Raw genomic sequence first — 144,179 nt, forward strand, 5'->3', positions numbered from 1 at the left:
CATACCATACCCTCCTCGCCTGCCTCTATCGTTCCCTCTCGGCTGCGTAGCACGAACCTGAGCCAACATCACCTTCGTCTTTAACTCCTTCGCTTTCTTATCAGTACTTTCTTTAGCCTCTAATTCCTGTCGCTCATAATACTGAGCCATAGTTAACAAGGACGCAGGGGTCGCCGTGGTCCAGGAACTTTCACTAGTTTTCAAACGTTTTGCAATCTCCGGCAGGAGATTGGCCACATACTTATCAACGAACAAATGCCTACCCGTATCATCCGTTAATAATTGCCCACTGTAATCATGAAACGCTTCTTCGAAACGTGAAAAGAAGTCAGACACCGACTCATCCTGTTTCTGTTTGCAGGAAGCTAACATAGTCCAATCAATCTTTTTAGGGGGAACAAGCGTTTTTAATTTATTCAAAATAGCTGTCGGGAGATCTAGAATTAATTGGCAAGGCTTACATGCAGGCTCCCTATCTAAATCAGCTTGGGCTATAACTTTCCAATCCGCTCCCAAAATCGCTTGGTCATCAAACTTACGAATCGCTCTCCACATATCAGGGGGCAGTATTAACCCAAAGAAAAGATCGATATCAACTAACGTCATAACACATGAAGAAATAGCCCCCTCCACTCCTTCATAGAAAGCTGCCGGATTTTTACGGGGATCGGGTAAAGCATTTTTCAATGCCATAACATCTGCTCTATTCCAAGGCGTATATACCCAATTATATATGAAATACCCCTTTGCAACCCCGGACGATTTATCATCACTTGTACCTTGCCATTTAGGGGGAACATACAAAGGTGCGGCTTCACGCATAGGCATATCATGAACTGTAGAAAGCTTATCTGTTCCAAACATAGGACACTGTTTAGATGACTCCGTCGACCCCGGCGCAGGCACGTCTGCTGCTTTTTGTGCTTCCCGTAATCTGGACGCCTCATCCCGTAGGTGGACCAACCGTCGGAAAAATTCATCCGCATCTGCAATAACAAATAATCCTTTACTCATATTCTCACGATGAACTGATATATCCTTAGGCTCTAAATCAGTTGAATATTTCCTAAATCGTTCTACAACTTCATCTCCGAGAGCGCTTAAGAAATACAACTGTTCTCGCTCTGACCACTTACTCATTTAATTTTTAATCTCTGACATAGTCATTTTATTCAAATTAAGTTTGCGAGCGAAACTGCGCAACTCCGCAGCTACACTAGCACTTAACCTCATACTCTTACTCCCGTACTCCTCATTGTCCGAGTCCTCGTCCGGGGCCGTAGGCGAAACGTACAGAGGCGGGCACCGATCTAGTAATGAAAAATCATCAACTTCATTAGTAAGGACAGGATAAAGCGGACGCCGAATAGGAAATTGACCATTCGTTTGCAAATTACGTTCCCGTGCCTCCCTCTCTTTCTTCTCCTGCAATTCCTTCTCCTCCAGCTGTAAAGCCTTATCTCGAGCAGCCTTACACTGCTCTTTTTCCGCCAAGGCTATTTCACGCTTCATTCGTTCACGCACTGCTTTCTCCCACATTCGTACACAATCAAACATATCTTGTCTAGACCTGCGCTGAAACAAACATTGCTCCACAAACTGAACCTTTCGTAAATCAAACGACCCATGTAGTGGCCATTGCAACTCGGGATCAGATCTTGTGTACTTATTCCATAATTTACTGTATAATATAGGGGGAAGGCCGAATTGTACATACATCTCCCGATTGGGAGTCCCCTCTCGGGGAGCCGGCTGAGATTCATTTAATCGATAAGTGGTACCATTTCCAAGATAGCAGATTCCTCGGAGTGTGCTTAAAACAGGCATGTTCAAAAAGTATCACAGAAACGTGATACCACAAAAATGGCACTTAATATACTTCACACAAATGTGCCGTTCAAACACAAACAAATTCAGAGAAATATCTCTACATGCCTGCCTATGTGAAGTGCACTGCACATATAGTTCAAATCATAGGACCAAAATGTTAGCTAACTCAAAACATAATCATAGAACCACAGTAAGCGTCAGCAGACTACCTTACCAATCACAAGCTTACCAAAATCTCAGATATCCAGGTTCCAACTGCCAAGGTCTTTGATCAAATCAGCCAAATCGGCACTGTACGACAACTCAAACGAGCAGGATCTCAGTCGAGGACCGGCGCCACCTGGAAGGTCAGATCAGAAGGAAAGGAAGAAACACCGTGGGTGCCAAGACTCGGGTCACTCAGTGGCAGCGTACGCGTCCATGGCGAGTTTCCAATCCTTCGTCACGACCTCTCCTTCGGGCATCCGAGTCGCCGATGAGTCCCTTCGTGGTCGCCAATTTGTGGTATTGGGTTCTCCAGGCCTACATACTCCGCAGAATACCCTCTACACCATAAAAGATGTTGGCACGGAAACTAGAAAATGCAAAAGACAAGTTTATTAAGACCCCATGTGGTGGTGGTACATTCCTACAGCACCCTTCGGTAATGCAAGAAGTATCACACCGAACATCGGTGCAAATCCTTCTTTGATACAGTTTTACAGCAATAAAAACATAGGCGGTACACAGTTATAAAGTTTTAGGTACAAATATGGTCATTTTTGGAACACAGCCAACTCATGGGAGGGGCTACAACACCACTGGTCAGTTTGGCGAAACATTCCTAAGTGATGACTGTTCAATCTAAACTGCGCATGTGTGAGCTTGACCAATACTAAAAATAGCCTGTTGCTGGGCAAACTTGAGTGGTCAGTGGTACAGAGGAAGGACAAAAGGGCATGCTGACCACGAGGCAACGCATTCACTAAAATGGCCGCCGATACATACAAAATGGCGTCCGGCAACTATAGTCAAGATAAGGGAAAATACGTGTAGCAAAGCTTAACGCTAACCCGATCACTGTCAAATTACGACATTTGGACATGTGTGTGCGCAACACCAATGTAGATTACATTTCAGGGGTGCTACAGGGTGTCCTTTGGACACCCCTGGCACCCTTGAAATCACATCCTTATTTGCGATTAGCAAATTGCTAATCGCAAATAAGGAATAACTCCCCATTCATTCCTATGGGCCTTTATGGGGAGTTATTCCTTATTTGAATGGGGAGTTATTCCTTATTTGCGATTAGCAATTTGCTAATCGCAAATAAGGAATTTGTAGGAATCGCAATTAATTTAGCGATTCCTACATGAATCCCGTTTTGCAAGTCCTTAATAGCGATTCCTTAATAATCGCTATTAAGGACTCGCAAAACGGCACTATGATGAATCTAGCTGATAGTGAGCTATTTCCCAGTGTCACGTGATGCTGAAATGTCAACAGTGCCGAGGTTCAAATGTGAGCTCTGAGCTAGGGAGTCTGCCGCTCCACCACACCTCTCAACACCTCTACATGGAGCTGTCGGTTTTAACCAAATCAACAGACAGCCTTAAAGCGTGTTTGCAGACCAAAGTGTATATAACAACATAAAAATACAGTGGAAGTGAAATGTGTGGTGAAGCTTTTATGTTAGCAACCAACAATTCACCCTTATTACACCAGCCGCATATTTTTCCCCATGGTCCCCCTACAGATACATAACATTGTTATTGTGGTGAAAACAGGAGCACATGCTCAACCGATTTCCACATCTTTTCTGAATTTAATTACAATCTAAATTAGGCTGTTTAATCTGACTGGGGGAAGAAATCTAAAACAAACCTAATATTTTCTCTTATACAAACTTCCAAGTTGATGGACTATGTATGTACCTGAAAAACTAAGAACTCTTATTTCTATGAAATACCAGCCATTTCGTCTTCTCAGATTGCAGCCTACTTTCGCTCTCCATCTTTAGTACAGGGACATTTTTGATTCAGGCCTTGAATGAGAATTTTGAATTATGTGATATCTATTACAAGGAAATCTCTTCTACCTAGCCCAGCCTGCACTCCTCTGAATACATTCCATGTTAGGAGAGCGGATGCATCACACTTCCTCATTCCTATTTCTTCTAATGTGTCTTTTGCAAGCCTTATACAAAACTACATCTCCCTTTGCTAAACTCCCACCCCAGAAACATCTCGCAATGTGTCTTTCCTTTTTCCTTGCCATTCTATTGTCTTTTTGTCTTTCTCCCTTAGGGACATGAAGCAGCACATATGAAAGTGACAAAATGGTATTTCAGGATTGTTTATGTGTAGGAAGGGACACCTTCCTACACATAAACAATCCTCCCCTGCACGCAGACACCATTGCACTATGGTGCAAGGGTGCCTACATTGTAGTGCTATCGCAGGGGGAAACGCAAGGCTGCACCATATCCTTGTAAATATGGTGCAGCCTTGCATTTCAGAAGTGGCAGAAAGAGGCGTTAAGCCAGGAAGGCTAACACCTCTCTCTGCTACTTCCTTGTACATATCCCCCTGAGCATCTTGCTGTAGACAATGGAATTTGGTATTTTTCAGCTTTAATCAATCAAAATATTCCATTTTAGAATTTCTGATCACATTGTTTTTAGGAACCCACAGGACAATGAAAACCCAGTTGAACCAGTCAAACTAGGAAGCATGCAACCCACCTCGAATCTAATAAACTACCACATACGCTCTCTTCCTTGAATAAATGAAGGGGCTTCTTGATGACAATCTTCCTGAGACATGAACTTTGCAGATTAACTCAGAGATCTTACATGCCAATTGATTGTCTTTCAGAGGTTGCAAGGACAAAGAAATTACTAATTCTAACATTGAAAACCTCCAAAGCATGACAGTCTTGTTGACCCTCCAGTAACTGTTCCTCCAAAAGAAAGTTAAACTAAAAAACCATTGCCATCTGAAAGATCTCTACGTAAGAATCTATCTCTTCTTCTAATGCATTCCATACAATGGTAGGCCATTGGCCAAACATTGAATAGAGATTGTGGGCACAATTTTAGACAGCTTGTTCAATGTGGCATATCAGTCTGTCATGGATTTAGGTATTGTTCCATGTTAGACCTGTCAGCCTTAGGGTCGTCTTCCCCCCCCAATTTTTGCCTTCTTCCTCCAATTCTTCTGACCTAGTTTTTGCTGGGCTTAGGACTCTGAGCACTCTACCATTGCTCGGCAAGCTCCCAGTCAATCCCATCAGGATGTGGTCCACTGCATACTGGTCCTCTGCAGCCAGATGCACTGCTCCTGGAAAAAGGTGAACAGCAATCTTGAGGCCAGTCAAGAAGTTATGAAACTCTGGTACTACCAGAAGCCCACTATGGTTGAGTTTCAGTGTGCAACTAAACCATACATGAAATAGCAACGGGTCAAACAAGAATAGAACTATCTAAAAAACTGTGTAATCTGAGCAGGGGTACAATCACGAAATCCAAAAAGAGTAATTCGTGGTGAAAAATTATGTTCCCATCAGATACCCATCCTGTACCGCCCTACATCATTTGGGATCCTTCACCCGAAGGAAGTGGTAAACATCCACTATGGATTAGGTAGATTGTGGCCTAACCTGGTCAAGGAATACACAAATGTGGTGGTAAGATTTAATGGTATCAGGGGGTAATCCGACTAGCAGTGCAAAAAAGAATAAGTGAGTGACAGTGCTGTGTGCAAATGTGGATCGTTAAGATTGGGTTGTGGAAGTGGAAAAAAATAATTTTAATAAGATCCTATCCACACCCAAGGATAAAAACAGTGCAAAGTAGTGTTTAACAAATAACTACTTAAATGGATTATAGGTCGACATGATTCTGCAGTTGATGTGGGTACAAACGATACCCTCCTGCTTCATCAGGACCTTAACATGATGCTACTGCTAATATGTGAAAAAAGTGAAAAAGAGGTAATACACAAAATTCATATCACCTGGAAGTTGCCCATGCAGATGATCCAAATGGTCACGCAGTAACAGAGGACAAACAAAGACAAAGAAAGTACACAGTTATTGGCAATAGTCTATGAAATAGACACTTATTGTGATGAATTGCATTTGCCAGTGATTTGCTGGTCAGAGGGTTCTTTATAAATAAACTATCTTGTATCGGTAAACATGTTTACATCAAGAACAACGGATAACAATATATCCACTCACCCAATTTGTGGGGAATTCACTCTCCACCTCACCTGGCTACAGCTCAGGTAAATATGGAGCACCGCTCTATTGGAAGAGAAAGAGGAAGAACAGACAAAGGAAGGACTGAAAAGCTGTAATGGTCACACAATATTTCATGTGTCAAGTTTTCTTTATATAATTAAAAAAATATATAAAAGTGTGCTTACTTATTTGCAAGTTTATGGACGATTTCAGATGCATGTACTCAGCCATTTTTGTTTCAACTTTTATATATGGCTTGTTGTACTTCATATCGAGCCAGCCAATGGTTCATGCCAAGCATTTGCGTTAATGTTATGCGCCAGCTTTTTACATATGTTCATGAAAATATGCATTGTGTATATCTCGAGACACTCGCATGGTTCTAGCAAAAGCGTCGGTTTAAATGCGTCCAGTATAGATTTAAGTTGCATTTCACTTGATTTTTTGAATTAATTTTTTTTTAAAAAAACATGCTCAAAGAGCATTTTTAAATCGTTATGGGCTAAAGTGCATTTGGTAGAGCAAGCACCAAATTAAGACCAACCAGTTTGTCAAGCGAGTCATTTGGTTTAAATCTCGCGCTCTGCACCTAGCTAACAATCTACGATATAATTTTTGAAAGTACACTCTAAAGACCCCATTAGCAAAGTGCATTTCAAAGAGCACTGATTGAGGTCTTGCGTCAAAGGAGAACAGCAGTTACCCCGGCCCCACCCTGTCCCGCTTACCTGTCCGTCGGTACTCCGGACATCCGTCTTGGCTGTCTTGGAGGGAGGTACCTGGACGGACAGGAAGCAGCCATAAGAACGCTCTAGCGAACGTGATACGAAGTCACGTGGTCATAGGAGAACGTCACGTGACTTCGTATCATGTTCGCTAGAGCGTTCTTATGGCCGCTTCCTGTCCGTCCAGGTACCTCTCTCCAAGACAGCCAAGACGGATGTCCTGAGTACCGACGGACAGGTAAGCGGGACAGGGTGGGGCCGGGGTAACTGCTGTTCTCCTTCGACGCAAGACCTCAATCAGTGCTCTTTGAAATGCACTTTGCTAATGGGGTCTTTCGAGTGTACTTTCAAAAATTATATCGTAGATTGTTAGCTAGGTGCAGAGCGCGAGATTTAAACCAAATGACTCGCTTGACAAACTGGTTGGTCTTAATTTGGTGCTTGCTCTACCAAATGCACTTTAGCCCATAACGTTTTAAAAATGCTCTTTGAGCATGTTTTTAAAAAAAATAATTAATTAAAAAAATCAAGTGAAATGCAACTTAAATCTATACTGGACGCATTTAAACCGACGCTTTCGCTAGAACCATGCGAGTGTCTCGAGATATACACAATGCATATTTTCATGAACATATGTAAAAAGCTGGCGCGTAACATTAACACAAATGCTTGGCATGAACCATTGGCTGGCTCGATATGAAGTACAACAAGCCATATATAAAAGTTGAAACAAATATGGCTGAGTACATGCATCTGAAATCGGCCATAAACTTGCAAATAAGTAAGCACACTTTTATATATTTTTTTAATTATATAAAGAAAACTTGACACATGAAATATTGTGTGACCATTACAGCTTTTCAGTCCATCCTTTGTCTGTTCTTCCTCTTTCTCTTCCAATAGAGCGGTGCTCCATATTTACCTGAGCTGTAGCCAGGTGAGGTGGAGAGTGAATTCCCCACAAATTGGGTGAGTGGATATATTGTTATCCGTTGTTCTTGATGTAAACATGTTTACCGATACAGGATAGTTTATTTATAAAGAACCCTCTGACCAGCAAATCACTGGCAAATGCAATTCATCACAATAAGTGTCTATTTCATAGACTATTGCCAATAACTGTGTACTTTCTTTGTGTTTGTTTGTCCTCTGTTACTGCGTGACCATTTGGATCATCTGCATGGGCAACTTCCAGGTGATATGAATTTTGTGTATTACCTCTTTTTCACTTTTTTCACATATTAGCAGTAGCATCATGTTAAGGTCCTGATGAAGCAGGAGGGTATCGTTTGTACCCACATCAACTGCAGAAACATGTCGACCTATAATCCATCTAAGTAGTTATTTGTTAAACACTACTTTGCACTGTTTTTATCCTTGGGTGTGGATAGGATCTTATTAAAATTATTTTTTTCCACTTCCACAACCCAATCTTAACGATCCACATTTGCACACAGCACTGTCACTCACTTATTCTTTTTTGCACTGCTAGTCGGATTACCCCCTGATACCATTAAATCTTACCACCACATTTGTGTATTCCTTGACCAGGTTAGGCCACAATCTACCTAATCCATAGTGGATGTTTACCACTTCATTCGGGTGAAGGATCCCAAATGATGTAGGGCGGTACAGGATGGGTATCTGATGGGAACATAATTTTTCACCACAAATTACTCTTTTTGGATTTCGTGATTGTACCCCTGCTCAGATTACACAGTTTTTTAGATAGTTCTATTCTTGTTTGACCCGTTGCTATTTCATGTATGGTTTAGTTGCACATTAGGGATGGTAGCAATGCTTGGTCAATAAATATTCCCTCTTGACCCCCTTTGTTTATATATGAGTTTCAGTGTGACCAGAAGGAGAGGGTTATGTGTATTATGAAGCCTGTGGAAGCCATAACTCTCCAGGATTGCTGGACAGGCAACTATGAAATTAAGGAGTGGAAGGAAAAGTCCATGTCCGTGGTGGATATCAAGAACCCTGGAAACCCCTTAAGGATATTTCATGTGAAACGCTTCAAACTCCATTTTGAGAGAGCTACAATGAGCATGCTCCTGGTTTCAGATGAAAGAGTGGAAGAGTGGAGCAAGCCCCTCCTTGACCTCTTGTCTGCCCAGGAACACGACTGTTCAGTGGAAGGTGTCAACCTCTCTCCTAGACTGACCCCAGAAAAGCAGAGGGACTGTGACCAGTTGCTGGGAAAGTTTGCTTCTCTGTTCTCCCTCACCCCTGGACTCTCACACCTGTGCGTCCATGACATTGATACTGGAGACAGTCCACCTGTTAAGAACACAAATTACAGGTTGTCAGATAAGGTGAGCACCACATTCCACACACTAGACTTCGCATCACAAGCCCAGTCGATCCTGATGCACTGGGCCTTGCACCACAGCCTCACCGCATCCCATCCCAGGGCCAATAGATTGCTTTAGCTGCGCAGCACATATTTGACCCAGATAGACGTAGCACTTCAAAAAAACAGGATTTAGGGTACTTAGGGCGTTTAGCCGTCACTGTAGTGGACCCATGCTCCATCATGGTCAGCCTGAACCTGTCACTTAGTCCCAGTCAGGTGCTACCAGACATCCCCAATAGCACTTTGTGCTTTTTGGCACTATTTCCACTTTAAACATTAACATTTAATATTGAATTTTTTACGTTTTTGTCTTGTTTTATTTATTACAAACTACTCTAATGTTTTAACTATGTTCTAGGCTCCTTTTGTGGTGTGTTTTCACTGTTTTACTGTTTGAACTGCTGCACACATATTTTACATACTACCTCTAAATTAAGCCTGACTGCTTTGTGCCAAGCTACCAAGGGAGTAAGTACAGGTTAATTTAGGGTTTGCCTGTACTTTACCCTTTACCCACCTACAGCTCAATTTATTACACTCCTGATTCCTCCATTGTGCGTTATTTTAGGGAAAATAAAGTTAGGGATAAGTAGAAAAGTAGTGGTGGAGTAACAGAATATCCGCAAACAGAAGAAATTATATCACTTATCATCTAGTAACATCCAACTCCCTAGTTTTTCATCACAGGCAAAAACTAAATCAAGGGCTCGATTCACAAAAGGCTTTCTCATCGTGGTGGCCCGGCAGTGGTGGGGAGTCTTCGCACTTGTGGTGGAATCTTAACAATGAGAAATCTCATTGCAGAGATTCCACCCCTAGTGCGGAGACTCCCTACAACTGCGAGGCCTCCTCCAAGTGTGCAGAGGTCCTTTGTGAATCAGTCCCCAAGTCTTTAATTATTTATTAGGACATTGTTGACCAGTGCCCTAAATTGGTCAACCCTAACTGAGTACAATGACTGACTTTCATTACTTGTAAATTCAGGAATTTTATTTTAGCGATTGCTCAAATATTTTTTTTTAGGTGGAGTAAAATCTATATTTAATCTCAACTTTAATACATACATAATGTCTATTATATTTCATTTTTAGATTCTAATATTTAACTGTGTCTTCTTCCCAGTTCTGCATGGAAGCCTGGCCCAGTTACATTTTCCTGATTTAGCTTGAGTAGTGGTATACTGGTTTACTTAATTATTAACAGTTTTGCAAACCACAAAGGAATTGGTATTTTGACCACAACTAAGCACTGGTTTAAAGAGTACACAGCACAGGAATAAAAGAAGGCTGTAAAGTCAGTCAGAGGGCTAAGTAAGTCATCCTTTTTGATATTACTGTGATGCAACATTCATAATGGACTGTCTGTAAAATTGAATCTTTAGCCATGTTCTGAACTGCAAATAATTAGGCATTTCTTGTATTCTGAATAAATTGGTGCATGGTCCGTACACAATGAAAAATCTTTATCAGTTGCAGCTGAGTTGATGGGTCTATGTAAAATTTGTTTTTTTGCACTCAACCAATACTATATATACCTGTGATTGCAAGAGCCTTTTGGATGTAACTGTATGTTACTTTTTCAGATTGGCTATTGTGGCAAAAAATGAACATGAAAACATTGTCTCCTATTTTTATTGTTCCTACTTCGCTTGTTTTTAATTTCAACAATTAGTTTCCTTGAGAAAACCCAGAGTAATCTACATAAACAACCATGTGCTGAATTTATAATTGTATGTAAAAAATACAGAGAGGCAGGACCACAATAGATCCCAATTGCTGCATATGCCACCTTTAGCGGCACCCCTCGTACTGGTTCTTAAAAACGTTCCCACCTTGAGGAAGGGCCAGTTTAAAACTACGATTCAGTTAATCGATAAATCTCTTCACTGGCTGACTGCCAACACAACAAGTCTGACAAGGGGGGATCGTGGGTAGCTAGCCAAATCCCCAACACCAGCATGGCAACAAGGGTAGGGAGGATGGGACCGACCGAAAACACCTTGGAAGGGGATTGTGTGGTACTCCATTTTAATAATCCATCAATATCGATATCCCTTCTGTTTCAATTACACAAAGCTCCACCTAAGGGTACACAGATCTTAGCATTACCTCTTAGCCATTTCTAAACCCCTCCCCCTCAAATGGGTCTGGAACCAGTACTGTACTATAGGGAGCAATAAGCAAATTCTACCCCTCTGGGAAATCCGGGTTTACCCCTTACAAATAAATGTGCCCCTCTTTATGGTATGGACCTCTGTGACTGACTGCCCCCAGAGGGGCCTTCCTCATCGGAAGTCACACTGCCTGACATCATTGAGTCCCCTAGGTCCTCTGAATGGAAGCACATTTCTACTAGCATCCTGGAATGTGGCGGCTATAACAAAGAAACTGGGTGATGATCACTGGGTACAAATTTGGCAGGATTACAATATAATCTCCCTCCAGGAAACCTGGGCTGTAGATCCAATTTTTGTAAATGGCTACCCGCTACCAGTCCCGTCGTCATCAGGGAGGTCTAAGGGGGGGGTCTATTTAATACTGATCCCAAATATGTCGGCCATGAAAATAAAGAAGTTTTAGAAAAGAGCCCGCTTTTCCACATCCTTGTCCTTGAGTTGGCTAAACAAGGAGCTTGTATAATAATTTTGGCCCTAATACGCACCTGGCCGTAGATGAAGTAAATAGGGAATTGGATGACATACAAAGCATAAAGGGACCCATATACGTCATCTGGTTGGGAGATTTTAACATTCACCCTTGTAAACATAACCTAGGGAATGTATGTAGTCTGGTGGAACTCATGGGCAACCCAATATATATTACTTTTCCCATTGTATTTATGGTAAAAGCCTCAATCGGACACTCTCGGCCAGGACTATGGTGATTGTGGATAAGCATTCCCCCCTCTCGGACTCCCTATTAAAAACTTTCTTACGATTTGACCATGAATCGGATTCAGGATTTTATCCTGGTGTCAAACTGAGAGCTGTATCTACGTCAATGCCCAATTCTCGACTTTTAGCGATCATGCCGTTTTAACCTGTGAGATCCGGTCTACCCCCAGAGAAGTGCCCAGTCAACAGGAAATAGAACCACCATTAATAGCAAGAAGAAATGGTGACCAATTAAAGTGGGCCCAAATTGACAACTCAAATTTCTTTTTGAAAACGGTCAGTAACTCTCTTGACAGTATCGAAACCTGCTTGGATTTAAATTCCTCCCCCGTGTAATGTTACTAGGTTAGCATGCTAACATGGTGCAAGTTTGATAAATCCAAAAGGGCTATGGGCTGGCTTGACTGCGGTTTTATGAATCGGAGCCCATATAGAACATTCTGAGCTGAGAAACCTGGTGAATTGAGCAAGTTTAGGCAGACAACGGCTTGACTACGCAGGCAATCGACCTGGCAACGCGCGCGATTACGAGCGCGCAGCTGTCGCGCGCAGCCCCGCCGAAGACCCGCCAAAGAGCTGCCCGTCTGCGCCCGTCCGCGACAGGACGCGGCGTAGGGGGCTAGGGCTCTTTGTGGTATGGACCCCGCTATTGCAGGTACTCGTTTTATTTCGTATTCTGCGAGTGTCCTGCGCCAGCTCCAACCCATGCGCACCTGTGCTACACGATTACCCGGCAAGACACTTGAGGGTTGTTTTTCTTGTCGACAATGTCGTTATCAATCTATGGTGCCAATTGACAGCTCTCATGTTAATGCTCCCATATCTACTTCCTCGAAAGAACTTAAGTGTCTCCTCCTTAATGTACGATCCCTTCCAAAACACCAACTTCAGATTTGGGATCTGATCTTTTCTAAGCAACCCGACATATGTTTCTTCACTGAAACGTGGATGAAACCCCATACTACTACGGCTATAACATTAGGGGTCCCAGTGGGTTATAAAATCATACACGTGGATAGGCCTATTAAAACTGGAGGAGGATTAGCTATCATTTTTAAAGACACCTTTAAGATAGTAATGATAGAACAGAGTTTTACCCCTCTTTTGGAAATCATGATTTTCAAAATTAACCTGACAAGCAATATCTCATGGAAGGGCGCACTAACATATCGCCCACCGGGACAGAATCCAGATTTTGCTTTATCTCTTCTGGAATTACTGGCCCCCCATGTCAGAGCTAAGGAGGACTTTCTTCTCCTTGGGGATTTTAATATACATATGGATAACCCTGAAAATCATGAATCTATACAATTAACAGCAGATCTGTCCAATCTTGGACTAGAGATAAAAAACAGTGGGGCAACTCACACAGCTGGTCATACCCTTGACTCTATTTTTACTAACTGCACTAAAATAAGGTGCCTTCCTGCTACAGAAATCCATTGGACTGATCATTTTTTGATTGAGTTCTATCTGGCAGGAGCCACCAAACAACCATCCAGAATACCACCTCCTCCTATTTTCCGTCGCCAATGGCACAAAATATCAGTTGAGAATCTGAGTGAACACTGGCAACAACCCCAATTCACCGAAGGAGACTCAGCTGAAGAGGCACTGGAAAAGTACAATAAATCTCTTAAGTCAGCTATTGATTCTCTCGCCCCGCTAAAACTTCATAAACAGTACCCTCCCACTAAACAAGAAAAGTGGTACACTCTGGATCTTAGGAAGGAAAAACAGAAATGTAGGAGACTAGAAAAAGTATGGAGGAAATCAAAAAAGGAGCAAGAAAGGAAAATGTTTTTAGAAGCACAATCAAAATATTATAAAAACATAAAACTCGCAAGGAAAAATGATTTATCCCTACAACTAGAAGAGGCGGGAAACTGTCCGAGGGAATTATTTAAAATCCTGCTAAGTTTTGTCAAGCCATCAGCTAGTGAGAGCCCTGACGATGCCTCACAGACATTGTGTGATGAAATCTCCATGTTCTTTGAGGACAAAATAAATCTGATTTATAATAAAATCTTGGCTTCACAAGGCACAGTAACAGGGCCCCCCCCTCCATGTGCACCCCCTGCACAGATTAAAAACACCTTTCTTACTATTCCACCAGTTAGCGATTCAGATCTCCCACTCCTCATCAACCATATGAAAACTGGCTCCCTGAAAGATCACCTTCCTGCAAAAATGGTGGCCCCGTTAATTTCCATCTTGGGGCCCTCCATCCAGTCAGTTATGAACATCTCACTGACGAAAGGACAAGTCCCGAGAGAATGGAAGATAGCGGTGGTAAACCCTATTAGGAAGAAGGCGGCTTCCCCCTGGACAGACTTGTCCAACCTTCGACCTATTTCCCTCCTACCCTACATTGCTAAGATGACGGAGAAGGGAAACGGCCACTAAAACGAGGCAGTTTCCACGAAAACCTTAACCACGCATGCATTACACCGCATGCGTGGTTACAACGAAAGCCTTTACCACGCATATGTTTACTACGAGGTACGTAGTAAAGGCATGTGTGGTAAAGGGGACAATTAAAAAAGGGGGGGGTAGGGGGGGAATCCCCCCCTAAAAAAAATAAAACTAACCTCAAGTCGAGATGGCCTGACAATCGGCGTCGTAGAAGAGGAAACGGAAAAAGAAACCGCTCCCTCTTTATGACGTATGACGTCACCACGGAAAAATACGTGGAGAAGGATTAGCGTGGAACTACCATTCCGTTGTAACGCATGCGTGGTAAAGGCATGCGTTACAACGGAGATCGTTGTAAGAACATACAACCGACGGAGAAGCACGTTAACACCCACCTATCGAATCACCTTGAAGCAGCAGAAGGCCTGGACCCCTCTCAATCTGGGTTCAGGCCAAACCACAGCACCGAATCAGCCCTACTAGAAGTGACCAATAACATCAGGTTGACACTGGATAGTGGGGGGTCTATGATTCTGGTGCTGTTGGATTTGTCTGCTGCTTTCGATACGGTGTCTCATGAAGTGCTTCTCGACCGTCTGAGGGGTGTAGGGCTGGGAGGAACGGCCCTGTCTTGGGTAGAAAGCTTCCTTTCCTGCCGCTCTCATGAAGTCAGGCTGGGCTCCCACAAATCCATCTCTAGGGAGCTCACCAGGGGTGTGCCACAGGGCTCATGCCTTAGCCCCACATTATTTAATGTGTATGTGGCCCCCCTGGCCGACTTAGTGAGGCCATTTGGGTTTACCCCGATATCCTACGCTGATGACACCCAGCTGTTGTTCCCCTTTAAAACTTTCTCACCTGCCCTGCAAAAATCTTTCGCAGAAGGCATGAGGGCGGTGTCATGTTGGATGGCTGAGAATTGCCTTCAATGCAATGTGGGCAAAACAGAGGTTTTATTGTTCGGGGAGGCAGCAACACTATGGTCTGGGGAGTGGTGGCCCACAGAATTAGGACCAGTTCCTGTCCCAAAGCAGACTGTCAAAAACTTGGGGGTGTTATTCGATCAAGCCCTGACTTTTAAACATCATGTCAACCAAGTTGCGGGCACCTGCTTTAGAGCCATCGGACTTTTGAAAAGGGTGTTTCCCTATATACCCGATGGTCACAGGAAAACTCTAGCCCAGGCACTAGTGATCAGTAGATTGGACTACTGTAATGGCCTTCTTGTGTCAACTAATGAAGGCCAATTAAACAAACTACAAGTAGTCCAAAATACGGCGGCGAGGTTAGTTCTCAATGTGCCATCTAGAACTTCCTCCCGCCCTCTACTAGTCAAACTTCACTGGTTGCCAGTGCGGCAACGCACAAAGTTCAAAATTCTGTGTACCATTCATAGGTGTCTGATAGGAAAGGGCCCCAAATATTTGACTAAAGTTTTCTACCCTATGTACCAGGCCGATCACTTCGATCGAGTAATCTTCACCTATTACAGGTCCCAAAAATAAAAAAATCTCGCCAGGGAGGTCGTGCTCTGGCACACACAGGACCTGTCCTTTGGAACTCCCTTCCCCTTCAATTGAAACTCATTACCAACCATTTATCCTTTCGCAAAAACCTTAAGACCCACCTTTTTTCTTCCAACTAATCAGCTTATGATTTATTACTTCTGTTTATGATCAGGCAGGGGTCAAATATACTTGTTCCATCATAAGCGCAGAGATATCCTTTCGGGGATCTAGTCAGGCGCTATAGAAGCACATAAATAAATAAATAAATAAACGCAGCTTGAGTGGAGAAGGAGGGGCACCCAAGCTCCAGCAACTGCTATTAGCATCGCTGCATGGAGTAAGTTCGAGCAGGGCACTTGGCGACCTGAACAGCCTGCGTGGACCCCGATCGCGGTCCTCACCGGATCTCTCAATCGTATGTTCCACCCAATACTGAAGGTACCTCAAGTGAGCAGGCAGTAATAGTGCCACATCTAGCTCCCATGGACACCGGAGCCCTACAGTAAGTGTGGGATTGGCAATACAAAGATCTCAAGTGCCAATCTCTACAGTGTTAACAGATGCACTTCCTTCCAGGCAAGCTTGGATGACCGCGAGTGGCTACCCTGAAAGCTACCGCTCCCTGTAGCCTTGACTCTTGCTCTGCTTTGTATGGATCGTGGGTATTCTGGAACAACTAGCGCTTTGGTCACACGGTCGACTCTCTATTAGTGCATTGTTGGGGACGCAGTGGTGTGGAACACTCAGAGTCCTTTATACCCTGAAGTGGTTCATCATTGTTGATACTCCGTGCTGCATATTGTGACACCTGGCACAGATACCAAGTGGTCAAATAGAGCCCAGTGGCACTCTCTTGGTCCACTGGCTGTGGAATTGGCCTTCCTTGTGACAGAGAGAGACCACTCATAAAACATAAGCAGTTGTGCTGGGAGTGAGCCAAGGATATCGAGGTCACCAGCAGAACTGTCTGTGCTGCCCCGGAAACCAAACAAGATCTTTGGGGCAGATTTACAAGGAAGTGCCACAGCGCGGCAATGCAAGCTTTTTGGCTGTTCCATGCTGTTAGACTTCCAATGCACAGGAAAGTGGCATATTTACAATAATATGTTGCATTCCTGTGCTCTCTCCTGCGATGGCGCACAAACTGCTGCCATTCCCCGGCGCAGGCACCTTTGCCTGCATCATGGGGAAGATTGTTTTTGTGCAGAAAGGGACACCTTCCTGCACAAAAACAATCACTACAGGCAGTTTCCTCTTTCAATGCAGGCTGTAGAATTCAGCGCGCATTGAAAGAGGAAATAACTAGGAGAAATGAGAATGTTCTCCTCGTTGCACCTCAGCATTTCAGATTTACGATTTCTCGTAAATTTGGAAATGTGTCTTGTTCCATGGGTGATGCGTGGGAACACCCACAGCAACACCCATGGAGCGCCCCTTTCACGCAAAGTGCTTCCTGTAAAGGGGCCATATTTACAAGGACAGGAAAGGCCAGGCAGGGTGGCTTTTCCTGTCCTTGTAAATATGGAACTGTAACATGCGCCACCAGTACGTCACAAAAAGTGATGTACTGGTGGCGCGGGGGCTTGTAAATCTGCTCCTTAGTATCTAAAGCTTGTGACAGATGACGGCAGTTCAACTGATCTTCTAACTTTTGTGCTCACAAAGACTCAACATGGCTGGAGGACGAAGTACCAAATCCACCCTGCAGGCCAAACTTGACAAGTACGCCTGGAACAAGATAATTGGCCAAAAACAAAAAGACGCAGACGACTTGCCTGGGAAGCAGCAAGATGTTGATGGCTCACTAGAACTGACCCTCCAAGATATAAGGACGACCATCACGATGGTTAGAACGTCACTGGAGACCAGGATTGACTCTGTGGTTTCCTTAATACGGGCAGATAATACGGGCAGATATACGATCCATGAATAGTAGAATCAAAGAAGCCGAATCAACTGCCAATCCTTAATCAAAGACACGTCCACCCTTCAACAAAGAATGAACCTACAGACCTACAATGAAAGGATGGAGGTGCAGATGGATGAATACGAAGGGTGCTCAAGGCGCAACAACGTGTCAATTATTGTAGTTCCGGAACGCGGTGAGGGGCAGGCAATAGAATTGTTTGTTGAAGAACTGGTCATGACATACCTACACCCCCTAAGATTGTCAACATTCTTCACTATTGAACAGGCACATAGAGTACCCGGAGATAGACCTAAGCCTGGAGTGCCCCCAAGGCCCATAGTGGCAAGAGTTTTCAACTATAGGGACAGGGATAATATTATGCAAACGGCTCAAACATCACTTCCAATTGAATTCGGAAATGGTAAAGTGTCCATTTTTCGGACTTCATGATTAAGGTCCAACGTCAATGACACAGTTTCCTTGAAATAAAAAGAGCCCTGTGAGAAGAAGACATCAAATATGCGATCCAGGCCAACCTATGAGTGGAATCGGAGGGAAAGGTATGGTTCTTTAACACCCCTAAGGAGGCATGGGAGTGGCTCGATGGATGGCGAGTAGCGGGGAAGAAAAATCACCAAAGTCAACGAGACAAGTAAGGGAAATCTCGAGTGGATAGAAAGCGGGATCCACACCTGGGGAAAACCCGGCGAACAACGATGGCAAATAAGGACTAGTCTGTATCGTTTATTTTCATAGTACATGTCTCATTGGAATTCTTCTTTTGAGCCCCAGATAGACTCATCTCCCCAGATGGACAAACATGTGAGGGCGGTACACAATCTGATGGACTGTCCCTTATCAGGGACACAAGATCGAACAATGGAACATTAGATGGGGTGCCTGGGGATTTGAAGCATTGATTTAGTATTTCATTAATGTCATGGTGAACAGTTGGAAGGTTGGCCCATGCATCACAAGTTTAAGGGGTTGGCGATAGGTATTCTGCAGCTTGGTGAGGCGGGAGGTTCTGAAACCACCATGCAGGGAGGCAGAGAGGGAGGTTGAGTTACTGTTTGATGGGGGGTGGGTCTACAGTCACCGAAGAACTCTGATACACTCTACATTAAATGCTCTGAGGCCCAATGACAACCAAATTGTGACAGAAGTGAGATAAAGGGTTGTTCAGTTAAGTTTATGAACAGTTTAGACAGGGTTGACAAGAGACAACTAGCTAGCTGGTGACACCGCACTTCATACTCCTGATATGGCATAACCAACACTATACTGGGCTAGTCAAGGAAACGGGGCACATGAAGGGACTCCCTCAATGGTTCAGATTACCACACTATGTAAATATGGGGCCACCATTGAAACAAACTTAAATTGTAGTCCTGGAACGTCAATGGTCGGGGGACAATGTATAAAGGGGAGTAGTTCTTCAATATCTAAAACGTCACTCACCAGATGTGATTTTACTCCAGGAGACACACTTATTGGGCAACGCGTGTAAGGCATTGACAAGATGGGAATTGAAACTCATTGCACACTCTGGGTTTGGCTCTGTATCACGAGGAGTGGGTATAATGATTCGAAAAAGTTTTCAGATGACGATTGATCGTATATGGACAGACAGTCTGGGTAGATTTGTGGCAATCTCGGGGAAATGCGAGGGGCGTACAGTAAATCTAGTTTCAGTATACATACCACTGGGCCTTCACGCCCTGGCCTTTAAAGATCTTGGTGATATCTTGCTTGCCCTACTAGAGGGGAGACTCATGATTGGAGGCAATTTTAACTATACGCTATACGCTAGATTGCTGGCCCCAAGAGACCCACCGCCTGCTGATACAATAATTCATAATTTTCTGGGAGCAATAGGAACAGTGGATACTTGGAGGGCGCTCCACCCCTTGGAACAATAATACACATTCTACTCAGGGGCCCACCACAGTATGTCTAGGATAGACTATGTTGTAACAACTGCGGACTAGTTAGAATGAATTAGAGATTTAAGCCAACTTGCAAGGGGTATATCGAATCACTCGCACATCTGGGTCCGTATAGAGGTGGGGGAACCTAAAATTGGTAGGACGGCTTGATTAGTCCATGGTATCATAAGATCCCCCACATAAAAGAAAAAATTGTATGCAACACAGAGCTTTACTTTCAAGGAAACAAGCATTTGGTTGTCTCAGCTCAGATTCTGTGATAGGCATACAAGGTGTCACTATCTCTCAGATCACTGGAGTCAAAAAAGAGAAACAGGCAGCGTTAGTGCGATTAGAAACTGAAATATTAGAACTGGAAGGAAGCTCTGAGATGTGTACTCAGATGGGGTGAGGGATGCCTTAAAAATAAAGGAACATACATCCCTGGCCAGGGATGCGGCCAGGGCACAATAAAGGGCAACGCTTAGTAGGATATATGAAGTCCGGGAAAAGGTCAGGAAGTTGCTGGCCGGGTTGAACTGTAGGAAGCAGGTCAATAGAGTGGTGGTGGAACTAGTGGTAGAGTCTTGTACACAAATTACTGAACCGCAGGAGATCGCAAATTCATTTGGAGACTACTATCGTAGTATTTACACAGATGCAGGTGCACATTCCCTTTTGCAAAATATTTCTTCGCCCTTGCTCTCAGCAGAAGAACGATTGGCCCTGGAACAAGACTTGAACATCACAGAGGTAGAGAAAGCCATACAAGTGCTATGAGTGAGGAAAGCGATAGGTCCAAATGGGTTGCCCATTGAATTATTCATAATTGCCCCGAGTAAGATAGCACCATATCTGACCAGAATGTTCCATGAGAGTTGCAAGGTCGGCACGCTCCCAACTAATCAGAGGTTGGCAACTATAGTTGTCATTCAGAATAGTGGGAAGCCTAAGAATGTATTTTCCTCATATAGACCAATATCATTGTTTAATGCAGAAGTCAAGATCCTAGCGAAAATACTGGCCACACGTTTACTGCGTGTTATAACAAAACTAGTCCATCCAGACCAATCTGGCAGCCAGAAACACCTCTCCTAATTTGCGGAGACTGCAGGGAGTGCTTGACCAAGCCAACACGAACGTTGAGGACCCGGTGGTGGTGTCTCTTGATGCGTCCATGGCGTTTGACACAATTGAATAGTCCTATATGTTTTCAGTATTAAAGAAGCTGGGATTTTGCCTGGGCTTTTTGAGATTGGTCCACCTCCTATTTCAAGAACGACTTGCCCAAATAGTAGCCAATAACTGAAAGTCCCCATGTTTGCACTTGGAAGGGGTACCATTGCTTTTTGCCCTAGTGCTCGAACCATAGGCAATGTGGATATGGAAAGATACCATTATTTGGGGGCTCCAGTGGGAAGAGAACTGGGAAGACCGTATCTCACTCACTGTCGATGATAGTTTGTTACACTTGGCATCCCCTGCATAGAGTGTTGCATATTTTTATAGTATTTGGAACTTATTCTGGGTACAGGATTAACTGGACCAAATCTGTCATCTATGTCCTCAGTGGTAAATTGCCTTCCTTGCCCAGGGGTTTCACAATTACTGAAGCGTAGACAGGGTTCAAATACTTGGGAATTCAGGTCTCGAGGGACCCAACGCACTTTCACAAATGCAACCAACTGCTGCTGCTGCTGCAAAGACTTAGAAGCAATATCTAACATTGGGAATCACTCCCACTGTTCCTACTAGGGCACGCAGCCCTATTCAAAAGGATGTCCCTTCCACGTTTCTTATAAGTTTTGCAAAATATGCCGCATCCAGTGGGAGCAAATCGATGGAGGGTGCCCTAAGAGAGCTATTGTGGAAAGGAAATCTGTTCAAAAGCTCACACGAGGATAGTATGATGGGGGAATTGGCCTCCCTGACATTAATAGATATAATTGGGCGGTGAAACTCACTGCGATAAATCAGTGCACGTACAGGCCACAGGGAGATCCTGGATTTCACATGAATAGATGGCTGCTCCCAGGGGGGAATTTTACAGGGGCATTATACACTAATCCCACCAAAATGAAACTGACGGGCCCACTGGACATGCGGTCCAAGTATGACGGACTGCCATGAGGATCCTGGGCTGGGAGGGAAAGATGACCCTGGCCACCCCACTGTGGGACACTGAGCTAATTGACAATATAAAACACACCAGGAGCTTCGACTGATGGGACTTAATAGGAATTTCCAAGGTTGGAGACTTTTGGAGGGCGGGATAGATAGTCTTCTTCGTCCAACTACAGGTTGATTATGATCTAGCTAACACATTAGATACCTACAGATCCGACATGCACTGCAAGCAGAGATAAAATAAATGGAGAGACGCCACCAACATCCTCCCCGCTACAGGGCAGGGTCCATATAGCTGGTATACAAATCCTTATCAATACCATGTCTGACCCCCTTCTCCGACTCAGAGCTAAACGGGAATATGATGTTGCGGTCCTGGAGGATGAGGAATGGTTTGAGGCCTTAGCTTCTCCCAGAGAAACGAGCATCTCTTCTAGGCTTAGACTTATACAGCTGAAGACACTCCATAGAATTTATATTGCGGGACCAATGTTGGTAAAGATGAGTTATTGCACAGATGCCGGATGCCTGTGGAGATGCGGGCAGGAGGGCACCTTTGTGCACGTACTATGGGAAAGTATGTTATCCAGAGGTACTGGTCTGAATTGGCAGATGTATAGAGCATATAATGGATAATAAGATTGATTGTAATATTAAGCTGTGTCTCCTGAATGTATGGAGCCCTACAGACTTAAACACCAAAGAGAGGCTATGGGCGACCCTTGGAATGATAATCGCCAAAGGAACATTGCGAGATTGTGGAGAGCACATGAACCACCAACATTAATTGCATGGGGAGAAGACATCGATTGGTGCATGCTGATGGAGAGGACAGTGTATGAATCCAGAGGATGCCCCAATAAATGGACACATATTTGGGGTAAGTGGAATGAGTATCGAGAAGAACTCTGTGAGAACCCCGCAGCCTAGATGGAGTAGCGACCCGGGGGAGATTGCCACGATTTGATTCAATGTAAAATGTGTGTAATTGGCTATGGACTGAGGCTTGTGGTTAGATCTGTGCCAGCAAAATCTTTGGAGGCACATGTTTGTTTTATGTATATACTGTATAATTCTCTATTTAATTAAAAGTTTCACAAAAAAAAGAAAAGCCTTAGCACTAAGGGTACAACCTAGAGATCCAACATTAATTGCCTCTTTGCATAGGGAGTATAAACTGGCAAGAAGGTCTAGGGAGAGGGTAATGAGGGAGGTGATCTGGGCTAGATTAGAGAAGGCCTCAGAATCAGGAAATAGCAAAGAGTTTTGGGACACAATTAATGCACCCTACTTTAAGACCCCAGGAGACCCTGCTTTAGACTCCTATGTAGGTGAAGATGATTAGGTGGCACACTTCTCAAGTATTTTTTCTTTCACTACTCCACCGCCCAGTCCCCCTAACCCAGTAGGCACTAACCCTCAGGGAAAGTTAGTGTTTTCTCTCTTAGAAGATGAGTGTAATGATCCGAATTTATAAAAAAGGAGGTAAGGGAGACCCCAAATATTATAGCCCTATCTCCCTTATAGACAAAATAGCTAAATTATGGGTTGTCTCCTCTTGTCTAGGCTTGAGACCTTGCCGCGGGATAGGATCGTTTCCAAAAGGGGAAGGGCCCGTTAACCAGTGTCGGAATCTCCCCCTTTTTATGGATAAATATACCAGAGCTAAGGGTGTTACCTCGCTTTTATGGATTTATCTGCAGCCTTTGACTGCGTGTCCCACTCAAAGCTCTGCAATATTATGATAGAGATGGGAATCGACCAGCCCTAATCAATTTTAACCGTCAACTGTATTCTGACGCCTCTGCATCAGTTTGGTATGGGAAGAATGGGGAGCTCACCTGCTCCTTTAAGATCTTAAGTGGGGTAAGGCAAGGCTGTGTCCTCTCATCATTTCTTTCCTCAATGTATACAAATAGTGTGGAGGAGGCACTGGCGGGTGCAACCCTGGATGTCCCCAAATTTGACTCCCAACGGCTTCCTATTTTGGCATATGCCAATGATGAAGTATAGCTTTCCAGAATGGGCTTGAGTCTCCAGCATCTCATAACAGCATATATGGCTTTCATGAATACCCAGGAACTAAAAGTCAATCAGGCAATGTCTTTATAATAATTTCAGGGACAGGGACAAAAATAACATTCCATACTTCCATATCGACTCACTAAAAATTGTGTTGGTCAACTCCTTCCCATTTGTAGGAGTTATTTTTGATAAAAATCAATCTTGCACACAGCTTGTGGAAGAAAGGGCTATGGCTATGGTTAGGAGTCTAGCAGCAGTAAAATATTTCTCCAGGAGGCTGGGTGCTAGACCTCTTGGCCCCATCAAAAAGATCTGTCAAGCCAAGACAGTATCAGCCGTGACCTATGGGGCAGGCGTATCGGGTATGGCGCCCATTGAACCACTACAGATAATTGAAAATACATTTCATAAATTGCTAACCTCTTTTCCACAATCCTACTCAAATGATGTCCCCCATACAGAACTGGGCCTCCTTTATATTACCAACTCAATTTGCTTGGCTCCATTCATGCTGTGGTTATTGATCTGGCGTAGAGACACTGTACCCGATAACCAAAGGATCATTAGAGACATACTAAAAATTTGAGAAACACAGCAAGACCACATGGTTAAATTATGTTGAGTGGGGACTTAGTGTCATAGGCTTGATAAAACTTTTTGAGGATCCAACGACAGGTAAAAAGTTTTTTAGGCAGAGGTTGGCCGAGACTTTTAAGTTGATGGCCCAATATGCCTGCAGAGTGAGGAATCTTGGTGTGCAGATGGTCTGGATGTACCAACTAACACCCCTATTGGTCGAGAGAAAGTTCTTTTATTTAGCTTAGGTCCCACTCTCACATCACAAGTTCATTCTGCTGAGATTCCACCTGAACCTGATCCCGTTGATGTTGGAGTATCCGGGAAGAGGATTCAAGCACCCCCACTAATCCTTGTGCCCGCATTATATTTTTATAAATCACTGCCCAACCCGTCCGTCTGTTTTGCAGAAGCATCTTTTTTATGGGCATGCATGCTGAAAAGGAAATACACGGTCCATTAATGAATTTTGAGGATGTTTTATTGCTCACTGTTTTTAAAACTTTTAGTAATTTCTCTTTTAATATATGTTCTATGATTCTAAGTACTTATTTATTTGGGAATGCATTTGACTAGGCCAGGTTCTTTTATAATATGAATTGTGATTGGATGTGATTTTATATATCTGTTTTCATGTACTTCTTATGTACTTTTATGATCTGAACCAAGAAAGATTGAATAAATGGGGTCATTACAATGGCGTAATGATCGCCACCGCCGTGTCGGTGGTGGCGACTGTCACGCCATCGTAAACTGAATTACCCACCGCCATATTACGATGGCGGTGGGTACCACAGCAGAAGGAAAGTTCATCCGCCGCTTTTCCTATGGTCAGCAATTGTTACGATTGCCAGCCGGGCGGAGCTGGGGTACATATATGGTGGTGGTGATAGCAGGCACCACCATCCATATTATGATATTGGGGATTTAAGGCCTTTCCATGGTGGCAAAAGGCTGGCAGGGACTTTCTTTTTGGGCCCGTTGCTGGCCCCTGGGGATGGGAGGAGTGAGGGGGTGCACTGGGGGGTACCTATGGTACCCCGCTACATGTACATGCACAAGGTGCCTGCCACGTTGTGCATGGAAATGCACAACATGGCATTTTACCGTTGCGGCGAATGCTGTAGCCATCAACACCCAGCGCAATGTTAAAATGCCAGATGCAACGGCTGCGGTGGCAGTCTCATCATGATCAGGGGAGCGGGACCGCCGCATGGCAGGCAGGTGGTCCCGTTCCCACTAGGATTGTCGGTGGACTCAGGTCCGCCCGCCATCCTAATAGCCCCCAAAGTTTCTATGATGATGAATTGTGTGTGTCTTCTTTTTAAAAATATACTGCTTTGCAGGTTCTTTCATGTGTTTCATTCTTGTATTCCAAAAAACTGCAAGAGGCAAAAGCCACCTAAAATAGGAAATATTAACTCACCCAGCTAGGTAATTTTGACTAATACTCACCTGGGCCCATAATTTAAATACACCTTAACATCCCTTAACAAACACTTTGGTAACTCACGCTCTACTATCAGTATAACTTGAGATTTCTATACTTCTGATTCCTATATCTATAACCTAGCAAAATAGATACTAGAAACCTAAACATATAGGACCAGGGAGTTGAGTTATGAATTAGATAGTCAAAACATTTCTAAACATTTCAAAAATATGAAATAACCACAGACTCTGGGTAGGTTCAAAACTTTATCTAATCATCATCATCATATGTCATGAGCATCAAGTTGAAGCAAATTAAACTATCTATAATCAAAATCATAAGCAACGTATAACTATGCAATAGATAGATTATGCTAAGCATTTAAGAACTTTGAATAAAGGGAAGGTAAGAACAAGGAACATGCTATATTTTAGATAAAAATCTTTCACAACATTGATTAAAGGAGGGTAAAGAAAGGGAACATGCTATTAATTCAGCTTTATCTCCTAAGAGGGAGGGGGAGAATAAGGAACATATACTAAAGTAGAAACGATTTTAGCATTTACTAAAGGTGGGTTGAAAAGTGGAACATACTATCAATCAGCAATACATGAATATCTCATTACTAAGGGATAGGGGAGAAAAGGAACATATGCAATTTAGGCTTTGCAATATTCGAGAATTTAGGAATGCAACTATAGAAAAGCAAATCACCCACACAGACTTTATATTTACCTAGGATAGAGTGAAAACCAACCCTGGCCACGGGTCAGTTGGAAAAGATGGGTAGAACCCCAAGGACTTAGGTGCCAGTAGGCGAGCAGGTGCAGCTCATGGACAGTCAGGACAGGATAACCCCAGGACCGGGTTCACCAAAGGGTACGACCAACACCCGCAGCTTCGGTTGCAACGCCTGCGCTACTCCCTCTCTGCAAGGAATCTGCCAAAACCCTGATTGTGTTCTCGAACCTCCCAGCAAAGTGCTTCGCCAGCACTTTCAATTTCCAAAACCCCGGAATGGGTTTCTCGAGCCTCCCAACAGAGTGCTCCGCAGTTCTCTGTTTCAGTCCCCTATAGAGTGCGTTGGGTCACTGACAGGTCAGATATTCGGACAAGTCGGACAATTTCTCTAGCTAAACCTACGCTAGTTATACTGTTTTTCGGGTCAGTGTACCACCCCCCAATGTTGCAAGTGTAAGGATCCCCAATTTTGATTGGACAAAGGAGGAGGTTAAGTCATCACACCACCTAAATTTTATATTTTCTCAAGCTTAATATTCAAATTCTGTACCCGCCCCTTAAATTCCAGGGTCTCATGACATATACCGTTCAGCTAACAATGGTGAATACAATATTCGTACACATTTGTTGCGACTCTAGTACAGTTCATCTTCGTTCAGTTGGGACACAGTTCAGGTTCCCAGGAGCATCTCTTCAGTCAATCAGCTCCTATCAGCTTTTCAAAGGTCATGTGCTCTGGAGACTCTCAGATCTCGCGCAGACGCAGTTTCATTCAAAATGGAGCACAGCGTTACAGAAAAGGCCAGGTTTTTGAAGTGTACATGAAATGGAAAAGAAAACAGTTTTAAAACATAGAATACATGATTTCACTGTATACCATGAATTTCTATATTTCACCCATTACTTTATAATAACTATAGCATTATTGATTATGCAGAACAGACAGCTTTGCGAAAGCGGCATTGCAAGCTTTGAGCATGTGAGAACACAGAGCAGCCATCTTAGTTTCATTGCGCATGTGCAACTGTTTTCTCACCAAGACATTGAATACGTCACGTCACATCACATGGTTATGACCGACGCATGCGCAGTCTAAATTCCCGCGTAGCAGCGGCCATTTTGATATGCAAGCGTATTAAGGTTAATAAACACATAAGCAAGCTTCACTTGGTCGCCCCGTATAATGAAAAATGTGCAAAATTAGGAAAACGAACATGTTGGTTATTTTACTAACGTTATTCGAGGTTCATGAGTACAAGCAAGTCGCTTAACGTGCGAATCCTTGCTCCATTAATCCCCTCTTTGATGATATTTACTATCATCACTAGTAATGGAACCAGATGCCAACTTCTCACATTTCACCCATTTCAATCTCTTCAAAGTTTCTATTTAGCTTTTCTCTGCATCTTTATTAGGATGAGAATTTTTCACTCTTTTATCAATTTGATTATTCATTTCTTCTAGTTCAAGTTCTTCAACATTTCTTTTTATTCCTCTCCTATTGACAGTATATTTCTTTTTATGTTTTCGACATTTGCAGCAAATTATTATAGTGAACACTAATAAACCTATTCCCGCTATTGGCATCAGTATTTTACTCACAAGACTTTTACCTAGATTAGAAAACTAATTACCTACGGAGGAGAGACCATCAGTAAGTCTCTTCCAGGCACTATCAATCTCCGGTGGTTTGAACTCTTTTTCCAAATTAGTTATGTTTTTCACATACTTCTTAATTTCAACACTTTTTTCTGGAATATACGTGCAACAATGTTGCGCTTTCAACATTCTACAGACTCCGCCCTCTTTTGCCAATAGAGCAAGTCGATTTTGTAAAACCATAGGTCTGATCGCAACCAATTCGGTATTGACCATCTGGAAACCTCCTGCAGTGTCAGTTGATAACCGATCTACTACTACTGTTGACAATTTGCAGATTCTGTGTGTATTCAGAGCCACTCCCACTGTAGGTATCAATGCACTAAATATATCACCTATTATTTCTCCAACACTTACTCTTTTACTTCGTATTAATCCATTAGTGTTTTCATTGCTTCCAGTGACTTCATTTGCATGATATATCTTTGGGATGACAATACCAAAAAAACAGCTTCCATACCAATGATCTGGCAATTTAAAATAAGCATTGTTCCCACATATATAATAAATTCCAGGGACCAAAGGTTCTTACCCATTTTTGAAACCCCAACCTCCAATTACCTTGTAATTGTGTTCGCATTCACTGGAACCAATGAATATGTTATTATAATAACTAGTCTTCTCCCTGTGAAGACAAAGTTTCCCCTTCTTTTCGAAATCCAGCAACATAGCAGCATTAGCTCCACCATTTGAGCTGCTCCCTATATTTTTAGCCCATTCAGGAGTTTTCTGTCTTTTGTCATTCGCTTTTCTTTGGAAACATTCTCTTCTTTTCTCGGCCATATTTAGAAACATTTTCTCTTGTTCGTGAAATGAACATGTAAAGTTATCTCTATGTGCTTCACCTAAATCTATTGTACCTATAGTTAGAAAGTATTCACCCATATAACGTGTTACATCACTCTTAGTATGTACAGGATTTAGATTTCCACGTATAGGAAGTTCCGAAAATATCACATCTGAATTAGAATAATAATACTGTAAAGGTCCTTTCCTATAGAATAAACTGGCTACAATGCTACAAGAAATTCCAAATGTTAGTGGCAAATGATGGTAAGTCACACCCTCAGCTTCTGAAGTAGGTAGCTTCATACAGACATATCAGTCGTCTATCTCCATTGCTTCTACATGGTGTACTAAAAGGTTGGCAAATACATTTAAATGAATTCTATTCTTGATTCTATAATAATGCAGTCCTTCCTCATCTGGTGCATCTACGTCCATTTTAGTTTGTCTAAGGCTAAGTGCTTTCTCTTGTGTATCTACTCTTTGTGGTGTATCTTTTGTTTGCAGCTCTTCTGTGTCCTTTGTCACTGGCTTTGTAGGGTACAAATTAGTATCTTTACTCATCATATAAGAAATAGTTATTGTTAGTCCTATCCATATCCATAATATAAGTACTAATGCTACACTACATAAACATACCTTGCAGCATGTTTTACAACAATTTTGTCTCGGTCTTCCATTCACAGTGGAATCAGACATTTTGACTCAAAAGAAGCTTCAAGCCCTCTTTGTCACAGGTTGCTTACACAGGGCAACTTTCAGCTTGGTTTCAGTTCTTCGTCAGTCTGGTCAGCAAGCAATTCTTCATCACTTTTGTCACTTATTTCAAGATTTTCAAAGTCTTCCAACACCAGATAAGTCCATTCAGGACTTTGATACTTGTTATTCAGTCTTTTTATTCGGGCACTTCTTCTCTTAGGTTTTATCACAGACTGATCAGTTTTACTGGAGTCTTGATTTTCCTGCTCAAGCTCTTCGTCGATAGTCTTTAGTCTCAGTCTCAGTCTTTTGACAAATCTTGGTACTTTATCTCCTTTTCTGAATCTTTTAACTGGCACTGTGTTTTGGCCCTCTTCAAGTGCTCTTTTATTCTCCTTCAGTTGTGTCACTTCTACTTCACTGTCTTTTTTTTCTTTTCCTGTCTGACTAGTTTCAGGTCTTTTTTCAGCTTCTTCTGCCTGGTCGCTAACCTGGCCTTGCTCAGGTATATGCTGGATTGGGCTTTGTTCTTCCAGAACACATTTATCTAATTCTATCTGATCCTGTTCAAGCACTTTGAACTTTTGATTTTCTTCCGCTTGAACTTCTGCTCTAATTTCAATCTGACCCTTTTCAGGGTCTGGAGTTCTTGGAGAAGTGTCAATAATCTGTTCTTTCCCTATCTGGTCTTCCTCATCATCAGATTTGATTTGGATTTCGATAATCTGATCGTCTTCTTCTATTCCTGTTTCGTCTTCATTATCCCACTCTTTATCTAAGTAGGTTTGTCTTCTTGTTCTTACTTGATCTAGAGTCAGGTCAATTACTGGGACCCAATCATCTTGACTGGAGCTTGGTTGTTCTTCTTCAGCTACTTCAGGACCAATTTCTCTTAGACCCCTCAGCTGCACAACCTTCAGCCTCAGTTTCTTCAGGTTCAGTCACTTTCTTTGTATGGCTGGCATGGATCCACCGTGACACACCTGCACACTTCACAGCTGTTGTGGTAACCAGGATTACTTGTCTTGGTTTTCCCCACTTCGGTGCAAGGCAACTCTTCTGAGTATGTTTCTTTATTACAACCCAATCACCTGGGTTCAGGTCATGTGCTGGAGTTGTTGGTCTGGCGACGGCGTTTTTCCCAATTTGGTGAGAGATAGAACGCGCTTGGTCACCCAGTTGCTTGCAGTATTCTAGTACCAAATCATCAGATATGCTTATCAGTTTGTATCCTGGCACCCATCCTTGCCGCATTGGTCTTCCCATCAGTATCTCATGTGGACTCAAGCCTGTGTTCCGGTCTGGAATACTTCTGAGTCCCATCAAAACAAGTGGCAAAACATCTGGCCATTCCATTTGAGTAGATTCACACATTTTTCCCAATCTTGACTTGATAGTGCTATTCAGTTGTTCTACCACTCCAGAAGCCTCTGGGCGATATGCACGGTGCAGTTTTTGCGTAATTTTGAATGCTTCACGGATTGGTCTTATTACTTCGCTATGGAAATGCCCACCTCTGTCTGATTCAATTGTGACTGGAAAACTGTACAGTGGTATCAGTTCCCTAAGTAACAGTTTGGCTACAGTAATGCTATCATTCCTGCGTGCAGGGTAAGCTTCTACCCACTTTGAAAATAGGCAGACAATGCCGAGGACGTACTTCATTCCTCGACAAGGGGGTAACTGAATAAAGTCAAGTTGTAATCGTATGAAAGGGCCTTCTGCCTTTCCAATCTTTCCTGGCAAAACTACAGTTTTCTTTCCGGGATTGAATTGCTGACAAACCAGGCTCCTTTGACAGAGTGTCTCTGCTATGTTCCTGAATTTCGAGTTGAACCATATCTGTCTAAAAATGCGGATCATAGCGTCTCTTCCTAAATGTGTGTCTACATGCATCAATATAGCCATAGGAGCAAGCAGGCAGTCTGGCAACACAGGCATATCATCAAGGTAAACAGTGACACCTTCCTCATTCCTTCTCTGACAACCAAATTTTCTCCATATTTCCTTTTCTTTTGGTTCTGCTGCCTGCCTGCTGCTGTCTGGGTGTAATGGTATCGAAAAAAATGCATGGCATAAATCGATGACAGTAAACCATCCAGCATTCCATGGTATTTAGTACAAGATCACTGCAGGGTTTGGCACAATAGGACAGCAAGGAAAAACAATCTTATCAACCTTGCGCAGGTCCTGTACTACCCTGTACTTACCACTTCATTTCTTTATTCCGATTATGGGCGAATTACAAGGACTGCTCAACACTTCTTGTATGATATTTGCTTCCAACAGCCTTTTTATTTCAATAGCAACCCCTGCTTTTACTTCTGCACTCATTTTATACTGTCCAGTATTTGGGTAAACTGCATCTTCTTTTATGGTAATTTTAATTGGGTCAACATTTGCCATTAATCCTACATCTTTTCCAGTAAAATCCCATACCTCTGCTTTCACTGTCTGTTGGAGCTGTTCAGGTAAGTCTTGTATTGTCAATCTTTTAATTTCTGAGTCAGGTCTTATTAGCATCAATTTGTAGATTCCGTCTTCATCTTGGGTCTGAATTTCAATGCCATTAGGGATGCAAAAGATGGTACAGTTCATTTTGCACAGCAAATCTCGTCCTAGTAGGTCCACAGGACTTGAATCACAAACAACAAATCTATGCATCTCTTTGAAATTCCCTATTTGAATTTCCATGGGTTCTGTAACTGGGGTACTAATTAATTTATTAGAAACGCCCACTACTTGGATCGCTTCTCCCGAGAGGGGTGGGTTTGGAACGTCTGCTGTTCTCACAGTAGAATGGGTAGCACCAGTGTCCAACAGAAAGGTGACCTCATTTCCTTCAACCTTTCCTTCAATGTATGGCCCTGATTGGTCTACCGGCAAGGAGGCGCCAAGCACCCACTCCTCGTCCTCCCCCCTCAGGCACCGTCAGTAAGGTTCATCACCGAGGAATGTATCATTTAACAGGAGTTGCGAAGTTGCTGCATTTCTATCCTTCCTTCCTTCCTTCCAAAACTTCGGTGTCTACACCCTGTTGTGCTTTGCTCCTATAATTTGGCCTAGGTGCACGAGGCAACTGATTCTGTTTTACCTGTTGCTGTGTCTTCCGTGGTCCCTCCTTCTGCGCCTGTGGATTTAAATAATTTTTTGTACATTGTCATTCTGCACAGCCTTACACTCGTCCTTCCTGTGCCCCATCTTTCCGCACCCGTGGCAGGGAAATTTCTTCCTGGCCTCCTCTCTTCTCATTTTTACCCTCGGTTTTCCCCCACTCCCAGGGCTCTGATTCTGAGTATTTGTCATTTTTCTTAACTGCTGTTCTTGGTGCTCTGCTAATTTTACCTGGGCCCACATGACTTTTTCTTTCAATTCCTTTTTCTTATTTTCTAGCTCATCTTCACAGTATTTAGCATATTTAAGGACTTCATCAATTGGTTTAGCTTGCCAGCAGATTTTATTGTCTTTGATCCACTGTGAAATCTCAGCTCTTAACCCTAAGACAAATCGATAAATGAAGTGGGTCATATCCTTCATTTCAATATTATATTATCTAGCCCAATGTACATTTTGAACACTTGTTACAGACGCTCATAATATGAATGTACAGTTTCATCACGATTCTGAGTTGTTCTATCTATTCCGGTCCAGTCTGTCTCTTTTGCAGGCACCTTTCCTTTCAGGTACAACATCACCTGATTGTATTTTCTCATAACATCCTCGGACGGAGCCCCTGTCTTTGGGTCTCTAGGGTATTCCTCATTTGGCCAATCAACAGCAATTTTACATTCTGTCCACAGATCCACAGGAACTACAATGTCAAAGAAACCATCTAGATCTTTCAGGAGGCATTTTGAAACTTTCACAAATCTCTTGACCGGTCTGTACCACTCTACAGGTTTCTCTCGTCATTTTGGGGAGTCATTTGTAAATGATACAATATCGTGTCTGGACCATGGCACATGTACATATCCTCTACCTGGTACTTCTCGCATGGGACATAATTTTTCTACCTTGTCTGCTTCTTTTAGGACAAATTCTGAAGCTAATTGTCTTCACCGCACCTCTTCCTTTTTCTTTGCCCACCTTGCTCTCCATTTCTCTAGATCACCCCATTTTTGCATGAAATTCATCAACTCTCTAATCTGGAACTTTTTCCCTGACACATTCATGTTTTCTAAATCTTTGTCAGAGAATTCTACTCGATAAGGTTTCTGCAACACTTTAGATTTGCCAATGTCAATTCCCATGCTAGCAGCCATATCCATTAATTTTTCGTGAAGCACCCTTGTATTTCTAGTGATGCTTTTACAGACAAACAGCAATTCGACTTCACTAAGGGTAGTCAATCTTTCCAATCCCACATTTCCATTCATCAATTCTTCTAATTCAATTCTTAATTTATATATGTCTAATGGCTTGGGCTGCGGTTTTGGTCTCTCTATTTCACGGGTCCATCTGTCTATTTCTTCAGGAGTTACTACAGTGGCACTTCTCGTACCTGATGAAGTCTCTATCTGTACTTCCCTTGCGGGTACAGGAGTGGTTTTTCTCATGGAACCACTTTCAGGCTCTCGTATAGGTAAATCCATTAAGGAGATCACTGATTCACATTTGCTTGCCTGATCATCTACAATCAGGGGTTCTTTTCTTGGCTGTACTACTGATGTAGTTATAACTGGAGCTTTTGGACTAGCTTGTTTATCTCCATACAATGGAACAACTGGCCGAATGGTTACTGGAATTGTCAAAGCCTCAGGGCTTGTATTTAACTGGAATATCTTCTGAATTAATTCACTTCTCTGTTTATGTAAAGCTTCCTTTTCTCTTTCTTGTAATACCCTCTCGATGGAGGTCTCATGAATCACTTGCGGAATTAAAGGTGGCTTAAAAAATGGAGCAGTCGGATTTGATGTGCTTGACCCCTCATTACAGGGAGGCCTAAAGAATGAGTTATTTGGGTTTACTATTCTCGTTTCTTCACTATACGGTGGCCAGGTAATCATCATCGGAATCGGCACTAGTCATTAAATGTCTAGTTTTTTCAGTTCTTTTACCTCCCACAGGTTCCTCTACCGTTAGGACTGGGTACAACCCTTCCACTAGCATGTTCTGTCTCCATTCTTTCATTCTTTTTTCTTTAGTTTCTCCTTTAACTTTTGGGTAAAATTTACTTAACCCTTTGTCCATCCTTGGTCTGTCCCGTTCAAAAGCTTCTATTTCCCATTCTTCTAATGCCTCATATTGTGTCAATCTAGGTCTGGGATGTAAATCATTCATTCGGGTTCTCAAGTTGAACAAAATTCTTCCGTTAAAGATACCGTTTAAAGGGAATGCTAAAACTCCGTCATCTTTGGAATATTCAATCCAATTTTCTAACCACACACAAGAATGGTAACCTCTGTCAAACATCATGAAAGATGCAGGAGTGTTTGGTGGTGGAATAATAACTCCTTCTCTAGTTTAATCGGCTTGTCTTTCTTAAAATAATTTTTAACTTTGTCTACGAAAGTCATTTTTCTCTTGCTTCCATACATATTGTAAGGTCTGCCCCTTAACATCTGATCCTTAGCAAACTCTAAGTATCTTGGATCAGGTCGAGTTTCTGGATAACTCGGATACCACATATACTTTGAAAAATTTTAAATCGTGCGAAAATACGTGTTTCTGTTTATTTAATACTTCCAATGCTAGTGCGTCTTTTATTTCTCGACAACCAATTAACACTGTGGTTGCAAGTAATTCCCCAATGTTGCAAGTGTAAGGATCCCCAATTTTGATTGGACAAAGGATTGGACCAAGGAGGAGGTGAAGTCATCACACCACCTACATTTTATATTTTCTCAAGCTTAATATTCAATTTCTGTACCCGACCCTTAAATATTCAATTTCTGTACCCGCCCTTAAATTCCAGGTTCTCATGACATATGCCGTTCAGCTGACAATGGTGAATACAATATTTGTATACATTTGTTGCGACTCTAGTAGTTCAACTTCGTTCAGTTGGGTCACAGTTCAGGTTCCCAGGAGCTTCTCTTCAGTCAATCAGCTCCTTGGCAGCTTTTCAAAGGTCAGCTGCTCTGGAGACTCGCAGATCTCGCGCAGACGCAGTTTCATTCAAAATGGAGCACAGCGTTACAGAAAAGGCCAAGTTTTCGAAGTGTACATGAAATGGAAAAGAAACAGTTTTAAAACATAGAATAAATGATTTCACTGTATACCATGAATTTCTATACTTCACCCATTACTTTATAATAACTATAGCATTATTGATTATGCAGAACGGACAGCTTTGCGAAAGCGGCAATGCAAGCTTTGAGCATGTGAGAACACAGAAATGAAATGAAATGAAAATGGGTTTTATAAAGCGCACGTAGCTGCCCGTAGGCGACCAAGCGCTAAAACTAGAGAGGTTGTCTAGCAGGGCATGGGGCCGGTGGGGTAGCTAGTTGTGAGACAGATGATATCAATTGCTTTAGACACTGGGCCGAGGAGGGGTCTACTTGTTAAACAAAAACGTTTTCAATTGCTTTCAAAAGGAAGTCAATTGCGGATTGGACCTCAGGTGGAGAGGGAGGGTGTTCCATAACTTAGCCACATTAAGGGAAAAGGAACGGCCTCCTATTCTTGTTCTTCTGAACTTGGGCATCATGGCCAAAAAAGCATTGGCCGAGCGCAGTTGCCTGCTAGGCTGGTACTGAGTGATCGGGCCAGTTTCCCAAAATGCCTGGTGAGCAATACATAGGGACTTGAAACTAATTCTGTCCTTAACAGGAAGCCAGTGCAGGCTTATTAGTCCGGGTTTGGCAGACTGTCTGCAAGGAATTTGCAGTAAAGTGCAGGACGCACAATTTTGAATGACCTGTAACTTTCGCAAAGTTGAGTCGGGGGCTCCCAAGTACAGAGCGTTACCAAATTCCAAACAAGATTGGATCAAGCCCTGTATCACCATTTGCCTGGCTTCAAAGGGTAGCAAAGGGAGGACCTTCCTGATGATTCTGAGAAGGCCGAAACAGGTAGCCGATAGCTTGGTTGCCTGACAATCAAATTTCAGGGACCTGTCTAGCCAAATACCCAAACTTTTGATGGCATCCTTGGGTACTGGAGGCGAGCCTAGACAGGAAGGCCAGATTGAGTCAATTGAGGCTGGAGCCGATCAGCCCAGCAGCATGAGCTCTGTCTTGTCCCCATTAAGTTTGAGACAGGACTGGGTCATCCAGCCTTTTACCTTCTCCAGACATCCCGCTAGGTCCACCCTGATTGCAGAACCATCTTCTAACGATCTTAATACCATATGGACGGACCAGCGACGGCTCGTGGAGGGAGTTACGGTGGGGCAGGAGGGTGGGGAGGGGGAGGGGCAGGGTGGAGGTTGCTAAAAACCGGCATATGGATAATTGCAGGTAAGTAAACAATTTAATTAATAAAACGAATTTCGTAGCTCGCACTGCATTGCATTTTGCGATGCAAGGCGCACTACGAAATTCGTTTTATTAATTAAATTGTTTACTTACCTGCAATTATCCATATGCCGGTTTTTAGCAACCTCCACCCTGCCCCTCCCCCTCCCCACCCTCCTGCCCCACCGTAACTCCCTCCACGAGCCGTCGCTGGGACGGACGATCTCAGCCAGCGGTCTCATATAGACGTTAAATAACATCGGGCTCAGGGAGGAGCCCTGTGGCACTCCACAGCTCAGGGGTTTGCTAGAGGATATGGTGTTTCCTTCAAAAACCTGAAAGATTCTGTCGCTCAGGAAGGATTTGAGCCATTCCAGCGCTCTGCCCATTATTCCGATGTCACGGAGACGCTGCTCTAAGATTTTATGGTTTACCGTATCAAAGGCAGCGCTGAGATTGAGGAGGATGACTGCCACTGATCCTCCCCGATCCAAGATTGCTCTTTTTTCCTCCGTGACTGCCAACAGAGCGGATTCCATTCCATGCTTGGGACGGAAGCCCATCTGCAAGGGGTCAAGCAGCTGGTTGCTCTCAAGAAAACTAGGAGACCATTTAAATAGTTCTCTAGAATTTTACTAGCCCAGGGAAGCAGGGAAATGGGGCGATAGTTATTGAAATTATTGATGTCCAAATTGGGTTTTTTCACCAGTGCCCACACCATAGCCTGTTCCCACTCGGGAGGAACTATACTGGTGGAGATTGAAGCATTAAGTACCTCCAGCATAGTGGGAAGGATGGTTCGAGTAACAGCAACCATGGTGCCTGGGGGCGCAGGGTCCCTAGGGGATCCTGATTTCACTTGCGTCATCAAAATAGCGAGTGAATCTGGTTTTAGCAAAGGAATCTCCTCTAACGAAGGTGATAGGCTAACCATGACATCCTGCTTAGAAGTTGATGTGCTGTCCACAGGGATGTTTAGGTCAGTATTCGGAAATGAGGAGTAGATGAGATAAATTATTGGGAAAAAGAAATCTGCAAGATCGTCACAGCGAGCTTGTGAATTATCATGATTCAAAGGGGGCTGGGGAAGTTTAGTGAGGCTTTTCACGATCTGGTAGATCTCTTTAGAGTTGGAACTAGCTTCCGAGATTTTTTGTGTATATTACATTGCTTGTACCCTCTTTATCTCCTTTTTGTATTCTCTGATGGCTTCTCTATAAATAGTTTTATTCAGCTTGGCATATTCCAGGCGCCATTTTCTTTCTAATCTTTTGCACTGGCATTTTTTCAACCCGGAGCTCAGCCGAGTACCAGGGAGCAGAGGTTCTGGATCTTTTTAGGGTAGTTCTTTTTATAGGCAATATAATGTTCAGTGATTTAGTTATCCAATTGTTAAACTTGGCATTGGCTACCAAAGGATCATCATTAATTAATGGTTTTGTAATTTCCAACTCGTTGACCTGAGGTAATATGAATTTTTATGGTCAATTGTGTCCCCTAACTTAGACCCCAACGGCTCCATGTACGTGCTTCAAGTACATGTATGTTCCCTCCACAGCCAGCTATGAAGACGCAAATACATTTGCGTCCAACGTTAACATGTCCTCTTTCAGATCCACCATGAATGGGTTGAATATTCAGTTCCTAAGTATGCCGTGCCACCGTCTTTACATGGTGCACTTTCACGTTTTTCTGGCTCTGGCGAGTTAGGCCCTGATTCCTGCCATCGAGCCCTTTCTGCCTTCTGTCTCTGAAAGCTGCAGCCTGCCGCTTCCATGACCCTTGCCTTACTCCCTGTGCGGCGAGCGGTGCCGGGCTCGGCCTGCTTGCCTGCCAAGACTGTATTTTGCCTTCAAGTTATCTGCTCCGCTCCTCGAAAATACATTCCTATCTAGTGATTTAGGAAAAACATCTCCCCAGCTGCAGAGCAAAGGGCCCGGCCTTTCTGTCTCCGTGCAAGTAATTCATTGCTCCTGTTACCATGATAGGCCCATGGCCCCTCGCATCTCACGTAGACACGTAGACACCTATGCACGCACTAGCAGTCAGTATAGAATAGCCTCTGCCCGAGAGACCTTTCCTTCTAGATAATACAGTTCCTCAAACACAAGATATTAGATGTGATTTGGGTTTAGGTTGTTCTGACACGCCAGACTTCTGTCTCCACGTATGGTGTTAAACGTCAAGTCCCCTTCACCCTCCAGTTCCACGTCAATCACACGTCATGCTGCTGCGCGCGCATCTCTGCCATATATTTCTGCTGACACTGCAGGATTCGTCTATGGATCCACCCATCTGAGACACCTTTATGTGACGTTTCTAGCACACACCTCCGTGTACGCCCTCGTGCACGCCTTCTGTTACGTACATGTGTTCTTATCTCTCTTTTCTCAGCTGTTACGCCTTCTGTACCCATCACCATTGAAATGCATTTACTATATATATGGTATTCTGTTAATAAAGCATTGTCTATCCCTTCCTGAACCTTCGTGGTGATGGAACATGATACCTGGTTCGAACCAATTCCTTTTTAAGGAATAAAACCCTTATAAACTCAAATGCCACGGACTCTGCCTCTCATTTTTGACTGAGTTATTTTTATTGAAATTTACCGCATAGAAATTCCGCATAGGTAAATTTTATTTACCACATAATTGGCGCCCGAATAGGGACCCCTCCCCCACCTTACGCGCCGGCGGTGCGTTGCAGGCCTGGTCCCCTGCCACAGCTGTGACGGACAACTACGCGTACCCGCAGGATTTCCTGTATCTCCCTCAGGCCAACGGAGGTGACTGAGGCTGCGATCGACACCCAGACGAGGCGGTGAGGAGTGCGGAGGATCCCGACCAGAGCCCAGCCGAGAGAGCAAGGTCCGAGGTGTTCAGAGGCCCACCAGTTCCGAAGTTCCGAAGTACCTAAGTCCAGAATCGAGGTCGAGTCGAGTCCAGTCCGGTCCAGTCCAGTGTCGAGTTTCCGAGGCCTTCCGTTCCGTGCTTCCCGGTGAGTACCGTTGCTGGGGACGCATCTAGACGGGTGCACTAATTTGTGTCCGGTCAAGACGAGTTTGGGTACACAGACCCGGTCTGCACTGTTTAGCAGTGTATCTGTACTGTTTAGCAGCAATCAAGTTTTTGTTCGTTTTCCGAAATGTTTTAATGTGTTTTTATGTCGTGGTATGAGTGATTGTTTGATTTTCATTACTGTGTTTATTGTATTAGTGGTGTCCAAATCCGAGTAAGTATCACGTATCAAGTATCACGGCTAAAAATGCCGCTGTTTTCTAAACTGAAACAGATAGGAACTAGAAAAGGGATACTCGAGGAAGCTGTTCCCATCCCACCCAGGGACACTCCAGGAAATTTTATTTACCACATAATTGGCGCCCGAACAGGGACCTTTTATGTACCACAAACACGGCTTAGACGCTGTATTATATCTCGACTTGTGGGTGGATTACACTAAGGATTTATGTACCACAAACACGGCTTAGACGCTGTATTATATCTCAACTTGTGGGTGGATTACACTAAGGATTTAGCGGAGAATCAGAGATGGCCCTCTACAGGGACATGGGATGCCGAGTGCATCATGAGAGTGGAAGAAGCATTATGGAAAAAGAAAGCCAGACAGTCACAGAAAGATGCCATTGAACTATGGCGTAAAGAATCACACAGACGGACAGAGAAAGCACTCAGAAAAGCAGAGAAAAGTAGAGAGGAATCTGAAAAAGCCAAAGAAAAGTCGGGGCCTGAACCGCACCAGGCCCAAAAGGATTATGCGGATTATGCGGATTAGTAGGGGGTAGTGAACAAAGGTTTACTAATGCGATTTATGGTTAATTGTTTAATAAGAGAACAAGATCAGGCAGGTTTTCCGCAAAATGAAATGGATAGATTGCATAGATGGAGCCAGAATATCGCGGATGGTAAACATGAGAAGGAGGACAGTGTACATGTTATGGTTAGAAAGATCCGTAAGGAGATAATAGATATACATGCCCGGCGAGCCCCTGAAGAACATCTTGAATCAGACGGTCCGACTTCCTCACAGGAGGAGGATGATACAGAGAATCTAGCAGAAACTTCGCATCAGTCAGGTAAACAGATGATAGGATATGTAGGGAGAGGGAAATTCCCTGGACCGCACCCCTTTGATAGGCCCTTCGACAGACCCATTCGTAAACAAGAAAAGTGTGAAAACCAGAAACATTACCTCTGTCCAATACCAGAAACATTCCACTCTGCTATGTCAAATCCGAAGACTCCTGAACATCTATTTCAGGCTACCGATAAAGTACTTCAAGAGCAAATGGGGTACCATGTACTCAATTCCATGGATGAACAAGAATTAGCCAGGTCAGCAGTACAATGGGCTGACAATTCCGATAAATATAATGATGACGCATTAGCACAAACATTTTTGAATCTTTCCCCAGACGAACAGCGACTAGCTGGTATGTACATGATACAGCATCTCCTCATTCTGTATAAAGGCCAACATTCTGATCCAGGTCCCTTGCCTGATGTACTAATAGAGTTACTCATGAATAAATGGAGAGGCCTGGGTACCGATTTAATTAAAGTAATTTTAGAACTTCGACACAGATATAGTGCCTTCCTGAATCCACAGTTTGTTTCAGCTCCACCCCCAGAAAGAAAAATGTTTTACATAGACAGACAGAATCCCTTACGAGAAGTACATCCGGTCAGGAATGATGATAACACTCTTACACGTGTGTATGTATACACGCCCATAACTAAAATGGAATTGTTAGAAATGAAGAAAATAGTGCCCAGTCATGATAAAGACCCTGCAGGTTTTCACCGTGAAATAAAAGACATGTTACTCATGGGTGATTATACCTATCCCGACATTATGAAAATATTGAAAGTACTATTGCCTGCCGGCATTTACGAGAAACTCAAAGAAAAAGAATGGGAGGTGGGAGACAAAAAGATTGATTGGGCTGCATTAGAAAATGAAGAAGAGACCGAACACCAGGGTTGGGTCTTGGGGACAAAACTAAAGCATTACCAGGATTGTTAGTACAGGTCTTGCCACGATTATTAACAACTAAAAAGGAGGACTGGGATGCTATCTCAGCCTGTCTCCTTCGAAGCTGCAATTCTGTGTTCAGCAAGTGATATACCTTGGGCACTTGCTGTCCAAAGGGGGGAGACAGCTAACACCTGACTGTATCCAGTTAATTGTAAACATGTCACAGCCCAAGACACAAAAGGAGGTACGGGCCTTTATAGGCCTCACTTCTTACTGTAGACAATGGATTCCTCAGTATGCATTTCGAGATAAGCCACTCATACAGTTGACAACTCAGGAGGCAGCGACATCGACTGTCCTCCCTTGGACTCAGGAACACACACAAGCTTTTGATGACTTAAAGAAAGCCCTATGTCAAGCACCAGTTTTAGCGACACCATGTTACAGTAAGCCTTTTACACTTTTTGTCACAGAACGCGAAGGTACTGCATTGTCAGTACTTACCCAGGATCAAGCAGGTTCACACAAACCGTGTGCTTATTTTTCTAGTACATTAGATCCAGTAGCCCAGGCTCTGCCTGCGTGCTTAAAATCAGTCGCAGCAACAGCTCTAGCAATCAGACAAAGTGATTCCATAGTGTTAGGACACCAATTGACAGTACAAGTTACACATTCCGTGGAAGTTCTTTTAAACCGAACACAGACCCAGCACTTGACTATAGCAAGATTGACAGGTTACGAATTGACATTGTTTCAGCCACACATAGAAATCAGACGTTGCAATACATTGAACCCTGCTACACTTCTGCCATTAAGTGAGACAGACCCTTTGGCACATGATTGTATTGAAGTCATTACCATTACGACGAAACCTAGACAAGACTTGACAGACACTGCATTACCAGATCCAGACCTGACACTTTATGTGGATGGTTCATGTATGAGAACAAGTACAGGAGAGTTAGTGGCCGCCTACGCAGTCACGACCGAAACTGAAGTCATAGAAACGAATTGTATTGACACCCTGTCAGCCCAAGCAGCAGAGCTCATGGCTCTGACTCAAGCCTGTATTCGAGCAAAGAACAAAAGAGTTAACATATGCTTTCGGAGTCGTACACGACTTCGGTGTCCTCTGGCGAGAGAGAGGTTTTTTGACCTCTCACGGAGCCAAAATCCAGCACGGTCCCCTCATTCGAGCTCTGTTAGACGCAATACATTTGCCTACAGCGATATCCATCATGAAGTGCAAGGCACATATGAAAGTCACAGATACCATATCCCAGGGTAACGACCTGGCAGACCGAACAGCGAAGCATACAGCTTAGACTCAGACTCACGCAACTGACCTGACAAAGACAATAGTCCCGACACCAACATATTGCATGACAGTTAGAGATCCCGCCCTAGATGTAATTGACATACAGACACATGCTACACCAGACGAAATCAAGAAATGGATTGGACTAGGAGGGATCCAGACAGAACAGGGATGGATGACGAAGGGGAAAGCCACATGGTTTCTCCCTGACTCTATGGTTCAAGTTATCATTAACACAGTACATAGTCCTGCACATTTAGGAGAAAAAGCCATGTTAGACAATATTCAAACTCTTTGGTTCAATAAACATTTACGAGCAGCAGCCAAACAGAAAGTGCGTACTTGCATGATTTGTTGTCAGTTCAACCCAGGTAAAAGCATTCCCGTAGAGCAAGGTGGATTTCATCCTCCCGATCACCCTTTTGAAGTCCTCCAGATGGATTATATCCAGATGGAACGTTGTCGAGGATTCAAATATGTCCTCGTAGTTGTATGTGCTCTTTCCCGTTGGACAGAAGCATATCCAGTCCCAGATTACACTGCTCCGACCACTGGCAAGCAGCTGGTACGTGAATTCTTCCCCAGGTATGGCTTGCCCCGTATCGTATACTCAGATAACGGTCAGCCATTCTCGTCCGAGCTTATGAAGCAGGTATCACTCCTGCTAGGTTATCAATGGAAGTTCCACTGTGTCCGACATCCCGAAGCAGCAGGTCTCGTAGAGAGACATAATCAGACCCTGAAAATTCACCTTGCCAAGATCTGTAGAGAGAAAGGCGTTGACTGGATAGTAGCCTTACCAGTTGCACTCTTTTACATGAGAATGATCGCACATTCAAGAACAGGGCTATCCCCGTATGAGGTGGTCTTTGGTAGGCCACCGAATATGTGGGGGACGCCTCTGCCTCGTAAAATAACTGATGTTGACTGTACTATGCTGACAGATTACCTTGCCTCCTTGATGTCTGCACTACAATCTTGTCGTTCACAGGTAGCTGCAGCCTTTCCCGACAACACCGAGGTGAAGCCACACGCGATTGTTCCGGGGGACCTGGTGCTCGTGAGAAACTTTGACAGGAGAAGTCCGCTGGAACCCCGTTGGCAGGCGCCGAAGCTCGTGTTATTAACAAAAAGGACCGCGGTCAAGGTGGAGGGCCGCAAGGGCTGGCTTCACTCGAGTCATGTTAAAAAACATTATGGACTGCCTCCGAAACTAGACTCCCAGCCCTTCCCCCTTCCAGAGAATGATACTAAACTCCCTTTGGTAGAGAAAACTCCTTCCCAGGAATTCCGCATGAAGTTGAGGTCTAGCAAGTCAGACAGTTTAATTGTTTAAGTCCTCCCCTAGGTGAATCGGTTAGACAAGTTCCTCACATGTATCCACTAGACCCCAATAGAGAGAGAGATAGACAGAAACAGATCAAGAAACATGAATATTGTAAAGCTCTCCGTAGTCACTGCATTGTGACATTATTGATTATGTTTTTTTTGAGTCTTATGATTATTGCTGCAAGTATACTGCTTCACATGTACTTTCCTATTTTCAAACGTGCACATTCTTCTTCAAATGTCACCGCCGAACATACTTTCAGTGAACTGCCCCCGCATGAGTTATCTTACCGACTTGCGCTGCGCAACAATACATTCATCAGTATGTTACATCATTCCCATCAGACCAGCAATGCTACCAATTGTTGGATATGTGGCCGACTCCCTCCCTATCAGAAATACAAGGGAGTTCTGCCCCTCTTTCCGTACCCGTTCACACACAATGGTTCCTGTGGTGCATGGTTTAGTTTAATGAACTCTTTAGATTCTGATTCCGTAGTTTACCAAGGTAATTGGGTATGGGGAAATCTGAACACAGTTCTGCATAAAGTATGTTTCCCTGACAAGGAGGGTCTTCCCCAAAGGACAGGGACTGATCTAGAAAACGAAGTATATGGATTAGGTAACTTTACACTCAACCTCATGATTCTGAATGTACAGTCCGAAGCCGAACCAGTCTTGCCTGCAATGTCAGTATTACCAGTCAGAGGTGAATTATGTGTCAGAAAGAATGGTTCAGTACACCTGGGTCATAGTAGATGTACTACTGTGATCGAATTCAGTGATAAAGGCAAGTCTACATTTAAAGCTTCCCGTCATTCTTATTTCATTTGTGGACATACAGCATATATACGCTTACCTCTAGATTGGGATGGTACTTGTTACATTGCATTCCTACTGCCACCTGTTTTCCTAGCCCCTCCTGATTATCATAGGGACTCCCATCTGGTACACGCTAGACCCCAGAGAGATCTCCCGATTGTCGACTATACTGAAACGGCATGGGAACAGTATACAGACTTCAATAAAGGTTTCTTTCCCTATTTAGGTGCTGTCTTTAATAGTAAACTGATACGTAAATTAACCAGAACCCTCGAGGCAGTATTTATTTATTTTATTTATTTTAAACATTTCTAAAGCGCGACAAATACCCGTGGGTGTCTCGGCGCTGCGACTTAAGCTGGCAATCTCAGTTAATCAAACAATCTACCTTATGAGAAGAGATATTGGGCAGTTATTGGTTAAATAACCATGTTTTTACGAGTTTTCTGAATTGGATCAATGAGGGTGCCAATTTTAGTTCCATTGGAAGCGTGTTCCAGAGTTTGGCTGCGGAGTTTATGAAGCATCGATCGCCCCATTTAACAGTCCTGGTGCGAGGCACCACCAGAAGAAGTCTCTGTTCCGAACGGAGCGGTCTTTTCGGGAGATAGTAACATAGTTTCTGTTTAAGAAACGCTGGGCCTTGACCTTTGAGGGCTTTATACGTGAGACACAAGGTCTTGAATCTGATGCGATTCCTCACAGTTAACCAATGCAAGTTTCTAATTGCCTGTTTGGTCGACTGGAATCTGGGGATACGTGCTAGCAGCCTTGCCGCGGCGTTTTGAATGAGCTGCAATTTGGCTACCACCTTTGCCTGCGCATTTGCAAAGAGACCATTACAATAGTCGAGGGACGAGAGTACTAAAGAGGTCACCACAGTTTTCCTTGCACTCTCGGGTAAAAAAGGCAATATTTTCCTGATGATCTTAAGCTTGTAAAAAGCAGAGGAGGCTACCTGGTTGGCATGGTTGATGAAACTCAGGTTGTCGTCAAAGACAACTCCCAGATTTCTGACTTTGTGTACTGGCTCTGGGGGGGCTCCAAGCGAGGTTGGCCACCACTTATTAGACCAGTGAGGGGATAATTTTCCGAAGATCATAACCTCCGTTTTGTCGGAGTTGAGGCGCAAACAGTTCTCGGCCATCCAATCTTTAATGGCTATCATACCTTCCTGGAAGCTGGCAGATACTTCTTCGCCGTCGTTCTTGATCGCGATCACCAATTGGGTGTCGTCGGCGTAAGATGTAAGGCTCATCCGGTAGGTCTTAATTACCCTAGCTAAGTCCGACACATAGATGTTAAAAAGTGTCGGACTTAGGGATGAGCCCTGCGGAACGCCGCATGGGAGGGCGAGATCGGTGGATTGAAATGCGCCCAAAGTCACTGCCTGCGTCCTATTCGATAGGAAAGAGGCTAAGAGCTCTTTGGCCGTTGAGCAAATGCCCATCTCCTCGACACGGTCGATCAAAACTGTATGATTGACCGTGTCGAAGGCTGCCGAGAGATCCAGTAGGATCAGGATCGCAGTTCCTCCCTGGTCCCTGATGGTTCTTATATCATCGGCGGCTTTTATAAGAGCGGTCTCAGTTCCATGGAGTTTACGAAATCCGAACTGGGACTCGTCCAGGAGATTATTCTGTTCTATATACTCCGCCAATTGGCTGTTCATGGCTCTTTCCACAACTTTGGCCAGAAAAGGCAAGCTAGCGATGGGTCTATAGTTTTTGAGAGTTGTTTTCTCTAATCCACTTTTTTTAAGAAGGGGTTTCAGTAAAGTGTTTTTTAGCTTATCTGGGAAGATGCCAGCATGGAACATAGCGTTACATATTGGAGTGATAGCTTCACTTATCAGGTCTGTAACTGGAGTAAAAAATTTTGGGGGGCAAGGATCTAAGGAAGAGCCGGTTTTTACCTTTCTCATTATATCCGTTATCTCTTCCTTCGTTACGTCCCTGAATTTAGCAAATGAACAATTCGGGATGAAACGACTTCCGCTCTAGGCAACTTAACAGAGGAGCAGTCTGCTAAGCGGATTGTTGTTCTTCAAAATCGTCTTGTCCTTGACGTCATCCTGGCCGATAGGGGCGGAGCTTGTAGAGTCATCGGATCGAGTTGCTGTGTTTTCATTCCAGAAAACGCACCATCAGTATATAGAGCCATAACTCGTCTCCATAAGATTGCAAGTCAGATACACCAGAATCCAGGCACCTGGACTTGGTCTGGTTGGTTCTGGAGCGTGCTATCAGCCTGGGGATGGAAAGTCCTATCCTTCCTTGGAATAGCTCTTCTCATAGTGTTCAGTTGTTGCCTATGTTTACAATGTGGGCCAGCGATCTGTGGCTTGTGCGCCACATCATGTATTCCCCATTCAAGTCCCCGTTCAAAATCCCGCCAGAAGAAGGAAGAGCAAATGATGTTATATGAACAAATTGATAGACTAATGAAGATCGATATATCATGAAGGGTCCATAGGGGACAAGGAGGGAATGAGGTAATATGAATTTTTATGGTCAATTGTGTCCCCTAACTTAGACCCCAACGGCTCCATGTACGTGCTTCAAGTACATGTATGTTCCCTCCACAGCCAGCTATGAAGACGCAAATACATTTGCGTCCAACGTTAACATGTCCTCTTTCAGATCCACCATGAATGGGTCGAATATTCAGTTCCTAAGTATGCCGTCCCACCTTCTTTACATGGTGCACTTTCACGTTTTTCTGGCTCTGGCGAGTTAGGCCCTGATTCCTGCCATCGAGCCCTTTCTGCCTTCTGTCTCTGAAAGCTGCAGCCTGCCGCTTCCATGACCCTTGCCTTACTCCCTGTGCGGCGAGCGGTGCCTGGCTCGGCCTGCTTGCCTGCCAAGACTGTATTTTGCCTTCAAGTTATCTGCTCCGCTCCTCGAAAATACATTCCTGTCTAGTGATTTAGGAAAAACATCTCCCCAGCTGCAGAGCAAAGGGCCCGGCCTTTCTGTCTCCGTGCAAGTAATTCATTGCTCCTGTTACCATGATAGGCCCATGGCCCCTCGCATCTCACGTAGACACGTAGACACCTATGCACGCACTAGCAGTCAGTATAGAATAGCCTCTGCCCGAGAGACCTTTCCTTCTAGATAATACAGTTCCTCAAACACAAGATATTAGATGTGATTTGGGTTTAGGTTTTTCTGACACGCCAGACTTCTGTCTCCACGTATGGTGCTAAATGTCAAGTCCCCTTCACCCTCCAGTTCCACGTCAATCACACTTCATGCTGCTGCGCGCGCATCTCTGCCATATATTTCTGCTCACACTGCAGGATTCGTCTATGGATCCACCCATCTGAGACACCTTTATGTGACGTTTCTAGCACACACCTCCGTGTACGCCCTCGTGCACGCCTTCTGTTACGTACATGTGTTCTTATCTCTCTTTTCTCAGCTGTTACGCCTTCTGTACCCCTCACCATTGAAATGCATTTACTACATATATGGTATTCTGTTAATAAAGCATTGTCTATCCCTTCCTGAACCTTCGTGGTGATGGAACATGATACCTGGTTCGAACCAATTCCTTTTTAAGGAATAAAACCCTTATAAACTCAAATGCCACGGACTCTGCCTCTCATTTTTGACTGAGTTATTTTTATTGAACTTTACCGCATAGAAATTCTGCATAGGTAAATTTTATTTACCACAGACCCACTTATCCAGTGGGAGTTTTGACCAATTCTGTGCTTCCCGTAACCCTGGTGTCAGTGCAGGGGGTATGTAAGTGTTCCAGATAAGGGGGACTAACCAATGGTCTGTACAAGGGAGCACAATCGGGGATTCAGCCTTCAGATTGAGGCAGTTACTAAACACTGGGTCTAGTAGATGGCCTTTAACATGTGTGGGTAATAAAACAAGCTGGGCCATCTGTAATGCAGATAGAGCCGTAATTAGCTCTTGAGCAATATGATCTGTGGTATCATCAAAAGGGATGTTCAAATCACCAAACAACGTAAAGTTGGAGGGGGGGGTGGCTAGAATCGTAACAGCTGATGGCAGAGATGTGTGGAATTGTTTTAAAGGTCCTGGGGGGGCGATATATTAATGCTCCAGAGAAGCTGATGTTTGGCGAGAATTCTAGGCAAAAAGACATACTTTCGCAGTCTAAAAAAGGATTAGGGGAACAACGGCAAGTGTAGTGGTCTCTGAATATAATAGCCAAGCCGCCACCCTTTCCATGGGGGCGATCTAACATTGTTATTAGGTAGCCCTGCGACAGGGCTTGAATTACCTCAGGTTCCGAGTACGGGGTAAGCCACGTTTCGGTGAGAAATATTACGTCAGGGTTAAGCTCGTCAAGCAATAAAGATATTTCAGTATGATGTCTAGGTAGGACCTACAATTAAGAAGGTACATTTTAAAAGCCTGCTGGCTCTTAGTAGGGGGTGAGGCTTTAATTTGAGTATTACACTGCAGGCACTTAGTAGGCAGATCCAACGGGTGATACAAGAGCAGCCATCTTAGTTTCATTGCGCATGTGCAACTGTTTTCCAACCAAGACATTGAATACGTCACGTCACATGGTTATGACCGACGCATGCGCAGTCTAAATTCCCGCGTAGCAGCGGCCATTTTAATATGCAAGCGTATTAAGGTTAATAAACACATAAGCAAGCTTCACTTGGTCGCCCCGTATAATGAAAAATGTGCAAAATTAGTAAAACGAACATGTTGGTTATTTTATTAACGTTATTCGAGGTTCATGAGTACAAGAAAGTCGCTTAACGTGCGAATCCTTGCTCCATCACTACTACTTAGAACATTGCAAAAAAAAATATTTCTTTTAACAGCTCTGCCTGTTCCTCGAAGCTAAGAAGAGAGCATACATATCACAGTAAAGCTTTTATTGGTCATTTTTTCTTAAACTTAATAGAATTACCTGGAAGGAAATTATGCTATCTAGCCCCTGACATTGCTGGACAGCACATGAATTCCTCATTCTATATATTTCTCGCTATGAGGAACAATGAATTAATGTGCTGCAGGTATCATGTGTGCATTTTACTTGTTTTTCAACTAAGGGCTTATTGGCCTAAGTTTTACATCCTCTTAACATGGATAAATAATAGTAATTTGGTTACCTGTAACGAACAGTTTCAGTGGATGCCTGTGAAGGACTTTGCAGAAGTCAGAAGCTCCCTCTTCCAAGCCCGCTTTGTCTTTTATGCCCAAATAACTTAAGAGTTCAAATCCACACGGAAGTATCAGACCCATTCCACCTGCTTCAGAATGCATGGAGGACTGTGCTGAGATGGAGAGCATAGTTTTTTCATCACTTGCCCAGTTCTCCTCATAGACGTTTTAAGGCATGAGAAAAGTGGGCTCTAGCCCAGTGCCCCCACCTTTCTAGGGGCCCCATCATTAAGGTTTAAAAACAGTTCCTGACAGTGGCATAAGGCAAAAATAATGGGGCCCCCTGCACATTCGATAGACTCAGGTGTCCAGTATGTCATAATTATTCACAGGCTTTGCACTGAATGATGGGCCCCCAAAAGGACTGGGGACCCTTTAAAGGTTTGGGAGACCAACGAAGAGCATTGTCAATGATCAGACAATCGTTTCCGAGGACATGAATGAGCTAAAAATGGTTAATAAATTCAAAACTGTTCCGGGGGGCCCACATTATGTTTGGACCAGAGCCCCCGAAATCCATAAGATGTCCGTGGTTCTCTTGCCCGCATATCTTGATGGTAGAATTCATTATTTGTAATTGCACCCATACGGTCTTTGTCCTTAATGCTTTTCAGTCACAAAATTAAAAGCGCCATGTTCTATAGCTGTATCACTAGGTGTTCAAGCAGGATCCCTTCCCATGTGGCCATCACTTGTCTTCTGTTTACTTTCCTTGTTTCTTTGATATTGCATGTGTAATCTATTTTCATAAAGCAATCATTAAACTCCACTGCTATCGCCTTGCCAATAAAAGTCATAGGGGCTGATCACAAAACACTTTTAACCAGCATTATTTCATGCACTTGGTGGTAAATAAGACAGTGTTGGGTGCATACAACTTTAAATGCTGTATAATTAGGTGATGCGTTGTGACAAGCATTTGATTGCATAATTTTATGTGGCATTTTGTACTGGTATGAAGTGCTCTGTTGCATATATGCTGTTGTGTTTTTGTGCTGCAATATTAGATTGTGTTGTTGTTCATTTGGACTGTGGTTGTTGTGTTGCACTCTGTTTTGACAGTTATGTTGTGTTGCTCCGCGTTAATTTTTAGTTGTTTTTTATGCTTATATAGATTAGGTTAGTATGTAAAGCTCTGTTGATCACGTTGAGATACCAACACATGCTGTTACATTCCCAGCTAAAATCAGTGCTTTTCTTTGCAATTTCAGTTACGCACAGCCATTTACCACTGTCTGTGATGGGGAAATATTGCTGCTTCAGCAATTCTGCTATTTAAGACACCAATTAGCTCAAACCTCTGGCACAGACCTTTCTTAAATTAGCACTTCTAAGGCTGGATCACAAAACATTTTTTCTGGTGCTATCTCATTTCCTTAGCGGTAAGTTTAGTCAGTGATTGCTGCATACACCTTTAACCACTGCATTATGAATGCAGGTTTCTGAAAGTGGTAATGTGTAACAAGAATGTTTATGCAAATGGGTTGTGTGACCTTTTGTTGTGGTGGTGATGTGTTCTGTTTTATTATCTTTTGTGCGGCTGTGTATTACCATTCATCAGTCAAAAAACGTTTTGTGATCCTTGCCCAATTCTTAAATTAGCATTCACAGTGATCAATTTATGTGATATGCCAACCCCATTTGTTAACTTACTCCTAGCAGTATTTATTTAAAGAGATACGGCCCATGGTCTCCTTTGATTCAGTGCTTTTTTACAATTGTTGTATAGCTCTTTGGCGTGCAGTTGATGACTTTGTCATTGTCGACCGCTCTTTGCTCTTCTGTAGTTGCAACCGCATTTCCATGGTAGAAATGCAGGGGCATATTATCAAGGGGTTTATCTCCGCTTTTTTGGATTTATAAGCCAAGAAAGCAGAGATAAAATTATCTCCCTACTACCTAGCTGTCTCTAACTCCAGTTAGCGACAGCTAGTAGGAGATAGCGACCATCTTGGGCCCCACTTTGCATGTCAGTGATATGTATCACTAATGACATGCAAAGTGGGCGTGCCAAGAAGTTAGCACCTGGAAACAGTCGCTTAACATCACTATCTACTATTACCAACTTTTGGAGATATTCGCTCTAAGCACGAATATCTCCAAAAGCTAACACCTGCCCTGAGCAGTTCTTAGCCATGTTATCCAATGGGAGATGGATAACATGGCTAAGAGCATTAGCTCGGTAATGCATTAATAACACTGACTTTTCAGCGATATTCATTCATTGCGGCCGTTTTTATCACATTTGCGATAAATCTTGGTAATACCAAGGTTTATCTGCGATAAAAATCGCTGCAGCTCAGCGGTAAATTTTTGTCTCTAACCATGCAATAGCGATAATTATCGCTATTGCTGGGTAATATGCCCCGCAATTCCTCTATCTTCAGCAGTTGTGTGAGTGACACATTACTTTTTTGACTTTTCAAAGTATAGTTAGGGGCATATTATCAAGGGATTTATCTCCGCTTTTTTGGCTTTAAAAGCCAAGAAAGCGGAGATAAAATTATCTCCCTATCAGCAACAGGGTGCTAATACGCAAATTTGCATGTTAGCACCCTTTTTCTCTACGCTTCCCCTTGCATCTCTAATGAGATGCAAAGTGGGCGTTCCAGAGAAAAATAATAGGAGAAATGTTGTTAAGCGACATTTCTCCTATTATCAAGGATTTCGCTAACCCTGTTAGTGATTAAAAAAGCAGCGCTAACCGCGGTTAGCACTGCTTTTTTTACACCTGGTATTTTCCTGACTTAGCCATGATATCCTATGGAAGGTGGATATCATGGCTAAGTTTGTGAGCCCCTATCATCAAGCTAACACCAAACTTTGAGAGAATATCGTTGGTTTTCCAGCGATAATCTCTCAATTGGCAGTTAGCGTGAGGATTTTTATCACTACTGAGATAAACCTTGCTAATAGCAAGTTATCTCTGCGATAATTTCCGGCGATGCTTAGCGTTAAAAAATTCGTTGCTAAGCATCGTTAGCGGTAAATATCGCTAAACGTTGGTAATATGTCCCATTTGTTTTTTATTCTTTTTCTCTGTTATTTAGTGCGATCTGCAACGTATGTGTTTTTGTTATATTGTGATTTATGCTTGAAAATGTTTTTGTAATTCGTATAACAGTTATTGCCCCGTTAACAATCATTATACCGTGTTTTCTTCACAATAATATCGGTTAAAAGCAGATTTCTCCGTTGTATTCATATTTTCCATGTGGATCATTTGCCCTAATGCCTCTGCTTCGACAGAAAAGTGTTCAACGTGACTTTGAAACGTTTTGTGCTTTTGAATATCAATACAATGCTCTCATGCACAATCTATTTCACGTAGAGTGTAGAAGAATATTAAACCCTAACATTAATGTTTAATTTATTCTACTGTATAATTTTATAATGTCCACAGTGGGGGTTACATTTTCAATTATCGTTAACAGTAGCTGAAGTAAAGGGAACGAGTGGAAATTAAACATTCAATGATAAAGTAAGACAGAAAAATGTCACTGGAGGAAAAAGTGAGGTCATTTTCCAGGTTCATTATCAAGTGCCCCATCCTTCATATTAATGGAACTGTGCTGGATTGTTGGAAGAAATGAAGAGTATAGGGCGTTGGGAGTTAACTTGTCCAGATCTAGAGATGGCTCACAGCATGTACCGAATGATGCTGGAGTATAAAATTATGATTTTTATCTTTCCGCTTTTGTTCAAAGTAAATTTGGTAGAACATCTCTGGCAACATTTGTCAGGGGTGGCTTTTGATCTTTGAATATGCTGGGGTGTATCTACCTTCCTGAATTACAAATAGTTCTCAGGCAAAGCAAACAAGTCTTAATTCTCCCACGGCGGTTGGGAGTGATGGTGGATGGTGGGTTTTTGTACAAACAAATGTGGAACCAATGGGGGTAAATCTTGCATTTTAGAGTTCGTTTCCACATACATTTTTGAAGGATGAAGAAGAATGTTTGAAAATTCATGCATGAAATAGGCCAGGCAATCCTACTCTACCTTGCAGATAAGGTAACCTGCGAGAATTGGCTCATACCCAAGAAACTCTACAAGAATGGAGGTAAAGCAGTGTATTTTCCATCACAAATACCATAAATAGATCAGAGAGTTTTTGTAAATAAATTATAAAGCTAAGTGACCATATCGTTATGTTTGGCATCACCAGCAGTGGCAGCTAGTGTTCTTTAAAAATGGAGGGGTATAATCATTGGCTTGGATGCAAGTGATCAAGCTTGACGTCTCAGTGTGTTTGGGTGGGTTTACTCAGTACCACCATAACTCACTCACTCTCAATCTGTCTCATTCTCACTTATTCACTTAGACTCACTCACTCTCAGTTAGTCTAAGTCAGTCTCACTCAAGCTCAATCAATAATAATCTTTCTCACATATCACTCATTCTTACTCCAACTCCATTAGTCTCCCTCGTTTCCACTTAGTCTCAGTCATTCCGACTCACTTATTTTTTGACTCACTTAGTCTCACTCAATCTCTGACTCACTCAGAATGTGACTCACTTAGTCTCACTGATTCTCAGTGACTCTCACTAAATCCCACTTATCTTCACTTTGTCTGAGTCAATCAATCTAATTCGGATTCAATCAAATTCCCTCACCTAGTCTCAATCATTCAGACTCCCTCTGACATAATCAGTCTCACTGATTCTCATACTGTCTCGCTTATTCTGAATTGCTCAGAATGTGACTCACTAAGTCTTACTCACAGTTACACTCCTTGCTTATCTCCATCACAGGTACACTCTCTGCCACTCTTCCTCGCAGTAATACTCACTGTCATTCACGCTCACAGCAACACTCATGTTAGTTCTCCCTCACAGTTATACTCACTGTTATTCTCTTTCCCTCACACATTATTATTTATTTACACTTATACTCTCTTCCTATTACTCATTGCCCCTCACCTCCCCAGAGTTGCACTTAGTAATTCTCCCTCACAGTAACACTCACTGCCATTCTTCCTCATTCACTATTATTCATTCACACTCATACTCACTCTTCCTATCACTCATTGTCACTCACTGACTCACATTTATACTCACACACACACCCCACATGCACATGCTGTCTCTCACTATGACACTCTTACCCACAAACATGCACATTTACCTAAAAGCCTAGCGCATAAAATGTAATAGATTTACAGCTTTTGGTTTAAATACCTTGCTAAAAGTCCAGTTTAGACTATTGCGACTTTCAGCTTCTGGTTCTAGGGCATGAAACTGAAACCTCGTGCCTGCGCAGTCGCAGAATTCATGTTTTAGTCTCTGCTCTTTCACCCCACCCTTTCCCAACTCAACTGTGACAAGTTGGGTGAGGGTGCGGGAATACGCTGACTGGCATGTAGCCACGGGCACTGAAGAGCTTAAGCCTGCTGAGCCCAGGTCTACCTTTAGCTGTGATGCTCAGCATGTCACACATTCGGGAGGCAGGGCGGCCTTCTAGGCCAGCAATAGCATTTCTCCAGCCCTGGAGAGCCCTCTCTGAAGGCTTTTGCAGGTGGGTTGATGCACCTACCCCAGCCATCAAACAGACGGTAGCTGGACCTGAAGGAGGTAGAAATTATTAATACACCTAGATTGAATAATAGATTATTGTTCAGTCTTGAAATAGTAAATGGCTAGGAAACAAGAGGGGCATTGCCCCTGAGCCCTTTAAGAAGAGCTGCCACTGCTTACCAGTGCTGCACTGCCGTGTCTTGGGGCAAAACGCTATGTAGAGGCTCTGATAAAAGGGCCATGTGGCACATTGCCATGTGAAACGGAGATACCAATTGCTCTGCAGGTGAAGAAAAAAGGTATCTGCGGCTGCATTGTCCAGATAACGAATATATCTGCTGTCATTATGTTTGTGCATCTCGTGCAGCAGCATGCAGAAGCCTTTACTTCCCCTCCCTACATCCTACCCTCCTACACCTTCTCATACATGGAGAATGAGAGTACAACACTTATGGTGCTCTTTAGCATGAGAGGCACCTATGTTTTCATCACCTCATCATCCTGTGGGTGGGAGTATGAACAATTGATGAGGATGCTAACATGGCCAATGCATTTTGCTTAACACCCTTATCTACCTTGGCAAGGTCAGAATTGTATCTGCCTGGGAGATGAAGGGGCACAAAAACTACCTCTAGGATAGCTGCTATACTTGCATGGCCAAAATGCATAAACTTGCCCGCCTTCCCTCCTGACCGACAGCAGCATGGGTTTTCCAATGCCTGTGTTCCTTGACTGCTACAGTTGTCACCTTCACCACAATGCAGTGTTTCCAGCTGTGCAATAAACTTTTTAAAGGCAATGCCAGCTTGACTGTCAATAAATTGCTGAGGGCATCTTCTTGTGCCTTTTGATAGACTTACTCTGATATCTTTAATATTCAACGAGTGTACTCTACCTCACAGAAACAGAAGTAGTTCAAAGTATGCACAATGTTGCCCTCAGCGCTCCACCTACTGGGAGGTACAGTTTGTGCATTTCAATCACTTGTGTATCAGAGATGCTTAGGACAGGATTGTACAACCGTTTTACAGATGCAATATAAGCAGCTCCATTTCGCTACTTTAGGTCTCTCAGACTCAGATAGACTCTAGTGTGATAGAATGCAATCTACAACAATCACAAGCCCCATTTTTGTAGAACCATGTACTGTTCTGGGAGGTGAGGGTCCCAGGTCCAACACTACAAAGATGGGGAATATTCACACTAACTATTCTTAGCAGCAAACTGGCCAAATCATCCACTCCATTACATTATATGGGTCAGTGCATTGCACTTTTGGCAAGGCTTTTTGAAGGTTTGGGCGGCATGGGGGATCATGGAACATAGTTGGTGGAACCATTGAAGCTGTAGAGACCATACTTGGTGAGCTGGGACGATACAGATTGTAGATGCAATGCACAATGTGACCCTACTGAGGTGTGGAGCTCCACTAAAAGCCTCCTTAGCTCCTAGTCTCCACATCGGTCCTGACAGTTAGGTGTTCACAAGCGGCCCCGCTGTTCTGGCTGTTGGCAACTTGCACGTCAGCCACCCAAGAGTTTTAAAATCCTACAATTTAGTGAATATGAGAGAAAAGGCACAGGCAGCAATAGTTCATGCTCACACACTACCATACCCATGACCCTGTTGTATGGCATTTTAGGATCCAAGTGAATTTTCCCGATTCATGCCCTTATATAGGTATAATTCACATTTCCCTAATAAAGGCATAGAAATCATTCTCTTATTTAGACATAGCCCATGCAGTCCAAATACAGGCATGGCTACTTCCACCCATACCAAAACGTCACAACGGTTTCTTGGAAAATCGGCTTAAGTAGTCAGGGACCACCCCTTGCTTGAATATTGATTTGTCCAAGAACCCATGGACTTTACAAAGAACTACTTTTCCCTTGGGGTTCTTTTCTGATGTTATTATGCCCAATTTACGTCAAACTAGGCACCTTCAAGGTATAAATATGCCTTCACTTGCTCTAGCAAGACACAGTGATTCGGAGCAGCTCGACTATCTACTTGGCCTACGCAGCTCGCTACAGCAAGTGCAGAAGGTAGCCGACCCTCCAGCTGATACACTGATCGAGAAGCTGTCCTTTCTCTCGCTGAGAATCCAGCTCCAGGGTTTCCAAGCTCCCCTTGCGGGGTGTTGGGAAATCGAGTCCCGAAACAGAGATACCAGACCTCCTTCTTTCTAAACTAAAGGTATGGTGCTGATTAGAACCTAAGAGAAATCTTGGATAGATTCTTGGCAAAGAAAACCAAACCTATGCTACACAATACTTACTCCCTTCCACATACTAGGCTTAGGGTAGGTACATTGGGGTAGTCGTATTTAGGAGCACTAGTTGAGTATTTTAGCCTGTGCGTTTATGTGCATGTTTTTATATGACTTAGAAACTATACAATGCTTTTACAGTATTATTTTATAATACTATTCTCGCTGTACTCATTACTTTGCAGCCTGCATTACGATTAGAGCAGTTCACTTTACTTGCATGAGAAGGAAGTCTGTTCAATAAAACCTTTTATTGAAAACACCTGTCTCTCTAGTTCTCGGCACCTCTGTTGAAACGAAGCATGTACAATTGACTGAGTGAAATATTTATCTATTGTTTCTGCAACTCTAGAGATATAATTATTTTTCTTGGGAAACAAAGTTGTCATGTTTATGCGATTGTCAGAAATGAATCCCTTCTTGTGTATTCGAGAACGTTTCTAGTAACCTCTGAGTTAGCTGGCACACTCACTATTACGTTTAATACATTCGATAGAGACCTAGTCGACCTCAGTCCTACGTCTAAATTATAGGATATATTATTCCAAAGCGCAGAACCTATTGGGAATATAGGAACTACACTACAACCCCAATTTTTTCTTTTACTGACTGATAGGGTCTTTTTGAGGCCTAATGAATGAGTATGGAAGCAGAGTTTGGAGCGCAGGTTGCTGCTATTCAGACTGCTACTTCACTGATGGAAGGGAAATACTATTTCCTTCAGCCTAATGACCCACTCAAGTTTGGTGGGAGATGCCGGCAGATGAAGTGGGTTTCACGTGAAGCAAAAGCCACATCTCTGGCAAAATCATGGAATTTCACACTTCTTTGCAAAGTTCCCGACCCATTAATATGAACAGTGTGTGTGTGAGTGTGTATGTGTATGCGTTTTTTTGTGTGTGTATATGTGCGTGTGTGTAATATATAGGTCATAATCAGTGAATGACGGGTGTATGTTATGTTTATTTCTCGGAACTTAACTAGTGAATTTCAATGGTTTATCATTTTTCTTGTAAAAATAGCGGCATTTTAACTGTATTTTGTCAGTGAACGTCTGTGTTTTTTTTACACATGTTAGTATTTTATTACCAGGATGATTTATTAATCTAATTAACCACATCTGTTCCAACAATAAGTAAGCATAATACATTTTAGTTCTTTTGTGTTTTCTTTAATTTAATCCTTTATTATAGCATCTCCTAAAAGGCAGACACTGCATTGGCACATGGCAGTCAATTGTGCGTCAGCTCAGGGGAAAGCACAGGGATGCGACATATCATTGCAATATGACGAATCCCCGTGCTTTGAAAGTGACTCAGTGCGGCACAGCCAAGTGGCTTGCAGTGCCATGCTGAGTCACTTTCCTGTAGATACATTTGTTTTTGTTTGTTTTAGGAGTTTTATACAGCGCTGACCTGACCCAAGGGTATTGTAGAGCTTTACAACAGTGAGATTTAAGAATTACAATAGTAGAGATTCTGGGTTCAATAAGTGCTGTGGATTTGTGGGGTAGTAGGTGGGTCCTGAGGTAGATTCATTGAATGCATTCTTGAGGTAGTGCAAGAGTTTAGCAGCAGCCTTGCCTTCTGGACCTATTTGTCAGGTGGCGGACTTTAGGGGATCAGTACGATGCAGAGTCAAAGGTCAACTGGTTTAGGGTTGGCGTGGAGGGGAAAGTTATCCATTTGGGAGGGAGCGGTTGAGGAGGAGGGCTTTTAGGAGTTTTTTTAATTTTGTGAAGGACGGGTGTGGTCCTGATGTGTTTTTTGTTTGCGTGCTTTCATGGGAATGAGAAGGAGGGAGTTGGAGCTCCTGGGGTTCCTTGTTTGGCCAGCCCTCTTTAGTTTGGCGGCCAGGTAGTACGGTTTTCCTGTGTGTAGGGCTTTGTGCGTGAGGCAGGCAGTTTTGAAGTCGGCCCGCTGTTCCACAGGGAGCCATTTTAGTTCTCTTAGGGCTGGTGAGATGTGATCATATTTCTTGACTCCGGTGACCATTCTGGCTGCCGTGTTATGGGTTGTTTTGAGGGGAGCTAGGTTGCATTACCGTAGTCTAGTCTGGATAGCACCAGTGCTTGTGTAGCTTGTTTGAGGTTTTTGGTAGGGATGAATGGTATAATTCTGTAGAGAAGATTCAGGTTAAGGAAGGCAGTCTTTGCAGAGTTTTTGATGTGGTGGTTCATTTCCAGTTTTGGGTCAAGGGTGATTCCCAGAGATTTTAATGAGTTAGCCATGGTGGGAGGGCTGCTTAGAGCATCCATATCCTTGAGCCATTCTGCAATTTGTTGGTCCTCTTCCTTGTTGGAGATTAGGAGTAAATCTGTTTTGACTTGATTGAGTTTGAGGTGGTTTTGGGATAGCCATTCTTGAATTTCTTTAATAGTGTTATTTAGTCTGGAAATGTCGTTTGGGGAGGGGGTTTCTAGATCTGGGTGTCATCAGCATATAGGAGGAAGGGATCTTCACGTTTTTGAGTATAGTGGTGACGGGTTGCATGTATATGTTGAACAGTATCGGAGAGAGCACTGAACCTTGAGGTACACCCCTGCAAAGTCTTTGATTTTTATCCTTTGTGATCGGTTTTGTAGGAAGGCTGTGAACCAACGGCCGACCGTCTCATCTGCGGCAACCCTTTCCTGTAGGGCCTTCATGAGGAGCTGGTGATCAATCGTTTTGAAGGCAGCCAACAGGTCTAGGAGAATGAGTAGGCTGCAGTGATCGGTATCCAGTGACTTATGGATGGCACCTGTGATGTTGAGGATCGCCGTTTCAGTGCTGCAACCTTTTCTGAAACATGATCGGTGAGGATCAAGAAGTCTGATATTGTCCATTTGCTGAGTCGATTTAGAGAGTGCTCCTTTTTCGAGGATTTTGGATAGGAGGGAGAGATTGGAGATGGGGCTGAAGTTGTTTAGGTCTGTGCAGTCAAGGCCTTTGGCGTTACTTGGCCAACTTTAAGACAGTCAGGTATGCTTCCGGTTCTCAAGGAGCTGTTGATAAATCTGCACCAGAACGGGGCTCTGGAGAGTTTGAGTTCTTTGGTCAGTTGGAAGGGTGTAGGGTCGAGAGCGTGAGAAGCGGGATTGGTGGTGGAGATTATCTTGATAATCTCGTTTCTGAGATGGGATTGAAGGATTTCCACGCATTTGTGTGTAGCTGGCCACTGTTTTCTATTGCGACTGGGGGCGGGCTAACACATGCGTAGTTGGCGTTGGTGTCGGTGTCTAGTGAGAGCTCAATCTTGGAGAATTTTTTTTCAAAGAAGGTGGCAAAGTTTTCACACAGTTCCTTGGAGGACTGGGTGGAGGATACGAGGGGCTTGGAGGTTTTCTGCTTGATGATTTTGAACAGTTCGTTGGGCCTGTTTTTAGCATTGTCCAGGGCGGAGCAGAAGAAGTTGGATTATACGCTATGGATGTATTTTTTGCATTTTCTCCTAGCTGCTTTGAGTTGTTCAAGTAAGCACGTGAAGGGGTTATTTCTCCAGAGTGTTTCTGTGGCTCTAAATTGTCTCCTTTCATTGTTGACGTCTGTATTGAACCAGGATCTGGATGGGATGTTTCTGGGTTTTTTTTTGTTTCAGGGTGGCCATCTGATCTAGAATGGATGAAATGGATCTGTTTTAATGGTCAATGAGTTCTGTCGTGGTTAGACCGTCCATATCCCTTAGTATTATTTTATTAGGAGCAATCAGAGGCAGGATGAATAATTGATTGAATGGAGGTCAGATGCCATATTTACAGATTCTGATCTATTACACCAAGAAACAGCACATATTATGATGCTGACGTTAAAATCGGGATCTTCATTTGATCATTGTCCAGCCTCAAGTGTTCATATATGAATGAATTTGTTAGCACCAGTGATAACAGAATTATGCAACCAAGAAATTATTACTGCCACACGCTTACAGTTGTGGAAGGAAGCTCAGATACTCCGAATTTCAAAAAATCCAGGTGCTCATCATGAACAAACCTGTAACTACAGGCCCATCTCTTACCTTTCTTTCCCAGCAAAAATAAAGTAAAAGGAAATTAACAGTCAATTGATCAAATACAGAAAATAATAATTGACTGGACAAAGCTCAGGTTGGATTTAGGTCCCTTCACTGTACAGAGCCTCCCCTTGTGTACTGTGTTAGATGACATAAGGAATCTACTGGATACGTTTCATAGTGTATAACTGATCATACTGGATCCTAATTCTGCATTTAACATAGTTTTGCACCCAGTTTTGATAATGAGATAAAAGCATTTGGGGTTAGAGGAATTGTCTTGCATTTACTTTCTTCTTATTAATTAATTGGACCCAGTCTGTTAGGATTGACTCTCACTCTACTAATCAGAGAGTTTTAACACAGGGAGTGTCCCTGGGCTGAATTCTAAGTCCCACATTATTTAATCTCTATATTTTTCAGTTGGCAAAACTAATACAGAAGCTTGGGCTACCCTTAATGTTCCGATGTAAATAATTCAAAGATGATAATATCAATAGTTGAGGAACTTACTTCAGCCAGACATTTTCATAACTGTATTCAGGAAGTCAAGAATTGGACGAGTAGAAATGCACCTAAAGTGAATGATGATGACACTGAATTACTATACTTTGGCCCCTTATCTATGACAAAAGTACCTAATTGGTAGTGAAAATAGATTCTTAATTGGGCATGAATAAGCAGGTATCTTTGTATCACCACCCAGTCTTTTTGCATTTAAAATTACCACAGATATCAATTCCAAAATTACTAAAGAAGAACACTGGACAATAGCTCAGGCACTGCTTTTATCATCTCAAATAAAGGAGTAGCAAAGAGGGGAAATAAAGACAAAAGTCTAGTCCTCCACTCAAAATAATGCAAAAGCAAAAAATTCCAGATCTTCCACACCCCATATGCAAGTTTTCTATTTTTATATATAAATGAGAAACAACCCCCAAACATAGGTTTCCACTGTAGCGAGAAAACACTTTTATCTGGTTCAAAAGGGACCAGGGGTGCCTATGTCCCAAAAATGGTAGATTAGTGTAACACCAGATGCTTACTTTTTCAAATGCACAAAAATGGAGCTGCAAACAAGACCCCTTGGTCAGTGACTTAATCTAATCGTAATGATTTGGTGAATCTCCTCCCTTATCCCAACAAAAATACCCAGCACATATTGTGTTGGCTGGCCTACTGCAAAACGCAATTCCTGAAGAAGATGGAGGAAAAAGAAAGCACCTATGAGAGTCAGCTCTGTGTTTAAATGGGCACATTTATGCTTAAATCGCTTGGATCTCCCCCACACACAGGTGTTGCAGAGTCTCTATCATATAAATTGGGAGCAGAGGGTGGACAACTACTCCTTGTTTAAGTACTGTTTAACAGATAGCATATATTGTTTGTAAGTGCTGTGCATGTGCTTGGACTTCATCAGGCATACAAAGTGAGGGTGCATACTAGTACAAATCTGGGTTGTCACCCTAGACTGATATAAAATAAGTATCAAACAATTATGTTTTCAGGGTTCATTCTAAGTAACAGATGGTGCGAAAATCTTTTGCTAGTACAACCCAACACAAATCTAACTAAACCCCTTAGCTGCTAGGCCTTTTCCACACCTGTGCAAAGCCTTTTTATGGCTATTTGGGGTAGTTTGCACCTAGGCCCCTTTAACATTTTGGCAACATAAGGTATCCACAAAATATGTGTGTCCTTTTCTTCTAGTTCAAAATATTTTATTGAATTTTCATAATAATTAACACATACAGACAATACAGAAAAATTATTCATGAGCGAAAATATCTATTCAAAAATAATAAATTTACAGAAACAATGATGAATTATAATAGGTGTAGATGTATAAATATTCATTTAAAGAAGGGAAGCTAAACAAAAAAGTAAAGGAAGTCGGGGAGGGGAGCCATGTATAATTACTATGACATCTATTATAAAATAGAGCTACTTTTATCATAAAAGTACTTAAGTATAATGACGATAAAACAATATATCAAGTATATATATACAATTATGAAGACAAATATATATCTATAGGTAACAAAAAAGAGTGAAATACATTAGAGTTATGATTAAACCCATTCAGGGTTAACTGAGCACGTCTCCTTGTAAAAATAACCCATGACCACCAAGTATGAACTGATAATGACGAAATATCCTTCCAACTAAAAGTAATGAATTTTAAAGCAGCTGATATTAGAAAATTAAACAGTTTACCTTCTAATTCAGTTAAGTTATGCAAAAGACCAACAGATTTACATATTAACAGTTTGTAAGAAATACCATCATGGCTATGCAATATCTTTTGTATACTATCCCAAATATCAGACCAAAAATTAAATATTAATGGACAATCAAAAAGCATATGTTGTAATAAACCAGGATGTAATTTACAATGCCAACATATTTCAGATTGCAGTAGTTTAGCATAAAATATACATATTGGGGTCCATAAACAATTGAATAAAATATATGAATTGGTTTGGTAGAGGAAAACAGGTAGCCAGTCTGAAATACTATTAAGCCAAATAATCTTCCAAGTATCATTAGTTAAGGAAAGCGAAAGCTCAGAATTCCAAAATTCTGTGATTATATTTAAATTGTTTGCTATAAAAGTAGGTAATGTTTAATATAAAATGCAAACAGTATGTGATGACGTAGAGATAGTTTGAATATATACTACTAAATCTGCTTTAACATCAGACGGAATACCATGAGGGAAAGAATCTAAAATTGAATTACATAAAAACTCATATTTAATAAAGTCAGATTGAGGTAAACCAAATTTCACTTGTAAATCTTCAAATCAAATGAAAGCATTGCTGAAATAGATATCTTTAGGATAAAAGATACCAGCCCTAATTCAAGAATTCCAGAAATTTAAATTTCTATTCAATTTAATAACATTACTATGCCATAATGACAAGTCTTCAGTAAAGACCATAGGAGATAGAAAATTTGAATCCAGGTAATTAAAAATGATTTTAGTGGATTTGATAATAACAGATTGTTGTAGAAATGTTGATTTGTTAGACATTGTTAGCAAGGTGGCCAATGGAAAAGGATTCACAAGAGATTGCTCTATATGAAGCCAAGAAGGAGGATTATTTACCACTATATTGAATATTGTTTCAGTATACATGCTTTTTGATATAGAAGAAAATCAGGAGTGCCAAATCCAGCATTACATTTGGGTATTTTTAATTTTTTGTAACTAATACGAAGTGATTTATTGTTCCAGAGAAATTTGGAGAGAAGTCTATCAATATCTTTATAAAATGTTAATGGAAATTGAGTAGGAATCATAGGAAGGGTATACAACTTTATAGGAGCAATAGTAATTTTAATGGAGTCCATTCTTCCCCACCAAAGAGATGAAGTGAAGACCACTGAGACATTTTATCTTTGATCAAATTTAAGATAAAGTTACTATTTAATGATAATGTTGCATTTATGGAGGATAAACATAAAATACCAAGATATTTTAATTTGTCTTTTTGCCAAATAATGTCAGTCATATGTAACATATCATGAGTACAAAAGATGTTTATGTGGAAAAATTCTGTTTTATTAATGTTAAGTTTATAACCAGAAACAATGGAATATTTTGTAATAATTTCTAGTAAGGAGGGAATTGAGGATATAGGATCACTAATAAATACCAGCACATCATCAGCAAAAGGTAAGGTTTTGATAGTAACATCCTTCATCGTAATACCTTTAATATTATCACATATTCTTATATGATTAAGGAGAGGTTCATTTCCAAGTAGAAATAATAGTGGAGAAAGGGGACAGCCCTGTCTTGTGCTTCTAAAAAGGGAAAACTGACTTGACACTTGGCCATTAATAAATAAACGAGCAGTGGGAGCAAAATACAAAGCAGAAATCATGCGAATAAATGAGGTAACAAAATTGAATGATAGCAAGGTCTAAAATAAAAATTGCAATGGATTTTAGCAAAAGCTTTTTCTGCATCTAAAAACAAAATTCCTGCGGGGGAAATTAAAGTGAAACTCTGTTCAATAACATGCAATAAGGTTCTTGTGTTATTTCTAGAGTATCTATTCTTCATAAAACCTAATTGATCTGGGTGTATAATAGAAGCTAGTAAAGGGGCCAATCTAGAAGGAAGTATTTTAGCGTATAATTTACAGTATTGATTAATTAAAGATATAGGATGATAATTTGAGACAAGATTGTTTTTAAAAAAAAATGTTTTTATTATATTTATTATTTTCAATGTTGCACACACTTTGTACATTATACATTGTTCAGCATTAATATTTCATGCTTCATAGATATACAAACATTTCATTACACCTTTCCACAAACATTATTTATATTTCTTACTTTACCACTAATAAACGTTAAGCCCTTCTTGGGTCTACATGCGGCCCAAATCCTTCTTTCCACCTACTTATGGGTTGCCATATTCTTAAACCAAGTGTCCTTCCCCTTTTCCCTTTTCGTGCATAAATATTCTTCTCCATATTATATGCATTCAACAGATTAGCCAGCCAGGTTTGTAGTGTCGGTGGATTTTTGTCAAGCCATGCCCTTGCTAAGGACAAACTGTATACTGACATTGCCACAAACAGGAATTCCTGCTGTGTATCGGCTCCTTCCATACCCAAACCTAAGATTATCCGAGCTGGGCTAAGTTTGATTTGAATACCCAATGATCTGTCTAGAAATCCCTCGATGTCTCTAACTAGCGTATGTAGTTGAGGGCAGGTAGCAAATATGTGAATAATATCAGCTTCGCTAGCGTTGCATCGGGGACAGTTTGTACCCATGGTCCCGCCCCATTTAGCTATCTTATCGGGGGTATGATATAATTAATACAGAGTTTTATAATGTTGTGACTGCATGGAGGATGAACGCAATATAGTACGACTTAGGTCCAGGGATTTCTTGAGCCACCCTGCTTCCACGTTAAAGTTTTCCGCCCATTTATTGCCCACTTTTCCTAAATCATCAGTTTTCCCTTTAACCAAACAGGCATAAAAAGACCTAATGGTGCGATCCCCCATAAGTCTAATTTTTTCCAGTATCTCATTCCTACTTACTCCAACTGTCCCCCCTGTTTTATTATTTAAAAAACTCCTGACCTGGAGATACTTGAAAAAGCCTCTGCTATCAATACCATACTTAGTTCTTAGATCTGCGAACTGTACCATCCCCTCTGCCTCAAATAAGTCCCCAATCTGGACAATACCATTGTTTACCCATTCTAACATTACTTCATCTGCAAAGATTGCTTGATGAAATGACCTGTTTTTATAGAGTCTAATATATCTATTGCATTTCCCCAGTTTACTTCTTTTCAAGAAGGTAATCCAAATCTTAACAGCTGCGGAAAGAGTCTTAAACCTGGTTCTTTTAAAGTAGCCAAAATCGATACAGTTTAAAAAACAATTTCCCACCTCTGTCCCTAACACCGTAGCATATACTTTCGTAGACAGGTTATTAACTCTTTGATCCAGATCTGTTCCTCCTATTAACCCTTGCATATATTGTAGGGCAGCTGCCATGTAGTATAACCTGAAGTCCGGTGCCCCCCACCCCCCCTTTCTCTTGGGAGCGTGATGTATCTGTATGCCCTACGCGTCTTCCCATGTGCCCAGATAAATCTATTGCATGTTGCATCTAGTGTATTAAACCATCTAGTCTCAAAGAATAAAGGGATCGATCTAAAAAAATAAAGTAATTTGGGGAGAATCAGCATCTTAATAACGTTGGTACAACCCATCAACGATAGGTGTAAGTTGTTCATCCTTGTTAGATCCTTTTTTATTCTTGTCATCAATGGAGCCATATGTATCTCTACCACCATATCAAGATTTGCTGATATTGCCACCCCCAAGTACACGGCTGAACCAACTACTCTAGCGTTGTTACACACTGAATATCTATTTTCAACAATCTGTGTCTTGGATTTATTCAGTTTGTATCCCGAGATTTGACCGAAACATTCTGCCTCTGCTTCAATCTCCCTAATGGCAGCGGAGGGGTTAGGTGTCAAAATGGCAACGTCATCCGCATACGCAAGAGTTTTTATTGCACAGCCATTTATGTTCATCGGGGCAATCTGTGGATTCTGTTCCAGCCTGCGTAGATAGGGATCCAAATATAATGCAAACAGAAGGGGGGGTGACGGGCAGCCCTGCCTAGTCCCTCTACAGATCTTGACTGCTGCAGAGTATCCCCTATTGACCCTAATCTTAGCCATTGGGTTGATATACAATGTCTGTATGGCCTTAATGAAGCCCTCCCCTATTCCATTCCACCTCATGGCTGACCATAGGTATCCCCAGGAGACCCTATCAAATGCCTTCTCTGCATCTAGAAACAGCGCTGCCATATGGTCTCCTAGGGTACCTGCTGCATCAAACATGGTAATGACCTGACTGCTGTGCTGTGTTGTTCCTTTTCCTGGGATAAACCCATGCTGGGAGGGACTAACCAAACCCTCAACCACCCCTGCTAATCTTTTAGCTAGTATCTTTGAGTAGACCTTGACATCGGCGTTCATCAACGTAATTGGGCAGTACGAGCTTGGTTCAGTTGTGGGTTTACCTTTCTTTGGTATTACGATGATGTTGGCTGCATTCCAGGACTCAGGGATGAATTCACCCTTTTGTGCCATTGCCATGATATTAAACATGTCCACTATGATCACTGTTTGGAATATTTTAAAGAATTCCACTGGGATCTGGTCCGGCCTCGCTGCCTTCCCCGAGGGGAGACTGCCAAGAGCAGTGACCAGTTCCTCTAACTGAAGAGCACCGAGGGAGGCGCCTCGCTCAAATATTTTTCTATCTCTTCCGTGCTGGCTGATATATATAAGAGTGTTTTTTTTATCTGGTTTGGGAAGTACAATAATTAAAGCATCAGTAAAAGAATCTTTTATAGTTCTTGAAGAACCAAAAAAAGTAAAACATTGAAATAAAAAAGGTAGAAGTTGGGATTGGAACTCGTTATAAAACTCAGCTATGACACTGTCGGGACCCGGAAACTTATTTTTTTAAGAGATTTAATGGCTGCTAAAATTTCACCTGTAGTAATGGGTAAATCTAGCTCAAGCCTATCCGATTGTAAAATTTTGGGCAAATTACATATAGTTAAAAAAGAGTCAAGTAAAGGTGCATCATGAAAATCTGGCTTTTTATATAGAGTAGAGTAAAAATCCAAAATTCTTTAACAAGATCATTGTGAGATAGAGCAATTTTGCCATTAGGGCCATGAATTGAGGTAATTTGCGTTCTATCTTTTTGTATACCTTAATAATTAGCTAAAGGTTTCCCAGATCTGTTGGCATTAAAACAGAATTTAACTTTAGAATTAGAGATTTGGATGCCAGCTCTTTTACTAAGGATTGAAATAAATTCATATCAAAGCTTTTGTAGTTTGACTCTGTATTGAAGATCATTGGACGTAATAAAAAGCTTTTCAAATTTCGCAATTTGTTTTTCCAAATTTCTGATATGCGCATTGAATGTTTTATTTTCGTGAGCCATAATAGAAATAGATACACCCCTAATGTAAAATTTAAAGGCATCCCATCTATTGACCATAGAAGTGGAGCCTTCAGGGTTAAGTAAAAAATGACCTTGAATGGCAGTTAAGATTTTAGGCTTATTATGTTCATTAAGAACAATTCCGGTATTCATATGCCATTTAGTTTGTTTTGTAAAAGTTGAAGTTACATTCAGAACAAAAGAAATCAAGGCATGATCAGAGACATCAATATTACCAATCTTAGGAGTTTTTACAGATTGGATTAGTTGTGTGGAGATTAATAAATAATCAATTCTAGAATGTGAGTTATGTGGGTTGGAGAATTTTCTTTTTTAAAAATCTGTAGGAAAATGCAATCGCCAAATGTTAACTTACTTGGTGGTATGATTTAAAAGCATGAAAAACCTTAGGAGGGTGAAACTTAGTACTAGATAGTCTATCTAATAATAAGTTAGTAATAACATTAAAATCACCTCCAACAATTAAAGGAACTTTACCCAACTTTAGGACCTCTGAGGTAATAGTAGACTTAAAAACAGGGTCATCTGCAGTAGGACCATAAACATTAAGTAAAAATATGACTGAATCATGAACTTTAATTTTAACAAAATTATATCTTCCATCCGTATCTGAAATTGTACTTAAAACTTGGCAATGTAATTTTTTTGCAAAGAAAATAGCCACACCATTTTTTTTTACCATTGGCAGGTGACAAAATATTAGTATCTACCCACTTTTTTTCATATAATGTAAGATTTTATCATCTATATGAGTCTCTTGAACAAAACAAACATCTGCCTTACAACTACCTAAATAATCGAAAATGTTTGTACGCTTCACTGGATGACGTAATCCTTTAACATTTAGTGAAACAACTTTAATATTTAATATTGTGGACATTAGCCATAATGAAGAGAGAAAAAATAAAATATCAAGAAGAGGAGAGGAAGAAATAGAGCAATAATAAGAGAAAATAGTAACTCCGGAACTAGTAAGAGGACAGGAAGAAATTAAAACAAGGAGAAAATGACAAACAGAGTACATGTCAAGTCAAGTCAAGTCAAGTCAGAGATTTATATAGCGCGCTACATACCCAGAGGGTCTCAAGGCGCTTGAGGAGGGGAAGGGAGTTACTTGTCGAATATCCAGGTTTTGAGTTGCTTTCTGAATGCTAGGTGGTTCTGTGTGAGACGTAGGTGGGTGGGGAGTGAGTTCCAGGTTTTAGCTGCGAGGTAGGAGAAGGATCTACCACCCATGGTGGTTTTATTGATGCGAGGAATGGTAGCAAGGGCTTGGTTGGAAGATCGAAGTTGGCGAGGGGGGGTGTAGAAGGAAAGACGTGTGTTGAGGCATTCGGGTCCAAGTCCGTAGAGTGCTTTGTGGGCGTGGGTTAGGAGACGGAAAGTGATCCTCTTATTGACGGGGAGCCAGTGGAGGTTTTTTAGGTGGCTAGAGATATGGTCTTTGCGTGGGATGTCAAGTATGAGTCTGGCTGATGCGTTCTGGATGTGTTGAAGTTTTTTCTGGAGTTTTGCGGTGATACCGGCGTATAGGGTGTTTCCGTAGTCCAGGCGACTTGTGACCAGTGCGTGGGTGACTGTCTTCCTGGTTTCGGTGGGGATCCAGCGAAATGTTTTTTGAGCATTCGGAGGATGTTGAAGCATGAGGATGAGACTGCGTTAACTTGTCTGTTCATCGAGAGAGAGGAGTCCAGGATGACGCCCAGGTTTCGTGCGTGGTCCGTCGGGATGGGTGCTTTTCCAAGGGCCTCTGGCCACCAAGAGTCGTCCCAAGCGGAGGGGGGGGTGCCTAAGATAAGGACTTCTGTTTTGTCTGAGTTCAGTTTCAGACGGCTGTGCTTCATCCATTCTGCTACTTCCTTCATGCCTTCATGTAGGTTGGTTTTGGCGGTGTTGGGGTCTTTGGTGAGTGATAGGATCAGTTGGGTGTCGTCTGCGTAGGAGATGATGTTGAGGTTGTGTTGGCGAGCGATGGTTGCGAGGGGGCTCATGTATACGTTGAAGAGGGTGGGGCTGAGTGAGGAACCTTGGGGTACGCCGCAGATGACTTCAGTGGCCTCGGACTTGAATGGTGGGAGGCGGACTCTCTGTGTTCTTCCGGTGAGGAATGAGGTGATCCATTCCAGTGCTTTTCCTTGGATCCCGATGTTATTGAGGCGCTGTAGGAGAGTGCTATAGCAGACTGTGTCGAAGGCTGCGGAGAGGTCGAGGAGGATGAGGGCGACTGTGTCTCCGTTGTCTAGTAGAGTTCGAATGTCGTCTGTTGCTGCGATGAGAGCGGTCTCCGTGCTGTGTTTGGCTCGGAAGCCGGATTGTGAGGAGTCGAGGGATTTGTTGCTTTCGAGGAAGGCGGCGAGCTGGTTGTTGACGGCTTTCTCGATTACTTTGGCAGGGAATGGTAGGAGCGAGATGGGGCGGTAGTTTTTGAGTTTGGTGGGATCCGCTGTGGGTTTTTTCAGAAGGGCGCTGAGTTCGGCGTGTTTCCAGTTTTCCGGGAAGGTGGCGGAGTTGAGGGAGCAGTTGATGACGTCTCGGAGGTGTGGTGCTATGATGGAATCTGCTTTGTTGAAAATGTGGTGCGGACATGGGTCTGTGGGGGATCCTGAGTGGATGGAGTTCATCAGGCGGATGGTGTCCTCGGTGGAGATTGGGTTCCAGTTGTTAAGGATGTTCGAGGGGGGTGCAGGTACGGCAGAAGATTGGGTGGGATGGTCTCCGGGTTGGATGTCAAAGCTGTTGTGGATGTCTGCAATTTTGTTGTGGAAGAATGAGGCTAGGGAATCGCAGAGGGCTTGCGAGGGGGTGATGTCGTTGGAGTTGGCTGAGGGGTTGGTGAATTCTTTGATGATGTTGAATAATTCCTTGCTGTTTTGGGCGTTGTTGTCTAGTTGGTCTTTGAATGCGGCTTTCTTGGCAGTCCGGATCAGTTGGTGGTGTATGCGGGTGGCGTTTTTGAAGGCATCCCTGGTGCTGGGGTTTGGGTCTTTTTTCCAGGCCTTCTCCAGGGAGCGACAGAGTTTCTTGGATTTCTTAAGATCATCGTTGAACCAGGAGGCGTTTTTGCTGCCAAGTTTGATTTGACGTTTTTTCGGCGGTGCTAGGGTGTCGGCGCTGTTGGATAGCCATTGGGTGAGGTTAAATGCTGCTTGGTCGGGGTTTGAGGAGTGGGTAGGTGGGTTTTGAAGAAGCGATGAGGAGATCTGGTCGATGGTGATTTTGTTCCAGTTTCTTCGTAGAGTAGGTTGGAGTCGGTTGTGAGTGGTGGTTTTATTGTAGAAAAAGTGTACGCAGCTATGGTCCGTCCACTGGAGGGAAGTGGTGTGACTGAAGGAAACATGTTTGCTGGAGGTGAAGATGGGGTCGAGTGTATGACCTGCGATATGGGTGGGCGTAGAGACAAGTTGTTTAAGTCCGAGGTTGGCGAGGTTGTCCCGAAGGGAGGTGGTGTTGCTGTTGTTTCTCTTTTCAAGGTGGAAGTTGAGGTCTCCCAGTAGGATGTATTCCTCGGAGGGGAGGGCGTGTGGGGTGATGAAGTCGGTGATAACGTCGCTGAATTTAGCACGGGGTCCAGGAGGTCTGTAGAGGAGAGTGCCTCTGAGTGTGGTCTTGGGGTCGGTGTGGATCTGGAAGTGAAGGTGTTCGGCGCTAGCGAGGTTGACGTCTGAGCTGGTTGAGATGCGGATGGAATTCTTATGGACGATAGTGATGCCTCCTCCGGTTTGGTCGATGCGATCCTTACGGATGATCTTGTATCCTTCCGGGATGGCAATGGTGATGTCAGGGGCTGATGAGGCGTTCATCCAAGTTTCTGTTAGGAAGGCGACGTCGGGAGAGATGGTGTCTAGTAGATTCCAAAGTTCGATGGCGTGTCTGTGGACTGAGCGGGTGTTGAGCAGGATGCATTTTAGGTAGTTGGTGTCGGGTCTCTGCATGGTGTCGGTGGGTGAGGGGTTGGTTTTGGTGCCGTCGAATTTGCAGAAGTTGCATGAGAAGGGACCATGGGTGTGTCCAGGAGCGCATACGCCTTTCAAGCATGACCAGAACCGTTGGAGCCCTATGTAATAATAAACCATTAGTATGTCAGAACATATGTAGTTAATCAAGTATTAGAGTCATGAGTATCCATGGAATGCTGTGAATGCTGATTCAAAAACTGACAAGTCATCAGGACGATAAAAAGATTTTGAGAGATTGTCTTTCCAGATACGCATTGTTGAAGGATCAAAAAGACCATATTTGAATCCAAGACTTCGCACTTGAGGATGAAAAGCAGTAAATTATTTGTGAATAGAAACTGTTTCCTTAGCAAAATCCTGATGAATAACCATCAAGGAAGGATTTTCTCTTGCTGCTATTCGAATCAAAACCAGATGGCTATGCCAGAGAACTATAATTTGATGGGGTTTAGTAATTTGAGGATTGTGATCTGAAGAAATCCTATGGGCCTGGTCAATCTCAAATATTTCTGGAAATGTAATTTGTAGAAGGCCAGGAATCAAATTTTCCAAATACAATCTGCAGTTGCCACCTTCAACATCCTCTGAAAATTAAAAATACGTAAGTTGGATTGTCTGTAGCGATTTTCCATATCTAGAAGCCGGGTAGACAAAGGTGATATTTTCGCTACAAGTGGTGTAAAAGTTTCAAACTTAGACTTATTATCCTGTATTTTAATTGCATTATCAGAGATTTTCATTGACAAAGTCGCCATTTCTTTTCGTACATTTTTAGTTTCAAATGTGTTTAATTGATTTTTCCAGTAGGCGTAAAAAAAGACATTGTGACAGATTGTAAAGGCAGTAGCCTACATTTTTAATCTCTGAGGCAATAGAATCTGTATTGATACGAAGTGCTTGAATTTTCTCTAAAAGTAAGGATATTGAAGGTTCTGATGACTCTACCGCCTTTGATTTAATTGGCAGAGGTGAAACTTGCTGCCTCATTTTGGTATGAATAGTATTTTTATTATCCACGTTATTTTTGTATCGAGTCAAGCAAATAATAGCAAGAATGAAAGAAAATATACTGCAGCAGTGAAGAAAACCCTATTTGAGCTGGTGCAGCAGCTATAATGGGCTATGGGCCCTTTCCTGAGGGATTGCTCAGCCCCCCCCGACTGACAAAGCTGGCTGTACCTTATGGCAGAGCTGGAAGCAGAGGCTGGAGGCAGAGAAACACCACTGACCTCCTCGAAAGTCCACAAAAATCACCACATTCACAGGTACTGGCGTTATGAACTAAGCGACTTCATTTTCGCTGTGTTTCTGACATGAAATCGGCATTATTTCTTCATAAAAGGCCGAGAGAGCGCCCAAGCTCGTTAGGTGGCGGCCATCTTGTGGCGCACTGGTGCGTCTCCAGTGCCCTTTTCTTCTAACATCATGGGGATTTTAAAGGTATCCAGGGTTTGTTGATACCCCTGGAAAGGACCCAGATATTTGCCAAAATACAGCTAACTTTTTTTTTTTTAAATGGGGAAAAGGTGTTTCAGATGAAAGTGTTTGTTTTTTCCCTGCAAATGGTATCAACAAAAGGTTTGTGGTAATAAAATCACCATCTTCCCAGCTTTCAGAAACTGGCATACTTTTGTCATAAAATCAAATTTATTCACACAGTTTTGGCATTTTACTGGGACATAGCCTATTTTGGTCATTTTTTGAGCTTTAAACCTCTTTCCAGTTAATGGTAAAAATGGGTATAAAAGCTATAATGGATCTTGTGAAGCTATACATTTCTTAAAAGTAGACAGCATTTTGAATTCAACAATTGGTCATTGTGTAGATACCTTAAGGTTTTCCAATGGAAACTAACAGTTGAAAATAGGAAAAATTGAAAATGAGTTGAATAAAACGGTCATTTGTGCCAACTTTTTCACCTGTAACTTCTTCTAAGTATGGCAGATATTTTAAAGCAATATACCGTTACATCCGCTGGACCCTTCTGGTTGTGGGGATATATAGGACTTGTAGGTTTACCAAGAACCCTTGGAACCCAAAGCCAATAACTGAGCAGCATCTTGCAATGGTTTTGTATTGTGTACTGGGTGTCTAGCAATTAATTTTGGAAAATATAATAGTGAAAAATCAGTATGAAAGGCACGTATGTATTTCTGAAATGGGAACAAAACATAGAGTTTAGAAGCAGTAGCTATTTGCACGTCTCCAAAATTGTGGGTACCCATACTAGCATGTGAATTATAGGACATTTTTCAAAGTGACATATTTTTTACACATTGGCATGGAAGGCAGAAATGCATCAAAAGTCAATAGGTAATAACACTTTCTCTATAATTCTGTGTTCCCCTAAGTCTCAAGATACAAATTGTACCTCACGTGTGTGGGTAGGTCCTGTGCCCACTACAGGAAACGGCCCTAAACACAAAGTGGACACACAACATTTTTACAGTGAAAATTGACCCTTTTTTTGCAAAGTGCATAGCTGTTGATTTTGAACCCTAGATTTTGTGGATCCACACAGATTCTAGAACTTTCCATCACAGTAATTTGACGAAAATGTGCTTTTTTGAGAAAATTTGAGGGATTCTGGGTAACAGAACTTGGTAAGAGCCACACAAGTCACCTCATCCTGTATTCCTCTAGGTATCTATTTTATAAAAAATCTCCAGGTTTGCTATGTTTCCCTAAGTGCTGGCTGCACTAGGACCAAAAATCCACAGGTAGGCACATTCCAAAAAAAGTCAGTGCCTAGTGCGCTTTCTGACATCCTGGAGAGGATGGAAATTGGAGGCCATTGCTCGGATATGCCCCCCAGGAGGCAAGAAAGACTCTGGCAATTTTTTTGGGGGGGGCAATGAGATGCCCATTCTGGTATAAAAAGCAAGCATATTTGCTAGTGCCTAGTGGCCTCTCTGGCCCCCTGGGGGCAGAACAGGGGCTACGGTGTTAGGAATTAAACACCTTGACATGCGAGATTGCTGGGATGTGGTCTTTTTCCCAGTTCCCTAAAACAAAAAACAGCGATTTTTTTTTAGACGCTCCCTTAACAGAGAAAAGAGGCACGGCAGAACGTAGCCTTTGCTTGGCTTACTGTTCCGGTACCACGCCCCCTCTTTACTTCCTGGTTCCTTGCTCGAGGTCTCCGTGGCGTCCTTCGGATTTCTTCGAGGATCCTTGGACCCTTTCCCTCCTTGATTCCTTCATTCCTTGACCCTGCAGCAGCTAGCTGGTCTGTTACTCTGTGAGAGTGTCTTTGCCAAGCTTCGGCATTCCTTGGTTTTTACGCGAGTATGTTATCGCGACTACCCTTACTTTGCTCACACATTTTGCGGGCGTTTGTTTGCTCGTTTTCTTTTCTTTACTTCTGCTGTATGAATGGTACGTACCTGGCGAATTATTAGTTATTTAGTGCCTCCTGTGATAGTGAGGGCTCCGCCCTTACCTTCTTTTAGGGCCTGGTGTCTCTCCTCGTGTGTGTGTGCTGCTCCGCTGTCTCCCCCCACAACAGCCGGCCGGTGCTCCTCACATCCCCTCATTTTGTTTTCGTTTTTGTCTGGTGTGAATGTCCTTCGAGAGTTCTACTCCTCATATCCCGATACTGAGCATCCCGCTTACCTTTACTGAACTCTTCGATAAAGTCCGCCTGACCTACAGTTGGGGTAAGCACACCTGGAGAATCACGCATGTCAATGTCTCCTGTATGAAGGTTAGTGAATTAAGGAAATATTATGTGTATTGCCTATTTCGTTTTCTAGCCTGGACATCCACCTGTGACTCCTGCTGTACCCTGCCTACCCCCTCGTATGAGGAGAGTGGTGGACACTCCTAGGGCAACTCCCTCATACTTTTAGGGGACAGTAGACAGGAGTGTGTATCTATTCACATTCTTGCTTCTGTGTCCTGGAGGTGTAGGGATTCTTCTTTGCTCCCGTGAAAATTGGTTATTCGCCTGACATACGGGGCTACTGCCCAAATCTGCTTCTTGGGGGTGCAGAAAGACTGTGGCATATTTTTTTGAGGGGTGAGGCAATAACATACCCATTCTGGGCGGCCCTAACCGCTGAATTTTGAAAACATTTATCCCTGGTGTCCAGTGGGCTTTCTGCTCCCGAGGGGGCAGATAAGGGGCTATTGCCCCCATCTACCTCCAGGGGGGGGGGGGGGCAGAAAGACTGTGGCAATTTTTTGGGGGTGTGGGCATTCTAGGACCCCCACCCTAAATATACAAAAAAACCAAATCCCTGGTGACTAGTGGGCTTTCTGCCTTCCCGGGGGGCAGATCAGGGGTTACTGCCCCATCTGCCTCTGAGGGGAAGAAATATTGTGGCATTTTTGGGGGCATTTGCCTGCCCATTCTGTGCAGCCCCCACCTCGAGCTTTGGAGAAAAAATCCACAGTGCCTAATGGACTTTCTGCCCCCAGTGGGGTCAGATAATGGGCTATTGCCCCATCTGTCTCCCGGGGGGCAGAAAGACTGTGGCATTTTTGGGGGGGCATTGGCAGCCCTTTCTGTGCATCCCCCACACTAAACTTTGGAGAAAGAAATCCATAGTGCCTAGTGGACTTACCGCCATCTGCCTCCTGGGGGCATAAAGTCTTTTGTTTTCTTTTTGGGTGTAGGGTGTGGGCATTTGCATGCCCATTCTGGGCAGCCCCCAACCCTGGCCTATAAAAACAAATCCATGGCATCTAGGTTGCCTTCTGCCCCCATATGCCCCCCTGAGGGGCAGAAAGACTTTCTGTACCAAAATGTTATGGGGCGAGCAAAAGCCCCTGCCCAAGGGGCCGCTCCCCCCTCCATGGTGGCTAGTTGGTGGATCCCTGCTTGGGGATCGCCCTCCTGGGGTGATCCTCAAGCAGGGATCCACTAGGTAAGGATAAGATAGGTGTTTCACTTTCATTTTCAATGAAATGATGTCAGAGCACCATACGAACTATCGTAATTGCAATGAAAATGCAAAACGGCCTCGGGCGGATGGGGAAGCTCTTCCCCAACCTCCTGAGGCCAATAAAAAAAGGAAATCCCTCTGCTGTCTGCAGCAGAGGGAATTAGTGCCCCTTTTCTCATGATGGAATGGTTCCGTCATGAGCAAGAGCACTGGTGCTCATGACGAAACCATTCCATCATGAGCACCGAAATAGGTAATGTTGTTTAAGGAGTCAATTTACAAACATTTTGTGATTGAAGACAATCATAAGTTAAGCTTATATGTGCTCTTAGGATAAACCTCATTAAGCAATCCACAAAACCAAGCAAGGCAATGAGACTAACATAAGAATGTCTTATATTTGAAACACAAGTAGATAGTATTCACGAAAAGAAACACATACGTCAATGACAATGGATGAAATGTTGCATAACCTGTGTCATGACTAAAATATGTCAGTTTCATAAATTATTGTGAAATTAAAAATAAGTACCCAGTTTTCTAACAACCCAAATTAGTTATCAACAGAATCCTTTTTTTCCCCTCACATAAACATGAGCCCATCCAACTCCTCTCATGAATAGTGTGAATACGTTTGAAAAGCATCACTAAGAGAGACCACTCCCATTAATAGGCCTCTTTTGTACCTGACTGACAAAGCAGTTTCAGTAAGGTTTTACAGATGTATAAGGTGAATTTTGTGTAGACTCAAGCATATTTCATAATATGTATACATACAATATCCAGCCTGCCTCATAGGCACCAGTGTCAGAGGTTGTATGCCATGAAAAACACATATGTACCTATTTTAGGTATGGTTAGACTTCGTCTGTACAATGTTATCTCTGCAAATATTTTGATATACAACTGCTATTATGCATGTTAGTGCATATGTATTCTTTGATTTGTTTTGCCTTATTTGTGGAAAGTTGATGTGTTATGTATATGCAATGGGTGTGGTCACAGGCGGTGTTGCATGACAGATACATTTTCATTCCTTTGTCTTGGATATCTTATAATATTTTTTTGTGTTATTTTATAGATTCACAAGAGCAGAATTTATTAATTTGAGTAAAGTATGCATCTTGGTTAGATCACTTTTAGACCTTGCAATACACTTAGAGAGCCACAAAAAAAACTTAAGAACAGGAGACAGTTAAGGGCTTGTCTTAAATATAGGCGACTCCTTAATGTGTATTTCTGCTTCATAATGTGGTCCCTTGATGTTTGTGATTTTGTAGTACCATGCTGCTTGACATATCCATTGTTCCCCTAGAGATTAAGCAATGTATTCAGAAAGCTTTTTCAATGATAATAATGCACAAGATGGAACGCATCATAAATTCATATGTATAACTCAATCGTGATTCACACATGCTGCCGCATTTACGTTAGTCAATGTCCTCTCCATGGCTACAGAAAATATGTACACAACCCCTATGTTCTGGACCCCTACTTGTGTTAAGCATGTTGTAATCTCAAAAATATAGTTATTCTTGGCAGTGGTGCAGGATTACATCACTGAAGTAATTTTGTCACAATGAAGAAGGGCCATATGTACGAAATTTCCATTTAGCATTTCCTGAATCGTGAATCTCAAGAAATCGCTACTTAGGATATACGTAATGGAATGTACAAATATAGAGGTTTCTTAATAGCGATTCCTACAGAATAGGAATTGATATTAGGTAATCACGATTTAGGAAATGTTAAACCTTAAAAGCCCATTGATAAGAATGGTTTTGCATTTTCAGATTAGGGTGCCTTTGGGCTTAAAGTCCCCTTTGAATCACCCCCCCAAAAACTATTTGTACTTGTTAAGCACACAAATGCCTTAGGGGTAAGAGTGCTGTTTATAGTACTTGAAAAAAAGCATTTTGAAGTTCTTTTTAGGTTGATGGTTTCTGTTTCCACACCTAAAACAATAAATGTTTTTACCATTCTTCTCAAACCTCCTATTGACATTAGTATTCTGGCTGTGACCCTGAACAGCATTCAAATATTGCAAATCATACTTAAAGTTTTCCTCTCGTTTTACCATCGCAATCTCCTCCGTTGTTTCCGTCTTATTATTAATATTTTTTACCGTATGCATCCATTTTTCAGTCTTTTCAAAAGCTTTGACAGTAGAAATATCTTCCGATAATTTTGGATCTCCAATGACTCACAACTGTTCCTGTGGTTTTTTTCACTTAATGTGAACAACAATCTGATCACGGATCATTTCATCCGAAATGTTTCCAAAATTACAATGCAGGCTTAAAGTACGCAAAGCAGCCAAAAAGTCATCAAATGACTCACTTTCTTCCTGTCTTCTAGTGTAGAATTTAAATATGTTCAATGAAATATTACTAGTAGGTTTAAACCTTTTTTTCCATCCTTAGTAATGCCTCATTGCATACATTAGTTGCTTCTGCATGTTCCGAAACATTTATCTGAGGGAGAGATCTAAAAACCATCTGTCCTTCAGATCCAAGACAGTGTAGTAAAATACTTTCCTTTGTCTCTGCTCCCATTCTTTCTCCATCAATCCCCTCCATATAATTTATAAATTCCTCCTTCCAACTCGACCAGGGCAGTGATGGTTCTCCTTTGCTTTGTAAAAATGTTGCCGGAGGATCAAACTGCATTTTATTTTTTTATATATATATATATTTTTTTTAAATGACTAAATTCTACTTTTCTTACTGGAATTTGTTATGTCTTAATGTTTGTTTGATTACATTCCTTTTACTATCCTTCCTGCAAATATTGCACAGTGAAGTGATAATTTGGAATGTTCCTTATTCATCTTGTAATACCAACACCATATCAATTATTATTTCTAAAAATTCAATATCAGCCTCAAAGCATCCTATTGCACAGTTCACCGTACATCCACTTACTTGTCAGAGTTTCCCAAACCGGCAGGATTTTCTTTCTTAAGTAAACAAAAAAAAAACGAGCATCTGGTCGTTTGTCCTTACAGCAATAGCTTGGTGGTTGCTACGGCTGTATCCAGGACAAACAAAATGACCGCCACGTACAATGTGTACGCGCCACTTTCTCCCAGGATGCCTCACTCAATTTCTCCACGCTTCCGACTGCGCACCGACCGGGGAATGGCGCTGTCAAGGAAATCCAATTCCCCGTGCCCCAGTCTCGCGTAGGAGTTTCAAAGGATGCTTTTACCGGTAAGAGTGCCTTGAAACAAGCTGCTGCTGAATAATGGCAGATAGGGTCCCAAGTAATCTTAAATGTTGCACCAAGAAAGCGAAAAGATAAATAAACAGTACCTTTTGTTTTTCGACCGCTTCCTTGCAATTTGTTTTCCTTTTCCTTTTCTTTAACCAGTAACTCTTCCAGCACTGTTCTCCACCACTCTATTTAAAAAAAAATCCAGTACTTCGTATAAAGTTGAATTACCTTTTCCTACCGTTCCATAAGCTCAGAAATATTGTTTATTCACTAAGACTCTTCCAACCATTTAGACCAATATCGTTCTTTTTTTATATTGCCAAAACAAAAATTTCCCTCCAGACACAACTCCTCTGTGCTGCTCCTATGTTGTGAGAAATGTCCTGGTCCTCGTCGCCAATGTAAAGAAATATAATACTAAGTATTAATATTAAATTAATTTATTCTAAAATATAATGTTAGCGGCACAGCAACAAGACTGTACATCTCCAAAGAGCCAGCACAACTGACTCCAAGGAGTTAAACATTCTACAGAAGAGTTCCAATGAAATTATTATTATTATAGAGGCTTTTTTAGCGCGCTCTGTTACTAAAACAATAGTATCCTGGCGCGAGAGAAAGGGGAGACAGATCAGAGTAAATCCAGAGTAGAGAGACAGCCATTAAGCAGTGATGTTAAAGAGATGTTTTTTTTTTAGAAATTACAACAGTGAAAAAATGAAAACACTAGTACATGAACATGTTGGCAATGTAACACACTCCTCTGGCGATCTGTGGTAGGTAGAGTACGTAATAGAAGCCCCACCCATATTTTTGATTGGCTTGTGTCTTTGTCCTTCGTAAATGCTGGCGTGATTCCTTAGTACGTTTGTTAGCACTTCCTTAGTAAGGCCATGTTTTCATTTGTATCCTCTTATTTCTCCTGGCCCTTTACTTGGTGTACTTTATCTTTTTTTCACCACTTCAACCACTGGTTCAGCATGGCGGCGGCTTTCAAATGTACGACAACATGGGCGCATACAAACAATTACGGCCGGGGCTTTTTTCCCCTTCACAGCAGGCACCTGCTTTTATAAAGCACCGTGGCACGCTGCTCCTAATTAGCAACAATGGTGAGCACATTTTTTTCTTTTTTTTAACATACTAACTAATATGATCGAAAGTTTTATTTGTCTGCGGCTTGCCCGTTGCTTTTTTTAATTTACATATTAAGTAATGGCGGTTGCGCGTCTTGTTTCCTCTGCCACCAGGTTTCAACTTTACAAACCAGCTAGACCGATTGGCTTTGCTAGTGCTTTTTGCTTCTTCTTAGTGAGTGAGAATGTAGATTTGACTTTACACTTCTTTACCCCTAGGTTCCTGCCTCCGAGGGAAATTACAGATTTTGTGTGTTTGAGAGTAATGTGATTGCTAACTATAGTAAGTCCTGTGCTCGACAGTAATGATTGCATATGACAACCTGTGTCTGTACTATTGTGTTCCTTTAACACACAATTACTCCTTCTTCCTTCAGTCAGTAACGATGAGCTTTGCGGCATTAACAGGGAGGCAGCTGCCCAAGTCATCCAGTGAGTCAGCTTTGCCAACAGTGAGATCGTTCCTTCTGCAAGCACCAGGCTGTTCCCCACCTTTGGGATAGTACAGTACTACAAGCAGGTAAGGTGGCTGGCAAGAGGGCTGCTCCTCTCTTGAACGTTTAGCCCAACAGCATCCTACTCGCCCCTCAACATCCACCCCCATGCAGCCCCCCCCGGTGGGTTGGTCATTCTCCCGCCATTTCAATCTGGTTAGATAGTTGCTTTTTGCATACCCTCTGAATCCTCTTACAGGGCACGGAACATGCCAAGGAGGAGGTGAAGCATGTGCTGAGCACCCTAGATGAACATCTGAGGATGCGCACATTCCTGGTGGGGGAGAAGGTCAGCCTGGCTGACATCTCGGTGGTGTGTGCGCTCCTCTGGCTCTACAAACAGGTGAGGACTTTATCTTCAATCTCATCGTTCCCTGTGTACCTTCTAGGGAAGGCCCATGACCATGTGTTGGTGGGTAGAATTGTGTGCTGGAATGCACACAGATGAACAGGGAATTCTGCTACTTTCGGTGCAGGGCATGAGATCATGCAAAAAATCTTCTGTCAAGGCCTGGGAGAAGGGTTGGCAATGTTTGCCAATATTGTTTTACGTTAAAACCTGATCGATGTTGACGCTCATCAGCTCATTAATTCCGTGGCCAGTTGTGATTGATAGGATGTAGTGAACCCCATGCCTTTAGAGACCCCAGCGTGTTTTTAAGGGTGTGCTAAATTGAAGGCTTTGCAACTTTGTGTGCTTTTCAATTTTTTTTTTAAAGTTGCCAGATACTCAAAGTTTAAAGAATGGAGCTATAAAGTTGATCTCTTTACGGCAGTGGGAAAATATTCCCCTTGATACTTTGGATGAGACCACCCCCCCACCCAACTTGTACAACCCAACCCAGTCCAGCCAATGCCCCTCAAATTATTTGCCATTCATTGACCAAATGCCTTGTTTGTTAGGTGAGCATGTACTGGAAATGAAATCAATGGGGTGCAAGTTTTGAGTTTTCCCTCTTCTTTGCTAGGCACTGTCATGGGCAGTTCTTGAGTTTTGGAGGATTTTGGAGGGTTAAACTGCTCAAATGTGCCCTAAGGTGCCTGCAGCCCCTACCCATTGAGCAATACAAAAAATATGATTGCGCAGGAATAGTCCAGCTCGAACTGCAAGACCAGGTCCCCTCTGAATAGGAACACAATCAAACCTAGATTGTTAATGAATTACTTGGTCCTTGTCAGTAGAGTGTTGCTTTGTTCCAGCAGTACAGTGAGCATGGACCCATGTTTAGGCATGCCTGTCCTGTGCCAATGCTGTACATTAATTCAAGCACTCCCCTTGTCACCTTTTTTGTTCCATTTGATACCCTAAGGGCAACACATATGCCCAGATGAGTCCTATTCTCACTGTGCCAAATGCCTAAACCTGCACCATACTGACAAGGCTCATGTGGGCCAAAGGATATGGGGGTTGGTTGTGTTGCCTTTTGAAGACAGCCTTACTTCCTTTTGTTGTCTTCTGAAGACAACCTTGCTACTCCGTTCGGGAAGTAGAGCTCCCATGAGGAGCAGGGTCAGTACTGATTTGCTTATGGCGGGTGGCAATGGCTCTGGACACATTTCACCCATCACATTTTCGTTTGTTGCAGATCAGATTGGTGTTTTCCAGTGTTGTATGGGGAATACCCAATAAACCCCCATCCAACCCAAGCTGTATAGCAGACTGCTTTCTCCATCAAAAAGCCAGAGCCGTCCTTGTATTTTATAAGGTAGCCATAAGTAAAATGATTAACTTGTTGATTCCGTATCACTGTCTCAAATATGTTGGTACCTGATATTTTGCAGTCAAATTGTACTATGGATTAAGTACTATGCACAAACAAGAGAGCCTGGTTTTGAATTCCACCTTGTGCCTCTTGCGGAGAACACTCCATTTTGTTTTGCGTCATCATGTGTACTGCCATAGTAAGACCTTTGTTAATTGTTTACCTCTCCCTCCAGGTCCTGGAACCATCTTTCCGGCATCCACACGTTAACGTAAATCGTTGGTTTGAGACATGCGTAAACCAACCAGAGTTCAGGAGTTTCCCTGGGGAGGTGAAACTCTGTGAAAAGATGGCTCAGTTTGATGATGAGATTGGGCACCTCTTTCATGTGGGTGATGGTTTTACAGTGGCATAGGTCCTATGATAAAAGTTTTGATCTAGTAATGACAACCTGGCTCCCTGGCTCCACACAGGAGCACATGGTTGGCAAGCGGACCACTCAGAGACAGTAGTTATAAAGGAATAGGGAAATTGATTTGGGGGGCTTGTGGTTGTGCTTTTTTTATTTTATTTTTTTATATATTATCTTTCAGTCTTGTCAACAGATGTGGCGTCATTCCTAAATAACAAAAAAACAAGAGGCCTTTCATTTGGTTTTATCTGGTTTCACGTGCTACGGGTTCAGTAACTGAGGTCAAGTGCCATGCAATGTCTTTTGACAAACTGCTGCTTATTCAAAATGAAGATTTATATTTAAATGTGTTGCCTTGATTGCAAAATAAGGACTTTTTTAAATGTGACCAGGTGACAATTTTGCATAAGTACGAGAAATATGAAAGGAAATGTTGTCAAATGTTTTCAAGCATACAGCAACATCTAAATACCCATAAATAAACTATGCAACCATTCAAAATGTATCAGTAGCAAGAAAAGTGTAATTGAGACACACTGTTTTTTGTAATTCTGAGGTGTTATGGTAACCTTTTAACCCCTTCGCTGCTAGGCCTTTTCCCCTCCTGTGCTAAGCCTTTTTTTGGCGATTTGGGGTAGTGCGCGCTTAGGCCCTTGTAACTTTTTGACCACATAAGGTATCCACGCCAAATTTGCGTCCTTTTCTTCCAACATCATGTGGATTCTAAAGGCGCCTAGGGTTTGTGAATTCCCTTGGAGGGGTCCCAGAAATTAACCAAAATATAGTGGGTTTTTTTGTTTTTTTTCAGAAAAATGGGAAAAACGGGCTGCAAATGAAAGCCTCTTGGTTTTTCCCTGAAAAAGTTATCAAAAAACGGTTTGTGGGGCTGAAATCTCCATTTTCTCAGCTTTTAGGGAGTGACAGTCTTTTGTCATAGAACCGACATTTTTCACACAGTTTTGGCTTTTTCTGGAACATAGCCTATTTTTGCTATTTTTAGAGCTTTCCACCTCTTTCCAGTTAATGGTAGAAATGAGTTTGAAAGCAATAATGAATCCTGGAAAGCTGTACATATTCGTAAAGTAGACAACATTCTGAATTCAGAAAGGGGTAATTTGTCTAAATCCATGAAGGTTTCTTTATAGAAACTAACAGTTAAATATTTGAATATTTGAAAATTTGTTGAAAAAAACAGCCTTTTGTCTCAACGTTTTCCCCTATAACTTTTTCTAATTTCAACAGCTCTTGGAAAGCAATATACCGTTACATTGGTTAGACCTTCCTGGTTGTGTGGATATATAGGACTTGTAGTTTCACCAAGAACGCGACGAACCCAGATCCAAAAACTGAGCAGCAACTTGCAATGGTCTTTTTTCATTTACTGGGTATAGAGCACTTTGTCTTGGAAAATGTATACATGGAAAAATCTGTATGAAAGACACCTATGTATTTCAGAATTGGGTACAAATTATAGACTTCAGAAACAGTATATAATTGCTAATTTTCAAAATTAGGAATACTCATACTAGCATGAGAATTATTGGTCATTTTTCAAAAATATTTTTTTTTACACAATGTCTTTCATTGAAAGGGAGAAATGCATGAAAGCTCATTTGGTAATAACAGTTGATTTACAAATCTGAATTACCCCAAGTCTCCTGATAAAAACGGTACCTCACTTGTGTGGGTCGGCCTTGTGCCTGTGATAGGAAACGGCGCAAAATGCAACGTGGTCACACCTAAATTTTGCAGTTACAAATTTACCCTTTTTTGGCAAAGTGCCTACCTTTTGTTTTTGCACCCTAGCTCTGCCGGCACCTAGGGAACCTAGCAAACCTATACATTTTTGAAAAGTAGACACCCAGGGAAATTCCGGATGGGGTGACTCGACTGCCTACCACCAGGTTTTGTTACCCAGAATCCCTTGCAAAGCTAAGAATTTGACAAAAAAAACTAATTTTCCTCACATTTCTGTGGAGGAAAGTTCTGGAATCTGCGTGGATCAACGAATTTCCACCCACCCAGTGTTCCCCCAGGTCTCCTGAAAAAAATGGTACCTCACTTGCGTGGGTAGGCATAGTGGCTGCGACATGAAACAGCGCAAAACTCAACGTGGACTCACCTCAATTTCCAAGTGAAATCTTGTGCTTTTTGGACAATGAGACTACCTTTTGTTTTTGAGCCCTAGCTCTGTCAGCACCTAGGGAAACCTAGCAAACTTATACATTTTTGAAAACTAGACACCCAGGGAAATTTAGGATGGGGTGACTCGACTGCCTACCCCCAGGTGTTGTTACCCAGAATACCTTGCAAAACTAAGATTTTGACAAAAAAAACACATTTTCCTCACATTTCTGTGGTGGAAAGTTCTGGAATCTGTGTGGATCAACAATTTTCCACCCTCCCAGTATTCCTTCAGGTCTCTCGAAACAAATAGTACCTCACTTGCATTGTCAGGCATAGTGGCTGCGACATGAAACAGCGCAAAACGCAACTTGGTCGCACCTCAATTTCCCAGTGAAATTTTGCGCTTTTTGGACAAAGGGACTACCTTTTGTTTTTGCGCCCTAGCTCTACCAGCACCTAGGGAAACCTAGCAAACCTATACATTTTTGAAAACTAGACACCCAGGGGAATTCAGGATGGGGTGACTCGTCTGCCTACCCCTAGGTTTTGTTACCCAGAATACCTTGCTAAGCTAAGATTTTGACAAGAAAAACACATTTTCCTGATATTTCTGTGGTGGAAAGTTCTGGAATCTGCGTGGATCAACAAATTTTCACACACCTAGCGTTCCCCCAGGTCTTCCGAAAAAAATGGTACCTAACTTGCGTGGGTAGGCATAGTGGCTGCGACATGAAACAGTGCAAAACGCAACATGGTCGCACCTCAATTTCTCAGTGAAATCTTGCACTTTTTGGACAAAAAGACTACCTTTTGTTTTTGTGCCCTAGCTCTGCCAGCACCTAGGGAAACCTAGCAAACCTATACATTTTTTAAAACTAGACACCCAGGGGAATTCAGGATGGGGAGACTCGTCTGCCTACCCTCAGGTTTTGTTACCCAGAATCCCTTGCAAATCTAAGATTTTGACAAAAAATACACATTTTCCTGACATTTCTGTGGTGGAAAGTTCTGGAATCTGCGTGGATCAACAGATTTCCACCCACCCAGCATTCCCCCAGGTCTCCCAAAAAAATGGTTCCTCACTTGCGTGGGTAGGCATAGTGGCTGTGACATGAAACAGCGCAAAACGCAACATGGTCGCACCTCAATTTCCCAGTGAAATCTTGCACTTTTTGGACAAAAAGACTACCTTTTGTTTTTGCGCCTTAGCTCTGCCAGCACCTAGGGAAACCTAGCAAACCTATACATTTTTAAAAAACTAAACACCCAGGGGAATTCAGGATGGGGTGACTGTCTGCCTACCCCCAGGTTGTGTAACGCAGAATCCCTTGCAAATCTAAAAATTTGACCAAAAAAACACATTTTTCTCAAATTTCTGTGGTGGAAAGTTCTGGAATCTGCGTGGATCAACAAATTTCCACCCACCCAGCGTTCCCCCAGGTCTCCCGAAAAAAATGGTACCTAACTTGCATGGGTAGGCATAGTGGCTGCGACATGAAACAGCGCAAAACGCAACATGGTCGCACCTCAATTTCCCAGTGAAATCTTGCACTTTTTGGACAAAAAGACTACCTTTTGTTTTTGCGCCCTAGCTCTGCCAGCACCTAGGGAAACCTAGCAAACCTATACATTTTTGACAACTAGACACCCAGGGGAAGTTAGGGTGTGGTGACTCGTCTGCCTACCCCCAGGTTTTGTAACCCAGAATCCCTTGCAAAGCTAAAGATTTGTCAAAAAAAACACATTTTGCTCACATTTCTGTGGTGGAAAGTTCTGGAAACTGTGTGGATCAACAAATTTCCACCCACCCAGCGTTCCCCCAGGTCTCCCGAAAAAAATTGTACCTCACTTGCGTGGGTAGGCATAGTGGCTGCAACAGGAAACGGTTCAATTCGTACGGTGGTGAATTTACAATACCCGATTGCGAAACAACCTTGATATTTTTTGGGGGGGCACCTGAGTTTTTGGCCCGGGGCTCGGTGGTATTCTTTGGAAAGTACCAAACCCAAACAGTTCTGAAAAGTTGACACCTGGAGGAGTCCAGGGAGGTATGGCATGCATTTGTCCCCCAATGTTTTCCTACCCAGAACTCCTTGCAAACCTTAAAATTAGGTAAAAATATCACTTTTCCAAACTTTTTTGCGTGGGATCTCGGTGCCAGCAAAAATGTCCTACCACCCAGCGTTCACCTTGTTCTCCCGAGTAAAAGGATACCTCACTTGTGTGGGTGCCCCAAAGCAGAACAGTCCGAAAATGAATTTTGAAAAAGTAGTATTTAAGTTTTACAAGTTAAACCCCTCTGCCTTAGTCACAGGCCTTGGGCCCACCCACACAAGTGAGGTATCATTTTACTCAGGAGAACAAGGGGAACGCTGGGTCGTAGGACATTTGTGCCGACACGGAGATCCCACGCAAAAATGTATGGAAAACTGTTTTTTTAACCTAAATTTATGGTTTGTAGGGATTTCCGGGTAGGAAAACATTGAGGGACCCACGCATGCCATACCTCCCTGGACTCCCCCGGGTGTCTAGTTTTTAGAACTGTTTGGGTTTGGTAGTTTCCAAAGATGCCTGCCGAGCCCCGGTCCAAAAACTCAGTCTCCCCCCCAAAAAAAGAAGGTAATGTTGCTATTGGTTATTGTAATTTCTCGACTGTACGATTTGGACCTTTTCCTGTTGCAGCCTCTATGCCTACCCACGCAAGTGAGGTACCATTTTTATCGGGAGACCTGGGGGAACGCTGGGTGGGAGGAAATTTGTGTGAGCCCAGTGATGCCACGCTTTACCACACAAAAAAATGTGAAAAAACTGTTTTTTTCAGCAAAAATTGATGTTTGCAAGGGATTCTGGGTAAAGTAATGTTGGAGGATCCACGCAAGCCATACCTCCTTGGAAGCCCCCGGGTGTCTACTTTTCAGAAATGTGTGGGTTTGGTAGGTTTCCCTAGATGGCCGTCTAGCACGGGGCCAAAAACCCAGGTAACCCCTCTTGCAAAAGCTGGTGGTATTGACATTCAATACCACCAGCTTTTGCAAGAGGGGTTACCTGGGTTTTGGGCCCCGTGCTAGACGGCCATCTAGGGAAACCTACCAAACCCACACATTTCTGAAAAGTAGACACCCGGGGGCATCCAAGGAGGTATGGCTTGCATAGATCCTCCAACGTTCCTTTACCCAGAATCCCTTGCAAACATCAGTTTTTGCGGAAAAAAAATCAGTTTTTTCACATTTTTTTTGTGTGGGAAAGCGTGGCGTCACTGGGCTCACACAAATTTCCTCCCACCCAGCATTCCCCCAGGTCTCCCGATAAAAATGGTACCTCACTTGCGTGGGTAGGCATAGTGGCTGCAACAGGAAACGGTTCAAATCGTACGGTGGTGAATTAACAATACCCAATTGCAAAACAATCTTGATTTTTTTTGGGAGGGCACCTGAGTTTTTGGCCCGGGACTCGGTGGTATTCTTTGGAAAGTACCAAACCCAAACAGTTCTGAAAAGTAGACACCCTGGGGAGTCCATGGAGGTATGGCATGCGTAGGTCCCCCAATGTTTTCCTACCCAGAACTCCTTGCAAACCTTAAAATTAGGTAAAAATATCACTTTTCCAAACTTTTTTGCGTGGGATCTCGGTGCCGGAAAAAATGCCCTACCACCCAGCATTCACCTTGTACTCCCGAGTAAAAGGATACCTCACTTGTGTGGGTTCCCCAAAGCAGAACAGTCCGAAAATGAATTTTGAAAAAGTAGTATTTAAGTTTTACAAGTTAAGCTCCCCTTTCTTAGTCACAGGCCTTGGGCCCACCCACACAAGTGAGGTATCATTTTACTCGGGAGAACAAGGGGAACGCTGGGTGATAGGACATTTGTGCCGACACGGAGATCCCATGCAAAAATGTATGGAAAACTGTTTTTTTAACCTAATTTTATGGTTTGCAGGGATTTCTGGGTAGGAAAACATTGGGGGACCCATGCATGCCATACCTCCGTGGACTCCTCCGGGTGTCTTGTTTTTAGAACTGTTTGGGTTTGGTAGTTTCCAAAGATGCCTGCCGAGCCCCGGTCCAAAAACTCAGTGCCCCCCCCCAAAAAAGAAGGTAATGTTGCTATTGGTTATTGTAATTTCTCCACCGTACGATTTGGACCTTTTCCTGTTGCAGCCACTATGCCTACCCATGCAAGTGAGGTACCATTTTTATCGGGAGACCTGGGGGAACGCTGGGTGGGAGGAAATTTGTGTGAGCCCAGTGATGCCACGCTTTCCCACACAAAAAAAGTGAGAAAAAACAGATTTTTTCCGCAAAAATTGATGTTTGCAAGGGATTCTGGGTAAAGGACCGTTGGAGGATCCACGCAAGCCATACCTTCTTGGAAGCCCCCGGGTGTCTACTTTTCAGAAATGTGTGGGTTTGGCAGGTTTCCCTAGATGGCCGTCTAGCACGGGGCCAAAAACCCAGGTAACCCCTCTTGCAAAAGCTGGTGGTATTGACATTCATGCGTGGGTAGGCATACTGGCTGCAACAGGAAACGGTCCAAATCGTACGGTGGAGAATTAAGTTTTCAATTTGAGAGCGTGTGATTCAAGGAAATTGTGACAGACAATTTCAAGTTTGCAGGAGATTGTGGATAAAAATCAACAATAGAGTTCACCAGAAAGACATGACCATATACTTCCATGGTTTAACAATAATATCTAAATTTAGTAAGTTATTTATAGCCATAATGTACACTGTAACAGAGTTACTCAAAATTCAAACATTCAAGCACGGCTAACTATTCCTCAAAGATACACACATACAGGTTGGATTTGGCACGAGGGCGAGTGATGGTTCAGTACATTACATTTTATTAACAAGATATTTAAAAAAATGAAATGCTCTGTCAATAAATAAATGCATAAAAACCGAACCAGTGACTGGCAACTCGTGAGCTGTAAAGCCACCACAAGGCACCAACCGTTTTACAGGCCATTCACGCACCTTTCATACCTGATACAAACCAGACCATTGACACCATCCGGAAGGAACAGCAACACATTACAACAATCACAATAAGGGACAAGGTACACCCTTCTTGAGAAAGATATAAAAGACAAACATTTCTGCACAGCCATCTAATCCGCAAGCACACACACATTCTGGTTGGATTTGGCACGAGGGTGAGTGATGATTCAGTTCATACAATTGTATTCGCAAGTAATTTCACAAAAATGAAATACACTGCGTATAATTGAAAGTATGATAAACTGAACCACTGACTCACAGCTCGTGAGCTGTAAAGCCACGTCAAGGCACCAACCTCTTTACAGGCCATTCATACACCTTTCGTACGTGTGACACATACAAAACATTCACACCGCCAGCCGCGGACCCATCACATTTCAACACTCACACCAGCAGACAGCGCCATTCAAGCGCCCATCACTTTCACACGCCCACATTTCTGACATTGCAACAACACAAAATGATGGACTGCGTGGAGTGTCACTCAACTAGCAGTGTGTGTAGTGACCAACAGAAAGTAACTACTCACACACCGCCAGCCGAGCGCCAGTCCTCCAAAACCACCATCCAAGCACCAGACCATGCACACCGCCAGCCAAACACCACTCAGCGCACACCAACAGCCAAGTACCACTCCACACACACCACCAGCCAAGCACCACTCCACGCATACCACAAGCCAAGCAACACTCCACACACACCACCAGCCAAGCACCACTACATGCACAGACAGCAAAGTACCACTCCATGCACACCACCAACCAAGCGCCACTCCTCACACACCACCAGCCAAGCGCCACTCCACACACACGATCCAGCCAAGCGCCAATCCACACACACCGCCAGCCAAGCACCACTCCGTGCACGGACAGCCAAGAACCACTCCACGCACACCATCCAGAAAAGCGCCACTCCACGCACACCGCAAGCCAAGCACCACTCCACATACACTGCCAGCCAAGCACCACTCCATGACTCCATGCACAGACAGCCAAGTACCACTCCACGCACACCACCAGCCAAGCGCCACTCCACACACACCCTCAGTCAAGCTCCACTCCACACACACCGCCAGCCAAGCGCCACTCCGTGCACAGACAGCCAAGTACCTCTCCACGCACACCATCCAGCCAAGTGCCACTCCACACACACCGCCAGCCAAGCTCCAGCCCAGGCACACCACCAGCCAAGCACCAATCCAAACACACCACCAGGCAAGCACAAGACCTCGCACACCGCCAACCAAACAACAGACCACGCACACCGCCAGCCAAGCACCAAGTCCACAGACACCGCCAGCCAAGCACCAGTCCACAGATACCACCAGCCAAGCGCCAAACCATGCACACCGTCAGACAATGGGCACTACACGCAAACCAACATCATACTTTAGTTTTTTTAAAACACAAATAAAAAACAGAAACAAATTGCAAATTGATACAAATCTACTAACAAAACAACTAAATCTAAATACACTGCACAAATGCCAACTTTGAAAGAGAACAATCAGCTTTAAAGACTAGAGACCAGCCTGTTCACTTTACCACTCATGGATGCTCCCAAAACTTCTTTTGTGTGTGATACATTCTAAAACAAGCAGGCACACACAGCCCAGGGTTAGAAGGACAGTCGGGGCAGTACATACGAACCTCCTTCCGCAAACCTCTTCGCCAACAGACTCTACATCTCCGACTGGGAAAGTCTTTTGAGGTTGTAGGAGGAATTTGATCAGGAAAGTGGCGATCTTTCAATCTGGCAACATCCTCCATCACTCCAACTGTAGGAACACTTGCCTGTTCCACTAAAACAAGGCTGCCTACTACAGACTCCTGAAACTTCACAAAAGTCATCTTTGACTGAGGACAAGATTGCTGGAACACAACAAAAGCATTAAAGGTTGCCAAGTGGAAAAGATGGATAGCCAACTTCTTGTACCAAATGTAAGACTTACGAAGAGCAGCATACGGTTCCAACCTCTGATCTACTCTGTCAACACCACCCATGTGCCTATTATAGTCCATAATGCACACAGGTTTGTGCACTTCTGCAACCTGACCCCAAATAGTCAATGCTTCAGTGCTTTCATCATGTATGGAAGTCAACATGTAGACATCTCTCCTGTCTGAAAACTTCACAGCTAATAGCTCCTCACAACGCAATGCACTGCACTGTCCCCGAGCAAGCTTTTTACAAACAAGTTCTTTTGGAAAACCTTTACGGTTACAGCGGATTGTGCCACAAGCAACAGTGTCCACTTTGGCCAATTCCCTGAACAACCGCACACCAGTGTAGAAGTTATCTACATATAAATGATGGCCTTTGTTAAAAAATCCTCTACCAAGTTCCCACACAATTTTCTCAGTCACTCCAAAAGTGGACGGACAACCAGGGGGGTTAATCCTGGATTCCTTACCGGTGTACACCCTGAAATTAGAGACATATCCAGTCTCACTGTCACACAGCTATAAAGCTTAATTCCATAGCGTGCCCTCTTACTAGAAATGTATTGCCTAAATACCAAGCGGCCCTTGAACAACACCAAAGACTCATCCACTGCAATTTCTCTCCCAGGATAAAAGATCTCAGAAAATCGATCAACAAAATGATCAAGGACAGGCCGAATCTTGAAAAGACGGTCACAATCAGGGTGATCTCGTGGCAAAGCATCACCATTGTCAACAAAATGCATCATCCGAAGCAGAAGCAAATACCTATCACGACTCATGACTGCCGGAAATATAGCTGTTGCCATCAAGGGACTAGTAGACCAATATGAAGCCAATGATGGTTTCCTAAGCAAGCCCATCAAAAAAGTTAAACCTAAAAACTTTTTCATCTCCAAATTTGTGGGAGTCCACCGGTTAGCTCAAGCATGGGGCTTAAGGTTGGCACTGTTCTCCCTCAAAAACTGTTCTGCATACAAATTAGTCTGCTCTACGATCTCTGCCAAAAACACATCATCCATGAACAACTTGAAAAAATCAATTGGCAAAAAGTTTTCAGTGTTCACCCTACACCCTGGAACACCAGTAAATTTAGGCAATGCCAGCTGCACCATGCCTGGGGCAACCCAGAGGTCAGAACTGTCATCGACAAGTCTCCCAGCCTCAGGCTGCGGCCCAGCTGCCTCTTGTCGTCCCACTACACCAACTGGAAGTCTAGGAGCCCCAGGCTGCCGCCCAGCTGCCTCCCGCCGCACTACACCAACGTGAAGTCTAGCAGCCCCACGCTACACCACAGATGCCTCTTGCTGCACTATCGGCACATCAAGGTCCTCCTCTACCACAGGCACTTCATCCACACCAAAAATAGCTTCATCAGCACTCAGGGTATCTTCATCATCAGACGATGCCATGCGCAGAGAAAACTCACTACCAGAATCTTCCCCTCCCATCTCAGAATCAGAGTCACTCTCAGCACCATGGTCAGAGGAAGAATCAATAAGCATTCCAACAACTTGCTGAGCGGTAATCCGGCGGCTAGCCATTATCCTTACAAATAAAGGAGTCTGCACAAACAACTCAACAACCCCAACACTGTGCAAAGTAAGTTAAAAAATGGAAGCATTTATCACAAATATCTATATTTAGAAAAAATATACAATTCACTTACAAGCGACAACTACACTCACCAGCACCTACTCTGCAAAGACACAGCAAAGAGGCAACGATATCCCACTAGAAAGAAGAAAAAAAAACCTTACATCTACAGAAGGACACATCAAAAACAAATGCAAAACATGTTTTACAATCACAACAAACAGAAACCAAACATACTCGTATTACTACACACTTTGCAAAAAAAAAACAATTACATTACAATTGAACAAAAAAGAGGTCTCTTACCAAACACATGCAACTACAGAAACAGCAGAACAACAGAACCACCAGTAACGGAACCACACACTGCAACACTCTAAAGAGAAAAAAAACAATACACATTAGAAGAAACAAAAACAACACACATTACAACAGGCTATGTCACAAATGGGGTGTCTGTCCCCAAGGGGGGAAGATTATAAATCATTATAAACGTGGGCCCCCTGGAAGCAACCCTACGGAGGGCAGAGAGGCCAAATAAAGACATGGCAGAACATACTTTTGAAATGGGCACAAGGAAGCAACCCTTGGCCAAGGGGTCGCTCCCTATAAAAAAAAAACCTGGAGTCTAGTGGGCTTTTCTATCCCCCCCTGGGTCCAGAAACGGTACAAAAAACATTCGAGGGGGGGCAGAACAGTCTACAATATTTATAATGCCCCCTGGAAGCGACCCTTGCAAAGGGGTCGCTTCCTTTATAAATATAATCCAATCCCTGGTGTCTAGTGGGCTTTTATGCCCTACCTGGGTCCAGATGCGGCCCAAAAAACAGCCAATCTGCCCCCCCCGGGGGGGGAAGAAAAGTCTAAAAAGATATTAGGGCCACTAGGAAGCGACCCTTCCCCAAGGGGACGCTTCCTTTTCAAATAAAAACAAATCTCTGGTGACTAGTGGGCTTTTCTGCTCCCCCTGGGTGCAGATCGGCCGAAAAAACGGCCTATCTGCCCCAGGGGGGGGCAGAAAAGTCTGAAAAATATTGTATGCCCCTGAGGAAGCGACCCTTGCCCAAGGGGTCGCTTCCTTTATAAATAAAAATCAATCCCTGGTGTCTAGTGGGCTTTTCTGCCCCCCCTGGGTCCAGATGCGGGCCAAAAAACGGCCGATCTGCACCCAGGGGGGGCAGAAAAGTCTAAACCTAAATTAGCGCCACTAGGAAGCAACCCTTCCCCAAGGGGTCGCTTCCTTTTCACTCATAAACAAATCCCTGGTGACTAGTGGGCTTTTCTGCCCCCCCCCCTGGGTGCAGATCGGCCCAAAAAACTGCCAATCTGTCCCAGGGGGGGCAGAAAAGTCTGAAAAAGTTCATGGCCCCAAAAGGAAGCGACCCTTGCCCAAGGGGTCGCTTCCTCGACAAAGAAATATGCCCCAAAACAATCCCTGGTGTCTAGTGGGGCATTCCTGGTGCACGATTGTGACGCTGTGCGCGATCGTGCACCAGGAATGCCCTGCATTGGGACATCAGGAGAGAGGAAACGCAGTTTCCTCCCCCCCGATGCCTCAAGGCACCGAAAACCGGCCCCCCGCCCCACTGGAGCACAAAACACTAACCTGTATGCTGGACGCGCTGGAAAGAAATGGCTTCCAGCGCGTCCAGCGCTTCCTGATGACGTCGGCACGCGCTGTGTGCGCTGATGTCACCAGGAAGCGTGGGGGGGCCAGGGGGTGGCAGCAGAAAGTCTTCCGCTGCCACCCCTGCAAAAAAAAAAAGATCACTGCACAGGGGGGTGGGGGGGGGGGAGAGCCAGCGCTCCCCCCCCAGGGCTGTACTGATGACGGAGCGGTTCCGTCATCAGCACAGCCCAACCGATGCTGATGACGGAACCGCTCCGTCATCAGCATCGAAGGGGTTAATAAGATCAAAACATCCCAAGACCCTTCACCTATTTAATGCACAAATGGTGCATAGGTGCCGACACTTGATTTAAGCATGTAAATGTTTGCGCACAACATAGTTTAAGCAGTAAAGCTGCATGACTGCTGGAAATGTAATGGCTATTTCAATGGAAAAGTTGCTGTATGTAAAAAGAAGCATCCTAGTGCACTATGCTAGTATTCATTTATGTAGGACAATGTGCTTCAAAATACACCACTGTGTAAAAATGATTCACAAACCTTCAGCTTCATGGATACATTGATATCACTTACAATTCGTAAATTGTTCCAGCACCACTGCTTGTCAGCCAAACCACATCGGGACCTCATTTTCTTATCCTTTCACATGCTTCACCAATGCTGTGGCACCCGATTTTTTTGTATCAATGATTTGAAAGCTTCATCCAATGTTTTGCAATTCCCTTGCAGCTAAGAAGGTCTCATAGTCACAACCCAAGAAGGAAGCCCCCAAAAAAGAAAAAAGAGCCCAAGAAGGAGGAGAAAAAGGGAAAAAAGAAGCCTGCTGCTTGGAATGAACCTGATGAGTGTGATGAGGTGCTAGCTTCAGATCGTAAGTCCAAGGACCCCTATGCCCACCTGCCAAAGACTTGAGAACGGCCATGCATGGAGTGTTGGCTGATACTAGTATGGCAGCAAGGGAAGAGTTTGCTTTGTTTGTGGGGGGGAGGGGGGTATAATGGTCTGTGATGCTTTAATGGTTTATGAAAGACCATGGTTTGCTGGGCCTTGGTGAGAACTGTGTTGGCAATCTGAATGCTCTGAGAAAGAGCACTGTTCATTGAAGAGATGATGGTCAGGAAGTCTGTGTGATGGGAGAGGTGACTGAATCTAGGTTGCGAAAGTGAGCATTCAGTGCTTTTACTGTATGATGCAGGAGGCGTTTGAAACTCGGGCCTGCTATAATGCAGTAAAGAACATGGATGTAATCAATGCTTTATTATTCAGAAAACGGCTTTCCACTTGCGAGATTTGTAACTGGAGCAGGTAAAAATAAGATTTTTTAAAACTTTCCATTTTATTTTATTTGTAAACATTAATAAAAAAATGATTTCTGCCATGTGTTTCCCACTTGGTAGCAGTTACAGCATACATCTATGAACAACTTCTCCCAGTGCCCTATCAGTCCATTCAGTCTCTTTGAGTCCACGCCCTCCCTCAGTCTGGAGTAAAAATAAGAAAACCTGAAGATGTGATAGCCCCTTGAGGTTCAAAGATACAACCTCAAATGTTAACCGCTTCAACACTAGGTAGTTAATTTTCTAGAATATTGTAAGCCTGGGGGGAGCAATGCTCCCCCCAGGCTTACAATGCCATTCTCTTTTCGACAGCAATGTCTCAGTTTGTGGAATTCTGCAGAGCCATTCCTCTCTAGGGATTTTCTTTTGTGCAAGGAATAGAAATGTAGATGCAGTGTCATTAAATCTGCTACTGGTGTAAGCTGTTATCAGCCAGGACAGCTGTTGGTTGACAAATATACAATAAAGGCTACAATCCTAAAAATAATGTGGTCTTCAGAGAGTTCACAACAACAAAATGTGCCATAGTGATACAAACATCAGCCATCAGTGACAACCATCTTGCAAATACACTTCCCAGCATTTTCTGGACAACACTCTTCCAGGTGGCCTGGTTGGGCTGGGTGTCAAGAGGACTGTCATTTTGACAGATACACCGTAAACATGCAAACCTCAGCACATTAAATTAGTTTCCCAGAAAATGGCAGAAAGCAGCATTTGTGATCTCATCTGACTATGCAGCCACTGTACAGAATTCATGATGTGTGGAGGCACAAAGCTAAGCAGCCATACATTTGGCTCCTCATAGCCATTCACTTATGTGCAATGAGATGAGAACAATAAGCACCACATTCACACCATTACCACACATGTAAGGGAAAATTAACAGAATGTGAAGCCAGCCACACCTATGTGACTGCTAAAGACATGGACTAAGCCCAGTACCCAGGCCTGAATTAAACGAAAATTGGGTGTTACAAAGTAAGTACGTTACTGTGAAAGCACAGATGTGGACAACTCTGACCCACATGTGTCAGTCACAGGGTGTTAGGAACCAGTCAATGTCTTTGGAAATGTAGTGTGACCTAAACACAACATGCCAATGTATGCAACAAGCTGGAAATGCTCATCAATCCCTTCTTGTCCAAATTACATTGTTAAAAAAAATGGCCAGCATCATGGATGAAGGAGGCAAATCTATCTACATCAACTCATAATTAGGTTCGGTAAACATGTAATGTGTTTGATTTGAGGGACAGTGGTCACTCACATCAATCATTGTGTCATCTATGTACTCACAGGGCGAGTTGGGAACACCACTGGAACTAACCAGGACAGCCTTTTCCAGACTCTGGTTAGCCAGGAGCTCTCTGGCGTAAATGTCTCTCAAACCATCCTCAGACAATGAGGAATGATTGGGCCCATCACGCTTGGGTCGTCAGACAGCACCAGCTGTGGCTACAGCAGGATCCTCTGTAATCATTCCCGCCTCAGCTGACAAAACCCAGCTGACCCCTACCCTGATGGCACATCAGCGCGGGACACCACTAACAGCATAGCAACGTAGGGCTCTCTGGAGTTGGCGGACAACGCACCCCTGTCAATGAGGAAGGAGGCTCAGTGTTGACTGTGCCAGCACTAACTGGCCCAGCTCGCATTGCACAGCTTCAAAGGGTCATATTGGAGTGCACCTAATGTGAGATCCTGACACTGGAATCTGGTTTTTACCAGCCCAAATGTTTGCTTGACAATTCGCCTTGCCCTACCATGGGCCTCAGTAAACCACACTTCTGCAGGGGTGACAGTGTTGTGCAGTGGTGTCAGCAACCAGGGATAGTTGGGGTATTCAGAGTCTCCTACACAGAACACAGAAAAGACTTCAATTGTCTGACAACAGATCACTGTCTGACATACAATGAACATAGGAAATCTGTTTGAAAAACCCAAGGTGCACTGTTTATCAGCCCTATAAGGTGCTTGAATGGAATCTCAACGTTGTATTGGCTTTCAGTCTTGTTATATCAAAATTTCAAAACATTTGACAAAGTAATCCATCGATTACATCATATTTTTACTACCATCCAAAATATTATTCAAAAATAGTCATCAACAACAAATGTATTGTATACGAAATGTCAATAAAGTTTTCAAAATAATGAAAACATGCTCAATACAGCAAAAACCACAATAGATTGTCGATCTTTTTGTGTACTTCTTTGTATTAGAGAAGCTTTTCTTAATCTTTCACAGTTCAATGCAGTTCAATGCTTCATAATTCAATGCTTTAACAGAGTGACCAATGGCTCCCAATGCATTTCGGTGACATCACCTTCGTCAGGTAAACACTAAAAAAATATATACATATGCATTGCAATTTTTTGTATGATCATACATACATAATTAATTAATCTGTATATATTACACAGAAAAGAATATTTGAAAAAGACCTTCATAGAGTATTTCGCTCAACAAGCGTAATAGGTGCCACCAGCTCAAAAAGATAAATGTAAATTACCCACAGTTGTGGTCCAATAACCTATTAGCAATGGTGCGTGGTGATTTACTGTGCTGTTATCACAAAGGGAAGTATAAGAAATAAATACTGTGACGCAAAGTGAAGAACAAAGACGCTTCCTGCACAAGAAGGTGTGAATCATGTGAACATGCAAGTCAGGAGGTGCCTGTGTGTTTCTAGCTTACCTCTGTTCAAACAATACGTGTGCTACACAAAGTTCGCGACCAGCGCGTACACGATAATCCCTCTAAAAAGAAGGAGCAGTCAAGGTTAACAACACTCCCAAGAGGGATGTTGTGGGTTTCACTATGAGTGTGAAAACATGCACTTACGTGTGTAGATAAATATGCCAACACGAACAAACTTCAAGGTTCACTAGCCATCTTCTGAAACAAAAAGACCCGACTTTACTAAAAAAGTGTGTTTGTACTGCTGCCTCATTTTCAACCACATGACGATCATGCACTTCGCTTACCTAATGTTCTCCGTAAATATCCACGTTGTCAACTCAAAGGTTCGGGTATCAATAGTCTTGTGGTCATCTCAGTTTGTATAAAATGTTTTGATTTACGCGCCTTTTAAGTGCATGATCGTCCTGTGGTTGAAAATCAGCCAGCAGTACGAACACACTGAGGGACTGAATCCTCTATATCGGTGTCCACCACCACCTCTACCATATCCAGCTTCCCAGCTGCTCCAAGGCACCTCCCCCTCTGCCCCAGTCTCCCCAGGCGCACTGAGTGTGGAGGTCATTGACATTTTTAGGCAGATCTCTGTGGGACAGACAGCAATGCTGTATGTCCTCCAGGTATATGCCATTCATTTGACAAATGTAAATGTGTAAATGTATTAGCATTTATATAGCGCACTACTTACCCATAGGGTCCCAAGGCGCTTCGACCGCTGCGAAACCCTTCCTGGCTTCCCTGAGAGATGGTCCCTTAATGGGTATCTCCAGGGTGAGACCAGGCATCCCCGGCGGTCTGGTGGGGCCGTTAGTGAAGATGAGGCAAGCTAATGCCCAGAGTTGCCGAGTGTGATCGCTGATCAGAGTGGGCACCGAGGCGAGAGAATTATCGAGTCCGCTGACCCTGGTCCAGAAACCTGCCGCGCCGGGAATCGAACCCTGGTCCCGGGCCGTCCTCTGCTCTCGGGTCTGCCGCCTCTAACCAGTGAGCCATCCTAATGTTATCATTCCTGTAGGGCATTCACTCTGACATATCTGCCCTACAGAGATCCAATAATGCTCTGGCCTCCACCCTGATGACAGCAGTGTCCCAGCTTCACCTGTCCACCCCCTCCTATTTCTTCCCCATCCACAGTCCCAACTACCCTCCCTGACCTGAGCACACACAAACGTACATATGTAGCCCATCAACAGCCACACGCAGCACACAAAACACATACACAAAGACAAATCTATACAAATGCACACTCACACAACAGACAGCACACTCACCACCAGGGACATACCAGCAGAGGACACACATACATCTACAGACACTTTGCAGACCCAGCAACCCTCTGCCTCCACAACCCCTACCCTTGCCTCTCCTGTTCCCCCCTCTGACCAGACTATCCACCTCTGTGCCCTTGACCTGTTCCCTACACACACCTACAAACTCCCTCCAAAGATGAAGAGGCAGTGCACACATGGCCCTGTCATCTACATCTGCCCTCCCTGAGAAAAAACTAAGCCCAAAATCACACACCACCAGTAAATCCAACCGGTCTCCCAAGTCCAAACACACTCTATCAACCCATACTTCCCCAGCCCAGTACCTCCTACACCAAATAAAACCTCCAGAAAAGTCTGAGCCCTCCCTATTCCTATCCACACCATACAGAATTATACCATCCCCAAAATAGTCATCCTCCCCTCCATCTAGCCCTACCACTATAGTTGCCCCCCTCATTCTGAGACAACCATTGCAGTGGAACCACGACCCCTCAATCTGGCACTACAACTGCAGTGGACCCCCCCCCCCCCCGATCCCATTCCTCCCAAAACCCAAACCAGTCCCCCTTAGACTTGTTCTCTTGGTGCCTGGCCTGCCCCTAGATGCCCCTCCAGTGTGAGGTGTCCCTTTGCTGGCAAACTGCAGGCAAGCAGTGAAGGCCAAATGTGGCCCTCAAAATCATTGACTTTCATTGGACCTGCCATTGACCTATTTCTCATCACAGTATATGCTGCATTTTCTATTTTCTATTTATTTTTCAGAAATGTCTGTGTCCTCAAAATGGATTTCTGTTTAACAGTCATTCATGTGTAATATGTGATGTAGGTAGACAATGATTTCAGAATGGTGTGAGCTGCATATGGTCCCTGGAGTACACGCACTTGGTCAGTGTGCATCCGAGATTCTTGGGCCTATTTTGGCTAGATGTCAATATTAACATTTGTCTCTAAGCTTTGTTTAGCTAATGGAATTCCACATGGCTCATGGTTTCAGATGTCAACATAGTGCAAGTGTGGCAAAGTACAACAGTTTAAGAGAAGCATGTTGTGTATGCTTGTGATGTGTAGAAAGACTCCTGTCTCATCAATGCAGCTGGGTACATATGAAGTTTGACTACATTTTAGTCAATTCGGACACACCCATGTACACAAAGTAATGGTACAATACGTGTAAGTGACTTGATAGTGGCGGGCACATGTCTGTGACTTCTTTAGATCTGTTAGACTAATGACAATGATAACCATGCCACTGGTGGCATACCACTGTAGGCAAATTCCCTTCATGGCTTTGTACTCACCTTATACATTTCATGTGCCCATGGCGACTCTAAGGTGAGCAGTATTCTCACAGTCTTCCAACCCTGTTATCTCCAAGAACTCCACTTTCTACAGATATTCCTGTTCGGCAAGGTGTCTGTGGTTTTAATTGTCCATTGCGTTCTATTTTATATGTCAGGCATGCCATTCTGCTTTTGTTTGGGTACATCATGTGAATGGTATGTTTTGTCTGTCTAAGCTTGGATTTAATAGTTACAACCACACATCAGTCATAGATGAGCATATGATTTGGGTGCAGGTTGTCATTTGTGCATGACTGACAAAGGGCTCCTTTTGAGCTAAGCTTGATGCTCTTCCAGATCATACAGAGCTGAACTAGGAGTGGTGTTATGTCTGTTGGATTGCCCTGTGCTACATGTGGATAGCTGAGTGGACTGTGAGTGCACATAAGTGTTGTGGGCCCATCTGCTCTGCAGATGCTACAGGAGCCAGTATCACACCCATGCTCTTAGTTGCCACAAAGGGCAGGAGGTGGATTTTGGAATGAGAGGCCTAGCTGAAGATGTGTTTTGCAATGTTAATGTTGTAAGTGCTAAGGTAGCTTATTCATGAGTAGAGGTGAGAGAGACTAGTTTTTCCTAATTTTGAAATGGAGTGGATAGGGGGTGTGGTCTGGCCATGATCGACGATGGTTGCCTGATTTGTGGTCTCCGCTCTGAGATGGACTCGGGATAGAGGCTGTGGCCTTTTTAAAGCAGCTGGGGATGCACCACAATGTTCTTCAGAGTCCCCAGAGCTCCTGATGCCAATGGTCCACATTGACGTCACAGAGAAACTCAGGCAGGAGAATTCCCCTGGAAGCGGGCATAAACGCTGGGCCTAGAGGCATGCAGGAAGCCTCACCTAACACGTTGATGGCTGACCCCACCTACCAGCTACCGCTCCGGAGCCCCCAGCACCGCAGGACCTCAACACACCAATTACAGTAGGTGGCGGGCACACCATCACACGACCAACCACAACAGGGAGAGACTGTACACACACCCCCTTAGAAGGAGCCCCTTGAGGCCCAATTGCAGCCAGGCACCCAGATCCGGGCAACAAAACGCAGCCCAGTGAGTGGACCCAGCAACAATATCCCTCAGAGTCTTAAGAATCCCTGAGCCAACAACCCAAGTCCTAGCACTGCCGAGGAAACACATAGGCAGGAGAGTGTACCAGGAAGTGGGTGAACATGCTGGGCCTAGAGGCATGTGAAGCCTCAGCTACCGCATTGACAGCTGACCCTCCCTTCCAGCTGATAGTCTGGAGCCTTCAGCAACACAGGACAGTGATGGATACTGTGACTACTGTGCACCCTATTACACATTTGAACACAGTGGGGAGACCCGGAACACAACACCCCAAGTAGAAGCCTTTTGGGGTCCCACTGCAACCAGGTGCTTAAACCTGGACCAAATCGTGTGAACCATCGACACCGGCCACCTCAGAATGGCCAACCAGATACATGCTTTGGCTCCTTGAAGCTGGGGGTCCCTGAGCCGAGGCAAGCGGATCGGATGGATAATAATCAAAGGACACAAAAAGAGAAAAAGAGAGGAGATTGGGGCTTGGGACTTTGGGGCATGGTGGGGGAGTACTACGCACAGGGAAGGAGATCCCTGGTGCACAGCTCCAACCGGACACCCAACCCCACAGAGCCACCCACAGTCTCATGTCAGTAGATTTTACATCACAATGAGGGTGGACCCCACTCATTGACATAATGCACAGTGGTCATCCTCACCTGCAGCAGGACCAGCAAAGTTGCTACTTCTCATTCAGAGAGGTATCTACGACCCCCTCTGCTTGGGCCTGGCACAGAGCAGAGGTGTCCCCCTACACACCACATAGGTACTGCATGGACTCGGGGGAGCCTAGTGGGCCCCAAAACCAAATCAAACTAACTTGCACATCAGAATAGGCCACTACCTGCAGCCCCATCATAAGACGGGAGATGAGAGGGGATCTAGGAATCTTCTGGGCTGGGCCCCAACACCCTGTAGTTCTCTGCAGACTGCCACCCGGCAGTGTATGAGGGCCAGCGCAATGAGAGCATACCAGTGCGGAGGGACCAACATAGACACCCCAATCACACTGTGTCCTGCCTCCTGTCAAGTGGGAGATGAGCGCAGTCCACCGGCTCTGCTGCGACCTCCCCCCACCCTCCCCACCTACAACTCTGGCACCGGAAACAGGGAATCTCCCGTACTAGACCTGGAAAGCAGTACCAATAGACCATTCTGAGGTGCTGGCGGCCTGAGAGAATCACGACGCCGCTTACCTATAGCCATTTGTGCCCAAATCGCCCACAGCAAGTATTCACTGCGGACCCACCATTGCTCCTCCAGAGGCCTGATCCTAAAGATAATTACTGTGCCTTTGCGCTGATGTGGCGCATTGACCTGAGACTAGAGGCGAATGTCCACCAACAAGCACGGAAATAAGACCTCCAGCCAACTTCTTTTCACGGTAGTGCTCAAGCGGCCTTATATGTCCATGAAGAGTACCACCCCGCCTACAGGAGTTTCCCCCCAGACCACTCCAGCCTCCACACAAGGAGAGACCATGGACCGCATTTTACTGGAAATGGTTGCTGTCAGCCAATGTCTGGAAGGGAAGAACACTAATATTTTCTCATTGGCGGCGGAAGTAAAGTCGATAGGAGCAGACATTGCAGGGTACCATACACGAGCGGAGGGAATGGACCAAAGGCTGAAAGCGTTGAGGGCTGCCTTAAATCCGTACAAAGCAGGGACCAAGAAGTTTTCATCCTCCTCAGAAAATTAGTCAATTTCGAAGACTGCAACAGGAGAGACAATGTCCATTTTTTTGGATTCCCGGAGAAGATCAAAGGCTCAAATGTCAGAGAATTCCTCAACAACACTCTTCCGAATTAAGTCAGCATCTCTTTTAACCCACCACCGGAACTGCAACGCGCCCACCACATTAAAACTCACCGTAAGGACACTGCACCTTGCCCAAGACCCCTCATTGCTTGCTTTCTACGGCATGAGCAGGCAAGGCAGCTACTGGTGGCTGCATGCACCCAAGCTTTGTTCATGTACAAAGGGCACTACAGAAGCATGGAAGCTGACTTTTCCAGAGAGACTAACAACAGCTGCAAGGCATTCCTATCTATGAGACCCCAACTCCACCAAAGGAACACCAAACACAGCCTTTTTTGGAGTATGCCTGTTTCAGTATCACTAAAGATGGGGATTCCAGGGACTTCTATGGTCCAGAGGACCTGCACATATTCCTGGTCCGCACAGAACCACAGAACACGCAAAAGACCACCCTGGATCAGGCACAAGCCTACCTCCCTTCTCAGGCACCGGACAGCAGAAGACAGAGACAAGCGTATACCAGCGGTCCAAGACAAGGGGCCAGGAACCTTAAGAGATCCACCCACACCCACGAGGACAAGGCCTTGGCCCTCCAAACTGTAGCTGCCTTCTTACAGGAACAATAAAGAGACAAATCCTGATCTCCTCTAAAACCCACTTTGAGTGTGGACTGAACCCGGGGACCCTTGTCGAGTGCACCACCCAACCCCGAGTCAAAACTAAATATGGACGCTCTGCTGTGAAGAAAGTAGCCGTCCAGGTGACGGACAGCTGAGTATCACTCGAATTATGTTACATGGTATTTATATAAGACTAGGTATATATACAATGTATGTTTCCTGCTGTTCTGGCCCGCATCTCTCTTGCCCTACACAATACTTGAGTTCTACCACCTAAGTCCCCATCTTACCAGATATATACCCCTTGACCCTCTCCTCACCACAAGTTGTGCCCAATGTGTTGCTGTTCTGTTTCTAGATGCTCTCCCATCCTCTCGGCCACCCTCTCTCCTCTCATCCCCACTCTGCCATCCCCTGCCAACAATGCAAACACACCGGCCCATCTAGTGCAGATGCCCTCTGATTTGTTTGGCCCCAGATATTATATTCGTATATTATATTGTATTGCTGTGACCCCCTGAAGGGCCCCCCGCCTCGGAGCATCACGCCAGCGTGTTTAGACCCAAGGTAGAAAGTAAAGGATCCCCGGTACTGCATAGCAGCCAAAAGTTCCTTCCTCCTCACTTACTCCCCCCCACTGCCCTCACTTACTGTCCAATGTCACACCTTTTGTGATCTAAACATAGGCCCACATCTCAGCTGTTGTCAGCTTTGGTTGTTTCCCATGGACAAAATCAACATTAAGGAAAAATATAAAATGAAGTAAGTATATAAATTAACCAACAAATAGAGCAAACAATGAATTAGATTAAAAATACTTTTCTCTTCACAGATTCTACAAACGTCAACCAAACAACATCAATGAACTAAACTTCATCAACTAAAAATAGTAAGTATTTTATTTTGTCAACTGAATAAATGAAATAATCAAATTAAATGTAACACATTAATAAAAATAACACTTTCCTATTAAACCAACAGAAAAAAGAAACCAGTGAATCTACCACGACCATTGATAAAATATCCAACAAGAAAATTAATGGAGGACAAAATTCATCACATCACAAAAGGGAAAGCTACTTTTATGCTACAAGGGTTATACTTGTACTCAAGAAAATAATAACAGAAAACAAAACCCATTGGAAATGAAGTAAATACTACTCAAATTCTTGCTGTGGGAGAGCCATAACAGTAGAAACAAATGTAGTTAAAGTCGGGGAGCACAACTTCAATGTGACAGAAATCAAGGTCAGAGATGTTCTAGAAACCATCGGAGGAGCAAGCACCAGCTCCTAACAGACCAGTACCCTAATACTGAAAAATGCATTAACTAGGGTTCCTGAACATGTCACAGGACAACTACCATATATGCCCTCTCTAAAAAGACTAATAGCCAGAAGTAAAAGAGTTACCGCTGAACAACCACCCACCCCCCAAATCTTTTAAAGAAATACAAATCTTACCAGAATACCTGTCACCCACAAAGCTGAGAAATCGAGTCTTTATGACAACAACATTTATTATCTTTGCCACCAACAACATACAAAAATTAAAAAACAGTGAAACGGGGATGATGGATGGTACATTCAAATTTGCCCAAAGCCTTTTTACCAACTATATACCATCCACGGCGAATATGAAGACACTAACATCCTCTTCATATATGCACTACTCCCCAATAACTACTTCCCTCAAAAAATAATCATTGACTTTGAACAAGGAATGATTTAGTTAATTTTTTAATTATTTCCAATAACTGCATACTTGTCGGGCGGGGTACCCTTTGAAGTGTTATTATATGATGTTTTTTATATGAATTGAATGTAATTGTTATGTTTTTTTAAATTGAAATAAAGATAATTGAATTGACAAATATACCGACACATTGCAATACAAGTTTGCTATTATCACGTCAACCAAAGTTTCTGGAGACACCTACAGCAATCTACTCTACGTATAGATTGTGCCACCAATCGCAACTTTGCATATCAAATCAAAATATTAATAGCACTGGCCTATATACCAACAACTGACATAGACAACCACTATAATATACTTCTTCGAAGCCCTTTCTACAAAGCAAACAAAACAAAACTAACCCCTTTCCTGGACTACTTTGAAGACAGTTGTGTAGGAAGGCTACGTAACTCAGGGCACTGTAGGTGGCCAAAGTTCCAAATCCCCTGGTGGAATGTCTATAAAAGCACTCTAGCTCAAAAAGCTTAAACTCATTATGCGGTGGAAGGATGGCACATGCCTTCCAAGCCACAATAGGAAGAGGACAACTGACTGTACACAAACTAATAAAAGCCATAAAAAAACAGAGCTATCAAGAGCTAGTGCTAGAGCAATCCCTAATTAAAATCAACCCTAAACTCAGTAAGCAAAACTCGACAATTTCCAAACGCCAAAGGGCTAGAATACCTAGACATTATTACAAAATCTATACTTTAAACAAAAAACAATGCTAAACATCTTAAGCATTTTAAAATCTCAAAACATTTAACACCTTGGTCTGCTAAGGCAATTCCCATCCTGTGCTGGAAATTGCTATTCTTCTTTATTCACGACGAGCTCAGCTCGTCATAAGCACAGCTCCAGTGTGCCTCATGACGAGCTGAGCTCGTCATGAGCAGGGAAGGGGTTAAAGAACATAGTTCTACTCTTTTCTAAATTAATAATTATAATTGTCATTTGAAAAAATTAAAAACGTACACATAATTATATGACATAATTTACTTATTAAAATAAAAAAGAAACAAACAAACCAAATGTAACCAAAAACATTTCCTACACATAATAATAAAAAATTACTTTGCTATGTCGCAGTAGACGGTCCTCGAAAAAGAACAAATCCATAGTAAATAAATCGAAAAAGGAATCCATCTGAAAAGAAATCCCCCCAAAGAATGCAAAAATTACAACTATAGGAAAAAGAGTCCAGCAATGCAATCCTCTCAATAACAAAACTCTCAATAACCCATAAATTAGCTTAAAAAAACGCTCCAAAAAACTAAAAAAATAAAAGGAAATGTAAAAAAGTAATTTGTTTCAAAGAAAAATGCATTTTCCTTTTTTTTTTTTTAAAGAAAAGCACCGTTAGCATGATGAGCTCACAACATGGGAAACCTGTAAAGAAAAAAAAAGAACACCATCCCACAGTAACATGTACAACCCCACACGCATATCAACATTGAATACAACATAACATAATTAGACATCACATAACTAACACTACATGACACTCTACTTCTCTTCAACACTGTGTCAAACATATAAAACACTAAACTACCAAAACAACACCTAACTACAACAAAAATAAGTAACTAACTATCTAACAAATCTAACTACATTACTACTACCTGGCCCCTACCCTAAAACTACCTTAAAAGTAAATTAAATCAAAGTTACCTTAACCGACAAAACACAGCTCCCTACCGCTAGGTTCCGTCTTCCAAAATGACATAAAAAAGAAACAGTGAGACAGAAAAGTGAGGAAATGGAAAACAAATGGCCGCATAATAAAAATGAAAAAAAGACTGACTCCCCATTGACAAGATTGGAGAAATATTCAAAAAATCACAAAAATGTAGTGTATATTTTTATTTATTGTAAAAACAATAAAAAAAAAAAAATATATATATATATATATATATATATATATATATATATATATATATATATATATATATATGTATATATATATATATATATATATATATATATATATATATTCCAAAGTTTCAAGAAAATACCGGTGCTCTCAGATCACAAACAACGCGACTCCAACTGCAACTCCAAGGGTGTTTATTCACCTAACAACATGTTTCGGCTGCGGACAGCCTTGATCACGTTAGGATGTGAGTCAGTTTCAAACCTACATAAAGGCATCAAGTGAACATAGAAATGGGACTTCCACATGCAGTACAAATCATAAGACAAATCGCTCAGAAACCAATGTAAAATTGAAATCAAATGCAAAAAGAATGTCTAGCAGGCTACCATGTGGTATTGTGCAAATAATAAGGTAAACATTGCATTAAATGCCGAATTTGCGAACATTTTGTAAATAGACAAAATTGCGTGTCTAAAATTGATGTGTATCCACAGTGCAACCAAGGTACCAACAACTCATGAAATGTCGAGTTAACAGGGGAGTACAAGGCTTAATACACGGAGCAACAGTGTAGTCGGCGCCATGATTGTAGTTTTTTACGCGTTAGCTGTACAGCACTCAGGAGCATGATAGAGCGCTGGAATTATGCGAGTCAATCAACACATGGCATTAAATCATGCAATATGATGCGTCAAGTGGACACCGTGGGGTATGGTCGACACCATGGTCGCAATTGCTTACGCGCCGGCAGAGGGACACCAAAGAGCAACATGGCGCTGGAAATTGTGCACATCATTCACAGAGCAGCATTAATATGTGCAACATGACAGTAAAATACATGTAAAGTAAAAATCATAAATTGGAGGCAACAGAGACAGCATTACGTCATGGTATGTCCTGATAAGAGCAACATAGCGCTTGAATTGTGCAGCAAGCAGCATTAGTTCATGCACATCATTCACAAAGCAGCATTAATATGTGCAACATGACAGTAAAATACACATAAAGTAAAAATCATAAATTGGAGGCAACAGAGACAGCATTACGTCATGGTATGTCCTGATAAGAGCAACATAGCGCTTGAATTGAGCAGCAAGCAGCATTAGTTCATGCATCATGGTTGTGAAATACACATGGAGTCCTGCGCAAAAGTGCAAAAGTGACTGACTTAGCCATGTAACTGGGTGGATGTTAAATACATTGCCACTGCGTTCTAAAAACCTGGTAAAGGGTGACCCAGGGTGGCACAAAAGGGGCCTGCTAAAGAAACATCATATCTGGAAGTCCAAAAGAGACAAAACCCCATATGAGGGCTTACTGTGCTCATAATGAAACTGACGTGCTGACGGGGGAGTGAGTGGCCGTGCTCGTGAATGAAGTCAATAGTATCCAAGTGACTGGAAAAACCTCAAATTAGTGCAGTGGTGACGAGATCCGGTACATAGTGCCAATCTATAAAAGACATGAGAGAACAGGGTCAGAACTCCACATGTTACATAAAAACTCACTACGAGCATCAAAACGAGAATAAACAATGCATTACATGATGAGAACACAGAGGAAAAACATCCTGTTTAAGTCAGTTTGCAACCAGTTACACAGAGTACTAGCAGGGCACAAAGAGTGCCAGGGAGTGGGTCAATCTCTAAGATGTACTGCCAATTCCTCATCCTGGTTCAAACCTCCCGGGGCCTTGCTTTGAAATTCTATGATATACTTAGACTCTTTTTGTCTAAGTTTCAAAGTCCTATCTCCTCCCCTGGGGTTTCTTTCAATTTGCTCAAGGACATGAAAACTCATCTGGGCAGGGTTGGAGAAATGTCGTTCTGCGAAGTGTCTGGCTACTGGGTATTTGTCATTCTTATTGACAACTGCCCGGTAGTGTTCGAGAACACGATTTTTGGCCTGTTTGGTACTGCTGCCTATGTACCAAAGGCCACATGGACATTCAATGACATAGACAGCATGAGTTGTACTGCAAGTTAAGAATTGTTTGAGTTCTTTTTTGACCCCATTGTACTCAACCGATTTTTTGTGAGTACTGTATCTGCACGCCTTGCAGTGGCCACAAGGAAAGAAGCCAAACAGTCCTAGATTCTGAGCTTTGGGGTAGTGTGTGATATCACTTTTCACTACCATATCCCTAATGGATCTCACCCTTCCTGTAGGTTATCAAGGGTCGATTGGAAATCTCTTTGCCTATGACACTGTCAGACGTGAGAATGTTCCAATTCTGGGATATAACCTTCCGTATCTGTTTGAATTCAGTATTATATGTGAGGATGAGACGGGTATGTTCATCCTCACATGATTCACCGGGGGTCTTATCTTCTAGAGTTTCTAATCTAGGAATCCCATCCGCCCGGGTTTTGGCCTTTCTTATTACCCAAGCAGGATAGCCTCTGTCCTTGAATCTGGCTATCATTTCTGAGCTGACTTTCTCATAACCTTCATTGGTGCTGCAGTTCCTTTTGGTCCTGAGCAGTTCCCCGTAGGGGATGCTCCATTTCAAAGTCTCGGGATGGCTACTCAGAGCATGCAGGACACTGTTTCCTGCAGTAGACTTCCTAAACAGGCTGGTTTGGAGTTGCCCTCTTGTCACTTCTACTTTCACATCAAGATATTCTGCGAAAGTACTGCTAATGTGACTGGAAAGTACAATATACAAGTCGTTGTTATTAAGCTTGCTGACAAATTCTTGTGCCATGTCAGCAGAGCCCTTCCAGATTACAAAGAGGTCGTCGATGTAACGCCACCATGTACTGACGTGTTGCCAATACAATGTGAGATTGGGGTCAGAGTGGATGCCTTGCTCCCAGTGTCCCAAAAAGAGATTCGCGAAACTGGGAGCAAAGCAAGAACCCATCGCCGTCCCAGTGGTTTGTCTGTACAGGACCCCGTCAAAGAGAAAAAAGTTGTTATGGAGACAGAATGTCATCATGTCTGTCAACATTTTGCTGTGGTCTCTAAAACGGAGGGGACGCCCTGCCAAAAAGCTCTCGCATGCTGCCAAACCCTGGTTATGGTCAATGATGGTGTACAGGGATTGTACATCCAAAGTAATGAGAAGATTCTTGTCTTCCCATTGCACATTAGAGAGTTTTTTGAGAAAGTCTTTCGTGTCCTTCACGTAACTGGGAAGGTTGTGTACCCAGTCCCGCAGGAAAAAGTCTACATATTTAGATATGTGTTCAGAGACACACCCTCTGGAAGAGACGATGGGTCTGCCCGGTGGATCTACTGCATTTTTATGGAGCTTGGGGAGTAGGTATAGCACCGGGAGTGTGGGGTGATCGTTCTTGAGATACCTAAATTCCTCCCACTCTAAAATGCCCTGATCCTTCCATAAGATGAGTTTATCCCAAATGTACAAGATACTACTGTTGTAGAGATCGTAGGTAGTGGTGGTATAGTATTTACCATCACTTAATTGTCTTAAGGCTTCTTTAGTATAGGCCTCACGGTCCATGATAACAATGTTACCTCCCTTGTCAGCGGGACGTACAACCACTGACTCGTCCTCCATCAAAGAGGTGAGTGCCTTTCTTTGTTGCTGGGTTAGATTTTGTTCTCTGGGGCCTCCCCTTCCCCTGTTCTTGTATTTGGAGCAAATCTGTTTGTTGACACATTCGTGGAAGGTGTCAATATTGTCGTGTGGCATATTGGGAATGAAAGTGGATTTGGGTTTGAAAGCAGAGAGTGAGCTGCAGTCCGTAACAAAAGCCGCATCTCTAAGCAATTGTGTGGCCGAGCTAGTCTCTGGTTCTTCATCATTGTCAGATGTTGTTCGATCTAACTCTATGATGTTAATGATGTTGTCAACATCCCCAATGCAAAAGTTATCTTCAGGAATCGTATTGGTAGTCCTACCTTTGTGTTGGTTACCACCCAGTCTCTTAAGTTTGTGCCATTTCTTTAGTTTTAATTTCCGTACAAACTTAAAAATGTCAATTCTGGTTTCACTAAACCCAAATGACATCGAAGGGCAAAAGGAAAGGCCCAAGCTTAAAGTGGACTTTTCTACAATGGACATATGTCTTTTGGAAAGATTGATAATAGTTTTATTTACCATTTCCTCGTCCATTATTGGCCTTTTTTGGAACGTGTTACCATGTTCTCCGCGTTGCTTTTTGCCTTGCCTCTTTTCCCACCTCTGGAAAAGCCTCTTCCCTCGGTTGTTCCTCCGGTTCCTCTTCCCCGTGCTCGTCCTCTGCCCCTTGGTGTCTGTGTCACTGGTGCCGGAGTCTCCACTCCCGCCCGTCTGCTCCGGCGCAGGTGGCGGTATTCCTCCAAAAAATTCACCTTGGTTGGTCTTGCCTCTGGTATATTTGTATCCTCCATTGATGCATCAGACTCGGTGCCACTTGAGATCAAAGTGGTTTCAACGTTATGAGTTGAGGTTTCCGCAGCACTGGATTTCTTTTGGTATAAATGATCGTATTTGCGACTGAAGGTGAGAATCCTTCCGCTATCATAATCATTATAGTCGCGATCTAGCTTCCTTTCTTTTCTCGCTTTTATGTCGTCTTCATAATGTTTGAGACGTGACTTCATGGGGGTCATTAAAGTCTCGGCAGTTTGTTCATCAACTTCTGACTTTATGGTTTCCATTAATTCTTTAATTTGTTTTAACAATTCTTCCCGATCAATCCATGCATACTTCACCAGAATCTCCAGCATGCGTTTGGAGCTCAGGGCAGAGTTTTCTGACCAGTCTTTAAGCATGGCTGGGTTGGGCGTTTCATAGGTGGGTGTGGTGAAGATCCTTAAGCCCCGTGGAACCATGTCTTGGTCCAAATAGTTTTGGAGCGAAATTGCCTCCCACCATTTGGAGATTTCGTTTACCTACTGGCTATCGCCAGTAGGTATATATAGTTAGGATTTATTCCCTATGGGATTTCTGAAAATTCTATGTCTAATAACTTTGGCGTTTGTGGACGGAATCGGCTGAAAGTTTCAGGAAAATGGCATATTTTGTTTCTGAGCAGCCCCTGGAAATTTGGTGGGGTTTCGTCAAGGGGGGGCTGAGAAAAAAGGGGGGTCCCAAAACGCATTTTTTACATTGAGTTTTCCATAGGGCGGTTGGCCTCACTTTTAGCTCGAACGGCTGAATGGATTTGCACGAAACTTGGCAAAATTGTAGGGACTGGTAGCCCGATGTGCCTTTGCTAGGTCTCAATATATGTGCTTCAGTGGATTTTGAGAAATTAACGTTTAAATCAAGATATATATCTGTAACAGCGCTCCGGGCAGCGATCCGGTCCGCTTACTTTTCGCTTATCGGAACTTTGCGCGCAGAAAGCTGATTGGCTCTCCGGTGTCTGTCAACATTCTAAACAGTCCGGAGCGGCCGCCATCTTGTCTCTCGGTAGGATCGAGAGAGAAGAAGAGGTGAAAAACGAAAGGGGAATTTAATGAAAGGGGGCAAGGTATCCCCCTCTTGACCCCCTAGGAATGTTGTTGGGGTTATTAAAGGGTCCCGTGGGGAAAAGGAAAAAAAAATGATTTTTCACGGTAGAAGCGCTTCACGGGCCGCGAACTGGGCCGCAAACTGGTAGCGAAACGGGAATTCGCCATTTTGTGCTTCGTTAATTAAATTACTAGGTATAAGGGGGTGCGGGAGACGTATCCTAATCCCCTATGTTTCCTGAGGGTGGCTGAGGAGGCTGATATATGTTGATACATCTCTTCCAGCGGCTGTGCGTGAGCTTTTTTTTATTTTGCTGCGTGACAGTCCGGAGCGGCCGCCATCTTGTTTCTCGGTAGGATCGAGAGAGAAGAAGAGGTGAAAAACTAAGGGGGAATTTAATGAAAGGGGGCAAGGTATCCCCCTCTTGACCCCCTAGGAATGTTGTTGGGGTTATTAAAGGGTCCCGTGGGAAAAAGAAAAAAAAAATGATTTTTCACGGTAGAAGCGCTTCACGGGCCGCGAACTGGGCCGCAAACTGGTAGCGAAACGGGAATTCGCCATTTTGTGCTTCGTTAATTAAATTACTAGGTATAAGGGGGTGCGGGAGACGTATCCTAATCCCCTATGTTTCCTGAGGGTGGCTGAGGAGGCTGATATATGTTGATACATCTCTTCCAGCGGCTGTGCGTGAGCTTTTTTTTATTTTGCTGCGTGACAGTCCGGAGCGGCCGCCATCTTGTTTCTCGGTAGGATCGAGAGAGAAGAAGAGGTGAAAAACTAAGGGGGAATTTAATGAAAGGGGGCAAGGTATCCCCCTCTTGACCCCCTAGGAATGTTGTTGGGGTTATTAAAGGGTCCCGTGGGAAAAAGAAAAAAAAATGATTTTTCACGGTAGAAGCGCTTCACGGGCCGCGAACTGGGCCGCAAACTGGTAGCGAAACGGGAATTCGCCATTTTGTGCTTCGTTAATTAAATTACTAGGTATAAGGGGGTGCGGGAGACGTATCCTAATCCCCTATGTTTCCTGAGGGTGGCTGAGGAGGCTGATATATGTTGATACATCTCTTCCAGCGGCTGCGCCATCTTGCCTTTTTTCCAATGCCACAATTTTGTCGTGCACGGCAGCCATTTTAGATGCCAGGCTGGTCCCAGGCTATCACCTACCCCTGCGGATGTAGTTTATGGCCCCAGCTGTAGAGAATTCAGACATGCCAACTCTCCTGATTCAGGCGTGTGACTACTGATTTCAGTGCTAGTCTCCCGCCTCCCGATTTCTGCAAGCAAAAACCCGGGGGCATATTACGAACAACTAGCGATAATTTTTGTCTCTAACTTGTTTAGAGACAAAAAATTTCGCCGCACATCGGCGATTTTTATCGCAGATAAACCTTGCTATTATCGCAGAAAAGTCAGCGATATTCATGTAGTATCGAGCAAATGCTCTTAGCCATGTTATCCACCTCCCATTGGATAACATGGCTAAGAACTGCTCAGGGCAGGTGTTAGATTTTGGAGATATTCGCGCTTAGCGCGAATATCTCCAAAAGTTGGTAATAGAAGATAGCGATGTTAGGGACTGTTTCCAGTCGCTAACATCTTGGTACGCCACTTTGCATGTCATTAGTGATAAGTATCACTGACATGCAAAGCGGGGCCCAAGATGGTCGCTATCTCCTTTTAGCTGTCACTAACTGGTGTTAGCGACAGCTTGGTAATAGGGAGATAATTTTATCTCCGCTTTCATGGCTTTTAAAGCCAAAAAAGCGGAGATAAACCCCCTTGATAATATGCCCCACGATTCCTTGGGGGTTTCAGCTGACAGGGCTTGGTATTGTGTTACATGGTAATTTTTCCAGGAAACGTCAGAGGGTCGATGCAGGGGTTCTAGAAGAGGTGATAAACCATTTAAGCCTCATGAACAAGCGCATGGTCTTTTAAAGATTTGTGAAGTACTCGGGGCGGCGGTGTGTGTGTGCCCTCTTTTAGGAGCGGGCGGGGGGGCACTGCCAGCAACTTGCCAGGTCAGGTAGTGTTCAACACGTGCATCACCCTTTCTCTGCCTGCTATTGCGCTCCATGCTTCGGAAAGGTAAGAAAAAGAACGTGCATTTGAGTTTGAAATGTCCGATCCTGCAGCAGCACACTTCCAAAGCCCACACATGACAATAACCCGATTCAAGGCCCCATTCACCCGTTTTTAAAAAAATAGATAACACTCCAACAAAGTAAGATTATAAAACTTTATTAACTATTAACTATAACGAATGGAACAAAAACTAAAAACATTTAAACATTTTTCAACACAAAAAGCAACAATGGTTAGAAGCTGTCTTTTGTGCGAATAGTCCCAAGGCAGCACAACGTGCAGAGTTCTGGACGGCACCCAGGTGATGTCGCCTGGGTGCCGCACTGGTTTTGGGATCCTACAATGCAGCACAGAAAAACAGCGTGGGGCGTCCCGGGTGGTGCGGGGGGAGGCCTCGTCAGTAGCGGTCTGTTGTGCGAATAGTCCCAAGGCAGCAGAACGCGTTGAGATGTTGATGGGACTGTGTCCAGTGTCACATGGCTGACACAACATGTACGACAGGCACCCAGGTGATGTCCAGTAAACTGCCGCACTGGTTTTGGTATCCTACAATGCTGCTCCGAAAATTGGCGTGCGGCGGCCCGGGCGTGGGGGAGGCGGCGTGAACGGGCCTCCCCAGGTGGCGGCCATCTAGCTGAGTTGCGCCCGCTCTTGCGGCTACAGCGTCTCGCTCACCATGTTGTTGAGTTGCTCCCACTCTTGCAGTGCAGCGATAGGCGGCTGCCACATGGCTCTTAAAATGGCGGACGGCTCCTCGGTTTTGGGCCTGGTCCACTGAAATGGCCCTGGGACACCTTGGAACTCGGACGCTTGCCTGCTAGGGCTTGGGCTCCATTCTCGAAAAGCGTCCCCTCAGCCGTGAAGATTCTACAAAAGTCTTGGGGGCCCCCGACTCCCGCAGGCTTCCGGTGGGGAGCGGCTGCCATGATTGCTCGCGGAATGACCACGACGGAGCCACGAGATGGTGGTGCTCTCATGCTAACGCCAGCTTCAGTCTGAATGATCCAGAAACAAGGTGGGGCTTTCATCGTTTGGGAAAAAAAAATGTTCTAAACCAATGAAAAGTGTTATTTTTAGGTCATATGACCAAGCCTTCCATCTTTAGGAAACCAAAAGTAAAATGAACCAATGAAAAGTTTTATAAACAAGTCACATGACCTGTTATGCGGCATAGGGCTACAAAAAGCGTGGAAAATCCGTTGGCACGTGAGGCGGCGTCAGTAGCGGACCGATGTGCGAATAGGCCGAAGGCAGCACAACGCGCCGAGATTCGGATGGCACCGAGGTGGTGTCCAGCAAATTGCCGCACTGGTGTGGCCATCCTACAATGCTGCGCCGAAAGACGGCGTGTCCAGCTGAGTTGCGGTCACTGTTGCGGTACAGTGACTCGAACGCGCCGAGATCCGGATGGCACCGAGGTGGTGTCCAGCAAATTGCCGCACTGGTGAGGCCATCCTACAATGCTGCGCCGAAAGACGGCGTGTCCAGCTGAGTTGCGGTCACTGTTGCGGTACAGTGACTCGAAGGCGCCGAGATCCGGATGGCACCGAGGTGGTGTCCAGCAAATTGCCGCACTGGTGTGGCCATCCTACAATGCTGCGCCGAAAGACGGCGTGTTCAGCTGAGTTCCGGTCACTCTTCCGGCACAGTGACTCGAACGCGCCGAGATCCGGATGGCACCGAGGTGGTGTCCAGCAAGTGGCCGCACTGGTGTGGCCATCCTACAATGCTGCGCCGAAAGACGGCGTGTTCAGCTGAGTTCCGGTCACTCTTCCGGCACAGTGACTCGAACGCGCCGAGATCCGGATGGCACCAAGGTGGTGTCCAGCAAGTGGCCGCACTGGTGTGGCCATCCTACAATGCTGCGCCGAAAGTCGGCGTGGGGTGCCCCGTTGGCTTATGAGGTGATGTCAGTAGTGGACTGATGTGTGAATAGGTCGGAACCAGCACAAGGCGCCAAGATCCGAATGGCAAGTCCTGGATGTTGAGTGCCTCAGTTGAGAGTTCTGAGCAGTGCTTGTAGGACTGTCTGAAGCTTATTTGCACCTGCTGCAGCTTCACTATTGCCCTGGTGTGGCCAAAGGTGGCACATGACATAGGCGGCCGGCTCCCGAGGTGCGGCGGAACTTTTTTCCTTTTCCTTTCTGCTTCTTTTCCTACAATCCGTTTCATCTGAAGACACGACCAGGTCCCTGAATGTGTGCAGGGGGACGCTATTGATTGAATGAAAATGGCGGCTTGACACAAAGCTGACTCAAGCGTTACTGTTGATGCTATACAGACAAAAATTGGTTTTCAGTTTGTACATTCTTCAGGATTTTTTTTTCCATCCAAGTCTGATTGAGAGTTTGTAGAAAAATGGCTTCAGATTTTCCACATACTACTCTTCAACATTCTTCCTAAATGTAACAATGTGAAACTCACTAGGACAATGGCTGTTTCTGTTTCCTTTCAAAATGCTGCCAACAATATTTTCTGAATGGAAGACACCATCTTGTAGCATAAAGGGACGAAAGGGGTTCTGGTCTGGCCGATGGTTGGTGGAGACATTTTGACTATATCTTGGACCTGCCCGGCCTCGCCCAAAATGGCGCCGGTATAAATGGGACTCGTAACTCCTTGCCCGCAAATGTATATCTAGAAAATGTTATTGTAAGTGGCCGTGTCGTATTTTAATTACAAAATGTACGTCCACCGATTCCGCAACTGTTAGACACCTTTGTTCTTGCAACCTAATGGCCCGCTCGTTACGTTCCTCTACAGCAGACGTCTTCAATCTGTGGGGCGCGACCCACAGGGGGGTCGTGGAGTCCTTGAAAGGGGGTCGCAGATTCTGTGCAGTTCAGGCGTTGGGCTGATCGAGGGTGCTCACGGTGGAGGCCTAATTCACACCGAGGTGTGAAAAACAGCCAAGCCTCATTAACAAGTAAAAGGTCTTTTAAAGACCTGTCGGGTGTGGCTGTGTGTGTGTCCCTGAAGCTGTTTCAGCCGGGCTCACATACACGAGCTGGGCAGGAGGGGGTGGGGCTGGGGGAGCAGGCTGTAGTGTGCATCATGCAAAGCATTATCCTGATATTAAAGGTAAGCTTAACAGTTTGGGATAATCTTTATTCTTCTGTGCTGAATTACTGAATTGTTCAATTAGTCACTCTTCCTCCAGGGTTGGTGCCTCAATATAGCGGGGTAAGGCAGCAGACTACAGGCGCTATCTAGTGGTGGTGCCAAATAACAGCAAAAGTCCCCCAAAAAATACGAACACATTTTCCTTGAATTAAAAGGTTTTCAGTGGCAAAACAGAATTTTTCCTCGATTGCTGAAAATTCTTGTATTGTAGCATATTTAAAGTTATAGTAATGTCAAAGGGTAACTAAAAAAAATCAATGAATGTTGGATCTGAAAAGGAACATGGATATTCTAAGTAAGTCTATTTTGCTGCACGTCTGGTAGATATTAGCAATAGTACGTAATTTCATAGAAAAAATTAATGGACTACAAATTGAGAGGGGGGGCCTGGGGGAGCAGGCTGTAATGTAGCCCTTTGAGTTCAATGGATGTTTAGCGCCTGGAGCTGCGGGTCCCGTGGCACTTGACACCCGCCCAGCAGGGAGGCACAGAGATGCCCTCCCATGAGCGGGAAAGAAGAAGGAAGAAGACGCAGAGAGATACTGACCCCCCCCCCTCCCCCATGAGAGAGGCACAGAAAAGGTAGGTGGATGAATGATGGGTGGATGGTTGGATGTAAGGATGAAGGATGGATGGATGTGTGAAAAAGTGGGTGGATGAAAGGGTGGATGGATGGATGAAAGGGTGGATGGATGGATAAAAGAGTGGATGGATGGATGAAAGGGTGGATGGATGGAAGGGTGGATGGATGGAAGGATGAAAGGGTAGATGGATGAAGGGTGGATAAAAGGTTGCATGGATGAATAATGGATGGATGTGTGAAAAGATGGGTGGATGAATGATGGGTGAATGGATGGATGAAAGGGTGGATGGATGAAGGATGGATGTATGGATGGAAGGATGAAAGGGTGGATGGATGAAGGATAGATGGATGAAGGATAGATGTATGGATGGAAGGATGAAAGGGTGGACGGATGAAGGATGGATGGATGGATGAAAGGCTGGATGGATGGATAAAAGGTTGCATGGATGAATTATGGCTGGATGGATGTGTAAAAAGATGGCTGGATGAATGATGGATGAATGGATGGATGAAAGGGTGGATGGATGAATGATGGATGTATGGATGGAAGGATGAAAAGGTGGATGGATGAAGGATAGATGGATGAAGGATAGATGTATGGATGGAAGGATGAAAGGGTGGACGGATGAAGGATGGATGGATGGATGAAAGGGTGGATGGATGGATGTATGGATGGATAAAAGGTTGCATGGATGAATGATGCATGGATGGATGTGTGAAAAGGTGGGGGGGTGAATGATGGGTGGATGGATGGATGGATGAAAGGGTGGGTGGATGGGTGGATGGATGAAAGGGTGGATGGATGAAGGATGGATGTATGGATGGGAGGATGAAAGGGTGGATGGGTGTATGGATGGATAAAAGGTTGCATGGATGAATGACGGATGGATGTGTGAAAAGGTGGCTGGATGAATGATGGGTGGATGGATGGAAGGGTGGATGGGTAAAGGATGGATGTATAGATGGAAGGATTAAAGGGTGGATGGATGAAGGATGAATGTATGGATGGGAGGATGAAAGGGTGGATGGATGGATGTGTGAAAGTGTGGGTGGATGAATGATGGACGGATGTGATGAGGTCTAACAGGCGTATTTATGGTTGTCAAAAGTTGATGATGAGGAGTACCAGTTTCTAGAAACTTTTGTTGGAAGGGGGTCCTTACGCCTAAAAAGGTTTTACAAGGGGGTCTCGGCATCAAAAGTTTGAAGACCTCTGCTCTACAGTGTAAATGTCTCCTCATCATATACGAATACAGTTTGCTCCGTGGCCGGCCCACGTGGTTATAGGCCCGTATTTGTATACTGACATTTTCACAATAAAGGTTTTTAAAACAAAACACGGTAGTAGTATTTACATTGGTAAAGTTTTTACTTTTAGTCACTGTTTTCGAATCAGTAAAGGCAAGTGAAATAAAGCAGTCCAATTACATGACGGATAAAAGGTATAATATGTAGGAACGCAGTAAAGATAAATGCTTAAGGGCAGTTGTGTTTTTCATGTCTGCAATATAAAGTGATCGATAAGAATCTGATAATCAGGCGTATCGGCGACTAAGATAGCAGGCCGAATCTCTTTTACTCAACGGCTCCGTCATGGAAGGAAGAAACGCCCTTTTTCTCGAAAAAGGAATATATTTTACTTACAAGACAGTTGTAAATTTTCCGGGAAAGTACATTAGCCTGGAATATTATAACATATGTTTGAGAAAAAAATATTGTTCGAAAACAATAAAAAGCGTAATTTTTAGGTCATTTGACCAAGCTTTTCATCATTAAATTAACAAAAGTAAAATGAACCAATGAAAAGTTTTATTAACAAGTCACATGTCCTGTTATGCTTACGTTGCGCGCTGCGCGCCGCGCCGCGGATCACTTCCGGGTGCGGTAACGCGGCGTGTCATATAACGCATTACGCGACAACGTAGGTCAAGAATATAGTCAAAATGTCTCCACCAACCAGCGTTCGGAACACAACTCCTTTCAGCAGTCCAAAAAGTTCTGTTAAATGACAACAGAGGGGACAGGCAACAAGAACCATCAGTCAAAGAGGGGAGGGCAAGTTCTTCTCTTCCGGGTCATGTTGGGGCGCTACCGGAACTGATCGAATTGGTAGTCTACAGTGTTTCTGGATGTTTCAGACTAAAGCTGGCGTCAGCATGAGACCACTACCATCTCGTAGCTCTGTCGTGGCCATTCCACGAGCAATCATGGCAGCCGCTCCCCACCAGAAGCCTGCGGGAGTCGGAGGCCCCCAAGACTTTTGTAGAATCTTCACGGCTGAGGGGACGCTTTTCGAGAATGGGACCCAAGCCCTATCAGGGAAGCGTCCGAGTTCAAAGGTGTCCCAGGGCCATTTTAGTGGACCAGGCCCAAAACCGAAGAGCCGGCCGCCATTTTGAGAGTCCTGTGGCAGCCGCCTATCGCTGCACCGCAAGAGTGGGCGCAATTCAGCTGGATGGTGGGCAAGACGCTGTAGCCGCAAGAGTGGGCGCAACTCAGCTGGATGGGACAAGGTTCAGAATTGAAGAGTCATCAAAAGGCAAAAAGTTCCGCCGGATCCCGGGAGCCGGCCGCCTATGTCGGGGGCAATCTCAGGCTACACCAGTGCTATAAGACTTGGGGAGGGTGTCGGAGCCAAGCGTCTTCTCCGAGTCCATGGCCATCACACCGCCCCTCAGGGGCCACCGTCAAGCTGTTTAGGAAGGTAACATATCACATTGTTTTCTAATGCAGTCAGGTCCACAAACGACACTCACTTACTTTGAGAATAGTGAAGCTGCAGTAGGTGGAAATAAGCTTCAGACAGTGTTACAAGCGCTGCTCAGAACTCTTAACTATGGCACCCAACATCCAGAACTTATGCTATTTGAGAATGGCAGTGACATCGAAGCATCTCAGGGACCAAAACCATTAACGTACTTTCACGTATGAAAATCTTACTTGGGGAGGGGGCAGGAGCGAAGCGCCCCCTCCCAGTCAGCGCCACCACACCGTATGTTGAAAATTTGAAGCCATCGTTCTACAAAGTCAACCAAACTTGGATTAAAAATCTAGAAAAATGTACAAACTGAAAACCAGTTTTGGTCTGCATAGCATCAGTAGCAACGCTTGAGTCAGCTTTGTGTCAAGCCGCAAATTTGATTCAACAAAGCACAGACATTCAAAAAGGCTCAAATTCAGAACTCTAAACTATGGCACCCAACATCCAGGAGCTTGCCATCCGGATCTTGGAGCCTTGTGCTGGTTTCGATCTATTCACACATCGGTCCACTACTGACATCATCTTATAAACCAACGTTATGTAAATAGTTTTTTAATAAAATGTTTTTCCCTGTTTCTTTGCTGGTGTGTTGTCTATATTTTTAATATTTGCATACGGTTTGTCGTTATTTTGTGCGGGATGGGTGATGGAGCCGAGCTGTCTTGCAGCCCTCATGGTGTGGAGCTCAGTTCATCTCACTATTTTCGTATTTCTCATGAAGGGTTGTTCCTAATATTTCTATTTTAGCGAGGTCAAAAAGAGATCCTATTAGTGGCCTACTGATTTTGCTCGATTACTTTTATTTTTTTTACACGATTTTTCACTATCTGCAAAGACTAAACAGAGTATTGCGACTTTGTGCTTGTTTGTAAATAGAGAATGATCCAAAGAGAACCAATTCTAAAACAGTAAATGCTTGGACAACAATCAATCAAATGGAGAGACAAGCAGCCACGACGGATTACAACGGGGGTAAAGGCCTGCGTTAACTACCCTTCAGTATCTGCAAAGAGAGAGTACTACTAAGACAAAAGAGGGGAGGGGGGGGGGTGCAGCGTTCAAAGCACATCAGCGTGCATAAATACGAAAATGTTTTTATTTATCACGTACTTGACATTTTTAAGCTTTTCATATTTGCTATTAAAAAACCAATGAAATTCACAGAAAAAACCATAGGTTATAGTGGATATATAGTTAGGAATTTGCATTTACAAAACCTTGAAAATTCAATGAAAAAACCATTGGTTTTAGGCCATATATAGTTAGGGATTTGCATTTACAAAACCTTATTTTACTCGCATAAAACCATTGAAATTCCATATATAGTTATAAGCGCTAACTATATATCGCGCACCCGCAATCCACTGCTGATGATGTCACATATTACATCATTCATGACATGGTTAGTGACATCACTGATGACATCACTGATGACATCTCAAATGACATCACTGATGACATCACTGAAAACATCTCATTTGACATGACTGATAACATCACTGATGATATCATTCATGTGATAATACGATGAACCTCTTCAGACTCTAATATAACCTTAGATACAATCAGTGTAAACAGACACTCACAGACTGTCACTCATCCATGGAGTTACTCACACACCTAGTCAGTCATGCAAAGAATCAATCACACCTCCATTTCTTCAAATATACAGTTATACAAACTTTACTTATTCAAACATATACTAACACATATTTACTCTCTTATACAATCCCTGATACAAGTTCACAATGATCCATACAGCCACTCACACATTCACTGGCTCTTATGCACAGTTATTTATATATGTCAACTCTCACATGTACTGTGTTTTACATATGTACTTACTTTGACATGTAGCACTGAGATATCCATTCACTCACCAATACATGCACACAGTCAACCGCCCATACAGCTGTTTCCACATGCACTTTTGAAACCATACATCTAGTGAATCAACTGCTCACACATCTATGCACATCTATGCACAGAGTCACACACCTCCCAGCCACCCACACACACACTCAGTATCCCATGCAAATACTTGGGCAACCAATCAATAACCCATATAGTTACTCATATAGCTACTTATCAACACATGCAACAGTTTACAGAACAACAGACATAATGATGCACAAATTAAGACAGTTTAGTCACTAACCCATGCACTCAGTGAGACACATTTAATCACTCACTCATACAGTCAGTCATGCACCTACTAAATCCTTCATCCAGACACTTATATATCCACTCATTCTTCAATATGTAAGAGATATTTTAACTTTACAGAAACATACAGTCACTGGATGATGTCATCAGTGATGTCATCAGTGATGTCATTTGAGATGTCATCAGTGATGTCATCAGTGATGTCACTAACCATGTCATGAATGATGTAATATGTGACATCATCAGCAGTGGATTGCGGGTGCGCGATATATAGTTAGCGCTTATAACTATATATGGAATTTCAATGGTTTTATGCGAGTAAAATAAGGTTTTGTAAATGCAAATCCCTAACTATATATGGCCTAAAACCAATGGTTTTTTCATTGAATTTTCAAGGTTTTGTAAATGCAAATTCCTAACTATATATCCACTATAACCTATAGTTTTTTCTGTGAATATATATATATATATTACATTATCCAGAAAACCATAATATATAATATATATTAAAATATATGTTTGATGTACTAACCTTCAAAATATATTTTGAAGGTGAGTACATCAAACATATATTTTAATATATATCAAATATATATTAAAATATATATAATAAATATATTAAAATATATATTTATTAAAACACATATTTGATAAGACTATTGTAAATGTGCTATCAATATAACACTGTTTCATAGAAACATATCATACAAAAATATATTTGTACAAACAATTGTAAATTAGTTAATATTTACAAATTATTTTTAATAATAATATTTAATATAATAAAAGAAAAAGAAAAGGTCCAAAATATAACTTTGTAAAACACATATTATATAATTTTACCCTAAAAATAAAATATATAAATTACTTTAAAAACCATGTAAAAAGAACTGTACCAAAATGTTTACTTTTTTCATAAATAATGATAAATAATTAATTTAAATATATTTATAATCAAAAAACTGAAAATATATTTACTTTATTATTCACGACTATACTTCAGAAAAATGAATAATTTTTCAAAACTGGAAATAAAAATGTAGGTAAAAATATATTTTTAATTTTGTAAATGTACATGAAAAATATATGCTAAAAAATATATTATACTCTACACTAAATTCTAAATACCATGAACGTTTTCTGAATCATGTTTTTCAATATTTGTAATAATTTTATAACAAAACCAACTAAACTTAGCAAAAGTTCTGGATAATAAATCCCAGAAAATTACTATTCCAACTCCAAAACTAATTCAACTAGGAGAAAGTATTGGATAATAAACTAAAAAATAAATTACTATTCCAACTCCAAAACCAACTAAACTCAGGGAAAGTGATAGACAATACACCATAAAAAAATACTATTCCAACTCCAAAAGCAACTAAACTCAAGTAAAGGGCTAAAAATAAACCATAAAACAAATAACATTCCAACTCCAAATACAGAGAAAGTGCTGTATATTAAACCATACAAAATTACTATTCCAACTCCAAAACCAAGTAAACTCAGGGAAAGTGCTGGATAATAAACTCAAAATAATTACTATTCCAACTCCAAAACCAACTAACGTCAGGGAAAGAGCTGGACAATAAACCATTAAAAATAATGTTTCAATTCCAAAACCAACTAAGCTCAGGGAAAGTGCTGGACAATAAACCACAAAAGAATTACAATGCTAACTCCAAAACCAACTAAACTCAGGGAAAGTGCTGGATAATAAAATATAACAAATTACAATTCCAACTCCAAAGCCAACTAAACTCAGGGAAAGTGCTGGACAATGAACCATAAACAATTGCTATTCCAACTCCAAAAGTAAGTAAGTAAGTAAAAAAACATTTGTAGAGCTCATGGTTACCCAGCGACATGCTGGAGCTAAAAGACAACTAAACTAAGGGAAAGTGCTGGATAATAAACTCAAAAAAATACTATTCCAAATCCAAATTCATCTAAACTCAGGGAAAGTGCTGGACAATAAGCTATGAAAAATACTATTGCAACCCCAAAACCAACTAACCTCAGGGAAAGAGCTGGACAATAAACCATAATAAATTACTATTCCAATTCCAAAACCAACTAAACTCAGTGAAAGAGCTGGAGAATAAACTCAAAAACAATTAGTATTCCAACTCCAAACCCAACAAACCTCAGGGAAAGTGCTGGACAATAAACCATAAATAAATACTATTGCAACTCCAAAACCAATGAAAGTCAGGGAAAGTCCTGGACAATAAAAAAATACTTTTCCAGTTCTAAAACTAACTAAACTCAGGGAAAGAGCTGGACAATAAACCATAATAAAATTACTTTTCCAACTCCAAAACCAACTAAGCTCAGGGAAAGTGCTGGATAATAAACCATAATAAATTACTAATCAAACTCTAAAACCAACAAAACTCAGTGACATTGCTGCAAATTACTATTCCAACTCCAAAACTAAAACCAACTAAACGCAGGGAAAGTGCTGGATCATAAATTCAAAATAATTACTATTCCAACTCCAAAACCAACTAAACTCAGGGAAAGGGCTGTATAATAAACCATAAACAATTACTTTTCCAACTCCAAAACCAACTAAATGCAGGGAAAGTGCTGGATAGTAAACTCAAAATATTTACTATTCCAACTCCAAAATCAACTAAACTCAGGGAAAGTGCTGGCCAAAACTAAACTCAAGGAAAGTGCTGGACAATAAACCACTAAAAAAGTTACTATTCTAACTCCAAAGCCAACTAAACTCAGGGAAGGGGCTGGATAATAAACCATAATAAATTACTATTCCAACTCCAACACCAACTAAACTCAGGAAAAGTGCTGGACAATAAACCATACAAAATTACTAATCCAACTCCAAAACCAATTAAACACAGGGAAAGTGCTGGATAATAAACATAAAATAATTACTATTCCAACTCCAATGCCAACTAAATTCATGGAAAGTGCTGGATAGTAAACCATTATAAATTACTATTCCAATTCCAAAACCAACTAAACTCAGGGAAAGTGCTTGACAAATAAACCTTAAAAAAATACTATTTTAACTCAAAAAGCAAATAAACTCAGGAAAAGTGCTGGATAATAAACCATAATAACTTACTATTCCATTTCCAAAACCAACTAAACTAAGGGAAAGTGCTCTATAATAAACTATAAAAAATTCAATTCAATTCAAAGAAACTTTATTTCGGTCAGTATGACCTTGAGAGTACAAGCTCCTAGGACCAATCATATGTTAAAAACACATAAGGCATTCAAACAACAATTTAAAACACTTTAGAAATCACTATACACCTAGATATATAATTTGAATACCTTCATACATTGTAAAAAATATACTTTTTGGGTGATATTGCTAGGCGGTAAATAGATATTAATTTTGGAAAGTGCATAGTGCAATAAATAAATAAATAAATAAGATAAAAAGGGAGATTCATAAAAAGAGACAAGGTCATAGATCCAAAACTAAATCACGGGTAGCAAATATACTAGGTTGATATAAATGACATTTTTTTTTTGGTTCCCTATAACAGATCCTACACCTCCTTGGATGATTTCAAAAAAACCCTTCAAGTACACCACATGGAAAACAGAAATCCGATGACTGAGAAAACAATCGGAATACTGACATCAAACTACAGTATCCTAAACACCTCAAGGCAGTGCCTGCTGCCAATATGCCTCCAAATCTGGACCAACCAGTGTTTCCTTGGTTTATGGTAGCCATGGCAACTAAAAAAAACGTGTAACACTGATTCTTCTGGGTGATCACATGGCGGGCAATGTACCATTTGCTGATTTCTCCACTTTGATGTAAAACAGCGGAGTGGAGAACCCCAAACCTAAATTGTAAAAAAAGCTTTCTTGCCTCCACCGGTTTAATGAGATCTAATACTAACTCAAAGCGAAAGGTGTCTTTTATTTCTAAGAAAGCTAGGGATAATTTGCCTGATTTGGAACAGAAATGCAGTTGAGCCATTGCATACTCTACATAATGGACCTTCATTTGTTTCCTTGAGATTTGAGAACAGACACGGTCAGGTGCAGCCCAGCAATCGCCCAAGTCCATATTAATTAATAAACATTTAATATGGGCAAACCAGGAAAGTTTGGCAGCACCCTGTGCCATCATGACTTCGGACAATTCCTCCCTATAAGATAAAATTTCGGAAGTGGTCCACAAGCGCCGCCAATAAATTAAAGGGTTAAGACTCGACACTTTTGCAATCGCCATTAATCCTGTGTTTAGTCGAAGTGGAATTAATGGAGTGCCATGTGGTAGTCTAAACAGCTGTCTGAGATATTAATTTTCCACCTTTGATAGGATCCCAAGTTTAAAATGACCCCATAACTCGGCGACATATAATGTGCCACCTCGGGCCTGGGCCCTGTAAATTTCTAATGCCGGGCTGACGGCTCTCTTGCTAGACCTACTAAAAACCTTCATGATGCCACCTGTCGATTGGGCTAATTTTAATGTCGACTTCGTAATGTGAGCTCCCCAGTCCATGTTTTCAGTAATGGTAAGGCCTAAGTAAATGAAAGATTAAACTCTTTCAAGGGTTTTACCATTTAACCCCTTAGATGCTGATGACGAGCTCAGCTCGTCATGCAGTACACTGGTCGTGTGCTGATGACGAGCTGAGCTTGTCATGCAGCATGGGGATCAGTATATTTCAGCACCCAGCGGGAATTGCCTTAGCAGCCAAGATGTTAATGAAGGGTTTGGGCGTGTACTTTTTAGACTATTGAACGCCATGAATTTCGTTTTCTGTAGATTTATTTCTAAACCTCTTTCCCTACAGAATAACTCAAATTTATCTAGAACCCTTTAAATCCCCATGGGTGATTTAGACACCAAAAGAGCGTCATTGGCAAACATCACTGCTGAAACTCTGCGGGAGGCTAACTTAGGGGCATCTAGGTCTTTTTCTGTTAGCAAGGCATCAATCAACCCATTAATATAAAGGCTAAATAATGTTGGCGCAAGCACGCAACTCTGGGGTACGCCACGCTTACCGGGTATGGGTGCAGTAAGTTTTCCATCCCTACCATATCTTATTTGCGCATAGTGATCTTCATGAAATCGTTTAAGGAGTTCGATTAGATACACTGGAACCCCCATCTCACCAAGGACTGACCATAGTTTTTCCCTTGGCACCAGATCGAATGCCGACCTCAAGTCTACAAATATTAGGTATAGACTGCCCCCTTCCAGGCAGACGGTCTTCCAGTACAACAGTTGCAATCTTAGTACTTGGCCCAGGGCCGACAACTTTTCCCTGAACCCTGCCTGTAGGGAGGACATTAGTTGGTAAGGGTGGACAACCTTTTTTAAAAATTGGAATTATCTCTGCACCAAGCCAGCTAGGAGGAATCTTCATGCCCTGCAATATGGCATTAAAAAGTACCCAAAAATACGAGGTCCAGATAGATGGTTCACTCCTGAAGAGATCCCCAGGGATCTTATCCAGGCCTGGTGCTTTACCTTGTGCTATTTTTACCAATGCGCCCTCTATTTCCTTTAAACTTATACATGTACTCGTACCACTATCAAAGTGGAAGTTTAATTCCCCGTTGCTTGTAGGATAATCCACTTTCGAGTAACAGCAAATTACTATTCCTATTACTATTCCTATTACTATTCCAACTCCAAAACCAACTAAACATGCTGGATAATAAACTCAAAATAATTACTATTTCAACTCCAAAACCAACTACACTTAGGGAAAGGGCTAGCCAAAACTAAACTCAGGGAAAGCGCTGGACAATAAACCATAACAAATTATTATTCTAAGTCCAAAGCCAAATAAACTCAGGGAAAGTGCTGGATAATAAAACATAATAAATTACTATTCCAACTCCAAAACCAACTAAACTCAGGGAAAGTGCTGTATAATAATCCATAAAAAATTAGTATTCCAACTCCAAAACCAACTAAATTCAAGGAAAGTGCTGGACAATACATCACAAAAATTACTATTGCAGCTCCAAAACCAAATAAGCTCAGGGAAAGTGCTGGATAATAAACCATAAAAAATTACTATTACAAATCCAAAACCAACTAAACTCAGGGAAAGTGCTGGATAATAAACCCCAAAAATAACTATTCCTAACTCCAAAACAGAAAAACTAAAGGAAAATGCTAAATAATTTAAAAATTATAAATATATCAAAATATAAAACATTTCAAAACTATGAAGAAAACAAAAATGTATACAAATGTGCATTTTTTACAAAATTACAAATTTAACACAAAGGGTATCATTAGGATGGCAGGTGGACTTTGTCCACCCCCCATCCTGATGTAAAATGGGACCGCCCGCCATACGTGCGGTGGTCCCCTGCGTGTGATTAGGATGTGCCTGTCACACTGGTGGGCGCATCCTGCATTTTTAACATTGAGGTGGGCGGTGCTTTCAGCAGCACCCGCTGCAATGCCAAAAATGCATGTTGTGCATGCACTTACAGGGGGGTGCCATAGGTACCCCCGTGTGCCACCCGCAACCCCCCAAACATCCCGGGGACCTGCAACGGGCCCCCAACTTCAGAATACGCATGTCTTTCCGTGGCGGCGACAGGCTGCCTCCTGCCTGCATCCTGATATGGGAGGCAGTGTCTAGCAGACACCGCCACCATATTAAACCCTTTTCTGCCTGGTCGACTTGTTGACCGGGCAGAAAAGCGGCGGAGGGTCTTCGACTACGCCACGGTAACCCTGCCATACTAATATGGCGAGGGAATGGGTGGCAGGCTGGGAAGGATGTAGGGCGGAACACCACCGCCATGCAGGCGGTGGCGATCCACCCGACATCCTAATGGATCCCAAAATTTGTAAAAATGTGTTAACATTTTTTTACAAATAAAAAATTCATAAAATATTATAAAATACTATCACAATAATGAAAATATCAATATTAAATTCTAAATTACAAGTAAAAATGTTAACAGTGAAACATTCTTAATTATTCACATTTTTAAAAAAGTTGATAAAAAATAAAAATACATAAAAAGGAATGCAAAAATAAGTGTTTGATCGGAGGGCGTTGCCTCGGGCCACACAGGTGGTCTTCCTGGTCTGGCGACAAGCGTTGCGCCGCATGGGATGGTTGGGGAAATTGACAGCGGAGACCCCTTTGTGGAGAAACGGACTGCTTCCTGAGCTGTCCTCCCTATCAGGCTTTAGCGACTGGGATTCCATTGGCATCTCCTCCCTTGGACACGTCCTGACTAGGACTACACTTAAATCCTTCCAGGATCTCAGCTCAGAATTTCAAATGCCCAAATCTCAATTCTTTAAATACCTACAATTCCGCCACGTGCTCGCCTCGAGCTTGCTTGGCCTGGAGCAACTACCAGAATTTAGTCCCGTTGAAGCCAAGATTTTTATGGGAGACCTGGGGGACAAGAAGGTATCCCGAATCTACCAAACCCTAGTCACTCATTGCTCCGCCTCCTTGCTCCCACTTAAAGAGTCCTGGGAAAAGGATGTGGGCCCCCTTGATGAGGACGATAGGAGAGAGGACTTGGAATCCCCACGTGGCACAGCGATCGCAGTTCGTCTCCGCCTGATCCAGTTTAAATACCTACACAGGGCTTACTATACTCGGGAAAGACTGTGGAGGGCGGGCCCGATTGCATCCCCGGAGTGCCTGCGCTGTGGGACTGAGAGAGGTACGCTGTTGCATACGGTTTGGTCTTGTGTTAGTCTGACCCAGTTCTGGAACGGGGTCTGGAGCTGTCTGTCGGAGGTGCTGGGGTGGGATCTCCCCTGCTCCCCCCGGTTGGGCCTGCTACATGTTCTGGAGAATGTGGGCGGGAATATTTACAAACGCCACCTTCTGCTGCTGGGTCTGGTGGTGGCTAAGCGGGACCTGGCAAGGGCTTGGAAGAGTGACCGGGCTCCGCCACTAGGGGCCTGGAAGGCAGGCCTGGATTATTTTATGGGACTGGAGCGGCCTGTGTTTGAGGCTAGAGGATGCCCACGGAAACACTTTAAAATATGGAAGCGGTGAGCAGACTACAGGGGGTTGACTCTGGAACCTCCAGCTGCCCCGGACGAAGGATTGCATACTGTAGAGGACCTCCAGGCCAAGAATGACACTCGAAGACTGCTATATCATGATCTATTCACGGAGCTGTTGTGATCACGTGCATGGGGTTAGGGTGGGATAATGGGTGGGTAGATGGGACACTGGGTAGTTTGGGGGGGGACTGGGGTGGCGGGGGGGCATGTTTCCCCTTCCCCTTTTCATTTTCCTTTCGTCCAATTGATTGGGTTGTATGTATATTGAAACATGCCTTGCTATTTGACAGTGTCTTCCTGACTATGGAAAACTGTGATTATCCCTTGCCTAATCAACCAATAAAACCTGTTGTGAAAAAAAAAATAAGTGTTTGAAACAATCCCCTTAACCTTTAGGAAAGAGTGGTTTATGAAACTACAGAATGAAATCAGCTTGTTTCTTTGGGCGTCTAAAGGGCTGCGGATTTCCTGGAAGAAGCTTAGGAGGAGGTTGGAGAAGGGGGGTTTAGCGCTGCCTGATTTAATGTTCTATTCCTGGGCGTTTTTATTTAATAAGGGAAGGATGCTATTAGACACCCCTACAAATTCACAGATAGACAGGATGTACAAAGAAATGCTGAGAAAAGAAAAGGAAGTAGAAAGGTGTTTTATGTATAAATATGCTGATCCAAAATATTTAATTAAAGTCAGGTTAAAGGTTTTAAAGGGCATGGTATAGAATCAGAAAGTCCCTAAAAGTTTCTTACTTTAGTCAGCTGGCTCATATCTGGGATGCTGCAGAGGCTGGTATTTAAAGGTGGAAACAGATTTTCCCAGATGGCCACTTAATCTCGTGGGGGTGGTGCGAGCAGAAGTTGGGGTTACGTGTGGTAGTCTTAATGAAGATGATCTACACATGTTCATATAATGCCCGAAGGTTCAGTCCTTTTGGGAGGCCTTGAGAAATTGCTTGTCCAGTGCTTTGAATCTGCAGATCAAGGTAAGAATCATAATGGTTTATATATCTGGAAGCTTAGATCTGCAATGTACTGTTAATAAGGACTGTGCAAAGCTGGTATTCTATGCTGTACTTCAGGCACTCAGGGAAATATGTAAGTTATGGGTCTCTTCAACTCCCCCAAAGATGGTTGAATGGATGCAATCAATGAGATTTACTGCTTAGTTGGATATTAGGGATCATAACAGAAATAGATTTACATTTTTTACTGTTTTGGACGTTTCTGACCTGGTGTGGTTCATGATGGAGCAATCTGAAAACAATTATCCTATGATTAAGCCTTCAACTGCCTCGGCTGGTTACACTTCCCCCTGTTTTTGGCAGGAGTACATGGGAGAGAGTCTGTGGTTGTATGGAGAAGAAGGTCCCTCATCAGAATCCAAGGGCACTTTTTTGGGGAGCCTTCAATTTGTTTTCCCCTATTCCCAGCTTATGAGGTTTGAAAACCCAGGGTCCGCATCGTTGGTAGAAAGGTGGAAACAAGGCAAATAAGGACTAATTAAAAAAACACAAAAAAAAGTATAAACAATTAACATATCATATGGTCATTGCAATATTTTTTCATTAAAAAAATTATAAAATATTTTATACAATTTACATCAAAATATTAGCACCCTAAAATAACTTCACAATTTTTACACGTTTACAATTTAAAATTTTATTTAAAAAAAAATATTTATATCTTTCAATAGTTTTTTTTATTAAAATGTATTTTTAACCAACATCCTCAAATTACTCCCGACCATTATCTCCTATCAATCCAACATCCCACTCCTAAATGTTTACAGAAAATTTAAAATATATAAATATTTTTAAATTACTCTCCACCCTGATCCCCTCTAAACTCAACATCCCACTACCAAAATGTTACCTACATTTAAAAATGATTCAAAACTTTAAACAAATATTTTGAAATCACTCCCCACCCGTATCCCCTATAAACCCAACATACCGCTCCTAAAAATAAATAAAAATACAACAAAAATAAAAATTTTAACATGAAAAAATAAATTAAAACATAAAATACGTACTACCAAATTAATTTTTTTTAAAACATTAAACAAAAAAACACAGTCGATATTTTTTACAATATATTTCCCATCAATATTTATAAAATGTATATTTCTGCATTACACAAAAATTGACATTCTTGACTCGATATTCATGCAATTCGACATTTCGACTTCGATATTCTGTCTCTGCACCGTCCTGGAAATACACCCAGCTACAGCACTGCCTGAAGAAATTACTAGTCCACACCCTTGGTCCCTACCGGTTTCACCGGTGGTATCCTACTTGTACACATGGGGGAAACTCAAAGGGGTGACATCCGGACTGTATGGAGTATTCACATTGCATCTCTTATCACAACCCGTGTCACAGACCCTCCGTACCACATGGCAAGCCTGATTATCACTTTCTTATGTGGAAGACGAATAGGCAGAACCTGGGCCGAGGCACCCAAGAGTCCAGATTGAAGTTCTGCTTAGTTAAGACCTTGCATGCCTGGAATTGGTCAACAATGAAACTTCACAGATCAGGCTTACTCCTGTATGCTAACTGCTGGAGATGCTCCAATACAAACTGTGATATGACCCACTTCATATGCGAATGCCCATTGGTGCAACCCCTCTGGTCCTAAGAGGGCAGGCTTCTGAGTACCACTATGCACCGACACTTGCCACTTTCCCCCACCGAGTTAGTTCTGCATGACCTGCGACACTCTCAGGAGCTCTCAAAATCACAACGCGGTTTCCTCCACACGCCATTGGCCACTGCAAAATTATGTATTCTGCATCAATGGAGGTCACCGACCCCACCATCGCAGGAGGGTTGGCTAATAGCCATGATCCACATGGGTGCACACAAGCGAATCATTTACAACCTCCAGAATCAATCCAATCTGTTTGTCCAAGTGTGAGCTCCCTTCTTACACAAGGAGGGTGATAATGTGGAGACTCCTACGAGAGGGGATCCAATCCTAACCACAGCAAGGACACCAGACAAAGGCGTTTGACCCATGGAATTAGCAGCCGTCCAGGGCATTAGTGACACTCCTACCTCCTCTCCCACCAGTGCCCCACCAACATGTACGATTCGGAAAAGGGGGTGGTGATGAACAGAGTGTCTGAATTAAGCAGACCACTCTTACCCAGTCCAAAGATCAGGGCTTGATCCATCACCGTTATTTCGCTCACTGCACCATCCCAGCTGAGAACCTGGCTATATGCAAATCAGTCTGTCCCTGGCCCAGTGCATCATGGGAACAAGGCAGACTAAACTACCAAGCCAATTCTTCACCAGAAAGGAGACAAGCTACCCGGGACCGGTTTCTGGCATTTCAGCCGTCGTCGGCCCGGCTTGCTTGAATCCTGATGGTGCAGTGAGCAAGGGACTCATGTCTGAGTATACCCTGCCACACCTGTAGTGGCCAAAAACGATTCAGAGAAGGGGGTGGTGATGAACATCACCACCACCTTTTCTGAATCATTTTGTCCACCATAAGCGTGGAAGGGTATACTCAGATGTGAGTCCCTTGCTTCTTGCACCATCAGGATTCAAGCAAGCCGGCCCGACGACGGCTGAAATGCCAGTAACCGGTCCCCGGTAGCTTGTTTTCTTCCCAGTATAAGAATTGGCTTGGTAGTTTGTTTTGCCCTGTTCCCATCATGCCCTGGGACAGGAAGAGACTAATTTGCATGTAGCCAGGTTCTGAGCTGGGATGGTGCAGTGAGCTAAAAAACCGGGATGGATCAAGCCCTGGTCTTTGGACTGGGTAAGAGTAGTCTGCTTAATTCAGACACTCTGTTCATCACCACCCCCTTTTCTGAATCATTTTGTCCACCATGAGCGTGGAAGGGTATACTCAGATGTGAGTCCCTTGCTCATTGCACCATCAGGATTCAAGCAAGCCGGGCCGACGACGGCTGAAATGCCAGAAACCGGTCCCCGGTAGCTTGTGTCCTTCCCAGTATAAGAATTGGCTTGGTAGTTTGGTTTGCCCTGTTCCCATCATGCACTGGGACAGGAACAGACTAATTTGCATGTCGCCAGGTTCTGAGCTGGGATGGTGCAGTGAGCTAAAAAACGGTGATGGATCAAGCCCTGATCTTTGGACTGGGTAAGAGTGGTCTGCTTAATTCAGACACTCTGTTCATCACCACCCCCTTTTCTGAATCATTTTGTCCACCATAAGCGTAGAAGGGTATACTCAGATGTGAGTCCCTTGCTCATTGCACCATCAGGATTCAAGCAAGCCGGGCCGACGACGGCTGAAATGCCAGAAACCGGTCCCCGGTAGCTTGTTTCCTTCCCAGTATAAGAATTGGCTTGGTAGTTTGGTTTGCCCTGTTCCCATCATGCGCTGGGACAGGAACAGACTAATTTGCATGTAGCCAGGTTCTGAGCAGGGATGGTGCAGTGAGCTAAAAAACGGTGATGGATCAAGCCCTGATCTTTGGACTGGGTAAGAGTGGTCTGCCTAATTCAGACACTCTGTTCATCACCACCCCCTTTTCTGAATCATTTTGTCCACCATAAGCGTGGAAGGGTATACTCAGATGTGAGTCCCTTGCTCATTGCACCATCAGGATTCAAGCAAGCCGGGCCGACGACGGCTGAAATGCCAGAAACCGGTCCCCGGTAGCTTGTTTCCTTCCCAGTATAAGAATTGGCTTGGTAGTTTGGTTTGCCCTGTTCCCATCATGCACTGGGACAGGAACAGACTAATTTGCATGTAGCCAGGTTCTGAGCTGGGATGGTGCAGTGAGCTAAAAAATGGTGATGGATCAAGCCCTGATCTTTGGACTGGGTAAGAGTGGTCTGCTTAATTCAGACACTCTGTTCATCACCACCCCCTTTTCAGAATCATTTTGTCCACCATAAGCGTGGAAGGGTATACTCAGATGTGAGTCCCTTGCTCATTGCACCATCAGGATTCAAGCAAGCCGGGCCGACGACGGCTGAAATGCCAGAAAGCGGTCCCCGGTAGCTTGTTTCCTTCCCAGTATAAGAATTGGCTTGGTAGTTTGGTTTGCCCTGTTCCCATCATGCACTGGGACAGGAACAGACTAATTTGCATGTAGCCAGGTACTGAGCTGGGATGGTGCAGTGAGCTAAAAAACGGTGATGGATCAAGCCCTGATCTTTGGACTGGGTAAGAGTGGTCTGCCTAATTCAGACACTCTGTTCATCACCACCCCCTTTTCTGAATCATTTTGTCCACCATAAGCGTGGAAGGGTATACTCAGATGTGAGTCCCTTGCTCATTGCACCATCAGGATTTAAGCAAGCTGGGCAGACGATGGCTGAAATACCAGAAACCGGTCCCCGGTAGCTTTTTTCCTTCCCAGTATAAGAATTGGCTTGGTAGTTTGGTTTGCCCTGTTCCCATCATGCACTGGGACAGGAACAGACTGATTTGCATGTAGCCAGGTTCTGAGCAGGGATGGTGCAGTGAGCTAAAAAATGGTGATGGATCAAGCCCTGATATTTGGACTGGGTAAGAGTGGTCTGCTTAATTCAGACACTCTGTTCATCACCACCCCCTTTTCTGAATCATTGCGTCCACCATAAGCGTGGAAGGGTATACTCAGATGTGAGTCCCTTGCTCATTGCACCATCAGGATTCAAGCAAGCCGGGCGAACGACGGCTGAAATGCCAGAAACCGGTCCCCGGTAGCTTGTTTCCTTCCCAGTATAAGAATTGGCTTGGTAGTTTGGTTTGCCCTGTTCCCATCATGCACTGGGACAGGAACAGACTGATTTGCATGTAGCCAGGTTCTGAGCAGGGATGGTGCAGTGAGCTAAAAAATGGTGATGGATCAAGCCCTGATCTTTGGACTGGGTAAGAGTGGTCTGCTTAATTCAGACACTCTGTTCATCACCACCCCCTTTTCTGAATCATTGTGTCCACCATAAGCGTGGAAGGGTATACTCAGATGTGAGTCCCTTGCTCATTGCACCATCAGGATTCAAGCAAGCCGGGCGAACGACGGCTGAAATGCCAGAAACCGGTCCCCGGTAGCTTGTTTCCTTCCCAGTATAAGAATTGGCTTGGTAGTTTGGTTTGCCCTGTTCCCATCATGCACTGGGACAGGAACAGACTAATTTGCATGTAGCCAGGTTCTGAGCTGGGATGGTGCAGTGAGCTAAAAAATGGTGATGGATCAAGCCCTGATCTTTGGACTGGGTAAGATTGGTCTGCTTAATTCAGACACTCTGTTCATCACCACCCCCTTTTCTGAACCACCAACATGTATGGCATCAGCCCCCCACTTTCTCACCTCCACATGCACCTCATATAGACCCCCTTTAGGATGGCGGGTGGATCTCCACCGCCGAGCCAGCGCTGACGATCCACCCAACAGATGGCCCCATATCACCCCGCCACATTATGATGGCGAGGGGCTCCACGGCGGACGGAAAGACCGTCCGCCGCTTTTCAGCCGGTTGGATTTCCGACTGGCAGAAAAGGCCCTCAATATGGTGGCGGTGCCTGCAAGCACCGCCATCCATATTAGTATGTGGCATTTACCTTGACATGGAACGGCATGCAGATTTTGCTTCAGGCTGTTGCGGTCCCCCCAGGGGGTGGGGGGTTGCACTTGGGGGGTACCTATGGTACCCTCCAACATTGGCATGGACAATGTGGCAGGCACCACGCAGTGCCTGTGGTGTTCTGCATGCCAATGCACACCATGCATTATTTGAGGTGAAACATGGGTGTGATTGCTTGTGTTTAGCTTTTCAGTAATATTTTGGGACCTGTTTCTTTAAGGATTTGAAAATTGAGGGGGTTTGGGTCATCAAGTAGAACCACACCTGTTTACCATAGAGTATGAATTTAAAATCGCGGTTGAAAGGTCTTTACTCAAACCGAATGCTGACATTGGTAATGGGAGCTGAATGTTACGATGAAACTGCCATTTGTGGTTCTTTAAGGTGATTAATCTGTTGGTATCCTGCTTTGCACCATGGGGATGGTTATCGTCAATAACAGCGTAATGGGTGAATCAAACTGTGGGTTTCCATCGTGGAAGGCTATGTATTTTAAAGGGTATGCGAGCAAGGCTTGTGGTTTAACGTGTTCACCAATTGGTTTCTAAATGTTGTATTTACCGCGTAGTATTTAATTTTTGGTTTGGGCAAGGGGTAAATTGTGGGAGGGTGAAGATTAGTATTTGGAGTTTTAAGGTTTAAATTACAGCGGGTTTTGAATATATGGGTTTATGTTACACCAAAGACATCATTTCATCATATTGCAGAGAGTTTGCATTGCACAAAACGTTGAGAAGTCTTTTGTTATCCATTTCAGTGACCCCTGACGAAGGGCCCTTGCGGCCTAAATGCATTGAGTGAAAAGAAAAAACATCTTTTGAGCTGAACTTGTTTCCAATGATTCTTTTCGACGTGCCGCTGTTGAAGGCCCTGAAGGTATGCAGGAGATATGTGAAAATATTAAAATGAATCATGCTGGAATTTTGCTGCGATCACAGTGATGCTGGAAGTATGGATGCATTTCTGGAAAAAGTTTTGGATTACAGATTGGTCTACTGTGTGAAATAAAAGAGTGCTATAAGTAAAAGGAAAAGAGAAGTTGTTGCTGGCAAGGATACATTCCTGAATTCGCAGTGCGACATATGGGTGCGTAAGTTCGCACCCTTTTTGACAATCACCATGCATTATTGACAATGCGGTGGGTGCTGCTTACAGCACCGCCCGCCATAATTTTAATGATGCAGAATGCAACCGCCAGGCTGGCGGTCACATCCTGATTGCCATGGCGGGACTACCTCACCTCTTGCAGCCTTTCCCGGTTGCCATTGCGGTGTCCGCCTGCCATCGTAATGGACCCCATAGCTTGGTTGTGAACAGCCTACCCCATGCCCTTCACCCCCAAATCAGACCTCCATATCCTCCCCAACATTTATCCACACACCCACTCAGTCATTGTACTGATTTCCTTCTCTCCCCACACAGCTACCTCGCTCACACCCTCCCACCCTCCTTGCATTACCCTCT

General features: G+C 43.2%; 1 pseudogene; it reads left to right on the forward strand.

The window, feature by feature from the left end:
- The first annotated feature begins 17,629 nt into the window (after positions 1–17,629).
- LOC147728819 (elongation factor 1-gamma-like) lies at positions 17,630–99,207 on the forward strand (annotated as a pseudogene).
- The last annotated feature ends 44,972 nt before the right edge of the window (positions 99,208–144,179 follow it).

Source organism: Lissotriton vulgaris, chromosome 3_1 (genome assembly GCF_964263255.1).
Source record: "Lissotriton vulgaris chromosome 3_1, aLisVul1.2, whole genome shotgun sequence".
In the NCBI taxonomy this organism is placed as follows: domain Eukaryota; kingdom Metazoa; phylum Chordata; class Amphibia; order Caudata; family Salamandridae; genus Lissotriton; species Lissotriton vulgaris.